Raw genomic sequence first — 144179 nt, forward strand, 5'->3', positions numbered from 1 at the left:
GCCATTATTATCTAATCTGAGACTTTAATGTCCTTGCAGGATTCCCAAGCAGTGGTCATTCATCTTATGCTTGATTTTTCCCAGTAATTGGGAACTCATTACCTCCCAAGGTGATCTATCTCATCTTCTTACTATTGGAGTATTGATCTTTCTATAGTGAGTCAAAATTTGTTTTTCTCGTAGTTCCTACTTAACTAGTCTCAGGTCTACCTTGGAGCTACAGAGAAGAATTTAATTGATATTTGAACACTGTCATTTTGTTCTCATTTTCTTTAAGCTAAACATCCTCCATTCCTGCAATCATATACATGTAATATGGATGAGTATTTTGCAACTAGTTTGTCTATGATCATCTTAAAGAGTGGTACCTAGAAAGTTAGAAATGAAAGCAAGACTAGCATTCCCCTTATTCTCAAGAACATCCCAAAGTCCTATTCATTTTGGAGCTTTTTATCATCCCCAGATTACTACCTCAAATAAAACTCTTAAGCCGTGTTTGTATGACTTCTACTAAGCTGCATCTCATCATCTCCTTTCTGGGATCAGGCCACTTTTCCTGCTTTTTTGTTTGTTTGTTTGTTTGTTTGTTTGTTTGTTTCTAGGATGGTGGTAGGAATGGCATTAGTAATTAGACCGCTTTATAACTACTACTTTTTTTTAAGATTTTATTTATTTATTTGAGAGAGAGAGCATGAGAGGGGAGAGGTCTGCGGGAGAAGCAGACTCCCTGCTCAGCAGGTACCGTGACGTGGGACTCCATCCTGGGACTCCAGGATCATGATCTGAGCTGAAGGTAGATGCTTAACCAACTGAGCCACCCAGGCACCCACTACTATTAAAGTTCATGTTGGCACTGGCCTGTAACTTGGGTTTCCAAATATTTTTTTTAGATTTTAGTTCTATCAATCTTTTTATCATACATCACTAAGTGTCCTCTTTATTTTGATAATCAAAAATATATAGATATCGTAAGATGAGGAGGACAGAATACTGGGAAGCCACAGCTCTACTTTTGTTCCTATTCTCAAAAATAACAGGTCTGAGGTACTTATTAACTGCACAGTCTATCTATGTACCTCACACATTTATTTTTTAAGGAAAAATACCAGGAACACTAAAACAGTGTCTATCATCAAGACTATAAATAATCCTGTACAGCATTAAAAAGCAAATTAAGATTTTTTGATAAATTTTACTTATAAAGCTTTGGAAACAAGCAAAAAGTCACAAGTTTAGCCCCAAAGAAATCAAAGTAGAAAGGCATAAAGTATGTTTTTAACACTTGGTCCTTTTGCTTGTTCAATCCCTGGATATCTAGGCAGCTCTTCCTGAGTTGCTCAGGCTCTGGGGACTGCCTCTCTGCCCACAAGCACCTTGTATCTCCGGTCTTACCTTTGGTATTGGGAACAGGAAAATGTTGTTTGCCTACCTGTCTCTTCCCTAAGGTCATGAGCTCCTTAAGGGCAAGAAATAGCCTTTTATTTATTTTATTTTTTTTTAAAGATTTTATTTATTTATTTGACAGACAGAGACCACAAGCAGGCAGAGAGGCAGGCAGACAGAGAGGGGAGGGGTAAGCAGGCTCCCCGCCAAGCAGAGAGCCCAACGCGGGGCTCGATCCCAGGACCCCGGGATCATGACCCAAGCCGAAGGCAGAGGCTTCAACCCACTGAGCCACCCAGGCGCCCCAAGAAAAAGCCTTTTAATAATCCCTATACCCAGCACAGAACCTAACACATAATAGATAATAAATGTTTGTTGAATAAATAATTGAGCAAGCATGCTAACTATATATCCTCACTCATATAAGGCCAGTCATTAACTGAGATTACAGCCTAAGTATAGGAACTGTAAAGACTAAGGCTATTTCCCTTTCCCTATCTCTTCCTACTTCAACCACATTTCCTTTCCCCATTCATTATGGCCAGAAATTCCATTAAATGGGGACACCTTTAACTCTACAACTCTCTAAGATATAAAATGCAAATATCCCCACCAGAGAAGCAGTACTTTGACATAAATTTATATTAAGTTGCAAATTAGTGATAACTAACTACTCCCTCCAGTGCAGTTTACAGAGATTTCGGTGTTAGCAGAAAAAGAATATCCATTATCCCTGCAGAGTCCAGCCCTGCTTTGGCCCTGGGCTAATAAAATTGTAGAGCTTTAGCCCGCCAGCAAGCAGAGGCAAGAAAATTCTGCTGTTTCCACACATATTGTGCCTGGAGCAAGGATCCACCCTGAAGTTTCCCATGTGATCATCTGAACCAAGTTCCTTGATGGGACACCTATCCCAAGCAGCCCAGCTGCTGAGCGAGCTTCTAGCTTCAGAGTTGCAAGTATCTGCGTCCTCACATGGAGGAGAGAGCCTAGCCCTGAATCCCAGTTAGCAATGAAGAGCCCTGACCTTCTTACCAGGTACTGTCCCCAGAGGAGACTCTGCTTTCCTGGGATTCTTCTTAGGGGGGCCTTGGGGATCTGCCCATAAGAACCCTGCTGTCCCAAGGTGGTGATAGCTTCCTTACTTGATTAGGAACTCCTTGGCCATTCACCTCTGCCTAAATGGGAACCTGACTTTTGCCTCTCATTCTCTAGTTTGGATTTGGATCACCCTCCCATCTCCTCCTGCCTTGGTCATTGTACCCTAACCTTTGCCATCCTGGCTTGGTGCCATTTTGCTCCTTCCTCCCCCACAGTAATCACCGTATTTCAATCTGCCTGGTCACGTGGTTTATGACTCTGAGAGGAAAAAAGGAGGGGGAGGGAATAGGAAAAGGAACTGCCAGAGACAACAAAGATAAAAACTTCCATCTGTCTCACATGTTTTGTCTAAAGCCAGAACTGCTCCATGACACAGGTTTTAAATTCCATGCACTCGGACAGAATTCCCTCAAAAAGCATCTCTAACTACAGCTTCTCCATCTTGCCTCAAGACCCTCCTGCAACCAGCACCCTACCAGGTTGAGACCAAATTCCCAGGAATAGCCAGTTCTGCTGGAGCTTGGTCATCAGCCAAACGCACATGCCAAAGCAAATAGAAGAGGGAAAGGGCATAGAATGGAGAGACCGAAGGGGCATTCCCCAGTTAAGCCAACACACTGCTTTAAAAAAAAAAAAAAAAAAAAAAAAAAAAAAAAGCTGTGTTTATAAAATTCCACTCATGCAAAAATATAAATTCTTTTTTTTAATTTTAAAATTAAATTAAATTTAAAAAAAATTTTAAAGATTTTGTTCTTTTTATTTGACAGAAAGAGAGGGAGCACAAGCAGAGGGAGTGGGAGAGGGAGAAGTAGGCTTCCGGCCGAGGAGGGAGTCAGATGTGGGGCTCAATCCCAGGATCCTGGGATAGTGACCTGGGCTGAAGGTAGACACTTAACGACTGAGACACCCAGGTGCCCCCAAAATATAAATTCTGGAGAAGAAAATTTTCCTTCCGCTTTTTGTTTTATTTTGCTATATTTACAGTATTAGATAGGTTTTACTTATCCATTGCATACAAGAAAGTTTAAAGTTTGCTCTCAGTAAGATAGTTGTAAAACACAAGTGCTGAAAGAAATTAATACTTCACTCTATGTTAGATGAGTAAATGGAATGTTTTTCATTACATGCTTATTCATCATTTTAGATGCCCTAAACGTATTTCCTTCTCACAGAACAATTTCATCATGAGTAGAAATATCTCAGGCTTACTTAACATCTAATTTAAGAGAGAGCGGTACGTGAAAGTAGAAAACCAGACTGAGAATCAGAAGCTTGAAATTCTAGTCCTTCTAACAGTGGAACTTCGGGTAAAGTCTCAAAGTCCTCATCTGTAAAACACAGGAATTGAACAGACTCTCCCTCCATCTTTTGTTGTTGTTGTTGTTGTTACAGTCATTTTCCTGTTCAGCAACTTGGTGTGCTAAGAGTGTGGTACAGTAAAAAAAAAAAAAGAAAAGAAAAGAAAAAGAAATGCACTTGGATTCAAAAGACTCAGCTGCCTCCAACTTTATGACTTTGAACGTCTACCCTCTCCTGTTTCCTCATCTGTAATAAAAAGGAAATGGAACAAATGGGGTCTCAGGACATTTCCAGCTCTAAAATTTTATAACAAAGAAAAGTGTCTGCTGTGCATATGCTGCCTTCCATTTGCATGTAAAACTTGATGTTTTGCTCCAAGTAGCCTGAGAAGAATGGATGCATTTGTGAAACATTTCCCTTGTGTGCTGGAACACACATGCCCTCAGCCACACGAACAGGGCACCTTAGTTTCCAAGGACAAAGCTGTCTTAGGAGCCTTTCTGGCTTCATTTTTCTTCTTAGTCTCCGAGACCATGCTCTGGAATCCAGTACAGGCTTCATCATTACTAGGCTTCTTCCTAGTGACCTCTGTAGGCCTTAAAGCAAAGGCAACCACACTCAAATCTAGTCTTTGCCTACTGTTTATAAATATACTGCTCAGGTTTAAAAAAAAAAAAAAAATGCCTTCTTTAAAGCTAAAAAAAGAAATTTTCCAAACAGACTTTAACATTTTCTTACATGAAAATGTGCTTAATCCAAAAATATTTTTGTGTTTACAATTTCTGATGCCTTAACTCTTCACGAAAAGAATCTTTGATTCAAAAGGAAGTCAGAGCTACAGGCACGGGTGGTTTACAGAACATTTTCTGGTAGTCTTTGCTTCATTTCAATATCTTGCCACGATTGGCTGTTGAGAGCTACAAATAAGGAAGTCTTCAATTTAGGGGATTTCTCAGTGGAAGTTCCCAGTGCAACACAAGGGAGAGCTCAGGACGGTTTGGGCAACATTGCTAGAGCCTGCAGATAAAGCTTCCAGACTTCGTAACTGACCACTTCTTTCAAGAGCACTAGTCTGTGAAGGAAGACTGATAACCTGGAGAAGAGGTAACCAAAGTTTTAGTTGTTCCTACCAATTTAATTCTCAACCTAGCAAGGTGGCGGTCATGTCTTAGATTGAAGTGTTGCAGATTTGTTCTACTCTTGCTTCTACAAAGTGAGTAATTTATGACATGATTCGATAATGTCTTTGTATTCATTGTCATAATTGGAAATTTGGCCCTTAAAAGGTGGAGTCCCTAACCAAGACTAAAGAAAATTTTTAAATACTGTGATCTTTTTACATTCTTCCCAACTTTTAAGATCAAATTTATGTCTCTACTTGAAATAATTTTTTAAGTTTATATCTGGAATATATGAGCCTTCTCCAATAAGTGGTTTTTATAACATAATGTAAGACTTAAAAAGATATGTATTTGGCATAATTAAGTTGTATGTAGCTTACTAGGTTGAACAGTAAACTAATACTATATATATTTATACTTTGGGGGAACTAAATTTTTAAAGATCAATTCTGGCCTGATCCAGTGTGTCCCTTCAAAAATTAACTCAAGGTTAGTATTTTTTCATCTCCTAAGAAACACACGTAAATGAATATTTTTTACAGTAAAATATTAACCTTACAGACAACATTGCGTTTTCTATCTTAGAACATTTAAACTTTGGCCATTATAGTAATCCAGTCTTATTCGCACAAATTGGCCTTTATTTTCACAATCAAAAATGAATGCTGGGGTTCCTGGGTGGCTCAGTGGGTTAAAGCCTCTGCTTTCGGCTCAGATCATGATCCCAGGGTCCTGGGATAGATCCCCACATTGGGCTCTCTGCTCAGCAGGGAGCCTGCTTCCTCCTCTCTCTGACTGCTTCTCTGCCCACTTGTGATCTCTTGTCTGTCAAATGAATAAATAAAATCTTTTTAAAAAGAATGAATGCTAAAAATTATGTAGTATTTTCTCAAGAATAATCCTAAGAGGGGTGGCTCAGTCGTCAAGTCTCTGCCTTCAGCTCAAGTCATGATCCCAGGGTCCTAGGATGTGGTTCCCTACTCAGCAGGGAGCCTGCTTCTCCCTCTCCCACTCCTCCTGCTTGTGTTCTCTCTCTCACTGTGTGTGCGTCTCTCTTTCTCTGTCAAATAAATAAATAAAATCTTTAAAAAAAATAGTCCTAAGGAAAGTTGATAGTTGAAACAACTAAACAGCGAAAATCATTATCAACACCAATAGCTGCTGTTTATTGAATGTCTGTGGGAGAAAAACAGTAACAGGGTCTTCCAGCTAGTAAGTGGCAAAGCCAGGGCTCAAACTTGAGTTCATATTGCTTCTTTTTTTTTTTTTTTCTGACTCTCTGTTACTGCTGCTCTGCCGTCGTACAATATTGAAATAACATTTTGAGATGTCTTTGCCGAAGTGCAGAGTGATGGGGAAAAAAGGAAGATGACTTGGCCAAGGTCACAGACCAGCAAAGTCATTCATAGAAGCTTAGAAGCCATTCCAAGATCTCTCTTTCCTCACTCTCCCACCCCATTCCCCTCATTCCTTCCAGGATGCACGTCCGCCCATGCACAGGTGCACACGTTTGTCTACTTCCATGCAGCAGGGGACATGGGGCTGTAGATGAGGTCCAACATGATGGAGGTTCCTCCAAGCAGCTACTTTGGGCCCCAAAGCACACATAAACACATAAAGAAGTGTTTATTTCTTTTGAACACTTGTGACAATGAAAGAGATGGCCAAGTGGAAAATTTTAAATCAATTTGTTAAATTCTGCCCAGAAAGTTCTAGTTGGAATTCCATGGAACTTACACACTAATTAGAGGGAAATGATCATCCTTACAGTAAAGAACCTTCCTATCTGCACATATTTTTTTTCTCTCCATGTATTAAAGCCCCGGGAAATACGATAAGTCATTCATTTATTATAAAATATATTTCAATGTATTTTATTTATATTTATTATAAAATATACCTCAATATATTTTATCTTCTTTGTGTATAGGGCTGGGGATGTTTTTTTGGATAGGGACGTTCTTTCCACTGTATTTTCTAACCAATTACTGCTAGCATTTAGAAAAGTTCTTTATTTCATATTTTTATCTTGTATCCAGCTATTATGCTGATCCTCTATTTGTTCCAAATTACTTTAGGTAATTCACATGTGATGCCTAGTTAAGAAAAATATAATTTTTCTCCTCTTTTTTTTCTTCTCACCAAAACTCCTAAAACAGTGTTTAATAACAGAGGAGATAGAAGTTAACTTTGTCTTGTTCTGATCTCAGTGGGAATTTCCCTAGTGGTTAACATTAAGAATGATGATGGCTGTTGGTTTGAGATAAACATATTTATCATAAAATACAAATAACTACAAAATCTACTTCTCATACTGTTTTATGAAAGGTATATCAAGACTTCATGTTAACCTATATTCAATGTCTTTTTGGTGTTATTAGAGATAACTGTAAGGTTTTTGTACTTTAAGGAATATAGTTCTCTGCTATTACACAATGCAGTAATTGCCTTATTTAAAAATTCAGTGTTATAGGGGGTGCCTCAGTGGCTCAGTTGGTTAAGTCTCTGTCCTCAGCTCAGGTCATGATCTCAGGGTCCTGGTATCAAGGCCCGCATCAGGCTCTCTGCTCAGCGGGGAGCCTGCTTCTCCCTCTCTCTCTGCCTGCCTCTCTGCCTACTTGTGATTTCTCTCTCTGTCGAATAAATGAATAAAATCTTTAAAAAAAAATTCAATGTTATCAAAAATCATGCCTCCATAATAAAGGTAGGTTTATAATTATAAAATATATTTAGTTATTGCTCTAGTTAAAATAATAAATCGGTTGATCAAAATGAACCAAACCAAACCTACACATTTCCTCATTCTCTCTTTAATCCACATGCTTAGATGTCTCTTCTCTATTATTTTGGCTTCACAATTCAGTTCACAACTCAAATTAGCAGAAAAGAATGAAAATAATGTGGCATAGCCAAGGAACACTATCCAGGCAGAGCAACCAGATACTCAAACAAAGCAGCTGTTCCTATGCTTTGTGCAAAAAAAGCTTTCCCCCTATGATAATTGTGCTAGTTGCAAGCCACAATTGTGTTATAACCAACAGCAGTATGCAAAATGTGTGTCCAAATTAATTCATCTTACACCAATTTATATTAAGAAAATGTATGTTAAAAGAAATCTGTAAATTGTTGAGATCTTTTGCTTTCATTTTCACAAGTGAAATTACTTTGTATTTTTATTTTTTGATTAAAAACACCAAAGTTTTCCATGTTCTAAAAAGTTTAATGAGAGTTATCTGCTCCTTGAAATGTTTAAAGAGCAAATCTTCACACTGTTTGTCCTTGGCACCCACTTTTGGAAGTAATTCTTTAAAAGCTTTCCAATATTTTCTATTGTTATTGATCTAGTTGGGTTTAATGCTGTTTTTTCCACCCAGTTAAGGTGGTTTATAAATGATCTTTTTCATCAAATTTTTCAAAGGTATTAGCAAACACAGCATTCTCTTGTACTTTTTTTTATCATCTCCATAACTATGTGGATAAACTTTTTCACCAATAATTTTGTTCATTAATGTTTTCTCTCTCTCTCTTTTTTTTTTTCCTGATTGAACATGTCAGAGAATTTATCTCTTGGATTTATCATTTTATGATCAGGTCTTTTTTTTAGTAGTTTTTGCTTTTATCTTACCTGTATTTTCTCTTTTGAGATTCATCTATTTAAGGGGGGAGGGGGCTAAAGGAAAGGGAGAGAGAATCTCAAGCAGACTCCCCACTGAGCAGGGAGCCTGTTGTGGGGCTTGATCTCTGGACCCTGAGATCATGGCTTGAGCCAAAATGAAGAGTTGGAAGCTTAACCAACTGAGCCACCCAGACACCCCTCTTTATTTTCTTAATGTCTCTTATTAGACTACAATATTTTAGTTTTTCTCTTTTCAGTTTTTGAGTTAAATGCTTAGTTCATTTATTTTTACTATTTCCTGTTCTTAATGAAAGTATTTAAAGCTAAGAATTTTCTGAGCACCATTTTAACTATGTCTTACAACTTTTGATAGGTCACTTTCACATCATTGTTATTTTGTTTTTAATTGTAGCTTTATTTCCTCTTTGATCCAAGAGCTATTTAGGACAACCCAGTTGTTTTCAGTTAATGGCCTTTGTTTGTTTCGAACAGTTTTAGATTTAGGGAAAAATTGCGCCAACACAACAGAGTTTCCATATTATCACCCTGCCTTGTCTCATCACATAATTTCCCCTATTATTAACATTTTACATTAGGATGTACATGTGTATGTGTTACAATTAAGGAACAAGTATTGATATGTTTTTATTAACTCAGTCTATAGTTTATTCAAATTTTCATATTTCTTTCCTATTTTAAAAAATTGAGGTAAAATTCACATAACATAAAATTAAACATGGTAAATTAAATAATTTGGTAGCATTTATTGCATTCACAGGGTCTTGCAACCAACACCTCTATCAAGTGTCAAAACACTGTTATTACCCCAAAAGGAAATCCTTTATTAGAATTAGTTAAGCAGGTGCTCTGCATTTCTTGTTCCCCTCAATGCCTGGCAACTGCCAATCTGTCCTCTGTCTTTATTGATATGTCTGTTCTTGGTGTTTCACATAAATGAAATCATATAATATGTGTCTTTTTCTGATTGGCTTCTTTCACTTAACGTAATGTTTTCAAGATTCATCCATGTTGTAGGATATATCCGTACTTTATTCCTTTTATGGCCAAGCAATATTCTATTGTATGTATATGCCACAATTTGTTTATCCATTCATCGATTGTTGGGTAGGGTAGTTGGGCTATTTTTACTTTATGGATATTGTAAATAGTTTTGCTATGACCATGTATTTATATGTATTTGTTTGAGTACCTGTTTTCAATTCTTAGGAATATGCCAAGTGGTAGAATAGTGGGTTGTTCTGTTTGACTTTTTAAGGAAGAACCAAATAGTTTTCCACAGTTGTCAAGCCATTTTAAAATGCCCACCAGAAATGTATGAGAGCTCTGATTTCTCCACATTCTTGCCAACTCTTGTTATTTTCCTTTGTTTTTGTTATTATTATTATTGCTATCTTAGTGCAGGCGAAGTGGTATTTCATTGTGGTTTTGATTTACATTTCCCTGATGACTAATGATATGGAGAATCTTTCATGTGCCTGCTGGCTATGAGTATAGTCTCCCTGGAGAAATGTCTGTAAGTCCTTTAGCCATTTTTAAATTGGGTTGTTTGTCATTTTGCTGTTGAGCTTTAAGTGTTCCTTATGTATTCTGGATTCTTAGAGTTTCATCAAATATGTGACTTGTAAATATTCTCTCCCATTCTGTAGATTGTCTTTTAATAATGTCTTTGATAGGACCTTTCAATGCCCAATTTTTCTATTAATTTTTTATGAAGTCACATTTATTTTTTCTTTTCTTGTTCATGAGTTTGGTATCATATCTAAGAATCTAGTGCCAACTTCAAGGTCATAATGATTTACCACTATGTTTTTATCTAAAAGTTTTATAGTTTTACTTGTTAAATTTAGATCCATTTTTAGTTAATTTTTGTAAATAGTGTGAGGAAAGGGGTCCAACTCATTCTTTTGATTATGACTGTGAGTTGTCCTAATATCATTTGTTAAAGAGGCTACTCTTTCTCCATTGAATAGTCTTGGTGTCCATATCAAATATCAATTCATCAAATACGTATGGGTTTATTCTTCACTCTCATTTGTAGTCCATTGATCATATATCTATCCTTAGACTGATACGACACTGTTTTAGTTACTGGAGCTTTGTAGTAAGTTTTTAAATTGGAAAGTATGAGTCCTCCAACTTTATTTTTCTTTTTCAGTATTCTCTTGGCTATTCAAGGCCCCTTGTAGTTCCATCTGAATTTAAGGATCAGCTTTTACATTTCTGACACAAAAAAGGCCATTGGAATTTTGATATAGATTACATTAAATCCATAAATCATTTTGAGAAGCATTGTCATCTTAACAATATAACTTCTTTTAATCCATGGGAATGTCGTCCCATTTATTTAGATCTTCATTTCTTTCAGCAATGTTTTGTAGTTTTCAATATATGAGTGTTTTACCTCTTTGGTTATATTTATTCCTAGATATCTTATTTTGGGGATGCTATTATAAATGGAATTATTTTCTTAATTTCCTTTTTGGATTGTTCATTGATGATGTATGGAAACAACTGATTTTTGAGCATTGCTCTTGTATCCTGCACTGTTGCTAAACTCATTTACTAGCCCTACTAGCTTTCTTGTGGATTCTTTGGGACTTTCTATACATAAGATAATTTCATCAGCAAATAGAAATATTTTTACTCCTGGCATGCCTGGCTGGCTCAGTCGGTGGAGCTTGCATGCAACTTGGAATTGTGAGTTTGGGACCCATGTTGGGTGTAGAGATGACTTAAAAACAAAATCTTAAAAAAAGAGAGAGAGAGAGAAATATTTTTTTATTTTTATTTTTATTGTTTCTTTCTTCTTCTTCTTTTTTAAATATTTACTTATTTATTTACTTGAAAGAGAGAGAAAGAATGAACATAGAGGGAAGAGGCAAAGGGAGAGGGAGAGAGAATTCAAGCAGATTCTGTGCTGAGTGTGGAACCCCATACAGGGCTCCATCTCAGGACACTAAGATCACAACCAGAGCTGAAACCGGGAGTCTGATGCACTCAGGCCCCCTTATTTTTATTTCTCTCTAATTTATATGCTTTGTATTTCTTTTTCTTGTTTAATAACTCTGGCTAAAACTTTCAGGACAGTGTTGCATAGTAGTGGTGAAAGGATGCATCCTTGTCTGTTCCTGAAATTAGTTGGTAATGTTCCAGTCCTACACTGTTGAGTACAATGTTAACTGGAGGTTTTTCATAAATACTCTTTTTCATGTTGAGGAATTTCCCTTCTAGTCCAGGTTGCTAATCTTTTTTTTTTTTTTTTTAATATTCATGAAATGGTGTTGGATTTTGTAAAATGCCTTTTCTGCATCAATGGAGATCATCATGTGGGGTGTTTTTCATTTATTCCATAATGTGGTGTATTGCACTGAATAATTTTTTTCTTCTTTAACCACCCTTGCAGTCCAGGGATAAATCACACTTGGTCATGATGCATAATCTATTTAATATGCTATTGGACTCTGTTTGCTAACATTTTGGGAATTTTAAATTTTTATTCATAAAGAACATCATTAGTTTTTAGTTTTCTTTTTTCTGTTGTTTTTATCTGGCTTTGATATCACAGTAATGCTGGCTTCATAAAATGAGTTAGGAGTATTCCCTCCCCCTCTGTTTTTCTGAGTTTGAGAAGGATTGGTGCTAATTCTTTTTTAAGTGTTTGTTAGAATTCTCCAGTGAAGCCATCTGGTTCCGGACTTTGTTGGGAAGTTTCTGATTATCGATTCAATCTCTTAATTTGTTTTAAGACTGTTCAGATTTTCTGTTTCTTCTGATTTAGTTTTCATTGTGTGTTTCTAGGAATTTCTATATCTCAACTAGATCATCTTATGTGTTGGTCTGTGATTCATAGTAGTCTCTTATAATCCATGTTATTTCTATTTGGCTGATGGCAATGTCCCCACTTGCATTTCTGGTTTTAGTTATTTATTATTCTCTTTCCTTTTTTCTTCTAAGTCTAGAAAAGTTTTGTCAAATTTACACATCTTCTCAAAAAACCAAGTTAGACTTCATTGATTCTATTGGGTTGGGTGTTTTTGTTTTGGAGGGGGTGGTTGGTCTATTTCATTTATCTCTGCTCTAATCTTTATTATTTCCTTCCTTCTATTAGCTTTGGGTTTAGCTTGCTCTTCTTTTTCTGATCCTTGAAGGGTAAATTGGGTTATTGATTTCAGAGCTCTCTCCTTTTCTAATGTAGATGTTAACTACTATTAATTTCTTTCTAAGTGCTGCTTTCAGTCATCTCATAAGGTTTGGTATGGTACAATTTTGTTTTCATTAATCTCTAAGTAAATCTAATTTCCTTTGTGATTTCCTCTTTTGATCAGTTGTTTAAGAATGTGTTGCTTAATTTGCACATATTTGAATTTTCTAGTTTTCCTTCTGTTATTGCTGTCTAGCTTCATTTCATTTTGGTTGGGAAAGATACTTTGTATGACTTCAGTCTTTTTAAATATATTGAGTCTTTTTTTGTGGCTTACCATTTGTTTATCCCAGAGAAGTTTCCATATCTACTTGAGAAGAATGTATATTCTGCTCTTGTTGGGTAGAATGGTCTATATATGTCTCTAGGAGCTTGTTGATTTATAACATCATTCAAGTCCTCTCTCTTTCTTGATTTTCTAGTTTTCTACCCGTTATTAAAAGTGGTGTAGTAAATTCTCCAACTGTTATCGTAGTACTATTTCTCCCTTCAATTCTATCAATATTTGTTTCATATATTTGGGGGATCTATTGTTTGATGTGTAAATGTGTATAATTGTTAGATCTTTTTGATAAGTGACCCTTTCATCAATATATAATGTCCTTCTTTGTCTCTTGTAGCAGTTTTTGACTTGAAAGGTATTTTGTGTTAATATAACTGCCATGGGGGTGCCTGGGTGGCTCAGTGGGTTAAAGCCTCTGCCTTTGGCTCAGGTCATGATCCCAGGGTCTTGGGATCAAGCCCCACATCAGGCACTCTGCTCAGCAGGGAGCCTGCTTCCCTTCCTCTCTCTGCCTGCCTCTCTGCCTACTTGTGATATGTCTGTCAAATAAATAAATAAAATCTTTAAAAATATATATATATAACTGCCACATGTTTCTTTTGGTTACTATCTGCATGGAAAATCTTTTTTCCATCATTTTACTTTCAAATTAGTTGGGTCTTTGGATCTAAAGTAAGTATCTTGTAGTAAGCATATAGTTTGATCATATTATATTATCCATTCTGCTAAGTTTTGCCTTTTGATTAGAGAGGTTAATTCATTTATATTTCAAGAAATTACTGATAAGGAAGGACTTACTTCTGCCATTTTGCTATTTGATTTCTGTATGCCTTATACCATTTTTCTGTTCCTCACTTCTCACATTAGTGCCTTCTTCTGTGTTTAATTGATCCTTTGCTTTGTACCCTTTTATTCCCTTATCATTTTATTTTATATATATGTATACTTTTTTTAAAGATGGTGTCTTAGTGCTCATTCCCTTCTCATCTTATTTTATATATGTGTATATATATATATATATATATATACATATATATATATTTTTTTAAGATGGTGTCTTAGTGCTTACTGTGGGGATTATAAATAGGAACTTAAATTTATAACTATTAAATTTTAATTAATACCAACATAGCTTCAATAATATACAAAAGCTTTACTCCTATACAGCTTAGTTCCTCCCTTATGTTGTTGTAATCACAGACTTTATACATTATGTACCCGTTAATATAGATTTATAATTTTTAAAGCATTTGTCTTTTAAATCATAGGAAATAAAAGAGGAATTACAAACCAAAAATACAATTATTTTTGTTTTCATGTCCATCAATGTAACTGTCAATGTCAAATTTTTTCTTTGTAATGCTTTGAATTATTGTCTAGTAGCCTTTTATCTGAGCCTAAAGGATTCCCTTTATCATTTCTCATAGAATAAGTAAATCTACTAACACTGAACTCCCTCAGTTTTTTATGATCTCAGAGCATCTTAATTTTTCCTTCATTTTTGAAGAATAATTTTGCCAGATAGAGAATTCTTGGTTGACATATTTTTTTTTAGCACTTTAAATTTGTCATCCCACTGCCTCCTAGACTCAATGATTTCAAAGTGAAATTGGATGTTAATCTCACTGAGGATCCCTTATGCATAATGAGTCACTTTGCTCTCAGTACTTTCAAGATTCTTTCATCTGCGGCTCTCAACAGTTTAATTATAATGTGCTTCAGTATAGGTCTCTCTGAGTTAATCTTATTGGAGTTCATTGAGTATAACATTTAGAAATCGTCAGGAGAGAAAATGAAGAATGAGAAGAACCATTAGGAGGCTAGTATGGTACATAAGGATTGATGGTGCCTTGAACAAGGGGTTGGCAGTAAGGACAGAGAATGGAAATGAGGACAGCATGTAACAACGAAGACAGAAAGTATATGCATGCAAGAAATGTTGCAGAGGAGAACTCATGTGAGTTACCTTATTGGGTGACTGATTAAATGTCAGAATGTAAGAGTTTTATATCTTTGTTCTATGGGGCAATTTTTTTTCTTTCTTCCTCTATTAATGTGAAAATAAACACACAGTTCTGAATTCTATGTATAGCTACTTACCTTCATATTAAAAAAAGAACCCTAAAATAATATATGTTCAATTATCGTAGAATGACATCCTATCTATCATTGGCTTATTTCTATAAGAAGAAGATAAGAAAAATGGTAAATTAGAACTTTTCACTCCCTGCCACCTCTCTTCCACCCACTTGAGTTGTTGTTGCTATAAAAAGGTATTTTAGAATACATTTTATTAAATTATTTATTTATACTTGTACCCTATATCTTCAAAATTACTTTTAATAGCCTCATTATATTTGCTGCAAATTTTCACTTAATCCAGTAGTTATTTCTAATATTTACAAATATTTCTTTTATCTTGAATTTTACCTTTCCTTTTTTAAAAAATGTAATTCCCTTCTTGACTATCTAAAGTGTATCTTCAACTATTTCAGGAAATGGGTAGTATATTTCTGAACCTTGACGTATCAAAGAATATCTTTTTCATTTCCTATGTGAATGATAACTTGGGTGGCTATAGACTTTGTCAGTTAAAACTTACCCACACAACTGTAGATGTTATTCTAATCAGCCTCTGAAGTTTAATATTGAAAATAGTCTATTTTTCTTTCTTTGCAAATAATTTATTCTTTTCTACCTGTATTATTCTTCTTTTTTTTTTTTTTTCTGCCTGTATTCTTACTGAATTCTTTCCATACCTTAGATATAGGAAAACTTCCCTTACCCTCTCAAGCCTGGACTCCAGTGTGTTTTCAAAGTACCCTATTCTAACCCTTATTATAATACTTAATAACCATTGTGCAGCAATTGCCTTCTTTTTCTACATATGTTACCCACCACAGAAACTAAATTCTTTTAAAGTAGGACTGTGTTTTGGTCATCTTTGTATCTCTAACTTTTAGCATATAGCAAGCACTCACAAAATATTTGCTGAATATATAAATAATTGATAAATACTTTCATATCAAAATTTTTATCAGGATATGTCAGAGTGTTTTGTCTCTTTTCATTACTACATTTCAAAACTTATTAAGTCCTTTGCATCTCCAATTGCTTTGGATATATCTTCTGATATATCTTTGGTTGCTATTTCTATTCTATTTACTCTCTCTCTTCTTCAGGAATATGTTAGAGCACTTTCTTTCCCCTGTCCCATTTCATGGTTTTCTTCTGTTTGTCCTTTCCATTGACATTTGAGAGAGTTTTTCAGGCTTTTACTCTAATCATTGATTTAATATTCTGCAGTATTGATTCCATCCTTGATTATGACCAAATAATTATTTTAATTTTGCCATTGTGTGTTTTATGTCCTTACAGTCTTAACTTATCCAACTTTGTTTTTATTTCTCCCTGTCTCTTAACTAGGTCCATCTTTTCCTTAGTGTAATATTTTGTCTAATATGACATCTCTTTTTTTCACAGAAAATGCAAAGCACATTTTTCCCATTTACTTACACTTCTGGTAAGCCATTTTCCAAAGTGTTCGTTTTCTCTGCATTTTGAAAACTCTTTTTTTTTCTTCCTTTATGCAGCATAATCTTTTCAAAGGGATGCTTTGTCTTCTATTCTCTCATTCCAATCATTCTGTGGCCCTTACTAACCAGATGTATGGATTTTCCTTGGTTCATATCTGCCTGCTTTCTCTTAGTTCCTCAGCACAGATATGAAGCTGAGAGACAGGTAGACATGCACAGGTCACAGGGACTTTTTTGGCCTCAACCTGACATCTATTAATTTTTCACTATAGGTATTGACCTGAGGTGAGATCCCTTACCATTATTGCCTAGTTATTTTAGTATGAAGAGGAGGATTCTTGGTTAATCAGAAGCAATCATTGGTCTTTTCCTTGTTAGGAACTCTATATGAAAAATCAAAGTCTCAGGGATAGTCAAACACAGAGCTCTGGGTTTGCTCATCGCTTTCATTATTGGCTTCACATAAAGCATCACATTTATCCACTTCCATTGGGCTTGTGTTAGTATACTCCAAATCATAGCTCCAAAGATAATAATAAAGAGAAGTACTCATGGGCACACTGAGGCAAAGAGAGGTCAAATACTATGTGTGGGTCACACATAGTAGTGGGGTTTCTACCCAATTCACTAGCAGGTGCCAAGAGGCAGATCATTTTACCACTGTTGTTTAGGCCAGCAGATTTCCTCATTCTCAAGCAACAAAGGTTATGTCCATTTCAGCTCCACAGTTCTTGGAAATGACTGGAAATCCTGCCAAATTTTGTCACTAGGACACCTGTGGGTAGACTTACAGCTATTCTTTTGATGTTAGTTGTTTTTTGTTTGTTTGTTTGTTTGTTTGTTTGTTTTCTTACTCAGAAAAAGGTGTCCTTTGGGAAAGACTCAAGCCCAAGAGAGCAAAGCTTGGCAAGTGACTAGCCATGTCAGCCAGGTGCATGGTATATGGCAAAGTCTGCTCAACCATACGTGCTGGATCTGGTCATCAATTCTTTCTTTCAGTGCTATTATGAGTTCTCATATTTTTCTGATTTTTTATGAGGCATTTAATTTAGAGTCTGAGACACAAACAGCTAGTCCAGATGTCATCCTAAATCGGAAGTCAACCAGATTCTATTAATAGTGATACTTCACATCAAAGATTTGACAGAGATCATTGATGCATACCTGACATTCCAAGTTGTAGTAAGTGTTTATACTGGCAGCTTTCCTTGTCCCTAGATTTATATTCAGAACACTCAGTAAAATATTAAGCAGTTTTGAAAATATCACCTAAAATATTTTTAATGAGTCTGCAGTTCTCATTTGCATCCCATTCTACCCCATAGTACTGCTTGCTAGCCTAAGATATATATAAATACAATATAAGTAGAGGAAATTTGAAGTGAAATTATGTCATTCTTCTAAAGGACTAAATCTCAAATAAATGTCTCCATTTGTGTCCTAACCTTATAAAACATACTGTATGTCAGTTCTAAAAAATTCATCATCATTATAGACAAAGGAAAATGTTTGATGTTATCTTAGCCTAAATCTTGTCTATTTACCCCAGCATTCATGCATGTTTCACACACTAGAGAAGTACGCAGCCATTTCTGTTTATGACTACAACATCATGAGATTGAAAAGGGAGAAAAATATATATTTAAGAAATGTGTATGTTTAATATTTTTATTCCTTTTTCAAAGCTCTTAACACCTCCACATTCAAAATGCTTATCATTTAGTTTTAGATTCTAGATGTATTATTAACATCCCACTATTTCAATTAGAAATTATCAAAGCAGCTCCTTCAATTTGCTCAAAAGTTGGGTGAGATCGACTTCATTAAAATAAAAAAATTTCTGCTCTGCAAAAGACACTGTCAAGAGACTGAAAAGACAAGCCACAGACTGGGAGAGAATATTTGCAAAAGATACATCTGATAATGGACTATAAGCCAAAATACACAAAGAACTTTTAAAGTTCAACAACAAGAAATCAAAGAACACAAATTTAAATGGGCCAAAGACCTTAACAAATATCTCACCAGAGAAAATATGCAGATAGATGGCTAATAACCATAGGAAAAGATGCTCTACATCATATGTCATCAGGGAATTGAAAATTAAAACAATGAGATATACTACATGCCTGTTAGAATGACCAAGATCTAGAACACTGACACCACCAAATGCTGGCAGGGATGTGGAGCAACAGGAACTCTCATTCATTGCTAGTGAGCATACAAAATGGTGCAGTCACTTTGGAAGACAGTTTGACAGCTTCTTTCAAAGCTAAACATACTAATTATATATATGATCCAACAATCCCACTCCTTAGTATTCACCCAAAAGAGTTGAAAACTTATGTCCACACAAAGACCTGCACACTACTGTTATAGCAGCTCTATTTATAATTGCCAAAAGTTGGAAGCAACCAAGATGTCCCTCAATAGGTGAATGGATAAATAAACTGTGATACATCCAGACGCTGGAATACTATTCAATGCTAAATTCAATACTATTCAGTGCTAAAAGACAAGCTATGAAAAGACATGGAGGAAGCTGGAATGTACATTATGAAGTGAAAGAAGTCAATCTGAAAAGGTTACATACTTTTTGATACCAATCATATGACATTCCGGAAAAGGCAAAACTATGGAGACCATACAAAGATGAGTGGTTGACGAGGATTGGGGGTGCGAGGGATGACTAGGTGGAGCTCAGAGTGTTTTCAGGACAGTGAAACTACTCTAGTATAGTATGATACTAAAATGATGGATACATGTTATTATATATCTGTCCAGGATGAACCTTAAAGGAAACTATGGACTTTGGAAGACAATGTTATGTTTATGTAGATTCATCAGTTGTGACAAACATTCTGCTCTGGTGGGAGATGTTGATAATGGAAGAGTTTTCTGCATAAGTTGGGATGGAGAGTATATGGGAAATCTCTGTATCTCCCACTCAATTTTGTTATAAAACTAAAACCACTATAAAAATTATTTTTTTAAAAAAGTGCTTGACTGTCGTATTTAACTTGATCGCTTATTATAAGAAACTGTTCAACTGATCACAATGTTATATATGAGAAGTTTCTGTTTGTTTAAATGATTTTTACAATACATTTTGGTTTTGACTTTCAAAACTAAGCCCAATATTAAAAAGAGCACTGTAACTTGGTAAGTTTTTAAATCCGTGGATTTACAAGCCTAAGGAAAGAAGTACAAACATCCATGGTTCAGAAGTGTGAGGAGAAAGTGTGGCAATCAGAACCGGAGTCTCCTGCTCTAACAAGAAATACAATCCCAGGAAGAGCAAGATGCTAAGTTCCCCGAGAAGATAGCAGCTTCCAAGTTACGTGGGACTGTATGATCAGAAGCAAGAGAGCTCAAGAATTCCAGACTGGGCTTGAATCTTTCAGGATGCAGAAAGAATCATTGGCTAAAGACTTAATCAAGCATGGGTTGGCCAAGATCTCCAGGACAAGAAAGTTCTCAACTTCAGAAATTTTGTCAAATCTATGGATGTAAAGCTATGTTCTAGAGTAGGCTGTGCCTGATAACAACATATAGTATTCATGGTCATTTTAATCCAAGCTATCAAACTTTACTTCAGTGTCCTGAGGATGCTTGTGCTTGGTGATGAGGTCTTTTTCAAACCCTCTCAACCCATGTCAGATATGTGCAAAAGTGGTGAGATTTTTTAAAAATATTTTTAAGCTAAATAAATAACATAGGTCATTACTATGGAAGCTTCAGAGAGTGCTACATGCATTCAGCCAGGTGCAATCAAGCTCCAGTCAACGTGGAAAGTCCTAGACTTCAGGGCTCTCAGGAGGCTTCTGCAAGTGCTGTGGATCTGAATGTTCTGTTTTAGTGCAAGGAATCTGAGGGAAAACCTTTTTGGTGGCAAGGATCCGGCCTGACATGAGTGACTCTGGACAATATCTTTCATTTGAAGAACATTCTAAAATTTACCACGTGGTGTTGCTCACGTTATTGGACTGACCTTCACAACCACCCATTCAGTGAAGTAGGTTATCACTGTCTCTATTTGTCCGATAAAATATTAAGATCCATTAGGTTAAGCAACTTGCCTGAGCCCGCAGGTATCAGAGCTAAAACTGAGAGTTCACGCACTTCTAAAGGTATCTGTCTAAAATTTCTATCTTGGAGAATGCTCAAGTCGAGCTAGGAAATGGAATAATGGAGAAGTCTTAATTCATGAGAATTTTCTGTAAAGATCTACTTGTATCTGGCCACCAATTCAACTTTAGCAAGCACATTTAGTGAAAGGTATTACAACTGGGAAAAAACCAAATGGGTGTGCGTGTGTATGTGCGTGTGTGTTGTGTTTCTCAGTGTGGACTTTAATCACCTTAATCACATTCACATGAGAATCCTATAAAAATGCAGGTTCCAGGCTTCACCCCAGTTGCCCTAACTGTACGATCTCTAGGGGTGAACTAGTAAATCTACATCTTTAACAAGCGTCTCAGACGATTCTTGTATATGCTAACCCACAGACAGGGTGATATTAGACCTGGCTATTTTCTGTTTAGGAAAAAAGTCTCCCTAAGTCCCTCAGGTGGCCTTTAACCTTGACATTGTTGACTTTCCGATGCAGTACTTCAGCGAGGCGAGGCCAGGCGGGGTGAGGAGGGGCGGGGCCGGACAGTGCTTGGGTGGGCGGGGCGGTGCTTGGGTGGGACGGGAGGGGTCCGGCCTGGCCTGGCGGGGTGGAGGATGAAGGGTTAAAAGCTCCGCGCGCAGGCGCTGCCCTCTGAACTGGAACGGAAAACAACTTCCGGCAGACTCCTTCGGCCGGGCGCCGCCGCGCCGGGGCGTGAGAGACAGGCGCGGAAACCCTGAACTGTGAGTAAGAAACTTCGCGAATGAGTTGGTTTGTTGGAACCCGTCGAGCACAGCGGCGGGGAAGTTGTGTGTGTGAGCGAGGGCAGTACGGGTGCCGCAGGGAAAGAAGCCGACGAGCCGCGGAGACGACCTGTTCTCAGAGTGGAGAGGAACGTTGAGCCAGAAAAACTACCCGGGTGTGCGTCCCGGAGCGGACCCGGGAGGGGCTTTCCGAGCCCGCGACGTCAGCGCAGCAACGTTCTCCCCGCCGCGACGCTCTCTGGGGAGGGATCCAGCCCAACTCCGAGTCCACGGCTCGCGGTGACTTGACTTCCACGCCGGGGAAGAGGGGAGGCAGGGCTTGCGATGTCAGGGTGAGCAGTGGGCCCCGTCACGAGTGTCCCAGACTCCTTCGGCGCAAGGGTTGTCTTCCGGAAGCTAGTACTATCGTGGTTATTCTTTCGAAAACTTTTAAGTTGGTCTTTCTGTTCTTCCCAAGGTGGTTGCTCAGTTCCGCTCTCTGCTTCCCTGTGGGGTGTCATCATAGCCGTGTCAATGAGAAGTGGGGTAACTTCCCCGAGGGTCACGGAAAGAATGGGTGGGCGACTGGAAAAAGCAAAAGCAAACCCTATCCCCAGTGGGAACCCAGGCGTCAGGTAGGGTCTCAACTCGGATGTAAACTGAGTAGCAACGAGTTAAGGTGTAAAAATCTCTGCCTGTCAAGAAGTGAAGAAAGTAAGGGGAAGATACTCAAACCAAAGACAAAGAGTAGGTGTGTCTCCCTTGTTATACTATAACAAGCAAAAATTGAACAGCCTTGCTATGACAAGGGTCCTTATCTCTCTGGTGCTTTTGACAAGTTGTCCAAACGGAGAAATGGTAGTAATGCAAGTCAGGTGACATGAAAATAAGGGAAAATGAAATGATCTGCTTCCTTAACGTGGTGGAATACGCATTTCAGACAAGGGGTAGCGGAGAAGCAAGCAGTGTAATCCGTTGAAAAATTATTTTTGCATCATTGGGAGGAGAGGGAAACCCTAAAATGATACGACCATGTATGAAGCCAGCAATTTATAGAGAAAATGAAACTTTTTTTCTCAGCTCTTTCCCCAGTCGTAGTACTTCATAAGGCCTTCCGCGTCACTCTTACATGTGCATAAATATGTTATTTCATTTTCTTGTGAAAGTGAGAGTATATATGCATACTATTCTGTTATCTGCATTTTCAGACAAAAATATAAGGTGAAAGTTTTCCCATACAAAGCTCTGCTTTATCTTAACGTCAGCATGGTATTCTTTGTCAGGATGTACCATAATGTAGTTAACTATTTCTTGACATGACCTCTCAATATATTTTGCCCATTATGCTTCAGAATTATTTATCTGTATTTTATTAGGGTCCAGGTATAGTAATCCTTTGTGAAATATATGGCAGATATTTTCAAGAACTGTCAGTCTTTTGGTTTAAAATGACCAGATTTTTTATCACTTAAGAAGATAGCTCCCACTCAAAAATGACTAACTGTTTTTCCTATATTGTCTGTTAATTCTTTTATAGTTTTTTATGCTTTACTCATTAAAATATCTGAAAATTATTTTTGTACATTATATAAGGTAGGGATTTAGCCGTTTTTCCTGAAATCATTTGTTAGAATCATTTCTTCCTGACTGGAGTACTACCTCAGTATAATAAACTTCCGTGTATACATGGGTCTTTTGTTATTATTATTATTTTTGTGTTGCTTTTTTCTGTTTGTCTCTTCCTATACAAATACCAATCTCCTCCGGGCGCCTGGGTGGCTCAGTGGGTTAAAGCCTCTGCCTTCGGCTCAGGTCATGATTCCAGGGTTCTGGGATCCAGCCCCGCATTGGGCTCTCGGCTTAGCAGGGAGCCTGCTTCCTTTTCTCTGCCTGCTTCTCTATGATCTCCGTCTATCAAATAAATAAATAAAATCTTAAAAAAAATCTCCTGATTGTACCATTTTTTAGTAATTCATAAAGCAAGTCCTTCATTTGTCTTTTTCAAAATTTTCTTGAATATTATTGCATTCTTTTTGGGTAAAATTTAAAGTATAAATTGTTCATGTTTCATTAAAATAATCCTTTTGGAGGTTTTAGCTATTAACTAATATTTTGTGGCTGGTATGTAGATAAGTGATTCTACATCGGCCAACTTTCTGAACTTAGTAGTTTTAATCAATTGTTTCCCTTGAATTTTCTAGGAAAAATCATCTTAATATAATCTTATCTTTATCCTTCTTCTCTATCTTTGATTTAGTGAATTGCTAGCTTCTCCAGCACAGTGATATGTAATAACAGTGATTCTGGTCATCCATATATTATTTCTTAGTTTGTGGCTGTTATTACTATGTCATCATTAAATAAGGGGCTTAATGTTAACTTACAATAAATTTTGTTTATCAAGGAAGTGTATTTAATATTTCTAGTTTACTAGGATTTTTGCAGGTTGAATTTTATTTTATTTTAGAGAGAGAGCAAGAGAGGAGCGGGTAGAGGAGGGAGAGAGAGAAAGGATCTTAAGCAGGCTTCATTCTCAGCTCAGACCCTGAAGCAGTGCTCAGTCTCAGAACTCTGAGATCATGACCTGAGCAGAGATCAAGAGTCAAATGCTTAACTACTGAGCCACCCACGCACCCCACAGAGAATGGATTTTAGACTAGGGTTGTGTGCTTGTGTGTGTTTACATTGTCACATTGAAAGCAGTTTTGAATAATAGATGTTGAGTGTTTATTTGGTATATGTATTTCTGGTTGTTAAGATTATGTCTTTTCCTTACGACTTAACTATTTTTATCAAGAGTGGAAGTTGAATTTTGTCATATGGCTTTTGGCATCTCTCATGACCTATTGTGTGCTTTTTTTTTTTTTTTTTTTTTTGACCTATTAGGATTATGGGTTATTTTAGTTGAATTATAGTTTGTGAAACAACCTTAGGCTTGGTCATGACGTAATATTTAAAAAAATACAGGTTTCTTTTTGGTAACATTTTTACTTAAAATCAGTAATTTGGTATCTTCTGTAGCCATCATTTTCTGTGTTATCTTTGCCACAGTTTGATAGCAGGGTTATTTATAATGGTTTCCTAAAAACAACTGAGAAGAATTCCTGCTTTCTCTGCACTGAAGTTCGTTTAAACAGCGTAAGAGCTTTCTATTCTTAGAAGGTTTGAAAGAATTCACTCATGAAACTGTGTTGGCCTGAAAGTACATTGTTCTTAAAATAGCAATAATATTCAGCAAAAAGCCTCAGAACCTTAAAAAAGCAAACAAGCAAAAACTCCTCAGTAAATCCAAATAAATGGAAGAGCCTATAATACCAATATATTAAAAACAAAGAACTTCTGTGTTGATCCTCCTCATTTCTCTCCCCTCCCCTACCTCTTTTTTTCATGGTCAGAGAAGATGCTATAGGTAGGTTGAGGCTAATGATAAAATGTATTGCTGTTCCTTCTTTACTCTGCTCCAGTTATACTATAAAGTAAATGGTGTTGCTGCGTCTACATGGGCAAGTTCTTCTCTGCCCTGAAGGAAACCAGCAATGACACTTAAGTGGGAAAGCGTCAGTTTCACTTTGTTGTCATTAGCTTCCCAATTTTGTTGGGAAATTTCTTTCTTTAGAGGTACTAACCATGCTAACATTCTACTGTAGCCAAATCCCATAGGAGAGTTTCAGAATGAGTAAGTGAAAAAAAAAAACACACAAGCTCAGCATGCCTGTACTTAGTCAATATGAAGTGAAAATTATTAGCATGGTCCAGATATACATGTGACTTATGTATTGTGTACTCTTTGGTTGAGTTGTTACCTCTTATAGATGATTATTTCAGGCATTTTTGATCACTCAAGAATATGACCTTAAGCGGGTAATGTAATTTAGCAGTATACATCTGCGAACTGTGGAGGGCTTCAAGACACTCCTTAGTGTTTATGTACAGAGGGATGCAGGCATTATGTGAATGCTTGCATATTTGAGTATTTTAATTGATCATGTATCAATCTAGATAAAATAATTATTGACATGATTTAAGAGTGTGCCGTATAAAAACAAAGACTTTGCATGTTTTTTTAAAGTCCTACTCATTATCCAAAAGGAAATGGTAAATAAAAGTAAGTAGCCTGTGATGTAAAACTTCACTATTTTAACTATTCTGATAATGATGGATTAACTGATTAGCTGTTAGTATTTTGTTTGTTTTCTGACCCCTTATAAGCATGTATATTACAGTTTAATTTCACGTAGTTTGCATTTCATTATGTCAGGCCAAATTTTGGGTTCTAGTTCCTCTAGGATTTATGTTGTGGCTGCCATTCCCCTTCCCCCCATCTCGTTGCTTCTGTGGTTCTCTGTCATGGGTAGAGGGAAAGAGGAGGCTGTTATCTAGAACAGGTAACAAAAATCTCTTTATAGTCTGGGACCAAGATGCCAAGTCATCTTCAAAAAAGAAGAGCAGAGACTATTAAGTGAACTGCCTTGTGGATAGATATCTAATTAGTGTACAAAGTCTTTTGAACTATACACAATATTTGACACTCTTCAGAAAAGTTGAGGAGGACCAGAACAGTCAGGGGTACCAGGTTGTTTGCAACTGAAAACAAGCCTTTGGGACCTATGTAATACATATGTCATAGTTTTTCAATCCCTAGTCTATAAAAACTTTTTGAAATTATGGGGAAATACACAAAATGTGAAATTTATCATAGTAACCATTTTTAAGTGTACAGTTTTGTAGTGTTGAGTATATTTATATTGTTGTGAAACAAAGAAAAACATTTAAGGGACTTTTTTTTTTTTAAAGAGAAGAGTTGGAAGTAAATAATATTTATCTCACAGGGAAAATGTTCTATATAGTAACCTGAGTTTTCTTCCTTCTATCCAGAGATACTTTCTGTGATAGTAATTATCAATATTAAATTATGAGAGTAAACTGAGCTCTGATGATGTGCATTAGCTTTCACTTATTACCAATAATTTTGCTTTTAAAAAAAGTGTCTCTTACAAACAGGTTGTGAAAACAAGGTCTGTCTTTCAAGTCATTTCAGTAAGGAATTACTGGGAATTGATAGATGAAGAAAAATAACATGAGTTCCATTTTGATGGTACTTAAGAAGTTGAAGTTTTGAGAATCTTTGAAATAGTCGCGTGGAGTGAAGGATAGAGAATTGTTCTTGGGAGCAGCAGAACAAACACAACCAGGTAATTTTGTTAGGGAGATGCTAGGGAGGACAGAAATCAGGGACTTAGGTCTTTTCTAGAAAATATATGATCTCAAATCATTTGAATAAAATCACCTGCTCTTATGGGATATTTAAATGCTTGTATTATTCATAACCACTTGTTATGTGGTGTTTCCTATAATATAATTTCATATATTTGCTATCTCTAAACTAGAAATGCCTTTCCTTTGATATTGATGGTTCTTCGTTTTTTAAAAAATCCTTATCCCCTTTTCCATAAACATAAAATCTCACACATCCATGGAGATTTAATATTTGCTTCTCCTTCCCACACAGTCTTCTCTTACACTTCCTCATTCTGAATATAACTTGCTCTTATAGTTCCCTCATCCAAGAATATTCTGTAGAGCACTACTTTATATGATTTATGAAAACAGATATTTAATATTAAATAGCCATTTTAAACTGCATAAACCCCATTCTACCCCCCATATCTAGATTTTTAACATGACCTTTACTCAAGTGAGGATACCCCTTAGGAAGCTGAGCAAGCTAACTGAGCAGTGCCGTGTTTCTGTTTACGGTGGGGTAGAACATCACGTGCCATGCCCAGTTTCTCTTTTGGTGTTATACAGTTTGGTTGTGTGCTTCAACTCCTAGAATTTGATAAACAGTCTGAGAGAAAGAAGTACTACTGGACTAAAAAAGGGAAGTAAGGCAAAGCTGAGACACATGGGTGTGGTCTTTGGCAGTGAAATCTTTTAACTCTTAGAAGATAACACAGAATGTTTCTCCAAGTTTGAACATCCAGCAAAATGGAGAACCTGATCTGGGGAGCTTTTGGGTTGATCACTGGGGAGTCCTCTCACCTTGTTTATCCTGATACATTTAGACTACTACCAACTTACAGAAAAAAATACAAAATCTAAATTCTGACTCTGCTGCATCAATGGTATTTTAGTTTCTATTATTTCAGCTGCCTGACTGCAACATAGTCACAGTTGTAGTGCAGCATGCTATGGGTATATCGGAAAGTGAGACTAGAAATACAAACTGTCATTTTGGGGAATTGGCTGCTTATGTTAGGGAACTCTCTTAAAAGTGGGAAATGATTATAACTGTTAGGAGTGACAGTTCTTTTCCATTTCCTTTCTTTAAGTGGGGAAAACACACATACTATTGGTGTTGTTAAAATTTTACTGTAACTGAGACAGAGGATGTCCTTTTATTTAAGTATTTACTGTGTTATTGACTTTTGCTTTTTGCTTCTGATGTTTTCTGTGGGTGAAAAGGTGAACAAAGAGCTAAAATACAAAAAAAGGAAGGTTGTGTCTTCCATTAACTTATTTACCTCTTCTTTTGCTAAGGTGGCAGCTTTGTTGAAATAGAATGTGAATGCTTATTATTCATACCCCAGGGGGTTGGAAAAAGCGGACGACTTTTCTAGGATGGAGTGATTTCCTCCCCCCATCCTGAAACTGCTTTAGATTTCAAGTGGCCTCTCACCACAAGTGTGAACCTGGCAGAACACTTAACCAGACACAGAATAGTCTCAGCAGTGGAGGAAACCCAACAGAGGGGCCTTTCCCACCTCCCAAATCACCAGTACTTATCTCTACCACCCCACAAAAAATAGGCCTTACTAAAGCATTATAAATCATTGTGGGTGGAGGTGGTGGGGGTCTGATATCTTTTTAAGCCTGTGATTCTTTTCAAACTTGAAATCCCAAAATATATACCTAATCAAAGTTGAGTTGTTCTGGTTGAGCTGGGCAATTGGTGGAACATTGTTTTGGTTCACACACACCCCCAGCCTCAGTAGAGCTCTGGAAGCACCACTACTTACTTTGATTATTGTGTTATTTATTCAGGATTGGTTTACTATCGCTTGGCAGAATAATACTGGTTACCAAAGACAGCAGGCTTAAGATATTTTATATATGAAATAAGAAAAATAAGTTCATTCAAGAGGAAGGAGGCTGGGAGGAATTAGAGTATCCCTTCAGAAGATTCAGCATCCAGGTAGAGGAGTCGCACAAAGGAATACAGAAGAAATGAAATTGCCCCCCAAAATAATTGAAGAACATTTCCTAGAAGTGAAGGATGAACTTCCATGTGAGTTAAGTACAAGATCAGAAATCAAAATGGCTCTGGGCTTCCACAAAAACAAATGGAAGCTAGAAGACCGTATAGCAAAGCTATGAGCTGAATCCTTTGCATCGTGGAAAGACAAGTAAAACTGAAAAATCGATAATGGCAATATTAGCATATTAATAGAGATACCAAGATTAATACCAGAAAGAACCAAAAGACCTAAGAATTATTGCCAAGGTGAAGTGGGAAATGAGGAGGGGAAGGAAGAGAGCAAGGGACTGATAGTTTTTCTTAAGCCTTATGAAACTCCTTGACTCCTTAAAATGTAGGTAAGTATAGCTTTGTTTAAAAATAAAATAAAAACTAAATTAGAGTGAAAAGAGCTAGAGATTGGACTTTCATATCACAGACCTGGATTTTTCTGCGTCTTTTATTGTCTAATTCTTTGACTTCAGTCAGTTTATATAACCTTTTGAAGCTCATTTTCTTTATGTGGAAAGGGAAGATAATCTATGCTCCTGCAGAAGAAAAATTAGAATAAGGTACTTTATATAAAGCACCTGGTAAGTAATATTAACTCAGTAGGTTATCAATCCCTCCCCCATCCCTAATGTTTCCCATAAGGAAATAGGGAAATGCCTCTCTTTCATTGTTGGAATGCTTGTCATTCAGACACAAAATTGAAATTGTCCCTAAGGTCTGGGGTTCTGTGCCTTTCTGAATTGAAGGCATGTCATTGAGTTTTATGCCCTTTCTCAACTATCTGTACATAGTTTGAGAATTTAAATAGAACTGAGATGATTAGAGTATTGTAGATAGAACTGAGATGATTAGAGTATCGGTGGGGGGAGCAGCAAGTGAAAAGGACCATTGCTGCTTGGTAGAAGAGCTGTGGTCACACTTAAATCTTTCTCAAAATGAACTTCAGTGCAAATGCCATTAATGGAATCTCTTCCATTAGTAGAGGAAACACTCGTATAGACTCATGAGTTGTGGAAATTTCAGGGAACCAAGACCATTAGAGTGCTATTGCTCTGGGACATCTGTCAAAGTATCAAAATACCTCCTTTTTTCTTTCTTTAAGAACATCTACCTTAGCAACTGCTGTTTTTGTTTCCAAATTCTATATACTTCTTCTGGGACGATTCAAAAAGCAGATCACTGTGGAACAAAAAGACACGATAAAAAGTCTGTTTCCCTGCCTTCGTGCATATTTCTATAGTGTTATACAGAGTACAGTGCTTTTCCAGTTACGAATTGACACTCTATGGCAGTGATTCTAAATTTGTCTCACATCTGCTCTTCCCTCTTTTCCCCTTAACCGCCTGCCCTCCCAAATTATCCAAAAAGTCTTAGGGTTTGCTGATCTGTTTTTTTAAACCACCCTGGATGATTCTCTTGACCCATGTAGGACAGTATGTTCTAACCCAAACATCCTAAACTGGGGTAGATGAGGGAACTGAGGTCTACAGAAAGGTTAAATGACTTCAGTCTCACCTGTCAACAAGCATGTATTCTATACTCCCATTTATCTTCAGTTGACTAGGCTTTTTAATTTGATTTCTAATGTTCAAGTTGTCTTAATAAAGAAGAAATTAATACATTTTATATAGGATGTGGTCTCAGTTAAAATTTAAGTTTGGGGTCTTTATTTTATAGCATCTTCTTATTTTTTCCAGATACAAAAAGAAGTAAAGAGGGAAAAAAGTGAAAATTTTAAATAAACTCTTGGTTCCCCACAGTAGGATAGCACAGCAGGTGTTAAAGATTTACTAGAGCTGCATATTCACATTTAAGAAAAACTGGCTTTGAAAAGAGTGGAAATTCAGTCAGTTTGGGCACAGATGCAGGTTTGAGAGGTTGGTTTGTCAGGGTACCCAGGGATTTGGGAGTCCTGTCTTTAGGGGTATTCAACAACTGGAGTAAGATTGTGTTTAATGGAATTATATCTGGTTTTAAACTTTTATCATACTAAACATTTAAAATCACACCCTAAACATCTTGGGAATGACTGGAAATAGAGATTTGGAAATCTCTGAAACCTTATTTATTTTCTCACTGGAGTTCTCACAATTACTTGTAATAAAGCAAGTTGTGACTTGCAAACATTTGCCCAACAGCCTTGAGGTGTCCTCAGGGAAATTAAAAGTGGGGGTATAAAGAGCCGGGGAGTCCCGTGCCAATGGTTAAGAGCACAGAGTACAGCTTTATAATTATGTAAGCTTTTGCCTATTCCCATTTATCATTGGTAATATTCTCAAAACTAAATGACCGCTCAGCAATTTAAACGGTGATTTAAGAGAAAATAGGCCTTATTGTGAAAAGGTTCCCTATCTGTCTCCTAAAGTTTTATATCTTCATAGAAGAGCTCTTTCCTTTTATAGTGGTTTGGTTTTGTTCTGAGAAAGTAAATGACTCAGAGATGCTGGAGGGGTCCCTAATCTGTTAACTCGTGATATTTTATTTTTTTAAGATTCTATTTTTTATTTGAGAGAGAGAACACGAGAGAAAGCGCAGAAGCAGAGAGTGTATAAGCAGGACGGAGTGGCAGAGGGAGAGGAAGACAAGCAGGCTCGCTGCTCAGTGGGAAGCCTGACTTGGGCCTCAGTCTTTGGATCCGGGGATCATGATTTGAACTGAAGGCAGGTGCTTAACCAACTGAGCCACCCAGGTGCCCTAACTCATGAGATTTTAACTACTTCATCAAAAGCAACTTTTCCTTTTATGAATCTTGTGCAGCCTATGACATCTCATACATTATTGTGTTCTGTTTAGGGGGACTTTTTTAAGATTATTGAAAAAAAATTTTTTCAGACTCTTTTGGTTAAGACCAAAAGATAGGTACAAACTATCCTACTCCTGTGAAAGATCATTAGTAATGCTACTTGTCATAAATTTGGCAGAGTAGAAGGGAGGAGATTTCAAAAAGATCACGCATTCAGACACTTTACCGGGAGTTATTTTTCCTGTTATTTAGCAGCATGTAAGCATTTGCAGAACACAGCATTAGATAACGTTCCTAGTTTTTTGCCTAACAGTGTCTTTCCATAAGTTAACAGACTTCTGCTAAAAGGCCCGTTTTATGCATTCGCTAGTTTATTATTTACCTTCAGACATTGTCCAGATGATAAGTGGCCCTATCCTCTCTTTTGCTTACTATTTGAAAGGAAAAGAGTATACATCTTGTGACATGAAGTGATGCAATAATGAGCATTGCTTCTTTCTCCACTTTTCTTTTCAAAAATGTTGTGGTTTTTTTTGTAAAAAGATTTGGGCTTGGTTGACTGTCCCAAGGACTTAACCAGCATCACAAGACACTCAAAACCGGTTTTTAGGAATAGGAATATAAACAGGAGGGAAGCCATACTTAATATTTATTTGTTCCTCTAGATTTGGTTATTACTCAGTTGGTACATTTTTCCTGCCTACTGTTAATTATATGTCTGTTTTAGCACTTCTATCCAAAATTGTATTCTATATCTTTTTTTTCCCAAAACATTTTCCTTCCTGTTTTTCTATCTGGCTATCATCACTGTCTGCCTAGTATTCTGAAAAATATGGCTGGTGAACCATCTTCAACAAAGTCACCTGGGTTATTTATTAAAAGGAAGATTCCAGGACCCCATTCCAGGCCAGCTGATTCAGAATTGCAGGGACCTCTATCCTACCTTCTCGTCTAGATCCACTTGGCCAACAAATCCTGTTTGTTCTGACTTAAAAATGTCTCTTGAATGTATTCATCTTTCATTTCCCCTGTTCTTGTTCAAGCCCATCTTTGACCCAGACTACAGCAGTAGTTTCTTATGGATATCCTTACTTTGTCTCCCTCATCAGTTTCTGTTCTACAGTGGGTATCCAGTTTACCTTTCTGAAACATGTTTATCTCCTGCTTAAAAATCCCCCATCGCCCCCCCTTTTTTAAAGATTCATTTATTTACTTTAGAGAGAAAGAGTGTGCGTTCACATGAGTGGAGGGAGGGGCAGACAGAGAGGGAGAATCCTGAAGCAGACTCCCCACTGAGTGCAAGCCCAGTAGGGAGCTCAGTCCCCGGACCCTGAGATCATGACCTGAGTCAAAGTCAAGAGTGAGATGCTTAACTGGGAGCCACCCAGGCACCCTGAAAATCCTGCATTACTTCTTAGTAACAGGTTAAATTCTATAAATTTAATAGAGTGACAGTCAGGGTCCACTACAATCTGGCCAGACTGAATCTGCTGCATATTGTTTATGCACTTAGTATACTCTGTAACTGTAGGGGGTTCCATTCCAATTATGGTCTGCCTGAATGGTGCCACTAGGGCTTTTGTAGTTCAGCTCAAGCACACATGGAGGACCTGACCATTCTGTCTTAACACTCTCACTCTCCATTTTATATTCCCGTCTTAGACTTCCATAAATAGAATACCTCCAGTCCCTAAATGCGCTGTACTAGTGACTTCTCAATCACACCCTAAAAAAAGAATATTCAGAGTGAATATTCTTTCCTCCCTCTCATTCTCTGCTGCTTGAAATCCTCATGTTGGGTGCCTGGGTGGCTCACTTGGTTAAGTAACTGCCTTTGGCTCAGGTCATGATCCTGGAGTCCGGGGATCGAGTCTCAAATTGGGCTCCCTGCTCAGCAGGGAGTCTGCTTCTCCCTCTGACCTCTTCCCTCTCATTCTCTCTCTCTCTCTTAAATAAATAAATCAATAAATCCTTAAAAAAAAAAATCCTCGGGGCGCCTGGGTGGCTCAGTGGGTTAAGCCGCTGCCTTCGGCTTAGGTCATGATCTCGGAGTCCTGGGATCGAGCCCCGCATCGGGCTCTCTGCTCAGCGGGGAGCCTGCTTCCTCCTCTCTCTCTGCCTGCCTCTCTGCCTGCTTGTGATCTCTCTGTCAAATAAATAAATAAAATCTTTAAAAAAAAAAAATCCTCATGTTTCAGGGGCTAGTTTAAGTGTCAGATCTTCTGTGAAGGCTTCCACAATCCCTCATTTTAATTGTTCTTCCTGTTGAGCTGTTATCCTGCTTATACCTTTTATTTAACAGGGTTTTTTTTTTCTTTTTTCTTTTGAGATAAAACTTATATGCAGTAAATCTTCAGTGAACCATTGGACAAATTTCTACAAATGCTTCTACCTGTGCTTCCCAGTCCCTATTAAGATATGATCATACCTTTTTACACATTTATAATTGGCCTGCTAGTACGGTTAATCATTTTCTTGCTTGTCTGCCTTATTAAATTATAAGTTCTAATTAGAGAAAAAGGCAAAGAGTATGACTTTCTCTTTCCCATGGAAAAAAGGGGCATGTACAATGCATTCAGAACTGAACCAGTGTTGACTGGTGTACTGATTAGTAAACAACTCAGCTCCTCTCTTAAGAGATTCTCGAAGACAGTGGCTTAAATTAGACAAATTTTATTTCTTTCACATACTATAAAGTGTAAAATGTCCAAAGCTGATCTGGCAGCGCCATTGTGTCAAGGACCCAGACATCATTCTTGTTCCCTCATCCCCTTGTCCTTCCACCATCCCTGAAGTGTTTTCCTCACTATGGTGTTTTAAGTGACTCACCACAGCATCCCATCCAGTTGGGGAAGGGAAAAAAGTGATGAGCTCCTCTTGGAAGTTGAAGTTACTTGCCAATGACCAGAACATAGTCATCTGACGATACCAGTTAAAAGTTAGAAATAATAGAAGAGAAGAGGATAAATATTGAGGAACAGATAACATATATACTTCATACATGGTTTCATTTAATCTTCATAATAACACTGCAAACTATTTATCAAAAGAAAACGAATACTCAGAGAAGCCAAGTAGCTTTGTTCATTCTATGTAGTTGTGTTAGGAAGACATACATAAATGTTATTAAATAAATAGAGTCATCTTCACAGTGTCATTGCACATATTTTTATATCACACATTTTCACAGTGTCATATCATCTCTTTAATTCCAGGACACCCTGTATAACTTTTACTCCATGCTTCTCACCATCTTGAAATTAAATGCCATATCAGCTGGTTTGTAACCAAGGCCTAGTTTATAGTACAGTTTAACAAAATGACTACTACTTTTAAAGCTGGTATCATATGAGGGAAAGTATATTGCTGTATTAACCAAGCAATAGCTTCAGTCCTCTGTATTTGTTTGGAAATGCTATATAATCATAAAGTTGAGGGAGATTATATCATTGAGCCCCTTCATTTTTTTTTTTTAAGATTTTATTTATTTATTTGACAGAGAGAGATCACAAGCAGGCAGAGAGGCAGGCAGAGAGCCCGATGCAGGGCTCGATCCCAGGACCCTGAGTTCATGACCTGAGCCGAAGGCAGCGGCTTAACCCACTGAGCCACCCAGGCGCCCCTAGCATCTTCATTTTAAAAGAAAGGAAAATTGAGGTCTATTCAAGATACAAGATTTATCCTTTACTTCATTCTCAGTGCTGCTGCTTTTCAAGTATCATAGGAGGAGCACTAGCATAATCAGTCATTTCTGTAAATAACCATCATTGTTATGCTGAAGAATTGTCCTAGGTTTAAGAGTAGCATGATCAGAAAAATGAAGGGGCACCTGGGTGGCTCAGTTGGTGAAGTGCCTGACTCTTGATTTCTGCTCAGGTTGGCTTAGGTCATGATCTTGGGATCCTGAGATTAAGCCCCATGTGGGAGCTTCTCTCTGAGGCACAGAGTCTGCTTGAGATTTTCTCTCTCTCTCTGCACCCCCCCAATCCATGTGCATGCTCTCGGTCTCTCTCAAGTAAATATTTAAAAAAAAGAAGAAAAATCAAGCTGAACAATGCATAAAGAAATGCTTATTATCCTAGCCTTTTTTCGTGAAGAATGGATATTATCTAACACTAAAAACATCTTTGTAGCCCTTGGGAGCCTGCTGTAGAAAGGATGATTGCTATTTGATCAATAAAAGGAATGGGTGAGATCATTCCTATCCATAATTCAAAACCTAGTGCAAATGTTACCTACTTCTCAAAGCCTTTCCTAAACCTCAGAAATAGATGTGACCACTTTCCCAATTCTGTAGCCTTTGGATACCTCAGGGTGTGTGTGTGTGTGTGTGTGTGTGTGTGTGTGTGTGTGTTTTAAATTACAGCTAATGGTGCTTTTGTGAGGATAGGTTTCGTATTTGTTTCATTCTCATTGTCAGTGGTGCCCAGTACAGGCTTTGTTTGTACTTGGAAATGTTTTATCAAATGAACATATCCACCATGGCATCCTGGGAGAATACTTTGCAGTTGCCTTTATTTTATTTCAAGATTTATTTATTTGACATTTGACAGACAGCAAGAGAGAGAACACAACGGGGGCGGGGGAGTGGGAGAGGGAGAAGCAGGCTCCATCCCTGGATTCTGTGATCATGACCAGAGCCAGAGGCAAACATTAACAACTGAGCCACTCATGCGTCCCTGCAGTTGTCTTTAATAAACTGTTTTTGAATAAAGAATTTCAAAGCTATAGTCCCAGTTCCCTTGCTTATTGCTTTATAGCTCTAGGCAAGTCATTTAATGCCCCTGTGCCCTTATCAGTCAAATGGGATGTGAATTAAAAAAAACAAAGAATTGGTGAAAGAACTTTGTAAAAGGAACGTAACTCTGAGGTGGTACTCTCTGAAACTCCTTGCCACACCCCACAAAAGTGCCTTACATGTAACAAGTAAACATAAACTTTATTTTTGCTAATTGATTTGAATAGTAATGGGATCCGTCTTATTAACATCTAAGTTTGGTCCTAGCAGTTGGCAAACCTTTGTTGGAGCTGAGAAACTTTACAAAGGGAAGATAAAGTTAATCTCCCTTGCATAGGCTACCTCTCCTACCCTAGAACAGATTAATTACTGAACCAAGGAATTAATGAAAGAGGAAGCAGCCGCTGCCCAGGGATTTTCTTGGTGCTTCCTCCTGGGTTGGGCACACAGTAGACCCTGGGAGGAGGCAGAACAGGAACTTGTCCTTCATTTTCCTTCTCACAGGAAACACACTGGGGTGGGGTGATGGGGAAGGAACTACCGCCAGAGGGTCAGATGTGGGTGGGTAGGGACTATCCTGGCTTCAGGGGGATTGCCCTGGGTAGGTGGGGGTGCTTTGCATTCTGCTTGCCCATATACCTTCTGGGGTATCAGTGACTTAATCTTCTCCTCCAGTGGTGGAAGGAAGCCAGCAGATCAGACCGTGAATAAAGATACTACCATGGAAGGCTTTCCTGAAAATGTACTTAGAAGAGTGTTTCCAAGACAGAGGTTGCCTTAGCTTGGATCTCCTGGGTTTAGGCAATGAGATTTGGGTTTGAGCATGTTTACTATAAATAAAACCATTTCCCTGGAGCCTGGCAAGTTTTACAGCAGGCATACCAAAATGTAATTGAAATGTGACTGCCTCTTAAATTGTGAAATTAATTTTACACTTCACAAATCCTTAAAAAAAAAAATAGAGGAACAAGTGGCTTTAAAGTTCAGAGTGTTAATATTTGAAATCTGTCCAATTTAATTAGTTGGGTCCCAGCAACTGTTTCCTTTTTCTCTGGTCAGTGTCACTGATCTAACACCCGATTCTCTTATTGGATGTGAGATAGAAATTAAATGTATCATTTATTTGGTTGTATTGACCTGAATCATATCTCTCCAGCTTACATTCTTATTTCAGGAAATAGGATGCATCCATGTGGAATTTATTCAGTAACTCTTCTTAGTGACATTTGTGTGATCTAATTCAAGGACCTGAAGTGAAGCATCCACATGATTTACTTGCATATGATGCAGCTATTTTTAGTACTGCATTTACATTTAAAAAAAAAAAAGAATGCACCTTTTTGATGGAACAGACATGCATTTTTTAGACTCACAGACTCAAGAACTGTTGAACAAAGAAGTTTCTTCAAAATCAAGTCCAAACATCTTTTTTGTATTGGAGAGAAAGAAACTTGAGTCAGAAAGATTTAGTGGCCCTGTATCAGGGTCACAGAGTCATTCAGTGATAGAACAAAATAAGAAGTTAGATGGGTTTTCAACTCAAGGTCTTACTTGTCTCTAATTTTAAAATATAGGTGTGTTTTATGTTGACAGTTGTCATTTTGTGCAGCTTTTTAAGACAGTGATAGGTAACTTAGCCACGTAGTTCTTAAACCTCTCATTTCTGCATTAGCATTTTACACTGTATTACTGTCCTGATAGCTGCCTGTCCTTAATTTCTTTGCCTGCTTGTATACCTATTTTTAATCTTGCATATATTTTTATAAGCTGCCTTAAATCCTTTGAATGATAGAAAGTTATACTATTTGTGTGCATATACAAGTATGGAATTAGATAATGATGATTGTACAACATTGTGAATATACAAAAAGCCACAGAAATGTACACTTTAATATGGTGAATTTTATATCACATGAATTGTATTTTAATGTAAAACACTACAATTTTTTAAAAAGCTTTGTGTACCCAAAATGAAAGGACAGATGAAAGATTAGAGACTGTGATTATGAAGGATTTCCAATCATAAAGAAGTGAAATAATTTGGTTCCCCCAAACCCCACATGACTGATAGAGAACTTTATCTATTCTGTGGCTTTCGGAAGATTAAGGGAAGGGTCCTGTGGTGTGGTTTTTACAGCTGGACAGGAAAAATCAGAATCATTACATGGCCCTCTGCTCAGAGCCAAGGAATGTGGTTAGAAATGTTAAGCAAATTGAGATGATAAAATCAAATTACCTCCACTCTGTAAAGCACCTGTAGTTCAGAAACAGCAGGGAGGTTGGAAAACTAATAGGGAGTGTGGGTAGGACTGAAGGGATGTGATTTTTCTTTTTTAATGTACAATCCAACAGCAACTCTCCCTAGATTTTGTGCTAAAATAAGAGCATTTTCACACATTTTAATTGCTCTGCGATAACAACAGTGTGAACTCCATCCACAAACATTTATTATCTATTTAATTTTGCTCTAATTTCAGTGTAGCAAGAATTCACCTTGTAAGTGGGAATAACTGTCCGTTTAGTAAAAAGAAATCCCTTCCCACATTGCTAATGCTGTTGTGCATTTCTATAATAAAATATTAATAACAAATGGCCTTTCATATTTCTCCATTTTAAGGTTGCATTTTTAGATTACTATTTTCAAAGTAGCATCTTTTTGAACTGAAACTCCACTTGCATCTTGAACATCAGTAAAGAATATTAAAAATTGAAGAAGTTAATGTTTCTTAAGATTTCTAATCAGGGGTGCCTGGGTTGGCTCAGTGGGTTAAAGCCTCTGCCCAGGGTCCTGGGATCGAGCCCCTGCAGCGGGCTCTCTGCTCAGCAGGGAGCCTGCTTCTCTGTCTCTCTCTGCCTGCCTCTCTGTCTACTTGTGATCTCCTGTCTGTCAAATAAATAAATAAAAATCTTAAAAAAAAAAAAAGATTTCTAATCAGGATTTTAGATGATACTTATTTGCCTTTATAAACTTTTATAGTACTTGGGGCTATAATGTTCATGATGAACTGTATTGAACTGTCTATAAGATGCATTTTAGAAATGAGATTTGTATAATTTAATAGCTATCTAAATTGTTGTTATTATTTTCCAGACCTGTCATATACTCCATCCTTTATAGTGATGCTACAGAACAGAGAGGAATGGATAAAAATATTGGTGAGCAACTCAATAAAGCTTACGAAGCCTTTCGACAGGCATGTATGGATAGAGATTCTGCAGTGAAAGAACTACAGCAAAAGGTATATGGTTTTGGTTTTGAAGGTTCTTATTTGTCTTGGTAAATGGAAATTTGAGAATCTTTTGCAAGTGGAAAATACTTTATTTATTAGAAATTTTCTTGAACTATAATAACTAAAACACAGAGATCTATATTGATGGAATTTAAGATTCTTATTTGTTGTTGTTTTTTTTTTAATTGTGACCCAAGGAAAGAGTTCATAAAGAGCATTATCCTCCATAAATCATAAAGAGCATTATCCTCCATAAATAATTTTAAATTTTCAGTTTCAAAAGAGGGTAAATTAGAAGAAAGTTATTTATGCATAAATGTAGTTTAGTAGTTCCCAGGCAGATGTCTGTTACTGATCTATGATTAGGTCATCACTGATCTGCAGCAAAATGAGAAAAATAAGAATGTAGTGAACTTCTTGTAATGCTAAAATTCTGTTCTTTAGTTTCATACTATACTTCCATACTATCAGACTGTAGGGCAGAATTTTATTAACAAACACTATTGTGAGATGATAATGAAAGTGTTTTTGTTTGCTTGTTTAATGCCACTATTTAGGAGTGTTTTGGGGGTCCCCTGATACCATAAAACGTATCCTGTGTTGTCTAGAGGGACTTAGCATACAGTAACACTCATAGCTAAGATTTATTACAGTGACGTGATAAGACACACAGCCAGATCATTAATGTACAACATCAGGCAGACTCTAGAGAGATCCACATGCAGGCCTCCTATGCTCTTTCCCTCCTGTGAGGGGTCACACAGAGTGTACCCTTCCTCCAGCTTCAAAAACTTAGTCACACATATACAGTTCTTCTACATAGGGAACTCCATTTGAGACTCAAGAATTTGGGGGTTTTATTAAGAGCTGGTCACATAGATAGCCTGTGTCAGCCAAAATTTCAGACTCTCAGAAGGAAAGTAGGTCTTTACCATAAATCTCATGGTACAGTCTAATTAAGCTGGCGCAGCAGTCAACTTTATCACTTTTATCAGCTTTAAAACAAGTCAAGTTTCCAGATGCCAGACAAGGGCCAACCTTGCAATAGTTTCAACAGGCAGTTGAAAGTGGAGATCTTAAATTGGTTACCTCATTTAAGAGACAGTTTTATTAGCCTTAAAATTCTGAAGTCTAAGAAATACGCTGGCCATGCAATTCTTAGTTTCTTCCATAAATATAGGAACTGCACAATTCTCTTCATCCTTTCTACTTGACACATCTGTAAAACTAGATGTTATATATACTTCCTTGTATTTCTCAAAAATCATTATTATTTGTGATTTTCCTGTTCATTTACAAAAGATTACTTCCAGTTATATGGGTAGACTTATGGACTAGGTCTTCCTTAGTGGTACGTAGGAGAAATGGGCATAACAATAACAGGGAGTTTTCCAAAATTATTGAAGTTTAGAATTTGGATTTCTTTGCCTTTCTAGCTCAGGTATAAGGCATAATCACTTTTTTAAAAACAACATACAAAATCCCAACTTTTATTCTTATTTTCCCGTTAGGTTCAGTAAGAAACTTCAACAATCTTGTACTTGTTCTGGGAAAGTTAAGAAACAGAGTTAGGGAAGAGGAGTACTGAGATATTCTTAGGTTGAAGCAGAAACAGAAATTTCTCTAACTGCTCCTCTGCCTTCACTGGTAAGCAACCAGAAACTTGTGACTTAACCTTTTAACTGCCATGGGAGAAGCCTTTGCTCACATCAGCAATTATCCAAAGGAGGTTAAACGGTTTTGTTTTTTTTTTTTAAGTATTTGTCAAGTACTCAGGAATAAAAGAAAACATGTATACTCTCTCTCTTATATACTAAACTCCAACTATCCTGATTTATTTAAGAAAAATCAATGTGTGCATGCTGTATACTGGGCTTCGATGAGGTTTTGAGGATGCTGAAACAAAATATAGTTTACGCCCTTAAGGAACTTTCCTTAATAAGGATATGTTCCAATAAGAAGATAAAAAGGAAGATTCATAGTTATGACCACAGTATACTAAGTGTTACAGTGGAGATCTGTGGGGGATAACAAATAAACACAAGGAAGAGGTACCTAAATCAGTCTGGGAGAATCAGGTCATAAGCTCACTCTCAAGCCCAAAGCTTGTGCTAAGATTAGGAGTTGGGTAGATGAGGAAGAAGAGTCCTGAAAGCAGGGGGATCAGTATATATAATAAAAACACAAAAGTAAGGGAATATATGGTACATTCCATGTACAATAAGGTGATTCTATGGCTCCAACAAGAACAGTAGAGCAGTACAGGAAAAGCAGCTGTGAAGGTAGATTAGGGCCTTATCATGAGGAATGTGACTAAGTAGTTCATACTGTATTCTTATTCTGTCCAAATTTACTGAAGGATTAATATATATGCTTTAAAAAAGTCTTCCTGGCATTGGGACATAAATATATATATATATATATATATAAAACATGTATAATTATATATAAATATCTATTAATATATATGTTAGATAGTTGGCCCTTGAACAACACACAGGGGTTAGGGGTACTGACCCCCCCACATAGAGATGTACATGTAACTTTTGATTCTCTAAAAACATAACTACTAATAGTCTACTGTTGACTGGGAGCCTTACCAATACATAAACAATTCATTAACACATATTTTGTATGTTATATGTATTATATACCATATTCTTACAATAAAGTAGGCTACAGAAAAGAAAATGTTACTAAGAAAATTATAAGGAAGAAAAGTACATTTATATATAGTAACGTACTGTATTTATTAGAAAAATAGCCACATATAAGTGGACCCAGGCTGTTCAAGGGTCAACTGTATATATATTATACATCAGTGTAAAAAAAAAAAATAAATGGCACTCGTTTCAAGCAGTTAACATGAGAAATTAAGTATTAGGGATGAATTAAGAAAGAGATCTAAGATTATTTAGGAAATAGAATGGAAACCAGGTGCCGACTGAATGCAGGCCACTTCTGAGTGTGATAACATAGATTCTAGGATGATACCCAGGTAACTAGAATAGAAAACTAGATTGATAGTGGTGCTGCTGATGACTAAAAGAATCAGTAGAGAAGATAGAGATTTATAGATGGGGAAATAAAATGCATAATTAGGTTTTAGTTACCAGGTTTAGTTACCTGTGGAACATGCAGGTGAAATTGTCCAATGGATGGTTGCAAATTCGGATCCGGAAGCCTTTATTATAGCCTTGAAAAAAATAGCATTTCCAGGTTCGAGTGTATTTGTAGGATAAGAGTGTGAGAGGAAGGAAATAAGGCCAACCAGTTGGGTATTGGAGAGTCAAAACTAGGTTAAAGAATCGACTATGAAACAAGAGGAGAAATGCCTATTCCTCTGAGAACTGGAAGGAACAAGAAAAAAAATAGAGATGTACACAAAGATAAGTTTACAGCTTGGAAATGGTGGTGGCAGGAAATTAGCAGGATTATCACCTATCATTTATATGTGGAATCTAAAGAAGTCAAACCTATTAAAAACAGTAAAATGGTGGTTACCAGGTGTTAGGAGGTAGGGATAAGTCTGATGGTGTTTAAGGGTATAAACTTATAACAAGTTGTGAATAATCCATAGACATCTAATGCACAGTATAATAAATATAGATAATAATATTGTGCTATAATTATATAATGTGATAAATAGTGCTATAGGGGCAATTATATTACAATATGTAAATGTATCAAAGTACCCACTGTACACCTTAAATGTATACAATGTTACATGTCAAATTTATTCAATAAAAAAAGAAGGGTTGTAATGTAAGAGACTATTTTTATTTATATTTATATTTTCTATGAGATACAAGGTGGGGTCATCTGAGTGAAGTGATTTTAGGATATTCTGTGGTAGTAAAGAGTTGAAACAATTTCAGTTAACAAATGACAGAAGAAAAATGTTGCATCCAACATTTACCATGAATTTTTGGTGGTATCAATCAATCCACGTTTGTTGGTCATTTTTTTCAGCAGCTTTCTTGGTATAGAAGTAGAATGAGCAGATGGCCAAATCTAGGATTAGGAGATTGCAGAGTTAAGAATAGAAGCATGGTTAGGTGGCTAGAAAGTGGGTACAAAAGCAATTGAAATCGTGTGCTTTGAAATACAAACTAACATCAGAAAGAAGTTAATCTAGGAGTCTAATAGGCTAAGAACAAAAAGAGAGTTTATGTCTGAGGTCTCCATGAATAAAGAGAAGAGATACAGAAGGAGTAGAATAATGTGAGAGGTCTATTAGTAATAGACTATTACTAATGAGTTTTTGAATTGATGTTTAGAAAATTCATAATGTTGTCATGAAAGTGGATAGCCGGAGTGGGATTGAGAAATTCAAGAAACTCAGATTAGAGCACTTCATCTAAAGTGGTGATAAGATTAGGAGTATTTGGAGAGACTGTGTGAAAGGAAGAGCCAAGGGGCACCTGAGTAGCTCAGATGGTTAAGCGTTTGCCTTGGGCTGGGGTCATGATCTGAGTCCTGGGATCAAGCCCCACATCGGGCTCCCTGCTCAGCAGAGAGTCTACTTCTACCTCTCGCTCTGACCCTCCTCCCTGCTTGTGCACGCTTGTATGAGTACTTTTTCTCAAATAAGTAAGATAGCTTTTTTTAAAAAAAGGGAAGAGCCATACTTTTTGAATGTGATAGAATGACTGGTATATTGTAGGATAAACAGTTATGAGGAAAGGCTGGTATAATTGAATTCCTTGTGGATGGCCTTTTGTTTCGATTTAAAGGACTACTGGTTCAGAAGTAGCAATGATGAGGCAAGATAGTGCTTATCTTTTTGTTCTCCCACTTTGTATACCATCCACAGCCCAAACCCTGTGGTTTGATGTAGACTACTTCATATGAGGGGACTACGGAGGCATCTGTATCCTCAGAAGACAATGTAATCATTCCCACTTTAAAGCAAGATACCAGTCTTTTTGAAATTCAGATTTATTAGCCATTACATTCTCTATAGTATAATGAAATAGGAGTTGTGACAGGAAGTTTTGTACTTTGATCTCATTCATTATGTTTTTTTAAATTAACTTTTTTCTAAAATGTTATTCCAAAAAGACCTATATCCTTTTGACATTTCTTGGGATTTTATTTTATGAAACATTTACTGTTTTTTGAATTATAGAATCAGATATGCCAAGTGTAAATCAGTAATTTTTCTAATCTAACTACTCCCAGAAATGAAATTGAACTTTAAAGTAAAACAAGCTAGAATCTTTAGTAGTAAATGATACAGACAAGCTCTCAAACTTACAGTATGAAAATTAGAGCAAAGGCTCTGAGTGGTGATTTTGATAAAGGAAATTATTACTTGATTTGATTTGGAAATTTTTTTTTTTAAGGGTGAGTCTGTTTCTGGATTCTTTATTCTGTTTTACCGATCTCTGTGTCTATCTCTCTTCCAATACCATTGTCTTCCATTACTTTTATACACACTGTAAATTTTTTTAAAGATTTTACTTACTTATTTTGGGAGTGAAGGGCAGAAGGAAAGGCAGAGAAAGTCTTTTTTTTTTTTTAAGAGACTTTTATTTATTTATTTTTTAAAATTTTATTTATTCACTTGACGGAGAGAGACATAGCGAGAGAGGGAGCACAAGCAGGGGGAGTGGGAGAGGCAAAGCAGGCTCCCTGTGGAGCAGGAAGCTCGATGCGGGGCTCGATTCCAGAACCCTGGGATCATGACTTGAGCCAAAGGCTAATGCTTAACAGCTGAGCCGCCCAGGCGCCCCTGATTTGGAAATTTTGAATTCAAATGTAAGATTAATCAGGGGAGCTGATCGGCAGGCAGTCATTTAAAAGTTCCGAACAAAGAATGCCTAGTACCCAGTGGCTTCATGGTAAATTCTGCCAAACATTCAAAGAGGAACTACCCAGTAGTCTTTCTCATACTCTTCCAAAAAACTGAACAAGATGGAACATTTCTTAATGTACTCTATGAGGTCGTCATGACCCTCATACCAAACCCATACACAGACATTGCAAGAAAACTGCAGACCAATTATTTTTTATGAATATCAATGCAAAAATCTCAACAAAATGGTAGGAAACCAAATTCAACAGCATATTAAAAGGATTATACACCTTGACCAAGTGAGATTTATTCCTGTAATGCAAAAATGTTTCGGCATTAAAAAACCAGTCAATGGAGTACACCACTTTAACAGAATGAAGGAAGGGGAACCACATGATCATTTCAATTGATACAGAAGAAGCAGTTGACAAAATTCAGACCCTTTTAAAACCTTTTAAAAACACTCAACAAATCAGGAATAGGAGGAAATATTTCAGCATTCCTACCCAGAGCAATTAGGCAAGAAAGACAATATCCAGATTGGAAAGTTATATATAAAATGATGTCTATGTAGAAAACCTCTTAAAGATTCCATCAAAACCTGTTAGAACGAATAAATTCAGCAGAATTGTAGGATACAAAATCAACACACAAAAATTAGTAGGATTTTCTATACATTAACACTTAATCTGAAAAAAATTAAGAAAATTCCATTTGCAGTATCATCAAAATACATAATATAGTTTATATAGTATAATTAATATACTTAATATAGTATATATTGATATACTTAATAAACTTAGCCAAGTAGGTGACAGACTTACACACTGAAAATTACAAAACACTGCTGAAAAAATAAAGACATCAACAAATTGTAGAAAATTCTGTGTTCATGGATTGGATTTTCCTTTCACCATATACAAAAATTAACTCAAACCAGAACCTAATGTAAGAGCTAATATTATAAAACTCCTAGAAGAAATCATAGGGAGAAAGTTTCTTGACATTGGATTTAGCAGTGATTTCTTGTATATGACAACAAAAGATTAGGCAACAAAAGAAAAATTAGGTAACTGGACTTCATCACAATTAAGGCAGCCAAGGAATGTGAGAAAATATTTGCAAATTATTTATCTGATAAGGGATAGTTATCTAGAATATATAAAGAAACTCTTACAGCTCAACAGCAACAACAAAACCAGAATAAAAATAGGCAAAGGGTGCGAATGAACCTTCTCCAAAGAAATTGTACAAATGACCTGTAAGTATGTGAAGTGATCCTCAGCATTATTAGCCATTGGGGAAATGCAAATCAAAACCGCAGTGAGATGCAAGTTCATACCCATTGTATTGGCAAAGATATGGAGAAGTTTGAATTCTTGTACATTGCTGATGGAACTGTAAAATGGTATAGCCACTGTGGGAAATGTGTGGTATTTCCTCAAAAAAATAAACATAGAATTACCGTATGACTCAGCAATTCCACTTCTGGATATATACCCCAAAGAAATAAAAGCAGGGACTTGAAGAAATATTTTATAACCATGTTCATAGCAAGCTCATTTATAATAGTCAGAAGATGGAAGCATTCCACATGTCCATGGATAGGTAAATGGATAAACAAAATGCAGTATATACATACAGGGGAATTTATTTAGCCTTTAAAAGAAGGAAATTCTGGCACATAGTACAGAATGGATGAACCTTAAAGATATTATGCTAAATGAAATAAGACAGTCACAAAATGACATATAGATGTATGATTCTACTTATAAGAGGTACCTAGAGTAGTCAGATCATAGAGCCAGAAAGTAGTAGGGTGGTTTCTAGAGGCTGAGGGAAGGGAACAGAGAGTTAGTGTTTAAAAGGTACAGAGTTTCAGTTGAGGAAGAGGAAAAAGTTGTGGAGATAGTTTGTGGTGATGATTACACAACATTGTGATATACTTAATGCCACATACATAATACTGTGGACACTTAAGATTGGTTAAAAAGGGAAATTTTATGTATGTATTTTGCCACAACTTAAAAAAAAAAAAATTTGTTACCAAAAAAAAAAAAAAAAAAAGAATGGGTGTAGCCTGGATTCTCTTACTAGCTGTTTTATTGCTGTTCATCTGTTTTTAGAAACTCACCAGCCTTTTACGACTTAGGTGTTCATACTCCAAGCCAGTTCTCTCAGTGTTTCTGTGAAAAAGTACAATTCAAGAACTCAGTTTAAGACTCCTGTTTAAAAAGTCAATGTGCTACATCCATTGAAGAGCATTCTGTCAAGCAAAGGCATACAAGTATTACAAATTAATGAGAGAAACAATTCAGATAAGGGCACGTAAATGATTTTTAAAACAGTACTGACTTAAATTACAAAAGCAGCACATGCATATTGAAAAAAATACAAGTAATTCAAGATATACAGAGTATAAAGTCATTGTTCCCTTACTTACGTAAGCATTGTTAGTAATTTGTGAATCATATTTTTTGAAAAATAGGATGGTGCTAATCTGAAAAAGATTAAAATTTTTCAAAAATGTCTTTTATCTTTGGGGCACTTGGGTGGCACAGTCAGTTAAAGGTCTGACTCTTAATTGCGGCTCAGGTCATGATCTTAAGATCATGAGATCTTATGCCTCACATTGGGCTCCTCACTTAGCAGGGAGTCTGCTTAAGACTTTCCCTCTCCCTCTGCCCCTCCCCACCGTGCAGGAATGCGCAGGGGTGCACGTGCTCTCTCTCTTCTCCTCTCAAATAAATATATTTTTTGAAAATGTCTTTATCTTCACATTCATCATCACTAAGATTTATCAAAGTTTATGTTTACCAAAGTGCTTTATACGGTCATCTGATTTACTCATTATACAAATTTTATGAGGAAGTATTTTCATTTTTCAGATGAGGAAAAGGAAGTGCAGAGAGGTGAAATAACTTGCTCACAACCATGTATCTAATAAGTACTAAAGCTAGTAGAACTGTGATTTGAAAAAAATCTGGCTGACCATAAATACATTATCTATAACTTATTCGCCTAAAATCTTCAGTAGTCTTTCAGATTCATACATAGTAGGGCTACCTCATTCCATTTAATGGCTGACCATATTTCTTGTACTGCCTCTTCCTTAAAACATTTTTTTAACATTTCAGATAGCATGTTTGATTTTTCTCATTTCTTCTTGAGTCCTACTTCCTTAATCTCCTTTTTTTTTTTTAAGATTTTATTTATTTATTTGACAGAGATCACAAGTAGGCAGAGAGGCAGGCAGAGAGAGAGGGGGAAGCTGGCTCCCCGCCTAGCAGAGAGCCCAATGCGGGGCTCGATCCCAGGACCCTGAGACCTTGACCTGAGCCGAAGGCAGAGGCTTTAATCCACTGAGCCACCCAGGCGCCCCTTAATCTCCTTTTTAGATTTGTTCCCTACCACTGGGCCAGAACATTTGGTTTTTCAAGACTTTCTTCACTTCTTATTTTATGTTCTTATAGGAACTGTCTCATCTTTTCCTGTAATTTCAGATACCTATGACAATGACTCCTAAATTTATCTCCCTACTCCAGTCCAGATCTGCCCTCTGAGCTCTATACATATATATATATATATTATATGTAACATTGTTACTTGGAAGGATATTAAACTGAATCCCCAGACCTTCACTAATTTTTCCTCATTTGTATAATTTCAAAGGAGTAATGAGTTTTACAAACTGCTCTGGAGAATTATACTGCCTTTTATTTATCCTTAATTACCTCACTTAAATTTCAAAGAATGATTCCTCATTCTATTATTAGCATCCTGTTATTGATCATCAAGTATATTTACTTTCCCTGGACCCTAAGTAGTTTTTCTTTTTTAGTTCAGTACCAAATTTTCCATTGTTGTACCTAGACACTCTTCCCACCATGCCATTAAATTGTATTAGAATCTCTCATTTAAGAACATAACTGTTCCGGGGCACCTGGGTAGCTCAGTGGGTCAAGCCTCTGCCTTTGGCTCAGGTCATGATCTCAGGGTCCTGGGATCGAGCCCTGCATCGGGCTCTCTGCTCAGTGGAGAGCCTGCTTCCCCTTCTCTCTCTGCCTGCTGCTCTGCCTACTTCTGATCTCTCTCTGTCAAATAAATAAGATCTTTAAAAAAGTAAATAAATAAATAACTGTTCCTACCTTTTCCTTCCAGGATAGCCTTTATTCTACTCCATACTGAAATGTCATGTAACCCCAGATAATGCTGATCCAGTTGCATCCTCCTCCTCATTCAATCCTTAAATTTATATTACATCATAAAACAGAAAGGAAAATTATCATTCACTGAATGAATATATTTTACAAGTTTCACATACTTCGTGTTTAAATCCTCCTAGCCTGGCAAAGTAGATATAGCCCATTTTCAAATGAAGAAACTGAGACTCGGAAATAAGTTAATTTTTTTCAGTCAACATGGCAGAATGTATACTGAAACTAGGTTTATCGAAATCCAGATTTATTTTACTAATCTAGCTAAATCACAGCCCATTCCAGGTATTCAAACTGTTCATCTCATTACTATGAATAACCTATTTTAGGTTCCTCTTTTCTTGGATGAATCCTTACTTTGTGATTTATACACCTCTTAGGAAAAGAGGCTTGAGTATAATGCTTGTTATTAATTTTTCTTTCATTCATCCTATAACTTATGATGTCCCAGGTATATAATAAATGCTAGGGATTCAAAGATAAATAAAACATAGAGCATGAACTTAAAAGGTTCATAATCTGATACCGCTTATTCTATATGTTGCCTTGTATAAGCATTCATATGTTACCCATGCTAAGAGGACTTCTGATTGCTCCAAAGTAGAGGGATATTTTAATCAGAGTAGCCCCTGACATGAACAGCTTTTAATATACTTACAGAATAAGAGAAGAAACTCTTATATAGTGCTGTGGTAGAGTTGGCTTGGTCCTTGAATTAGTTACTGTACAGGATAAGCTGTTAACAAGAGACCAGGAAATAACTGTGCTTAGATAAGATAGACGTTTATCCTCTCATGCAGCAGTCCAGAGGTGAGTAGCGAGGGATGATAAGGTAGCTCTACCATCCTTAACTGTGGTTTCCCTCTCTGGGATTGCAGTGGCCATTCTACTTTGTTAACATTTCCCTGCCAGTGAGAACAGAGAGAAGCATGAAGAGCAGATAGCTTTCTTTTAAATATGCAGTTCAAAATTTGTATAGGTCACTTCTGTTCACATCCTGTGAACAGAACTTAGACATATGGTCATACGGCTGTAAATATATTCTCAACTGGATGACCATGTGTCCAGGTAAAAGTCTGTATTACTGAAAAAACAAAAATAGGGCGCCTAGGTGGCTCAGTCATTGAGCATCTGCCTTTGGCTCAGGTCATGATCTCAGGGTTCTGAGATCGAACTCCCCATTCTCCCTGTCGCATTCCCTCTGCTTGTGTTCCCTTTCTCACTGTGTTGCTGGAGAGTATCAAATATCACAGGAGTCCATAATGTGGGCTTAAAATATTTAATCAGTTTAATTACTTATACCAGGTTGCTTCTCATCCATTTCTGCCACTGTTCTGTGGAAGAAACCAAATACATTTAATAAAGAGTTAAGTATCCTCTCTTGCTTCTTTGGCCATCTTTTTATGAGAAAGATCAGTAATAAAATAAATAAAACATTTTGAAATTTTAAAACTGATTGCCATCTAAAATCAGATTACCATATTCACAAATGAATTAAGTTTTAGAAAACTTCCTATAGCTAATCTCCTGCTTTTCCCAAGATCTATGCATTATGTAAAAAGAAAACGGGGTGCCAACAGGGATACCTGGGTGGCTTAGTTGGTTAAGCAGTTGACTTTGATTTTGGCTCAGGTCATGATCTCAGGGTCCTGGGATCAAGCCCTGCATTAGGCTCTGCATTGGAGTCTGCTAGAGATTCTCTCTCTCCCTCTGTTCCTCCCTCCACTTATGCACTTTCTTCTTCTCAAAATAAAATCTTTTTTTTTTTAAGATTTTATTTATTTATTTGACAGATGGAGATCACAGAGAGGCAGGCAGAGAGAGAGGAGGAAGCAGGCTCCCTGCTGAGCAGAGAGCCCGATGTCGGGCTCGATCCCAGCACCCTGGGATCATAACCTGAGCCAAAGGCAGAGGCTTTAACCCACTGGGCCACCCAGGTGCCCCAAAATAAAATCTTTTTTGAAAAAAATTTTTAGAAGGAAATGTGGAATATAACATACTTATCTCTTCTTGCCAGTTCTTGTTTAAAAGTGAAAATTCAGCAATGTCTTGTATACAAGAGGTAGAAATCTCTTAATTATAAGATAGTTCAGGTGCTTACAAAGAAAATTCCCTTTCTTTGTACTGCTGAGAAAAGTGAACGATACAGAATATTTAGAGCCATCTCATTTACCAGGAGCCTTACTGACTAACCAATGAGTCTAAGATGAAATCCTCAAGACCAAATTTCACCATGTATTTTTTGTCCTAAATTATAGATCCAAACTTTTTTTTTAAGACTTTATTTATTTATTTGATAGAGAGCATGAGCTGGGGTAGGGAGCAGAGGGGAGGGAAGAAGTAGACTCTCCCGCTCAGCAGAGAGCCTAATGCAGGGCTCAGTCCCAGGACCTTGTGATCATGGCCTGAGCCAAAGGTAGTCGCTTAACCATCTGAGCCACCCAGGCGTCCCAGATCCAAACATTTGTCTGACAACAAATGTTAAGCCATTAAGGATTGTTTTGTCAGATTGCTTTATCCATAGTCTTGACCCATCTGAAATGTAAAGTGTCAGGGTTATGTTACCTCTAAAAGCTTGTAGAACATGTTTTCTAGGATTGTATGAAGGCATAAAATTCCTTTATTATAGGTACTATTTTATTTACTAATGCCTTTACTTTCACTTAAGATGTGAGTGGCTTCATTGTTTACCACTCTTCTTTTTTCCTTTCTTTGGTCCCCAAAATTTCTGTGTAAAGTGTCCATGGGAATGGAGTAGTTGTCGCTTGTTTTTTTCTACAGAAGCTACTGGTATCAGAATAAAGATGTTTCTGGCCATTTCTGACCAAAGTTTTATTTCTTCTGTTGTACATTGTCAGAACTTTGCCATAGACTTATTTTCTTCCTATCAAAATTTAAAATATTTGTGTCCTTTGTTCCCGGTTTTTATTTCCAGAAATATGTCCTGTCAAAACTTTCAGGCAGGTATGCTAAGATACAAATTCAAGAAGATCCGTTAATAATTGGGAATGTTTAAATTATGATGTTCATTCAAAGATATTCTGAGCAGCTACTCAATGTATTATATCAGGGACTGTTCTAAGTACTGAGTCCATAATGATAAGCATACATGCTCCCTGCTTCATGGAATGGTGGTATATCTAGTAAAACAGAGACTAGTCAAGAAATCTCATAAATGTAAATTTTCAAACTCTGATAAGTATTAGGAAGAAAAGTAAACTGCTATTAGAACATCTGTTAGGGACTTGACCTAATCTAGGAGGTCAGAGAAGATAGTCTTTATGAACTGATTTTTGAAAAGGCAGGGTTGGGGTCCTTTGCAGGTATAAGGACGTGTGTTATAAAGACTCATTGGCCTAGAAGAATTTAAACTATAAGGGAAATGTGCAATAGAAGAATTAGGCAAGACTGTAGGGTGTTTAGAGGCTTTATTAAGGATTTTTGGTTCCGTATTTTGAAAGCAGTAGAAAACTGTTAAAGATATTTATGGGGGAAGGATGGGAGGACTGAATGGGTGTTATGATTACCTATGCATTTTGCAAAATGCAATGGCTACTGTTCAGAGAATGGATTGGTTGATACATTTAAGGCGTGTAGTGAGGATATTGCAGTAGTTAATTAAAGTAAGTTAATTCTTGCATGGTGATGGCTACATTGGAGATAAAAAGTGGGTAGATACACGATTAAAATTAGAAATTTTAAAAAGTAGAGATACAAGATTAAAATTGATACTTGGTAATGGATTGACTATAGAACAAGTAGATGTGAAGGATTGTTACAGCTTTCTCAATAGATAGTAGATGTGTAGGTAGATAAATAATGGTGCCATATACAGAGAGGAGGTGCAAAGGACTTGATTTTGCAGGGAACTGGGGTGGCAGGGAGAAAGAGAAGTTGAGGAGAGGAGATCATCAGTTCTGAATATCTAAAAGTTGAAATGCTTTCCCAACAACACTTGACCACATAGATCTAGAGGAGAGACCTAGAAACCTCAGAGAAGAGGTCTGGGTTAGAAGGAGAAATTTGAGAGTCTGGTGTATAACCTGCCACTTCAGATGAGATGAAGGAAAGAGTATTTAGCAAAAAGAGAATCTTGGTAGAACTGGATATATTTACATGATATGCCATAGTGGTTATTTAGGGACTTGGGCTTTGGTGGTCAGGAAAACCTAAATTCAAATCCCAGCTCCACTGCCTACTGAGAAACATTGGGCAAGTTACTTTGTACCTCTTTATGTTTCTTTTCTCACCTGTAAAATGTGGGAGATAATCTACTCGGATTTAAAGAACTAAAATAAAATAGAACACTCTGATTTTGGTGCATAGTAAATGTTCAGTGAAATGACCATATGATGATAATGTATTGTTGAAAATTTTGGTTACAAAATAGTTCAGTTTTTGAAAAGTAAGATACATATATATGTGCACAGAAGTTCTGAGAGAGTACATACCAAAGTGTCAGTAATTAACTCTGAGGAGGAATGGAAGTCACAGTTAAGGAAGAGACTCACTTTTACCTTGTACATATGTGGGGTTTTGTTGTGGAAGTGATGGTAGACATTTTGTTGTTGTTTCGCACTTTCTCAACAAATGTGCTGCTTTTGTAGTTTTAACAGCCGTTAATTGTTCCTTAATCATTTTTTACTATTTTTTCTCTTCGTAAACTTTGAACAACCGGGGACAGCCGGGGTTCTTGGTTTCTTTGCTTGACAAAATGTTTTTGATTCAATGGAGGTACCACACAGCTCTCTCAGAAAAAACTTTGGAGTCCTAGGTTACAATGAATTAGAAGAAAGACTGAGAAAACTGGCTTAGAGCATGGGGAGGTTATAGGTGTGGTGACATATTATCCATGTTCAGTGGTAATCAAGGCTTTAGTTAATGGATGCATACACTGCATACTATGCTAACAGATATTATATAGATATCTTGCTCATTATTAAAGGAAAGGAACTAACATTTGCGAAAAGCTTATTATGTACCAGATAATTTATATGCAACATTTTCTTCAGTTCTCAGGCAAATACCATTTTCATTTCAGAAAAAAAGAAGCCAAAGCTCAAAGAAACTAAGTAAATTAATGAGAACCAGAACACAAGATCATAAAATAAAAATAGTTTTTTATTCTTTATCATTTGGCATGCTGAGAAATTGGTGGCAGCACTGTCACTAAATAGTAGATAATCAGATTGATTATCTGATCTGTCAAATTGCAGTCTAGGTAATTTTTTATGGGACTGGGGACCCTGGGGTGAGGGGAACATAACTAGGTTATAAGAAAATATAGCAGAGAATGGTTGAAGAATAAGCTGTGTAAACCAGGATCTCTGAGTTGTTAATCCTATACGGTCTTTTTTTTTTTTTTTTTTTTTTTTGACTTAAAATTGAAGTCGATATTTAGTTTACCCACAGTTTCAAGATAAGGTAGTTTGTGATTGAAATGTTGCATATTGGGACAGTTGTTATTTAATTGTCTTACTTCGTGAACTGTGGAGTTTCCTTGTTGAGAGCATTTGTGATAGCCTTCTATAAAGCTTTTGTTCTCTTTGTTAATCTTGGAACAGTCTGAAAGGGTTTAAATTAAGATTCTTTTTTTAACCAATTCAATTTGTTTAATTCCTATTGTCTTTATACCAGAAGAAAATAGGAAAACAATGGTATTCTTGAGAATATTGAGATTAGTTCTTGAGGATGAAGAGATGATGTTTGACCTTTTGTAAGTATCATTGATGACGAAGGACACTTGAACTTTTGTTCATCTAGGAAATAAGTGCTTTGAGAAATACAAAAAATGACAGTTTTCAGTGTCAGTAGTAGGAAAAAAATTCAATTTATAGAACTCTTTTAATATTTATGAAACCCATGAAAACTTGAGCAGCTGTATATCCAAAATTATAGAGAATATGCTGCCTTAGTTTTGAAGATGAATTGAAATTTTCCCTGGATAAAGGGACAGTTCTAAAGATAAGCTTTGCTTTGTTTATGACCAGGGAAGGACATGTATGGACAACCATTTTTAATAAATTTAAAATGAGTACTGTATTGATCAGCATTGTTTTAAGTTTTGCGTTTGAACACTAAGAAAGACTGCAGAGTACATTATGGCACAAGTACCTAAGTACCTGTTTACCTCTTCAGATGCTGGTAGACCACTTGTTTTGCTAGTCTTTGGAATTGGAAGGCGTGTCAAATACACAGAAGCCAGAGTCATCTTGGCCAGATGGTGTTTGATACAGATGGATGGTTAGTTGTCATGCAGATCTCCTAGTTGGTAACTTGTTGCTGCCATCTGACTCAAAGAATCATTCACACACACTGGCTGTCAAAAGCATCTTCTCTTCTGTCTGTTTTAGCTGTCATGTCTGTGCTCTGTACAGAAGTGTTGACAAGACATTGCTGTTGTACATTTTCAATGTGGTTGTTAGTGATTTTTCTGTTTTGTGAGGTCTTTGATAGGGCTGGAATCTACTTGGTTTGTAATTGTATTGTCTTTTTTAAAAATACTGTGACAGTACAATTATCTGACCTTTAAAAAGGACTTTTCAGGTTGTAAGTTTATTTAGATCTGTTCAGTGAACAAAAGCATTTAATAAAAAGAAAAAAAACTTATTGTTTCAGTTTATATATATAACAAATATATATATATATATATATATATATATATATAAAACAAATAAATTTAATTCTGCTGCTTATTTCCCAATTTGATACAATATCTTCTTTTGAACTTTCCCTCTCATAACCTTGTGGTCAAAATCTTTATACTATTTTCTAAATATGTATTTTCTTTTCTTGAATTGGTACTTTTTTGCTAATGGTATAAGCTTCCCTTTTTTCCAAAAAAAAAACTTTCGATATTGCCTATCTTTTGTGCCCACTTTTCAAACTTAATTTCCTTTCGTCTCATTCACCTACTGACCTGTCTCCATTTCTCCTGTTTCCTTTATAAAATATAAGCAGAGCTTTTTCTCCATTCTTTCAGGTAACTTCTGAAGTCATGTCTATTTCTCTGATACTTAACAATTAACAACTTAAAGTCTATTTATTCCACTAGTATTTACTGAGCATCTCAACATTTGCCAGCCACTGTGCTGTATTCTAGAGATACCAAAAGAAAATAGCCTCTGCCCTTGAAGAGGTCATAGTCTAAAGCAAAATCAGAAATATAATTAGACTAGAATATTATAATTGCTATAATGTAAGTATGTGTAAAAAACAGTAAGAAAACAAAGACCATTGCTATTCTCTCCCCTCTACTGAACTTCCAGAATATCAGTGTTTAAGTTATTACAGAGTTTGCTGGAGTTTATAAAGTACTTTATTAAGTAGTTTAAGACGTAGTTCAAAACTTCAACTTTTTTCTCAGCCAATGAATACATTTTCAGCGTTACTCATTTACTACACTATTTTATATGTAGGTGTGCTAAAATATGTTTCTAAGCCGGAGACTAAAAGATGAATATTACCTGGTAGAGCCTTTTGAGTTGGTTCCAGAAGAAAATAGAAGTCCTTTGGTTTTCCATGAAGGTAGGGAAAAAAAACACATAGTAGAAGGAGGATGAGCTGAGGTTTGAGTAACTTACACACTTATTCTGGGCCTGTCTGTGATTACTATGTTTTCTGTACTGGTTACTTAGTGTTTGGATGGTAAAATATTTTTACCTATCGAAATGTAGTGAAAGAATGGGCAATTATGGGTCAGTATTTATGAAGAGTTTTGAGTTCTTTGGAGAAAGTTGTAAATACGCAGAAGTAGGTACTGAAGAAGTAACATCAGCATGTTTGCTGATTCCTCAGCCTGGTAGTTCTGTGTAGCCCAGGTAAATTTAAGCTATTACAGAATTTGCTATAGACCTTTAAATCCTTTCAGTCAACCTACTCACTCTAGGGTTTTGATTATAAAGTTATGTAGGAATAAGATGTCTTATTGTAAGAGGCATGGCCCTGGTGTTTAAGGTTTTGTTTTGAGACTCATAATCACAGGTCATATGGCCCAGATGGACACACAACATACATTCTTCTATTTATAAAAATAAAATTAGGCTTCTTTTTCTTTCTAACTTGGATTCTTTATTTCCTTCTTTTTTTCATCAAGGATGTACTATATACATAGTACAAGGATATACTATGTATAAGTTACTTTGCAGAGTTCTGTGGAGGGTATCAAGTTATATAACACTACTCTCAGGCAACATGCAAAGAAACAAACCACTTGAGTTACTTAGCAGCTCTGTCAGTTATTCTTGTTTGAAGTGTATTACTATAAAATTTCACCCTTTCTTTGGGAAAATGTGGTATTTTGCTTTAATTTCATAAGCTAATTTATTTTGGGAAACTAGGAACAGCTGTGTAATTTATAAAGAACTTTAAGCTTATTGGTTTCTGAAAATAATTTCACTAATTTTGAACTTTGATAAAAATTGAATTCAAAATCAAATATCTTTTTTAAGATTTTATTTATTTATTTAAGAGAGTGAGAGAGCACAAGCAGGGAGAGCAGCAGAGGGAGATGGAGAAATAGGCTCCCTGCTAAGCTGAGCAGGTAGCCCAGTGCAGGGCTCCATCCCAGGACCCTGGGATCGTGACCTGTGCTAAAGGCAGATCCCTAGCCAACTGAGCCACTCAGGTGCCCCTCAAAATCAAGTATTTAGTATCTATGAAGAACATTCTGAGATTATTAGGACCCTATTTTACATCCAGGGAATTTACAGTTTAGTCATTTATTGTTGCACAAAGAATTCTCTATTATTGGTTGGTAATATATTTTTAAGACTTTGTACTAATTTGATAATTGTAATACAACATTTAATATTTGCTTAAAGATTTGTTAATGTCTGTTATTCTCTAATGCAAACTGCTGTCTTCTTTCATTGCTTAATTCTCACAACCATTGCAATAATAGAGCAAGATGAAAGGGTTAAAAATATAAGGGAAACTATGATATTTAAGATATCCAGTAAGGATTAACCACATATTCTCTTGACTTCATAAAACTTAATCTGAGAAAAGAAGTTTCTGATCAATATAATTTTATAATTTGTACTTCTTTGATTTTCATAGGGTCTCAGTTATGCTACTTCCTTTGTGGTTTTAAACTCTACATACAAATTCAAAACTGTTTATTTAAAAGCAATGAAACCTTAACATTTTGTAAGTTAATAGGTATTTTTATAGAATAATACACCATCCATTTTGTCATTCATGCTTTTTTGTTTTTGTCATCAGGGACTGAACTCTAAATTACAATTTTTATCCTGACCAAAGAACCAAGAAACCATATGTTGAACTATTAACCGAAATTTCTTTAATTAAGATGATTTTTTAAATTTTACAGTGTTTTAAGGGTTTTAAATTAGTGATGTTTATAATGACTATTAATACACTATTGGAACCAGTTTTTAGTTCACAGATAATGTGCTCAATACCTGGGAATGGCAGTAGGGCAGCTCATATCTATATGTAATTAATTATTAATGGACAGTAAATGTATGTACATATCTGTCAGTAAATATCAGGCTAACTGGTTTTTATGTCAGCAGACTGAGAACTATGAGCAGAGAATACGTGAGCAACAGGAACAGCTGTCACTTCAACAAACTATTATTGACAAGCTAAAATCACAGTTACTCCTTATGAATTCCAGTCAAGGTATGTTCATATTAATTTTTTATGTATTTTTTGAACCTCTTGAAAAGAAAAATGGAAATCAAGTTTTTCTTTTTTATTTCTCCATTGTTTCTCAGTAATTCTGATATTTTAATAACTTTGGTGCTGTTACATATTTATATTTAAGAAATGGGTACTTGCAGGTTATGGGGAAATGAACATTCACATATACTATACTACAGAACTTTAAGCTGATGAAACCTCCTAGAAGACCAGTAAATAGGAAGAACTTTCTTAAATATCTGTACTCTTTTTTTAAAGGTTTTGGTTTTTTTTTTTTTTTTCTTAATTTATTTATTTGACATAGAGAGAGCGCAGGAACACAAACAGGGGGAGTGGAAGAGGGAGAAGCAGGCTTCCCATGGAGCAGGGAGCCCAACTTGGGGCTTGATCTCAGACCCTGGGATCATGACCTGAGCCAAAGGCAGACGCTTAACGACTAAGCTACCCAGAAGCCCTGATTGTGCCTTTTAAATGAACAATTCAAGTCCTAAAAATATGTCATAGAAAATACTTGTTCAAGAACTCAAAGACATGTATATAAGGATCCTTATAACAATATAATTTCTAATAATGAAAAAGTAGAAATAAAGAAGTGGTCAACAATTAAATTAGTGACATAACGAACAGCTATGTAGCCATGAAAAAGTGATGATAATAGATGTTAACTTACTAACATAAGGCATATTCATAATACATAGAAGAATGAACAAAGCAGGATAAAAAATACATATATAATTTTATATGTGCAAAAAATTCTTATTTGAATTTATATGTATTGAAAAAGGAAAACTGTGATAAAATACAGACCAAAATGCTAATAAGAATAATTCACAGGTCATAAAAGTTGTGGGCAGCTTTTATTTATTTATTTTTGCCATGTCTGCCCTTTCTAATTTTCCTAGAATAAGTATGGGGTAGTTATGCAAGTAATTATCTTAAACAAGGGATACATACCTGGAAATATGGCTTATTAAAAGTTTAATTGCTATTGTTGATACTAAGTTGCAAAGAGCTTCTAGTTTTCTAAATTCTACGTATTTTTTAACACCACTTATTTTGGGAGTGGGAGTTCTGTGTATTTAGTGGGAATAAAAAAAAACTAAATGGGAATATTTAAATTGTCAAAGTAATTTTCTAAAGATTTTTGAAGCTCATAGTTTAATCTCTTTAAAATTAGGGTTTCTGGTTTGTTTTTATTTTTCCAGGTGCTACCAAAAACAGGGGTTCTCTACTTATATCCAAGAGGTTTTTGTCTTGCAGATAACAGTTTTGGCAATGTTCCCCTGCTTGAAGACAGTGAAGCAAGGAAGAATAATTTGACTCTTGAGCAGCCACTTGATAAAGTAAAATCAGGAATACCAAGAGAAAAAGAATTAAAGGTAGACTGCATTGCTGGTTTATTCCCTAAAGGAAATAAGAAATGAGAAATCAGGTTCCACAGACTTCCTGAATTATTCAGTCAGTATTCTGTCAAATTTGGGTGGGCAGAAACAGGGGAGAAGGTGGACAAGATCTTTCCAATCCTAACATTACTTCTGCAAAAAGCAACATTCAAATGCCGATCCATAATGCAGGTAGGATCTGAGGTAGATCCACAATTGAAATTTAAACAGAAATTCTGTTTATACACAAACAAATGACTTACATGTTTCTAAATAGAAGCACTATTTCCAAGTAAAATAAAGGCTTAGGTTTGTTTCATGTTTCCTGGTATTTTCTTTTCTGTATCACAGGCATTTAACAAATAAAACGTTTAACTAAAGGTAGATAGTAAGGCATAGATGATTCTGGATTAGAAACAGCACTCTGGTTTTTTTCCTCAATTGCTTATGCTTAATTTTTTTTAAAAATGCACCTAACCAGTTTAAGCAAAAAGAAACAGTATAAAAGGAATATTCTCTATCTGCAAGGACATCCTAGAAGGATGTCCAAGCTTCACTGAAACAATATAAAAAGAACATTCTGTACCTACAAGGAGACATATAGAAGATGTTCAAGCTACATTACTTAGAAACAACTTAAACATCCATCAGTAGCAGAATGATAACACCTTTACGTGAAACACTTTAGAAAAATTACAATTAACTAAATATATATTAGTATGCCTAGATTTCAGAAACAGTGTTGAATAAAAAGTAGAAATTATAAAATGATAAAATGGGAATAATTTATATAAATTTTTTGAAATACAAAATGACATTATTTATAAAAACATAAGTATGTAGTCGAAGTGTAAAAACATGGACAGGAAAGTTACACCACTTTTTTAGAAAAATGATCACCTCTACAACTGGAGAAAGAAGAGTGTGATTCTGGAAGGGAATAAAGAGGGCTTCAGTTTTATCTACAACTTTTTTTTTTTTTTTTCTTTTGAGAAAAGAGCTGAAGCAAAATGTTAACACTTGTTAAATCAAGGTAGTGGATATACAGATGCATTTTTCTCCCTCTTTTTATGTATCATTGAAATGTTTAAAAAGGAATTTTTTTAATGAGTTAGGTTTTAGTAGCATGAAACCGCTTTTGAATAAAATAAGATCTCCCAGTAAATGAGGATTCTTAACATCCACAAGACCAAATAAGTCAAGAATGCTCTGTTTATTTCTTTTCTTCTAGGTAAGGTAGAAGATTTTAGCTTTGTGTGCCAAGATTATTCAGTTACCAGGCCCATAACTAAGACTGTCTTAACTTGTTTTCATTTAACATCAAATATGAGAAATCCAATCTAGATACATTTCTATGTATAAAAATTTTAGAATGGGAAGTTCTCTAAAGTATCTCCTATTTCATTTTTTTTTTAAATCATTTTTGTTTTTTTATTTGGATCATTCATCTCTCCCCCTCCCTTTTGCAGTTTCCATTTATCTGAAAATGCTGATAAACACAAGAAACCCTGGCACTGGAATATATTTAGGTTTATTTTGCAAAAATAAGATTCAGAAACAGTGATTCTGACTTCTGAAATGCAGTTTTATGATTGGGTCTATTATAGTATATTACAAAATAATTGAACTACTGTAAAATGGCGACTTACAAATTCTGTGTTTAAGTAAACTATCATTCTACTTTCCTGTTTCAGGGACTTCTAAATATTATTTACCATTTACCATTAATCTTTATTCAAAATTCCTATATTCCAGTTATAACATTTCTTTGAAGATTATTATCTAGCATCTCTAGTTCAAAATACAGAGAAGGTATTTTTGAAAAGATTAGTCTTGGTTAGAACAAATGGGATGATGTAAAAGGCTCTTAGATATGTTAATAATTTCATTTATTTTCTATTTGGTTAATTTGTCATTGTTTATGAAAGCTTTAGAGTTTATTTTTCAGTCAGTAAGCGTTGACTTCAACAGAATTCTTTTTTAAAATACATTTATTTTATTTTTATAAGATATCTTTTGTTTCTAAAATATATGTCTAGATACCTGGGCTAAGGTACAGCTAATGTTAAATATAAGTAACAGAAATTATGTCAGACATGGCTTATTTCTAAAGAAATAATGTTGCATCAATTATAACTTTAATTTGTAGACAGACAATAGAGGAAAACAAATAAAGTTCCAAGTAAGAAATAAATCTAAATTCAATGAGTTCTCATAATGATCTTTACTAGTGAGAGAAACATTTACCTGACAGCCACATATTTAATACTTTGAATAACTCATCAACTCAGTCTTCTTATACTATAACCATTTAATAAGAATAAAAATTAACTGTCTTGTGTTTCAGCTTTCTTATCTTTATATATCCAGAGCCGAACTCCTCATGAGCACTAAATATATAACAAATTAAAAAGAAGAGTAAATATGTTCTAAAAGAATGAATAAATTGGATTTATTATATATTTAAGAGCTGGCTGTATATTGTAAAGTTAGGCTTCATTTAGAAAAATACTGCCTAATTAGGTAATTGAAATTAAAATCTTTTCAACTGGCATGTATATTGATCTATACATACTAAGTTATAATTAAATTTACTTTTAGTTAATACAAGGGAAATCCGTTCCTAAAGAACTTCAATTTTGGATATATCAGGGTTTTTCCAAAACGAAGAAATATATTGGTTATCAGTTGCAATTTTATAAAAGTATTCATCTCCATATAAAGACTGCAAGACTGGGACGCCTGGGTGGCTCAGTCGGTTAAGTGGCTGCCTTCGGCTCAGGTCATGATCCCAGCGTCCTGGGATCAAGTCCCACATCAGGCTCCTTGCTTGGCAGGGAGCCTGCTTCTCCCTCTACCATTGCCTGCCATTCTGCCTACCTGTGCTCGCGCTCTTTCTCTCTCTCTCTCTCATAATTAAACAAAATACTAAAAAAAAAAAAAAAACTGCAAGGCATGATGCAGAAATGGCTAAGATAAAGGTACAGTTAATTTTTTTTTCTATTTTCAGAATACTTATATTTATAGTATTGGTCTTCTTAAAAACTGAATGATTTCCAGAAATCACATTCCCAGTCAGTTGGCCTAACCTCTGTAATGAATTACTAAGTTAATAGATATGCTTTGAACCAATAACACAAAGCTACTAATCACCCACAGTCATTTCCTTCTGTTTTGTGAGTGGTGTGAGGATTTGTTTTCTTTAGACTATATATTTTGTTCAGGATTTGGTTAGGGTATTTGACAGGGGAAAGACCCTTTGACATTATGGTGAATACCAACTTTGAGTGCCTTGGCAAATGAATCAAAGAATGGAGGAAAGGGGTGTATTGAGGAGAAAGAAGCTCTTTTAGAAAATTTTATTTGGGAAACATGAAATTTATAGTTTAACCTCTGTTCATGGTGTTCCTACACAGAGCATGCAAGGGTCCTTTGACTTCTCAAAGGACATAAAGAAGTTAAGGGGTGCCTGGGTGGTTCAGTCAGTTAAGCGTCCGGCTCTTGATTTTGGCTCAGGTCATGATCTCACGGTCATGAGATCAGGCCCTGCATAAGGCTCCATCCTCAGCGGGGAGTCCGCTTGAAATCATCTCTCCACCCCACCAGTGCCCAGCCATGCATGCATACATGCGTGCTCTCTCTAAAAATAAATCTTAAAAAAAAAAAAAGTCAAGACAGCAGAGCCTGTATAATTGAATGACCCTTAGTACTCTGTTTATATGTTCAGAGCATTAGGAGAAAAGTACTCCATTTAATGAACACCTGAGTTTAACTTTTTTTTTTTTTAATTGGCGGGGTTGGGGGAGGGGAGCAGAGGGTGAGAGAGAACCCCAGGCAGGCTCCATGCCCAGTGCAGAGCCTGACACTGGGCTCAATCCTGCATCCTGAGATCACAACCCTAGGCAGCAACAGAAGTTGAACATTTATCCGACTGAGCCACCCAGGTTCCCCTGAGTTGCACTTCTTGTACACCACCATGGTTTGCACGGTCTTTCTTGATGAGACATTATTTTGGCGAAGGGTCATTGCATCATCCATCATACAATAAAGGACCCCAAATTTTACCCCCAAACTTAACCAGCTTAAAACAACAAATATTTATTATCTCAACGGCCTGTGGGTCAGAAATTTGAGAGTCACTTAGTTAGATGGTTCTGGTTCAACATCTCATGTGATTAAAGTCAGGATATGGGCAAGGGGTTCAGTCATCTAAAGTGTTGGTGTCGTTGAAGGACCCACTTCCAAGATGGCTCACTGACATGACTGTTGGCCGGAGACTTCTCCCTGTGGATCTTTCCTCACAACCAGGCCAATAACTTCTTCAAAGTAAAAAAGTGAGAGATCCAAGAGCTCAAGAAGGAAACCTCAGTGCTTTATATGACTTAGTCTCTAATAATCACATACCTTTGCTTCCACTTTATTCTGCTCAGTAGAAATAAGTTAAGAGATGCTCCAGAGGCAAGGAAATAAGCTCCTCTTCTTGAAAGGAAGAGTACCAGAGATTTTGTAGATGTATTTTAAAAGTATCATGGGATTGTAGATTGTGGTATACAGAAGAGGGTACCAAAGATCACGGGTGTGGGGTGTAATATTTAATTGATACGATAAAAACTAGTGAAAAAAAGTAGAGGACCTTGGCAGAATTTAATAGTAAATTCAACTTCCTGAATCCTATCACTGTTAATCTCAGAAGAAAAAAAAACCATAGCTTCTTCTCTTAAGAACAATTTCAAAAATTCTAAACATGAATGTAGACTTTCCAGAGAATAGCGGAGCAGTGTTTTAAAGAACCAAGAAACTGTTGCCTGTTGTTACTCTTTTCTTGTAGCCAATTTTAAAAATTGAAAATTTGGGGGCACCTGGGTGGCTCAGTGGGTTAAAGCCTCTGCCTTCAGCTCAGGTCATGATCCCAGGGTTCTGGGATCAAGCCCTGCGTTGGGCTCTGCTCTGCAGGGAGCCTGCTTTCCCCCCTCTCTCTGCCTGCCTCTCTGCCTACTTGTGATCTCTGTCTGTCAAATAAATAAGTTAAATCTTTAAAAAATTTTTTGAAAATAATGTAGGAAGTCAGATAACGCAAAAATATACATACTTATTCTTCACAAAATTACTGTCTGTTATTTGTAGAACACTATTGTCAAACATAGTAACATGTCATGAGGGCATTTATTTAAATAACAAATTGTCTTTCTTAATGTAAATATAAATTGGCATTGTTTAATTCACTTTTTTAAAAGCCAGGATTGTAATACACTGGGTCACTTTTAAGATCTTGGAAATAAGAGATTTCTGTAATTCTGCTTCGGGAAAGCACTTCAGTTGCCAAACTAAATAGTATTCTAGCTGCCCAGGGTTTAACAAAAATTGTTTGCTCTCATCTTTCGATCCTATTTTTTGTTTTTGTGGAAGTTACACAAAAGTCTGGATAGAGTATTTGGATGCAAGAAAATATGTAGAGAGCAATAATATAGAATACGTAGAAGAATTTGGTAATACTGGTAAATTCTCTTCACTCATTCATTAACTGGACTGCATGTGTACCTGACATTGCAAGCCACTGGAAGAACAAAGATACTGTCCCTGCCATCTGGCTTAAAGTCTTGATTTAGTTAAAAACAAAAAAAAAAAACTGACATTACTGATTGTTGTAAAGTCATTTCAGAGTTGAGGATCCAGGATACAAAGTATAGTGTGAGTTTATTTGAACTTCTAACTAATTATTTAAATAGAGCTCATGTGTTTATGTGTCCAAAGAGCTGATTTTTGCTTTATTTTTGATTTTCTGCATATATATCTAGTTTATTCTTTATACATGTCTTTTTTCATCTGACTTACATGCTTGAAGCAAAAGTATAAAAATACAGAGAATGCAGTTGTTACTGAAAGATGCCAGTTAGACATTTGGCACATTTCTAATGTTACCTGTCATTATGATTAGGTCAGCGGATGTGGTAGCTTTGAGGAGCACAAAGATTTTGTGGGTCTAGAAGAGTGAAACAGTGATGGAGCTGTGAGCTGCCATCAGTGCTAACAGTAAGGAAATCACATGCACTGTACCTGGCAATTCTAGTATATACAGAGGCTCTGTCATGTTTGAAGAAAGCTGATGTCTAAAAATTCACTTGTCAGTCACTTAGGCGAGAAGTATTTGAATTCCTCCTATTTGCCTAGTCTTGCTAGTCACAGACAGGAATGCCAAAAAAAGAGGAAGACAAGATCCACCTCCTTTAAGGAACTATATAACCTAGTTGGAGAAACAAGGATTTGGAGATGCTAAGCAATAGCAAACATTATAAGACAATGCGAAGTCTTAATTATATGATAAAATGAAACATTATAATTTTATGGTACAGATAAAACATGTAGGACCTTAATTTAAAAATAAAAATTCCTGGTGAGCTGAAGGTAGGCTTGCAGGGACTCAACATTTGGTTCAAGTAGAGGAAAAAAAAACACATTCTTAAATGCGTATTTTTGGTAATCTATGGAGATATGTAGATTTACTGCAAGATTTTAATGGAAAAAGAATTTCTAGGCAAGAATCAAAATTATTACAGGCCACTTTGGAGAACATTATGTAAACTGAAAGCTGGGGTGCCAGGCTGATTCAGTCATTAGACCATGTGACCCTTGATTTTGGGGTCATGAGTTCAAGCCCCATTTGGGTGCCAAATTACATACATAGATACATACATATATACATATATACATAAATTAACTAAGTTAGCTAAAACTGGGGGTTTTGAAAGAGCATTTCATTTACTATAACCTTTTTAAAATGACATAATCATGACTGCAGAAGACAGAATGCTCCCTGCCATTTTGTTACTTTATTCTATAGATGGTACTTCAGTGAGAGGCATTGCTGTGTTCCTCTAGTTGTATGTATGACAGTTTCAGCAAGCAGGTTATGAACTTTAACCCTGCTTTACTCTCTGGACTTCTGTAACTTATAAAATCCTAGCTTCACAAGCCTACATCTTGGACAGTATCCCCATCCTTGAACTGTTCATTTGTCATATACACCGGATTTCAGATGCAGTGCACACTTAGGATCTCTCTGAGTTTAGGCCACCTATAGTTTCTCACTTTTCTATTGCAAGTCTCTTAAACTATATTTGTCAAGTGGCCATATATTGTCCAAGTACCTGGTTTTATATGCATTATAAAAGCTTTATAGTAGACTACTGTGATTATGAATACCTTGATAGATGTTAATGTCAATACATACAGCAATTTTTGTGAAAATGTAGCTGATAGAGCCTCCCATCTATAATTTTAAATACTGCTCTAACAACAAAACCATAATATGAAACCAGTTAGGTTTTGCAAGAAGAGCTCTTAAAATGGAACTCACAGCCTTTCCCCCCTTCCTTTAGCAGGTTAATATCTGCAGCCATTAATAATTTGGTTGGGTTGTTTGGTTTCTTTTTTTTACTAAAAGGTATATAGAAACCTTTTCAGATTTCTCCTCTTCATGTAGATGTTGTTCTGTTGAAATACCTTATTTTGGGGCATAAGCATCTGACTCTTGATCTCAGCTCATGTCTTGATCTCAGGGTCATGAGTTCACCCTCCGTGTTGGGCCCCACACTACGTGTGGAGCCTACTTAAAAAAACAACACCTATTTTACCTTACATATATTTGTTGCTCAGGCAGACACTGCTGTATTTAGAAATTTCTATTTTAGTCCATTAAAAACTGCAAGACCAGTCTGTATCATGTACTGAACTGATTTAAAATAAATCTACATGTTTATTTAAAAAACAGATTGTCATATGTTTTTCATCATTTGAATAAAAGTTAGAAATCAGACCATTAGTCAAGATATGTAGTAACTATCAAAGGATTTCTGTGGCAAAGTCAAATTTGGTTTACATCACCTGAACAGAGTACCTTTTCTAAGAGAGGAACTTGAAATAAATCCATTTATGTTATATTACTCAACTTGGTTAAAAAAAAGAGTTACTGTATTCTTTTGATGATCAATTCTCTCTTTTCATCATCTTTTATTAGAAAGAAGTAGTGATTATACCATCTATACAATGGCACGTGGCAGCCTAAGGTGGGGCTTATGTAGGATGAGAGAAAATGTGTGTGAGCACCCTACTCTGCCTTCTCGGTGAGAGCTAATGTCCTAGTCCCCCTAGTTTTGTTACTAGAGACTGGATTGAATGTACCTTCTTTTAATGTGTAACACTTCTTTGTTTGTTTGTTTGTTTTTGAAGATTTTATTTATTTATTTGACAGACAGAGATAACAAGTAGGCAGAGAGGCAGGCAGAGAGAGAGGAGGAAGCAGGCTTCCTGCTGAGCAGAGAGCCCGATGTGGGGCTCGATCCCAGGACCCTGAGATCACGACCTGAGCACAAGGCAGAGGCTTTAACCCACTGAGCCACCCAGGCACCCCAATGTGTAACACTTCTATATTACTTCTCTTTGGAGACTGGTCTTTGTTTGCAGACCCTCTGGTAGAATAATAATTAGAAGGAAGAAAAACTGAGCCAGTTCATTCATTAAAATTCAGAGTTTTTTCTCAAGTATCATAATAAATATATCAGAGGCTTAAGAAACAAAAAAATATATGTTGATATCCAAAGCATTTTAATATTTACTTTGAAATTTCTGTGGCAGAAATTTTTATTGTTTCCAAATCTGAATTTTTTTTAAGATTTATTCATTTATTATTTTAGAGAGTGGACAGCAGGGAGGGGCAGGGGGAGAGGGCGAGAGAAGAATCTCAAGCAGACTCCCCCTGAATGTGGAGCTTGATCCCATAATCCTGAGATCATGACCCAAGCCAAAATCAAGAGTTGGATGCTTAATTGACTGGCCACCCAGATACCCCTCCAGATCTGAATTGTTAATCCAGCCTAGCCCTTTCCTGTTCTGGGCCTCTGTTTTTTATAATTCAATATGTTATTTTAGGATTTTTGTTTTTATAATAATGGAAGTAATTTTTGAGGAAAGGAAAAAGATGAGAAATGGCATATCACTTTTTAAATTTTCTTCCCGGGCTTCTAAGCAAATTTTATTATTTCTAGTGATGGCTTTTCTCTGCTTACTTCCCCCTTTTAAATCCTTTCCTCACATTTCCCATTTTTCTTTTTTTCTGCTCTTCTCCAGACACCACAAAACAGAGTTCATATACTCTGCTCAGCTGTGATTTCTCTTGACCCAATCATGAAAGTCTGTTCTGTCAGCCTCAGTAGGTTAGTACTAGCCTCCCCATACAATCTAGTTTTCTCTTATAATGTGTCATCCTAAAAATCTCAAAATTTGTTTTGAAGACATTTGTTTTTCAGCGTTATGAAATGCCTCCACATTTGATCTGTTATGATCTGTTGTGTTGTTTTTTGGTTGAATTATATGGAATCTAGTTTCATACAGATATGTAATTGGGAAAGGGAAGAATATTTTAATAACCTTTTTAGAAATTGCGGCTATTCTCTTTTGATACCGTACCAAAATTCAGTAAGTAGTAGTCTCTTAATGGTTAATTGCAATATAAAAGCTGAAACCAGTGAACGTTTCTACTGCTTTAAAAGCCAGTGGTCTGTTTGTACTTTAGATCTTTAACCTATGTGATTTTGTAGCATCATGAATTGGTTATTTGGAGAATATTGGTTCACTGAGCTATGCAGATCTTACAAATATTGACTATGATATAATGCTTAAAAATCATACTTAATATCATACTGATGTCATCATAAAAGTCTTTTAAGGATTGGGCTGTTGTCAAGCTTACTGTAACAGGTATACATTCCCCAAGCTTTTAATTTTCACTTGAAAACTTAAATTTTTTTCATGGACAACAAATCTTGTCAGTTATTTTGAAAGTGAGAGGCTAACTTCATTTGCTTTTGAGAATGTCTGAATAACCATAGCTTACATGTCAGTCATTCTTTCAAGTGAAAATGGCTTTCCATTTAAAAAGTGACTAGTTCAGCTTGCAACTCAAACAGTTGAACCAGTGCTTTTCCCCAAGACAACCTTTGTACTTTGGTATGAACAGAATTTGTGTGTATTTCCTGTTTTATCTCACACAGTATTTAAAAGCTAATAACTCAGGAACAAAATTTAGTAAAATTAATAATTTTTGCTGTCGAATCAAGAAGATAGCTTAGGAGCCCCCCCACCCCCGGGATCCTTTTTTTACTGAATGTGTGGCATTGAAGAGTACAGTGACTCCAGTTTAGTTCCATGGCCTCGATCATACTCAGGTGCTTGCAGTTTCACTCACTGTTGTTTGTGCGTCATCAGTATAAAGGCCAACAAAGTAAAAAAGGCAAATAACATCTAATAGTGTTGTAATAAGAGTTGACTCCATGGATTTCAGGGTCAGGGATTTGATCTTCCCCTACTTACTAGCTAATAAGTGAGCCGGTTACTGCTTCACGGGTGCTCTAAGAATTGAGACTCCTGAATCAGAGGAAAAAGATCTTTATTATACACAGCACAGCAAGCAAGAGCATTATTATTTGCTTTGGTCCCTCCTGGGGATGGGGAAGGGTAATGCGGTGAGACCAAGATGGATGCCTGCATATGCACTGAGTTGCATTAAAGGTGAGAAAGCCTGAGCTTGGGAGATTTATCATTTTATAGCAAGCAGTCAGCAGCCTGTTCCTTGTCCAAGGGAGACATTATCTTTCAGGTTTACCCCCTGCAAACACAATCCCGAAGCTATCCCACGTAAATAACAGTCAGAGCCTTGTATTCTTGGCATATGCAGCAAAAATGTGCAGGGACACTCAGGGCCCATGTAGATTTCTCTCCCAAAAGTAGATCTCCTGCTGAGCAGAGAGCCTGATGTGGGCTCAATCCCAGGACCCTGGGATCATGACCTGAGCCGAGGGCAGAGGCTTTAACCCGCTGAGCCACCCAGGAGCCCAGTTACTTTTCCTTCTATTGAAATAATGTCATGCTGTAAGAATACTTGAACATCTCCTGAGGAATCCTTATTTATGCCAAGAAGTCGTATTGCTTATTCCTCAGTCCTTTTCATATTTATTAAATAATTGTTCTACATCTTTATCCTTTATGTTGTTGTTGTTACATAAATTAACCCATTTATTATGGGCTAGCACTGTTTCAAATGGTGGAGCTCCTACTGGTCTTTCACCTATTTCAGTCTGCAGACTTTACGGTGATGGCAGAAGTGGTGTTGTAGGTCCAGGCACCACCATTTTCCCACAGGAACCACAAGGCCGGATCCCCAAAGCTCATCTTTTCACATTGGTTTTGCCGTAGAAGGAGCTAGTATACTTGGCATGCTGTTTTTTTTTCAATCTTCACCATTTTCCCAAGGTGGGGCACCAGAACAGGTCCTGTATTTACCAGTGATTCCAACCCTCTTGGTGTGTTTAGCCATGTCGCCACAAACTAGATCTGAGCCTAGAGAGCTATATCCTTAGACCTGAAATCATAGTACTTATATATTGCTTCTGGTTATTTCTCTATACCTCTTGTGTTAAGTCTAGAACAAACTGAATTCTTATTCTAATCTGTTAAAGATAGTGTGGTGCCTGATACATTTCCTGGGGTATCCACAGAGCTCCAGACCTATAAAATGCTACATACTGTGTATTCTTTCTGACAATTTTTAAAGGCATAAGAATATTATGGGTTCTGAAGTCAACAGTAAGACAATCACGTAGCTTCATTTAACCACAGAATCTCCAGCTAGAATTTTTCCCAATATTGTATTTTAACAAGCTCTTAATGGATTTGTAGTCTCCTTAAAGATATTTTATAGAATTTGGTCGGGGGGAGGCATGGAAGGCTCACCTAATTTTTCATTTGTACCTAATATGTTATACTTAGGCAGTCTTGCCGTGTTATGAAACCGAAGTTTTTTCCTGAAAGATTTTTTTCTATCCAAGATGGATATCTTTTGTTTTCTCTCTCCCATTTTGTTTACATGTAGTAGTGTTGTGATTTTTGTATTGCAACTTAATTTTCATCTTAGTAATTCCGTATCAGATGGGTTTACGCACATTATTTCTACCCCTAATTGTCTGTTTAACATTAGGAACAGTATGTCTCCCTCTACATTGCATCCACATAATGTTGCAGGGGCTCACTTACTTGTCCATATTCCTTCAGTGTGTCATCTGGAATTTACTTCTGCTGGATGGCCAGATAGCTGCAGTAACTCTTGCTTTCCTTCTTGCTGCAGCTGATGAAACATTCTCTTCTCCTCTTGTCTTGAGGACAAAGTGGTAACTTTTTTTCTAAAGCTGAATCTAAAACTCTCTCCTTCCTACTTTTTTTCTATTTCTTTTTGACATGAAGAAGATAATACATCTTGGCATTTTATTGCCCTTTGTCAGACCTACAGTTTTGTTTTGAATTTTACTATTCCAGGAAAGTGTAATCTCACTTTCTTTAAGGTTTTATCTTACCCTAAGATAAATGATGCTAAGGAGAACATCCTTGTATTTTAAAAGGAAAATGAAGGTTAGAAGTATGAACCATATTTGAGGAAAAGGTAATTAGGTTATGTTTTAAAACTTGGTCTACAGGGGCGCCTGGGTGGCTCAGTGGGTTAAGCCGCTGCCTTCGGCTCAGGTCATGATCTCAGGGTCCTGGGATCGAGTCCCGCATCGGGCTCTCTGCTCAGCAGGGAGCCTGCTTCCCTCTCTCTCTCTCTCTCTCTCTCTCTCTCTGCCTGCCTCTCTGTCTACTTGTGATATCTCTCTGTCGAATAAATAAATAAAATCTTTAAAAAAAAAAAAAAAAAAACAAAAAAAAAAACTCTTAAAACTTGGTCTACAGTAGATAACACAACAAGTGAAAAGGTATTGGATCAAAAGAGATGAGTGATTATAAAGAGAGAAGGGAGGCCTGCAAGTATAGACTGTAGAAAATGAAAACTCAGTAGATTTGATGTGACAATGAATGGTAAGAAAAGTATATAATGAGAGAAGAACAGTGTACCCATGTCTAAACCTTAGAGAATGCCCACATGTATGGCCTTGGTCAGGGGGCAATGCAAATATCAAAGCTTAAGAAGAAACCTAAATATGTTATACGGTAGCCCAAAAAAAAAAAAAAAATGTTTCAAGGAGGAGGATATGGTCAGTAGTGTGAATACTGTCAAATCAGCAGTGAACAGAATGACAGCTTTAGGAAAAGCCAATGGATTGGTGATTAAGACTGGAAAATTATGGTGAAAGCTCAGAAAAATGAAGGAATTTTTTTAAAAAGCAAAAAAAACCCCTGAGTTTGGGAGTTGGAGCCTCTGTATGAAGAATGAGTACCTAACCAGCTCTCTACAAATAGTATTAACTGTGGAAACATACACAGGAACAACTCCCTGAGGAACTGGACACTGAACTTTGCATATTTTAGAAAGGAGTCAAATGTGGAGCAAGTAGTCACCTCATAGTAAATTACTGATTTTCTGTAGTTCTGTCCTGAGAGTGGTCATAGTTGCAGTGGCTGAAATTGCAATAGAAAGCCCACCATCATTCTGGCTGGAAGAAACAGGAAGGAGAATGAGCTCAGAATAAGCCTGGTCACCAGAGAGAGTGAAGGAGCCCCAGAGAGGAGAGAGCCAGAGAAGAAAGGACTCAGGCCAAGTCTGGCTGTCCCCTGAGGTCATGGATGTGCAGGGGCAAATAGGAAGCAGTTTGCAGCTAAGGCTTATAAGACAGAACTGATATCTGAATTGTCCTTCATCAGGTTAATTGCCTGCAAAACCATTACCACCCTTGGCACCATGTAGCATAATGTCGCCACAACATACTCACAATGTTCAGAGTACAGCCCAAAGTTATTCAATTTGTGGAGAGTCAGTTCTGCCCAATTTCAACGGAACACACCAACCCTAAGTGGATCTACATAGTGAAATTGTTAAACAAGGGGTTTAAATCAGCTATGATTTAAAACCGTAACTAAAACCGTAACTATGCCCAGTCCTCTATTAGGATATTGTTGGGGGTGGGGGGGGTAGGAAGATAATTGAGGTTTTGAGAAGAATGGAATTAATGATAAGATACTCTCCATTGTCATGGTTAACTTCTAATAGTAAGTTTGACAAGTAAACAATGAAATTTCAGTTAAGAAACTATTACCAGGGGCACCTGGGTGGCTTAGAGGGCTAAGCCTCTGCCTTCAGCTCAGTTCATGATCTCAGGGTCCTGGGATCGAGCCCCACATCGGGCTCTCTGCTCAGCAGGGAGCCTGCTTCTTCCTCTCTCTCTGCCTGCCTGCTTGTGATCTCTCTCTCTCTCTGTCAAACAAATAAATAAAATCTTAAAAAAAAAAAAAAAAAAGAAACTATTACCAGATTATTTCTGACAGCAAGTGAACTGGTTTGGCAGAACTCGAGTAAATCTATCTAGGTTATTTTCAAATGTAAATTTCTACTTGGGCATTCTTGAGCACAAAAAAAGGCCATACCAAAGGTTTTTTTCCCAGGCAAAATTAAAACATCAAAACTTGGCTTATCACTGCTTCTCAGTGAGAAATGTATTTGTTGTATGACAGGTTTTAGAATCTTAAAATTAGTTTGTACTGGTGCGATGTGTAAATGTTACCGTTCTGTATCCACCTCACCGTGCTAACTGCTACTAAGCTGCCGTGGCAGCCAAGTCCTATACTTGAGAAGTTAAGAGCCTAGACTGATGAAGCTGGGGTTCCACTTGCAGCTACTCCATCTACTGGACTGTAGGCAAATTTTTGGACCTCTTCAGAGCCTTATTTACTATGGCAAACTTTAAAATCAAAGTATCTATTTCACAAGATTATGTGGGTTAAGTTAAATAATTAATAAATGCAAATTGCTTAAATAACAGCTATTTTCATAAACATATATTCAGTTCAACATGGTAATGGTATAACATAAAATTTGTGGTTAATATTTGAAAAGGATTTTTCCAAGTCAGTTCATTTTAAATTTAGTGTTTGGAGAAGGGGTGGGACCAACTTTTATAAATTGGTCATTTAAGGTATTCATTTTCTATTTTGCATAAAGAGGCATTCTCACAATTTGGTATTTCTTCTTAAGAAAATAAATTCAGAAAGATGTGCAAAAGGAACCTAATGCACAGTTAAGTTTCAAAAGACAGACTGTAGAAAAGTATTAATCTCTCTTAGCTTCAATTTAACTTAATAGAATTGAAATTTTAGTCATTGTGACAGTACTGGTAAAGGATTTTAACTTTTTTTTTTAAAGAATGTTTTATTATAGCATTGATAGTGATTTTTTTGGATTTACATTAAATCAGAATCCTGTGAAGAACTTGGAAGTAATTGGGGTATTTAATTTTATCCTTATATTGTTTATTTTCTTGCTGCTTCCTTCAGAACCCTGGAATGGGTCCCATTTTGCCTTGAAATTGTTCCTGCACTGGCAGTGGGTTTGCCTGGCACACTGTGTCATGCCAAACAGACAAGACGTGTAGGATTTGTGTTCCTCTTTCTTTGCTAGATTTTCAGTAATATTAATGAGGGTGAGAGAACCATGGATTTCACACAGCCACAAATTCTTATAAATACAGTTTTCTTATATTTTTTTATTTGCCTTTTGTCCTCGAGCTTTTTTTACTATGCCTTTATATTCTCATCAAATCTCTTTTTTGTAATTTTTTTGGTCATTCTTTCCACCTTAATCTCTTCCTTGTCTCAGCCCTTTTCTCACTTTCTCCCTGTTTTAGCCATATTCAGTGCTTGACTTTACCCTAACATCTTTGTCTCAACGTATCTAAAACTGTTAAAAAATACTCAACCTCAGTTTCTTCTTTAACATTTCATTCTTCGTTTCAGTAATCTAAGTGATAATTGAATTCTTGTTTTCAGATTGTTTTTCTACTGCTCATTTGTTTCTCCTTTTTTTTTTTTAAGATTTTATTTATTTATTTGACAGAGAGATCACAAGTAGGCAGAGAGGCAGGCAGAGAGAGAGAAGGAAGCAGCTCCCTGCTGAGCAGAGAGCCTGATGTGGGGCTCGATCCCAGGACCCTGAGACCATGACCTGAGCTGAAGGCAGAGACTTAACCCAGAGCAACCCAGGCATCCTTCTCCTTTTTCTTTTTTTCTTTCTTTCTTTCTTTTTATTTTATTTCTGGGAAGAAGAGGGTGGAGGACATGCACGAGCAGAAGGGAGGGGCAGACACCCTGCTGAGTAGGGAGGCTGAATGCAAGGCTTGATGCCAGGACCCTGGGATCATGACTTGAGCGGAAGGCAGAGCTCTCTCCCTGGCTGAGCCACCCAGGCTCCCTATTTCTCATTTTTCTGTAGAAGACTTATCAAGCTAGTATTTATAACTCTTCCACAGTTTATATTTTCTTTACTAATCCATCCTGTCTCATCCTGGTTTATTTCTTGAATTACATTGTTCTAAGTAAGAGCATAGCTTTCTTTTCTGTCTTAAAAGTATAATTTTAGGGGCGCCTGAGTGGCTTAATCGGTTAAGCTTCTGCCTTCGGCTCAGGTCATAATCTTGGGGTTCTGGGATGGAGTCCTGAATGGACTCCTGCTGAGTGGCGAGTTGGCTTCTCCCTCTCTCTTTGCTCCTCCCCCACACTCTTGCTCTCTCTCGCCCTCTCAAATAAATAAAATCTTTAAAAGTAAGTAAATAAAATCATAATTTTACCAAGCCTCATTCAGAAACAAAATCAAGTATTGGCTACACTCAGTTTCCTAAGCCATCTAAAAATAAATATTCCTTTTGCATCAACTAAATTTTAGAGGGAATCTTTGGTATGAACACTGAAATAGAATGATAGTCATTGTTGTAGTTCAAAATGTGTCATTGCAGACTTACCGCTTTATTTAGTGTTAGCCTTTTAAAGTTTAAATTCCATATAGGAGAGATACATTGTATTAATGAATGTGGTATTATCTTTAAAAGTTTCATAACAAAGTTTAATTTCCTAACCTCAGTTGCTTAAAATTTTTAAGAAAAAACATAATTTTGAACTTAAATTTTATTGCATTTTCCCCTGCTTTATGGAGGTATAATTAGCAAATAGAAAATATATATATTTTCAGTTTACAATATGATACACTTTTTTAAAATTTATTATTTATTTGAGAGAGAGAGAAGGGCTGGGAGAGGCAGAGAGAAAGAGAATTTCAAGCACACTTCCTGGTGGTACTCAATCTCATGACCCTGAGATCATGACCTCAGCCAAAATCAAGAGTCCTACAATGATACATACAGTGGGGTAGTATTAACTACAGTCACCATGCTATACATGACTTCATACATCTTCAGAACTTAACTCATCCTGCATAACTGAAACTTTGTACTTTTTGACCAACATCCCTCCACCATTTCCCCCACCACCACTATAACCCCAAACCCTGGCAACTACCATTCTACTTTTCTACTCTGTAATTCTATGATTTTGGCTTCTTTACAGTCCACATATAAGTGAGATCATTCAATATTTGTCTTTCTGTGCCTGCTTCATTAGGATGATGTCCTCCACATCCATGTTGTCTCAAATGACATGATTTCCTTTTTTTTTTTTAAGGTTGATATATTCATTGTGTGTGTGTGTAATTTAGGGATACTGACCCTCCAGATAGTTGAAAATCTACATACAATTTTTGACTTCCCAAAAACATAACTACTAGTAGCCTGTTGACCAGAAGCCTTACTGATAACATAAATAGTCGACTAACACATATTTTATATGTTATATGTATTATATACTGTATTCTTTGAGTAAAATAAGCTATAGAAAATAAAATATTAAGAAAATCATAAGAAAAATACATTTACAGAAGTATACTGTATATACTGAAAGACATCTGCATAGAAGTGGACCTGCACAGTTCAAACCAATGTTGTTCAAGGATCAACTGTACAATATTCCATTGTGTATGTGTGTGTGTGTAAAATATATATATATATATATATATATATATATATATATATATTATACACACACTACATTTTCTATATGTATTCATCTGATTATGGACACTTCGGTTGAATCCATATTTTGATAATTGTAAGTTTTCTTTATTTTTCAAATTGGTTTATAAAAGGCTTTCACTTTTAGTGCTAAATATTAAAAAAAAGGTAAGCATTGGTGGAAACCTACATTTCTTTCTTTTAAGATGTTGATATCTAACAGATCCCAGACTCCCAACACACACACACACACACACACACTCAGACACACACAAAGTTTTCCATTATCTTTGCATGAAGAATAAATCTGGTTTGGGACTAACAAAAGTATTAGCCACTTTTTCTTTTCCCTCCTTAAATATCATTGCATATTCAACTGGCCCTGGAACATACATTTTTTTATATGATACCCATCTATGAGAAACTTAAATTGATTTACACTAAAACAAAATTCTCCCAATTCACATAAGAGGCAATTTAAGGAATCATTTCACAACATCTTTCAACTGTTTTAAATGGGTTTATCTTAATGATTTAGTTGAATGACTTATCCAGCGCCATAGTGGAAGTGTAAATGAAAAGTACGACGTGTAAAGCTCTTATTTCAGTATTCATTCCACAAGTTCGGCATTTCCAAACTAGTACTTGGAACAGTTTATAATGTTAAGTATTTTAAGTTTTAGTACCTCAAAATAAACTCATTTGTTGAATGATTTAACGTTTAAAGTCTCCTAAAATATAATGTTCAAAGTTCCCTTGCTTTCTTATTTGAAGTTGCAGTAGCTTCAGCTTCCTGCAGTGCAGGGTCCGCTTGGATAATAGTTGAGAATAGAAAGAAAAATACAAGTTATCTCTTTTAATGTTTACTTACTCTCTGGGATGCTCCACGAACTGCGTGGTCTTTATTAAGTAAATTAATTTAGCATTGAAAAGCAAGTCTTGAGTTTCTGGGGATAATGTTGGAGTTGCCATTGACAACACCAATTCTACATCTTTTGAAAAATAAATGACTGTTTTCAGAAAGTTGTGTCAAATAGCTACAGTGGAAAATAGCATTGATGCATTATACCCATTCTAGATAAACCTTGCTTCCCAATGTCAGAACTGCTCACCATTTTTGTCATTTGTTGAACTAACATGTTAAAAGATCCCTTTTGAAATTTTTTGGGGGGATGCTGGAGACCAGAAATTTTCATTCAGACTATATCAAAAGATTTATTTGGTATAAATGATAGAAGATTCAGTGTATTGCTTAGTACAATTGTAATGTTTTTCTTCAACAACAATAATAATAATAATAGTATGCAGGGGCTGTATTCCTAATCCCAAAAAAAGTTGAAGACCTTAAATTTACGTACTTCATGGAAATTTCTCAGTAAGAGAGTCCTACCTTTACCCCCTACCATTACACCTCAGGAATCTTTTCCAGATAAATTCACCCACACCAGTTATCAAATTTAAATGTCAGAGGGCCACCTGGGTGGCTCAGCCTGTTAAGCTCAAGTCATGACCCAGGGTCCTGGGATTGAGCCCTGTAAGGGGCTCCCTGCTCAGCAGGGAGTCTGCTTCTCCCTCTCCCTGCTGCTCCCCTCCAGCTCCTACCCTTACTCGTGCATGTACCCGCACTTTCTCCCAAATAAATACATAAATAAAATCTTTTTTTAAAAATCTAAATGTCAGAGTAGTAGGTTGACACAGGTTATTTGCCAAACCATAAAAAGTCTATCATTCTTTTCCTTCCTCTTCCTTCACCTTCATCTCCTCATCTCTACTCCCACCCCCTTTGTTTTTAAGATTCCTTTAACATCAGAAGCAATCATTTCAGGTACTGATCCCCAAATGAGTACTTTGGAAAATGGAATAGTCTTTATGACTTTCTGTAAATATCTTCATTTAAAGGTTAAAATTACAGAGCACAGCTTGAACACTGCAGGTTTGAGCTGAGTGGGTCTGCTTCTATGTGGATTCTTTTTTTAATAAATACAATACTGTAAATGTATTTTCTCTTCCTCCTGATTTTTGTAATAACATTTTCTCTAGCTTTGTTACAAGAATACAGTATATAACATACAAAATATGTGTTTCTGTTATGTGTAAGGCTTCTAGTCAATAGTCTATTGGTAATTAAGTTTTGGGGGAGTCAAAAATTACACATGAACAGGCGACTGGGTGGCTCAGAGGGTTAAGCCTCTGCCTTTGGCTCAGGTCATGATCTCAGGACCTGGGATCAGCCTCGCATTGGGGTCTCTGCTTGGCAGGCAGCCTCCTTCCCCCTCTCTCTCTGTCTACTGCTCTGCCTACTTGTGAGATCGATCTCTCTCTCTCTATCAAATAAAATCTTCTTAAAAATTACACATTGATTTTATATATGGGGTTGACACTTCTAATTCCACATAGTTCAAAGGTCAACTATACTTCTTTTTGGTTCTTTCTGGCTCCTAATAAAATAATTTTGTTTCAAACTGAGAATTTCTTTTTTTTTTTTTTAAGATTTTATTTATTTATTTCACAGAGAGAGATCACAAGTAGGCAGAGAGGCAGGCAGAGAGAGAGATAGAGGAGGAAGCGGGTTCTCCGCCGAGCAGAGAGCCCGATGCGGGACTCGATCCCAGGACCCTGAGATCATGACCTGAGCCGAAGGCAGAGGCTTAACCCACTGAGCCACCCAGGCGCCCCATACTGAGAATTTCTAATAGTAGATTTTTAAAGGAGACTAGTCATTTCATTTAATCATATTTAATTTTGATTTAACATTAAGTTGTCAAGTGTTTCTGTCCTCTTAATATTACCTTTTCTCTAATTATACAGATTTAATATAATTAAGTATAATTTAATATAATTTAATGTATTAAATTTAATATATAATATAAAATATATTTATAATATGATTTAATATACAATGTAATATAGATCATTTAATATGATATAATTTTTTTTTAAAGATTTTATTTATCTATTTGACAGAGACCACAAGTAGGCAGAGAGGCAGGCAGAGAGAGAGGAGGAAGCAGGATCCCCGCTGAGCAGAGAGCCCCATGCGGGGCTTGATCCCAGGACCCTGAGATCATGACCTGAGCCGAAGGCAGAGGCTTAACCCGCTGAGCCACCCAGGCGCCCCAATATGATATAATTTATTTAATATATAATATATAACTTATTGTATAATTATATATAAATAATATATGTTTTATAATATATATTTATATTATGTTATATTATTACATATAATGTCTTAATATATTTATATATTAAATATATTTTATATATTTTATATATTTATATAATATAATTTAATATAATATCTTTTATTTTTTTAAGTATACTCTATACCCAATATGGACTTGAACTCATGACCCTCAAGATCAAGAGTCACGTGCTCTGCTGTGTGAGTCAGCCAGGCACCCCTTAATAAAGTATATATATAACATATATAATATAGTTTGTTTTCATACTTGTGTCATCCTGAATGGTTAGCTGTCTTAAAATGTTGCCTTTTTTCCTAGTCCACACTAAAATCCATTGAGTGTTTAAATGTACATAACAGTAATGAAAAACCTTGTATACTGCTTTTAAAAACAAACTGACTGTGAAAATGTCTTCTAATGTGACTGCTTTGCAAGCTCAGTAAAGTGCTTTTAATCCAGAAGAAGACATGGCCTAAATGTTTTCCAGACAGAAAGCATGCAGCAGCAAATGGTATTTATTTTACTTTAGTGTGACAACGTAAAGTATATAAAATCACAAATTGTTTGGGTTGCCGAGATTTTATTTTACTAATTAAAGGAATGCTGTATTTTAGAAATGTTAAGCAAACACTCTTAAGAAAAAACTAGAAGAGTAAAGCAATAAACTGAAATAAATTGGAGAAGATATTAATTTTTTTAAAAAATTGGAATCAAGGCTTTTTCTTAACAAATGAAACTCCTAAGAAACTGAAAGAACTTAAAGTAAAATTAAAAGGGGTTATACTCAGATGATAAGAAACAGTGAGGTAAAATCATCAATTTTAATAATGGCTACAATAACCTTAAATCTTAAAAAGTCGCTAAATACAAATGTCCATGGTTTTAGTTTGAACTTAAATAAGACCTATAAAGTTTTGGTAGACTTATAATTTATAAAGCCATCTTCAAATCTTTGAATTTGTCAGTTTGTGTCTTTAGAAGATACACAAAGTTTTCTAGGTATGATTAACGATTTTTTTAAAAAATCCAAACCATGTAGTGGATTTATTACATGTTCTTTAATGTTGACTTTTAAGTGTCAGAATAAATGTAATACCAGAATAAACCACAGGGTGGGAGTGAAAGGCAAGAACTTAGCTTCAGAAAGTAGCTTAAATACATCGTTGTGCTATCTTTAAAATGCTTGTTAAATACTAAGGTGCTGTAGCTTGGTTTTCTTTCTTCCTCTAAATATAGCTACATTTCTCAGCAAAGAATATGTAACAAAATACAAAAACATTGATTTAAACATATAGGCCAATAATGGGAAAGAAGTAATTGCACATACATACAGGTTTTTTCCCTAGTTGCTGGTAATGCCAGGTGCTTGATAATCAAAGTAACAATTTCAATCAGTACTTGAATTTGAAAGTTCTTGAATTGTCAGTACTGGAAATAGTAATTACAGAAGTTACCAGAAATACTTCTTGTCTCCATCCTATTTTTCTACCTTAATTTTCCTTTTTCCTGATTGTTCTCATTTAAAGAAAAAAAAAAATCTATGTATATCTATAAGCTACGTAAATATACTTTTCCATGAGAAAGATGAATTTTCCATTGTATTTTCTGTTAACCCATTCTCATTTGAGTTTAGAAGCAATTTAAAGTGGTGATTATTTTGTATCTTTAAGGTAAGAAGACAAGAGGTTTCTTCTCCTAGAAAAGAAACTTCACCAAGGAGTCTTGGCATTCCTTTATTCCATGAAAGGTAGTTCTATATCTTTTTTTGCCAATTCTAAATATCGTGAATTTTGAAATATATTTTTATTTTATATTTTTAAACTTTGAAATTGTAACAAAATAACAGCCCTTTAGAACTAGAAGAGACCAACCCAAGGCTCCTCCAGGTTAAAATGACATATGTGAGTCATACAGTGAATAGCAGAGACGGATTTAAAAACTAAAAGCTCTAATATTTAATAAACACAGTATTATGCCACATTATTTTATATGGACAGATTTTAATGTAAAATGAGGAACATTTAATTTTCTTCTATTTAAAATGCTTACTGAGAACAAAAATCAATACATTGAAATTTCTAACGTGAGAATGAGACAACCAGCAAAAGTGTGATTTATGATAAGTAGATATGCTAGTCTGTGCTACATATATGTATCAGAACTTATTTTTTTGGGGGGGGGTATTAGAACTTTTAATTTGTTGCTTACTTTGTACCTTTGTTCCTGGTTCTCCAAACATTAAAGTAATTCTTTGGGAGATTTTCTAGGATTTTAAAATAATTTTTTTTAACTTTTCAATAATTATGGTATATAAAATGGTGCTATTTAAGTTTAATAATGATTTTAAAATATTTGAAGATAAAGCTTTGTATTTTAAAATATTTATTTTTAGGGCTTATATAGAGAAGACTTTCCAGGATCTAAAAGAAGAATTTCATAGATTATGCATGCTAGCAAAAGCACAAAAAGGACACTTAAGCAAACTTAATGTACCAGCCACTGCAACTGGTAAGGTTTGATTTCACACACAGTAATATTAATTTGATTGATTTAAAGTTATATCTTTTTGATTGTGAAAATATTTCTAAATGCTTATTAAGTGCTAAGGATCTGCAGTTTGCACCTCCCACCACTTATAATGGGTAAGTGCTGTCTGAGTTCTGTACTGTATTACATTATCTAATGATTGGCTTTTTTTCTTTATTGTGTGTGGGACTTTATAGAATGAATTGAGTAATGTAATTAGTAATCATCTGAATGAGAAGTCCCACCTTGGAAGAAGTACAAAACAAATATAGAAAGTCTTTCTCAAGGTTTTCAGTTGCTATTTGGGGGTTTAATTAAACATTAATTCATAGGTTAGTAAGCAACCGTGAACTATCATATATAAGCTAAGTAAAATTATAACATCAGGTTTGTTTTTAACTTCTGCTTGAAAGTTGATTGAACACTATGGATTTTTATAATTCGGTTTCAGAAATAAACATTTCACATTTCATGAGGCCAGTTCTGTTGGAGATATGAAGTACAAATTTAGTATAAAATATAACTTAAAAGGAACATCTGTCTTACACATGTGTTACAGAGTGTGTTTTAAAACCTTTACCCTTTCCTAAAACCCCATCCTGGTGTTTGCTTCAGTCGTTCATATGAATAGCAAAATGTCAGGGATTGAATCTGGCTACCAAGCACTCTGTAAACAAAAGAAAGGTAAACTGATCATTTAAAATGATAAATTCGCCTTTACCTTTGTGATTTGAGATATTCTGCGTACCATTCCCAAGAGATGTGATTTACAGTTTTCACTCTGAAAGATGTTGCAGCAGTGCTGTTACCCCTTTAATTAAAGATCACTTTCCATTTCTAACAGCTCTTATATCTGGGCTATTTAGAAATCATTTTATAGTGTAAATTTACTTTTTGCATACTACTACCACTTTATTTTCAGAAAAGGTACACAATGTGGTAGAGAAGCAAAACAGTCTGTGTAGACCGACATCATTTATTTCTTCCCCTTTCTCTTCTCCCTCCCCTAAAAGAACTCTAATTTTTTCACCTGAATCTTTGTCGTTTTCATGAGAAATTGATCTTTTGTGTAGACTCAAGGCAAGAAGAATTATTTTTATTTAAAATGTACTAGCTATAGAGATGCAGTACATAGAATTCATAAACATTGTTTTTTTAACATCAGCATCTTTTCAAAACATTGTAATGGTGATATATTCATTATTACACAGAGAACCTACCCCATTATCAATGGCTTAATACTTTGACCATTTTTAAATTGCACAGGTCTAAATCTGAGTATGTATCTGTCAACTAGGACACTGAGTGTTTAACTTCAATTTCTTTCCCACTAAAACTGCTTCCTAATGTTACTTTTATGTTTTATATTAAACATGTCACAAATAATGAATACAGCATTATTCTTGAAATATTCTAGATCTATGTCCCACAGACTCCAGGAAGTTTTGCTGGGTCCAAATAAAAAACAAAATATTAAGTAGTATTCTGGTAGTAGTAGGTCAAAAAGGGAAAGAAATAATTTGGGGAAAAGATGACTCTTCAGACTTTATAAGGATGAACATCACATTGAATAAAAATTTAAAGAAACCACTTCAAATGTGATTTGCATAATACAGCTGGAAATTAGCATTATTGTTCCCATGTTATTTTTTGTGAAAATTTGACTTTCACTTCTAGATAAATAAACATATAATTCATGAAAATTGCTGAGTTAGTAGAATTGTACAGTTCCTTTTCCATTTTTCTTCTCATTCACTTACAGCAATAATCTTGTGAAGGGATAAAGATAAATGTATGTTTAAGCAAATGTGGCTTCATAAAAAGTATTATTTGGTCCATAAGGAGGGTCCTATTTCAGGAGAGATCACGAGAGTAGAATATAGGATTACAGGTTACAAACAACCATCAGATCTTTTTCTTTTGTCAGTATGTAAGGTAATTAAACCAAGAAGTAGTCTAGATGGACAGCCTGTACTTAAAATTTGGAAATCTAAAAATGTTTCTCATTTTGTTTTTTTTTTTCCTTGCGAAGATAAGTGTTCTTAAAATAAACAAAATAGAAAAGCAATTTGCTCCCCCTGATCATGTTTCTCAGTGTCAGGATGACAAGTACTTTTCTGTACCTCATTTAATTTAATTTTTTTTTTTTTTAGTAACTCATTGCTGAAACAGATTAGTTCAGAAAATTACTTTAATGTGGCTGAAGTATGCCTGCTAGCTATACAAAAAGAAAATACCTGCTTTATTTTAGCTGTTTTGAGTTTTCCAGGTTTTATTCACAAGGGGGATAATTCAGCTACTGGAAAAGAAATTCAGAACATATGTCTATCATTTTGGAGGCTCTTCTGTACATATAGAAAGCAACATGTTGGATTTAGCTTAGTGGTTCAGACCACAGGCTCTAGAATTAGGTTGCCTGGGTTCCAGTGCCAGATCTACCACTCACTCATTAGCTGTGAAGCCTTAGAAGTAATCTCTTCATGTCTCAGTTTCTTCACATGTAAAGTGGGGATACTATAGTGCCTACCATGTGAATATTTTGAGTATGAAATGAATTAAGGCGTATACAATGATTATAACAGTGCATGGCACATAGAAATGCTATTAATGTTAATAGTTGTCATTATCATCAGCAGAAGATTCTTCATCATTCTTCCTGTTCTTGTGAACATCATTTTGCTAAGTATTTCCTCCTCACTGTTAGAGAATTTGGTTACCTCAGCAGTTGATTTTCCTGATTTGTTTTTTGCAGTTAGCAAATGTTACCTACAAAGAAAGTACTGTTTCCTAGAATTTCCTGCTACTGTTATGTCTACTATCAAGAAAAATAACTAGAGTTAATGGACTTTAAGACACCTCCAAGGACAAAGAAATCCTGCCAAACAGTTGAGCTTGGTCTCAGTTACTGTACCACTCCCAGTCACAGACAGGTTATCTGGTGAATGTAAATTGTCATACTATGCTCTGTTGGGAACAGAATACAAATTCATTTAGAATACATTTATTGAGGGCATTCTATGTGCCAGGCACTGGACAGGGTAATGGGGTTAAGTGGGAGACAAAACATAGTTGAAGATCTTAAGAAACCTACTTTAATGGGAGAAAAAACAGTATTACTTGGAAACATAATGCAAGGTGTTTAACCCTCAGGGCACCCAAGAATCATGCCCAAAACAGTCTTGGGGAGCCAGAGAGAGCTGTGAGAGAAATTAATGTCTACACCAAGAAATGAGGGACAAATAAGAGTTAGGTAAAAAGTAGTTGGAGAGGACACTGCAGTCAGTCTGCACAGTGTGTACACAGGCCCAAAGGCAGGAAAGCATGGCTATTTTGGAGAACTGTACAAAGTTCCCCACCATTAGTTTGGTGAAAGGTAAGAGCATGGAGAGGCAACCAGGGGCTGGTCATGAACAGTTCTATATGACTTTTCTGAGGGATGAGGCTTTGGAGAGCCATGAAAAGATTTTATTAGGAAGGTAACATGACCAGATTTGTATTTCCAAAAAAAAAAAAAATAGCAATGTAGAGAATGGATTAGATATTAGCTAAATTTAGAGGCAAAGAAGCAGTTCAGAGGCTGTTGTAAATGAATAAGATGGTATGTACTAAAGAGAGGTAGTAAGTATATAAGAAGGTAAACCAAAGAAGTTTGTTGGACTGTACTGCCATCATAACCAAGCAGAAAATATCTCGTGTTGGAATGTGCTGTGGCAAAAGATGGAAAGGTGACATGAGACTGTAAGGACCAGAGGGAAAGGAACTGACATTTGTTAAGTGCCTACTAACCTGGACAGAATTGTGCTGGGGGCTCGCTGTTTCAGTCAGTATCCTTGGGAAAGCTTCATTTTGTGAAGGTCCAACTTCTCTGGTGACTGCCTTTTTAAAGTGATTTTTTTTTTTTTAATTTCTGCCTTTCGTCCATTTAATGAAAATCACACCATTACCAATCTCCAGCCTTAACTGTCTTCTTGGGTAAAATTATGGAGCACAGTTTAGCTTTTTCTGATGTCTCAGGATCGTCAACATGGAGAGTGCTTTGATCATTGTTTTTTTGCATCGAGAAATGTTGCTCTTACTGGCCCTACACCAGAGTATAGTGTTTTCTGAGTTGTTATATCTGCCTTTTTGTTTTTCTTATCTCCTCTTATGCTTTTAGCTCTTGTTGATAGCTATATCTGTCTTCATCAACTCCTATCCCTACCTTTTAATTTAATGCTTCTAACCAGCTCTGAGCTAGGGAAATATCATCAAGCTTGTTAGAATAAATCTAAAAAGAGAATAAGAGCAAAATGCATGTATCTGTGGGCCTTTTGGCTCTAATTCTGACTCCTCAGAAGCTCTATTTACTTACTTTCTAGCTTTTGCCAGTGTCCTAGAGAGCTGAATTTGTTCTAGAGAGCTGAATTTGTTCGAGAAGCAGCTTCTTGTTAAATGAGCTGCAGAGGCCATGGTATCCTACCTGATACCTACCTACTAACTTCAGAGGTCTGTATATAAAATGAGAGAATTATGTATTCACATACTGTTTTCTGAACATGCATCCCCAAATTTCATCCTTCTTTTGCCTCTGCTGTCTTCTTTTTCCCCTACCCCCACCACTGCTACTCCCTCACATAAGGATTATTGACAGTACACACAATGGCTAAATTGATTGGTGAAACACTGTGGCACACAGTGATATTAGGGGTAATAAATGGCTAATCCACGTAAATTCTTAACCTGTCTAATGTTACATATGCCTTGTAAGGATTTTCCTTTTTAACAACTTATTTGTCTGAGCAAGCTCACAGTTGCAGCTTCCATTACTGACAAAATGTTTAACTGTATACACTACAAGCAAATGTTTTTTTAAGCATAGAGCAGGATAACTGTGAAAAAGATGCAAAGCTTATAGCAAAAGACCTAGGAAAAGACAAAGTAGTTTAACTGTGACTAATAAAGTACGTTCCAGTTCACCCACTGGAGACTGCTAATATGCCTGTGGAAGATGGTAGCAATTGTTAAAAAATCCCAGTTGTCTTCAGTTGCTGTAAAAACCAATAGAAAAAATAATGCTCATCTGTCCAAAGCTAATTGAACGTTCAGATTTTTAAGAATGATTGGAATGCAACTGTTTTCCTTTTGTGTTCTTTTCCCTGCAGAAACACAGTGCTCTCTCCCTATACAGTGTACGGATAAAACAGATAAACAAGAAGCGCTGTTTAAGCCTCAGGCTAAAGATGATATAAATAGAGGTGCACCATGCGTCACATCTGTCACACCAAGAGGACTGGGCCGAGATGAGGAAGATACCTCTTTCGAATCACTCTCTAAATTCAATGTCAAGTTTCCACCTACGGACAATGACTCTACTTTTTTACATAGTACTCCAGAAAGACCCAATATCCTTGGTCCTGTCACATCTGAGGCAGTGTGCCAGGATAAATTTAATATGGAGTTCAGAGACAACCCGGGAAACTTTGTTAAAACAGAAGAAACTTTATTTGAAATTCAGGGAATTGACCCCATAGCATCAGCTATACAAAACCTTAAGACAACTGACAAAACAAAACCCTCCAATCTTGTAAACACGTGTATCAGGACAACTCTGGATAGAGCTCCGTGTTTGCCACCTGGAAACCATAATGCATTATATGTAAATACATTACCACTTCAGGACCCGTCTGATGCACCTTTTGCTTCACTTGATTCCCCGGGAAAAGCTATCCGAGGACCACAGCAGGTAACCATTTTGCATTAACAGATATATTATGTGTGAACACACATTTTGCCATACATGCACAGAAATGCATCTTTTTTAGGTTATCAGTCATCCTTCTTAAACTAATGACTAGCTACAGTTAAGGGTTCTAATAAAAAAACAACAGGTTCTGTAATAAATGACATGAAATTAGAAGCTGAATATGGTAAGGCTCTATTATAAAGTACCTTAAAATGTAGGGCACATTTTAAAATGTATGTCAGCTTTATCCATACCTAGTTTGTGTTGCTTTCTTAGTCCCTTATTCAAAGCTTTTTACTCAGCATCAGTGTTACAGTAGGATTCTTTGTTAAATTTCATACTGTGAAACAAATGGTATTTTTTTATTAAAAAGTTTGTGTGTGTCATTTCCCTCTTTACAAGAATGCATGTTTTTCATAAGTAATTGTATCGTGTATTCCTGTTTATCAGAATAAGTGAACTGTCTTTCATCTAATATTTCCATTACATTTTCTGTCATACAGTATGTAGATCTGTAGGTTTTGGTTTTGATTTCTAATCTGGCAATGAACATGCAGCCTAATATATTTTTTAAATAGTCTGTACATATGTATGATTTTAATCAAACACTTCAATGTTTCTAAAGCTCACAGACTACTCACAGCCCCCCAATCTACTACTACCCTCCCATTTATCCAGGTTCTATCACAGAATGATGCTCTTAATTAAAAAAAAAAAAAAGTGAAAATTAGTGCCTGAAAGCAAATGAAAAATATATAATTGTTACAATAAGCAGAAGCTTGTGAAAATACAGAAGGGTGTAAATATCTCTATAATTTGCACACATTTGTTTGATTTCTCTTTGCCTTTAGATAATTTATTTTTTTTAAAAATCCAACAATTTGATGAATACCCTTTGGCTTTCTAAGTACTGGTATAGGTTACAGACTTAAATCAGCATACAAAGGAGGCAGTAGTCAAGCTGTGGTATTTTAGTAGTGAGGAAAACTAGGCAACTCTGACAGTAAGCTTTAATTATAAACTCACTTGTGTTCTACATTGTGCCTTATTTCACATCATAGTCTCAGTTATAGTTACTACTAAATGAAACAAATTAAACAATTTCTTTTATTACAAGTAGAATTCCTGTGGAGCTGTGAAGTAGATCAGTTCTAATGCTTGTTACTTTTTTCCCCATTATATCTCTTGCTTGTTCTTTTACTAGTTAGTCTGTGCATTAATGTTTCAGTAGATGGCACCCTGCATTGTGCATTTGCTTTCTATGCTACAGCAAGGGAAACAGCTGGTATGTGATTACAACTTGATGGAAAAGTATTCAGCTTAAAAAATGCAAGAGAATTGGTGTTGAGCTGTCACAAGACATGGGGCATAAGGTTAGATAATTGATATTTTGGCAGAAAAGGCAAAGAAGTTTGTTTTGAAGGCCATGTTGCAGTTTAGGATTGAAAGAATATTTCTTAATTTTTAAAAACATTTTGCCATTTTATTTGTATTAATAAAGCTAGTATGATAAATACAAAATTCTTGAATTGTTAGTAATGATGAAGAAAAGTGAAAAATTTGGGTTGCGTATTTCAGATTTTTATTTTATATCAATCACCACTACTACTTTTTTATACATTCAGCTATCATAACAAAGCCTAAAATATATCTGCTTATTTTTGCTCTGTGTAATTTTATTTTCTTCCTACTTTTGCTGAGTCAGTGAGTGGGGTCCCAACTGAATTCTATGAAAGGATCAAATCTGAACCAGTAACTCGTAATAGAGAAGGATAAACATGGGCTTTAAAGATAAATTGGCAGTAGAAGATTGGCTTACCAAATTTAGAAGCTAAATTGCTTCTAAGCTTTTTTCTTACTATTGTATAGATCTTAATAAGAATTATCTTTACTGGAACAATTTTTTATTTATGTCCATATCAGTTTCCCATTAAAGTGATGCATATTAATCACTTGCACTTTTTGTTTAAACTGCAAGCAGTAAAATTTAAATATAATTAGCTCTAACTTATTTTTGCTTACATACTCACAGTTATTACTGCTGCTTTTAAACATATTTTCCAAAGAAAATTATCTTAAATTTTAAAATAAATATTTTTAATATTACTATTTTTTGTGATAAAATTGTCATTTCTTAAAAAGGGAATTGAGTCAATGTTATTATAAGCCTCTACTCTAATATTTGAATGTATCTCGGTGCCTAGACAGACTTTGTATATTTACACCAACTGTACGCAGCTGTCCAGTAAAATGTTTATAAGAAGACAGTGATGTCGTGAAACTCAAATGCTTCAATTAGTAATACACTGTTTATTGTAAATGATTGGTTAACTAGAATGAAAGAGATTGGTTAAGGGAATGAGAACTAACACTGTATCAGGTGTTGGACTAGGCTGTCACTTTAAAAACATATTAGTAATAGGAGCCCAAAGGGATCTCTTTAAATTAACTTTTTGAGGTGATTCTCCTCAAAATACCAGAAATTAGATGTGTCAAGGTAATTTACCTATGTCAAGGTATGCCAGAGTAATATTTCAGGAAAATAAGATACTCCAGTCAGCAAACATTTATTGAGCACCTACTATTGAACTAAATGCTGTTTTTTTCCTGCCCTACTAGATTCTTTTTTAGAAAGAATAACTGCAGTATTTTCAGAGTATTTATGTCTTGCTTACAGTGGAGATAGTTCTGTTGGATTGTGATTTTCCATACTTCAGTTAGGCACCTATTGACAGGTTTTGCTGTGTTCAGTCACAAGAAAGAGTAAAGAAGGCAAAGCGATGCACTGTATAACAAGAGCAAAATAAGTCAAAAGGATGCATCCCATGTTAGATTTTGTTGAGTGATTAAATATTTGAGGTTTCAGAAGACAACTCATCAGTAGAATTTGTTTAGTACTTTAAAATTTGAAAACCAAAACTATACTTATTCCTATATGTTTTATTCATTGTTTATTTGCTTATAAATAGCGAAATTTGAATGGCTCTTGATCAAAATACATGTATACACAGTTCATGTCTAGTGTATTAAGTATTAGTAAGAGCCCTATAAATTTAGATTTCTGTTGGAAAATAGAAAAGATAGAATTTAATTTTTAAAGAGTCTCTAATTGTTGACTGTTATTTCAAAACTACTGCTGTTTGATAATGGGTATTAAAATTTGCTGGTAGTAAAACTGAAAAATTTTTAAATATGTGAAGATAAAGTGCATGTATGTATTTTAAGTCACTTCTAATCAAAGTTTAGCTGTGCCTTTAATGAAAAGAGGATTGAGTCATGTCTTCATGCTAATGTCATGGAAAGGTAATTTATTTTCCTATTGGGGAATTTTGTGTTTATGCACAGACCTACACAAAAAAATTAAATTTGAAATTCATTGTAAGTTGATTTTAAATACAAATAACAGAAGATGTTTTTGTTTTTTTCCTGCAGCCCATTTGGAAGCCCTTTCCTAATCAAGACAGTGACTTATCGGTACTAAGTGGCACAGGCTCAGAACTGCATATACCTCGAGTGTGTGAATTCTGTCAAGCGGTTTTCCCACCGTCCATTACATCCAGGGGGGATTTCCTCCGGCATCTTAATTCACATTTTAATGGGGAGACTTAAGTTGCAGTTGAAAACAGCTCTGTGTGATGATTCTATGTGATCATCAAGTTCTATGTGATGATCTTGGGTTTGTAATACTATAAATAATTGATTGCAAACTTAGTTCAAGATTGTTTATTGAAAAACAGCTGGGCACAGCTATTTGAGTTTTTCCCTAAACTTGCATTGTAACTTTTCTTTTATAATCTTTTAAAAGATCATTCTGTACGAAACTAATTCATTGTATTCATGTTTACAGTGTTTCTTACCTTAATTTATGTTTGTTTCAAATATCTAAGCTTATTGCTTGGATTTCTAGTTCGATCTGTTGAATTTGGTGACATCAAATGTTTATAGGGTTTTTCACCTAAAAATTAGATTATTTATGCTGTAGGTGATTTTTTAAAAAAATAAACCTATAATACAGAACAGCAGACAACATAAATGTCTAAGTAAATACCAAACCTAAGACATGTGTTGCCAAGTGATAAAATCACTGGTAGAATTATTTAAACACTTTAGATTGTTTTGTTAATAATATACATGGTTTAAATTTTACTGTGTTTATAGCTACATGATGAAATGAGTTAAATATTTAAAAAATTACTTGTGTTGTGATCATTAAATGTGTTATTTGTTCCTGAGTGAAAAAAATAAAGGAATAAATCGCATTTTGAGGAAGTTCATAACATTAATGTTTTCTAATGATAGAAGGGTAATGATATCAGATCTGGTGATATTTAATTATGAGTAGGAGATCACTCTGAATTTAAAAATTATTTTTCGAACCAGACTTGCTAAAGAAACTTTGTATTACCTGGGAGCAAATCTAAAGCCCTGTAAGGACTATCCATATACAGTGGTTTATATTAGAAATATTTACATTGTTGTTCAGAAATTGGTTATTCATTGTCAGCAGCCTGACTGATGGCCACTGGAAGGCATTTGAGAGAGATGATACCAAATCAGAGGGCTGCAGAATTTTGTTTAAAATGAGATTTGTCTTTCATTTTTTGACCCTGTGGTGCTTGTTTTTTAGGTTTCCCCTTGCCCTCCAGTTTTTAAGAACGTTTGAAGCATGGCTTCCATTTTAGAAAGTGAACATTGATTTGCAACTCTCAAAACACGAGTTTAAGCCTTCTTTGGAGTAAGTGTATTTAAAAATTGGAGGGTTTTAGGATAGGGGAATTTGAGAGGCCCCTGTGCCACAGTAAAGAGCCTTAGCTGGGAAGAATGAGAATGGTGCCTCGACTTCTCAGGTTGCCAAGCACATCACTTTGACGTCTTCCTCACCAAGGTGACATAGCGATGATTAGGCATTCACTGTGAAGGGTTCTGAGATATGTACATCTTTCCTCCATTGCCACTGGGGCTGAATGGAAATACCTAGACAATTATCCAAGTCTCTACCCTACCTCCTACCCACCCAGCCTCCCCTCTAACCCCTCCCCACCACACACACAAAATTAAAAATAAAAACTTTTCAGCCTGTACCAGCCAGAATACACCACTGTACCTATCTCATGGACGGGGATTCTTTTTCCTTCTTTTCTAGAAGAGAAAGAGCCCCTCACACAGTTGCCATCTACTAGCCTGCTGACAACCAAAGGAAATTATAGCCCAGAAAGTGACTCAAAGTGCTATGAGGGACTCTTCTCCAGTCCACTCTTTCCCACCTCCAGCACTGTTAGTAAGAGCGGGAAACTCTTGTTTCCTTTTGGGCTCCAGGGCTCCAACTTCCGAGGGACAAAGGCCCTCTTGGGCCACAGGAAATGCAGCCCCGAGAGCAGCCTCCAGTCCCGCACTGCAGAGGCGGCGCTGGCTGCGGCTTGAGAGGTGGAGTGGACACCCGCCAGGTCGCTCCCTCTGTCTCTCATTACTGAGTCGTGCAGGGGCTGCATCTTGGCATCTGCTCAGCGTGGCCGGGTAAGAACAGCTCCCAGGTAAAAAAGCTGCACACGCGAAACGCTGAGTCTGAAAAAACCACCCCCGCCGAGACGAGGCAGTTGTGAGCGGGATGCCTGAGAAGTGGGAGGTGAATGTCCTCGGGAGGGCCCCCCCCCCCCCCCCCCCCGGTGCAGCTTTCCCCGGAGGCTGAGGCTGCTGCCAGCGGGGACATCTGCTTTCTTACACTCCAGCCTGGCTCACCCCGCCCCCTCAGCCCGGGTTGCGTGGTTATTTTACCAACACCGAGGGAGGGAGAGCTCGGGGAGGTAGAAAAGGGGTGGATGGAAGCTCAGGAGATGTTCTTCCCACTCCCTCACGTCCCCTCCTTTTTTTTTTTTTTTTTTCCCACATCTTTTAACCTTCAAGGTAAAGACTTTATAAATATGAAACGATAAACGTGTCCGCTGGCTCCCAAGCCCGCCTTCTGCTCGCGGGGCTCTCGGGTGCGGGGCCTCGCCCTTCTCTCCATCCTCCCCGGAGTCGGGCTGGTTTGGGCGGTTGGGCCGGGCGCAGGGGCCGCTCCGCCTGTGGCGCCTTCTCTCCCGGGCTGCTGCCTCGACAGCTGCTTGTAGCTACAGTAATTAGACTGTCAGTGCTTGTTAGAGGAGAGCGGGGAGAACACGCTTCTGACAGCAGATTCCGAGACTCCCCAGTTTGTTAATTTCGAAGAGATCTTTAAAGCATTAATTGAGGTCTCCCCAACTCTCCCCTCCCGCCCCTCTCCCCAACTCCTCCCTTCCCAAAAATATCTTCAAGAGAAGAGAATTCTCTCCGCGTGGAAGCAGTGTTTCCCGCAAAACTGCCAGGCCGCCCCCGACTCCCGCGCATACACCCTATTTTACATATACGCATATACGCGCGCGTGTATACGCGTTCGGTTAACTCCGCGGAGGCCTCGTCCAAATAGGAACCAGGCTTGCATTTAAAATAATAATAAATAAAGAAGTAAATAAGTAAGTAAATAAATAAATAAATAAACTGGGGGGGGTGGGGAAGGAAGCAGAAGTCGGGAAGAAAAGAGAAAAGCAGCAGGCTGATTACGAGGTGTCAAAACTGCCAGGAGCAAGAAGGTGATAGCAATCAGGGGTGAGAAGAGTGCGGCATTCGTGCGGGGCAACTAATTATCCGTCTCATTTGAGAAGAGCAGCATTTGAGGCAGCAGCGTTCGCCTGCTGAACGGTGACAGATTGGCGCGGAGGAGAGGGGAGGTGTTAAAACAATGGAGCCGGGCGCGCGAGCGCTGCTGCATGCTAATCAGCCCTCCCTCCGCCTGCCTGCCGCGCTCCCTCCTTCCCCCAGGCCTCCCTCCTCCGCGCTCCCTCCTCCCGCCTGCGGCGCTCCCTCCTTTCCAGCGGGCCCGCCGCCGCCGCCACCACCCGCTTCCTGCTCCCTCGCTTTCCCGCGCGTCCTTCCCGCCGCTGGCGAGTGGAACTCAGCCACCGCTATCGCGTCCCTCGCGGGTCGGGAGCCCCCGCGCAGCTCGCCGCGGGCGTCCTCCTCTGGGCCCGGCCTAAGCGCGCAGTGGGCCAGAGCCACCCGGCGCTAGTGCGCCCAGCGCCCACCCCTGGGCGCCTCTTGGGGTAGAGGGGGCGAGGGCCCGCGCTCTCGCTTCCACCTCTTGGAGGAGAGGCCAAGGAGCCTGCGTTCTCGTGCTCGCTTGCTTTCTGCTGGTGGACTGAACGAGTTGGGCAGCGAGTGAGAACCCAAGCGAATTCGCGAAGGGCGAGGGACAGGAGGGACAGACAGGAGTGGGAAGAGAGGCGAGACCAGAAAGGCAAGGAAGGCCCTTGGAGAGACTGCAGATCTGACGCCTGCCCTAGGGCGGCTGCCACCCCACAGGCCTCTCGCAGCCCGAGGCCCGCGCCAGGGCAGCCGAGGAGCGGGCGAGGTCATCCCCTAGCAAAGGCTCCCTCGTTGCGCCCACAGACACCCCCAGAACCTTCCAATTCCCGCCAAGCCAGAATAGCTCCCACGACTTAGAAATCATTGAGAGGTAGACAAAGGGCCTCGCAGTGGTTGTCCTTCCAAGGCTTGACCTCCTGACCCAGGACTAGACTGGACCTCCAGAGACACCCCCATTAAACTGTTGCTGGTGAGAGAAAGCCTTTATAAAACGGCCACCCCACCCTCTGCCGCATAGACTTGGAGGCAATAGGACGCTGGGGGCATTTCTGGAAGCACAGCTTGCTGCCCTGTTGCTCCTCTCAGGGGTCTGACCTGAGTGAAGGTGGTCGCTCCACGGAGGAGAATCCACCAGACCCTGAGTCTCTGCTCTACCTGTTGCCGCAGGCAGGCCCAGGACCTGAGGTTGTGATACAACTTCCTCCTACTTTTTGAGTTTAAAAGCTGATTGTTGAACTCAAAGCTTTTGCTTAAAATGCACTTTTCCCCATACCCTACATTTTTACTATTCTGCATCCACATAAACTACCCTTAGAGACTGAAACATTACAACACTGCGGTTCTTGTTTCTTCAGTGGGTTAAAGCAAACAGCTTCAGAGGACTGTCAGGAATTTGGACTGAAAGAGAATGCGGTTCCTTCCAACCTATTCTGTGCTATTTAGCTAAGCAGGTGTCTAAATTAACATCATAAAACTTCCTTCCCCAAAAATGTAGATGGAAAAGAAAAGCCCCTGAAAGATAATCCTGCCAGTATAATTTTTTCTCTTCCGCTGACCTTTACCATTGCATCAATTTACACACACAACTGTTCGTTTAAAAAAGATCAATTTCAAAACGTGAAGATTCGATAAAGCTGTCATCTATACATGAGAGTTTCATTTATATTATTCTCTCTACCCTTCTCTGTTTGTAATGTGTCATAATTAAAGTACAACACAAGAGAATAAAATAAAAACGACTTGAGTAAATTTTGGTATTTTATATCATCATCAATTGATCTAGTGAAAACCTGCACAGACACACAGAGTGAATCAGTTTTCCTTTTAGAATATGTCCAGGCATACCAATTCAATAGCTAAATGCAAAATTGTTGGGATCTACAACAGAATAACACAGAATGTTTATACATTTGAAAATTAAGAATTCTTAAAAGAGTTACCTCAAGAGTTTTGTACAAATGATGGCTTTTTTCATTTCTACTCCTTGGAAAACCACTAAGCAGGCCTGTCTGCCCTCACTGCATCCCAGACTTTTCGGTGCAAGAGTATCATCTGGCATTTGGAAAACTCTCTGACATCTGAATCTGTTAAAATAGCAACCTACCTAACAGGGAAAAAATCACCTTTACATTTCCTGATGTAAATTTGGAGACTCAGGTGCTCCATCAGCATCAAAATTAACCAACTCATTAACTATCATTAGCTTTTTCTTCATTAACCAATTCTATAGAACCAAAATCTCTGTCTCTCTGAAGTGGTAAACCTATAGCGTTCAAGTACATTTAGTTCAGTTCTGCGCTGTGTATGTATTTCTTAATACCTAATCAAACTCTTAACCTTCCAATGTCTTGGTTGTTATGGGTTTAATGCAATTTCTTCTCAGTCTACAGACTTCACAAATTTGCATCGTTGTTTTAATGGTGTATTTACAGATAAGTTTTTATTTGCACATAAGGACAAAAAGGTGAAGTGAAATTTGGTCCCAATGGAAACCTGTTAGTTTCCCTGAACATATGGCTCATTGGGCTGTTACTTCCTTTTTGAGATCATTTTCCAAGATTTTTTAATATATACATCAATTTGACACCAGTTATAAAGCAAATATATTGGCTTTGAAGATGCCTCCACCTGGGGCATATTTCTCAGTAACAACCCATCTAGTCAGGTGAACCTCTGAAGGTACCTGTTTCCAGTCTCCAAGAACAGGGTATGATTTGGAACCGGTCAGAACCGATAGTTGTTCACACGGCCTGAAATCAGGTAGTTCTCTGGATTCTTAGAATGCCACAGTGATTTGATTAATACAGTGCCAGGGAGACTGCTTAAAACTCTCTTTACAGACAGAGGCCGCGCCTTTGGAATCCACAGTGTTACAATGATTCCTCTCAGTAGATACAAGTGATGTAAGTCTCATTTATTGAAAGTACGTGATGCCAGCTTAAGACTCAAGGGGAAAATCACAGCACTTTGAAAAAGATGTAAATGTTCAATTGGTAAAAAAGGGGGGAAAACCGTGTTAAAACATGTGCCTATTTCCATTATGCTTAATTTACTATTCAAAACAAGTTTTTCCTAATAAGCTCTATTGTTTCTTTCTGTTTTGTAAAATTTAATATGTGTGAGACAAAAACCAGATTCAGAATGTGAATGAAGTCTGTTTAGCGAAAGCTTGTTGGCGCTTCCAGCGCAAGGAGGGCCTCAAATTAAAAGACATACCACTTTATCACCCTGATAGGAGTCAGCCAGTGAGTTCCTTGGGTCTTTTCTAGAACCAGTTACAGCTAGATCACCAACTTCCTCCAGCCTCAGAGCACCTCAGGGATGAATTCATACACTAAAAATGCAGCAAACACTAGAATATTGAGAATGATGATGTCACGTATATTTACTAAACAACTTTAGCTTTCTCTTTACACAGTCTTCTTTCTCAGGTCTCAGACCCCAAATAAGACTCCACTGTAGGTTCTCAAACATGTTATCCCCTTGTCCTATTAAGTCACTCACCCTTCTCCGGGGTACTTGCACCTGCTTACGTATCTCTTGATGTTGAACTGGTCTCCCTCATTTGAATATCCCCGTGGAATCTGGAATGCCTGCGTAACCTGAAGTGTGCCCATGATTCCTTAGTTGTTTAGAGCCATAGCGTGAATACATTCTTTAAATACCTTGCTTATATCTTTTGGAAGCAGTGTACAAAAGATAAGTCATCGCTTACTAATTAATTCAAGGAATAGTTGTTTTTGAAATAACGAAATCTTAAAGATTGCCTAATCCAACTTTCTTTCTGCGTGGATGAAAAAAAAAAATGAACAAACAATAAACCCCAAATAAACTGCATTTAAAGAGAATGAATGAGTCCCTCAAACCCACTCCAGTCATTAGAACCCAACTCAAGCTCTCCTGTCTTTCAACCCACGGCTTTTTCTGTAATCATCCTTCACCTTAAAATAAGTATACTTTCTCATTGGCTTTGTACTTGGCTTCCTAGGAAGCTTAAATCATTCTCTCAGAAGACTTTCGTACAAGAGCTAACCATTATACTAAACCACAGGGACAGTGGGGAGGCTGACATTACCTGACCACGGGTGGGGTGTATTATTTAGGGATTATCCATTTATCACCACCCTGAGGCAGGCCTCAGAACATTTCTGCTGGGAGGAAGAAGCACCTTGGTGCACTGAAGCATTTCTCTTTCCTTGCTCCAAGCAGCAAGTGTTAGAACGTATTTTTGAAGCGTAAGACACAAACTAAGGAGAGAAAGTAAGAAAGATTTGCTTCTCAAAAGCTTGGAGTTAAATCTCACCATAACACCCAAACCACATTGCTAACTTGAATTGCCAAAACTCTAACCCAAAGGTTAGCGTTTGTACGGTAAAGAAAACAAAGTAAACCAGTATGAACTGGAAGTGGGCCTGTATATTTCCTGAGACTATCCAGCTGGAACTAAAACATTCTCTAAACCAAGCAAATGTTTCACTGGTTCGGGAGTTGGCCTTCATTTGTCCCAAGATGGCCCTGAGGTCATGGAGAGGCCTCGGCTCTGTATCCTCTTCCCTTACAATGTTGGCGGATCAACTCTGGGAAACAGCTCTCATTAGACAAATAGTCTCTCCCTTTGCAGTTGTGAAAGGGGCAGCCTGTGTGGGTGTGCTCATGCAACTTCAAGCAATTGGCTTAAAAGGAAGGCAAGCTCCCTGGGAATCCAAAGGATCAGCAAGGGTGATAAAGCTTCCTTGAAAAAGCTCTCACTAACCAGGACTGAGGGAGAAATGTAAGCAGCGGGCTTCCACCGTTCAGCTTCTCAATTCCCTCACACTCACTCACACACACACACACACACACAAGCACACACATTCCAATATGCAAAGACCCACTGTTCAGTTTTTCCTGAGGTTTCTACCACTGCTGCTTTGAAAGTCTTTTCTTTCAGCATCTGTAGGGCCTGGATGAGATCTGTTTATAGGTGAGAGCACTTGCGAAATTTCAAGGCAGATTTTGCAGTTCTGTTCCACCTCTAAAAGTTTTCAGGGCCCTGGGGTGCCTGAGTGGCTCAGTGGGTTGGGCCTCTGCCTTGGGCTCAGGTCAAGATCTCAGGGTCCTGGGATCAAGCAGCAACCAGCTCTCTGCACTGCAGGGAGCCTGCTTCCCTCCCCACCCCCACCCCCCTCCACCTTCTTACCCCTCACACCCCCACACCCCCCTCCTGCTGCTCTGCCTACTTGTGATCTCTCTCTCTCTGTCAAATGAATAAAAATAAAATCTTAAAAAAAAAAAAAAGTTTTCAGGTCCCAACTTTGTCTCTTTCCAGATAAATACCAATGAGTACTGTGGTTCCACAGTAAGTGGTAGAAAACATGTAATCCTGACATGGGAGTGTACCACTGTCAGGTTAATTGCAGGCAGGATGTGGGTACCCTGTACTGGCCAGGAAAGGAGCCAGCCTCAAGGAAGGAACCCTGGCCCATTTTCTAGTCAAGTCAACAATGACACTGACACTTCCTCCAACACAGAAGGACATTTCCAAGTGTTTTCATCATTTCTTCCTCCTCCACCCTACAGTGCACTTGGAAAAGTATCCTGTGAAGGTAACTCATTTCCTTTCAAAGGCAAAGTCCCATTGAAAAATCCTGACTGTCCTGATTATTATATTAATGTACATCAGAGCATAAGCCTTCTTGTATAGTTTCTTCAAAAATTATTTTATTTTATTTTATTTTATTTTATTTTTTAGTTAGAATTGCCAGATTTGGCAAATTGAAATAGAGGATGTCTAGTTAAATCTGAATTTCAGATAAACAACAAATCATTTTTTAGTCTAAGTATGCCCTATGCAGTATTTGGGAACCCTATTTTTAATATTTCATTGACTGTAACGATGTGAAATCAAGTCTTACTTAACAGATTTTCCTCTAGTTTGGGGGGTTTGTTTGTTTTGTTTTGTTGGGGTTTTTTTGTTTGTCTGTTTTTGGGGTTTTTTTGTTTTGGGTTGGTGTTTTTGTTTTTGTTTTTGTTTTTGTTTTGGCTCTTTGTGGATTTGCGGGGGTGTGATTAGGTGTGAGGCAATTACCTCTTTTTGAGCCTGGAACTCTTTCTTCCTTTTTCATTCCTCAAGGGAAATCTCAGCGCCTCTTCAATCTCTGTCAGCATTTGCTGTCCATACTCTCGATCGTGCAGTGTTTTGTGTTGTGTTTCAATGTGTGTATATAGGCTCCTCGGTGATGCCGTGAGCTCGGAGAGGCCGGGTCACGTTGCCTCTTCCTCCCTTCCAGGGTTGCCAGGCCCCTTCCCGGCCTCTCGCTCCAGGTGGGGCAGGCGGGTGGGGAGGCGGGCCCCCCGAGGGCTTAACTCGCGCCTCGGACCCGGAGCCGAGGGGAGACTGAGGCTCCGCTGCGGGGCCCCTGGAGCCGACCGAAGGGGAAAGGAGAAAGCGAGGAGGGCTTTTCGGTCCTCGCAGCCCAGCCCCGCGGAGGTGGAGGGGCCTAGGCAGGCCCTTCCCTGAGGCCTGCACTGGAGGCCTGCGCGCTGCGAGGGCCCGCGAGGCCTGGAGGCCGGGCGCCGGGCCGGGGTCGGGGAGGCCGGGGAGGCCGGGGAGCCCGGCTCCGGCTCCGTCTCGGGCTCGGGCTCGGGCTCCGGCTCCGGCTCGGGCTCCGGCTCCGGCTCCGGCTCCGGCTCCGGCTCAGGCTCCGGCTCCCGGGCGGGAGGCCCCCAGGCCCTTCCCCGCCCGGCCGCGCGCCGTTCCGCGCCTCGCTCCAGCCTCGCTCCAGCCGGGCGGTTCTTCTCCTCATTTGTTGCATTGTTTGCATTAATATGAATATCTTGTTCTGTTTGTTTTGTCTCCTGGGAGCCAATAAAGCTGTGAGTTTTTTCTTTACACCAAATGCAGCTCTACGGGCGATCAATCAATGGGTAGTCTTCGGATAATCTGTGAGAGTGAGAAACCTAATAAAGCTAGCGACTAAAAAAGGAAAACAATCTATTTTTCTCTTAGGTTAACTACGTCAGGATGAGTGTGTTCCACTTCTGCTGCTTGAGGTGGGCTTAACTCTTGTTCTTTGGGGGTTTGCTTTGGGTTTTGTTTTTTAAACAAATGGATTAAAATGTCAAGGTGGGAGGGGAGGCGATCTGAGCGGAGAGCGAGACGGAGAGGGGTGTTTAGGGCCTCTTAACAGTTTCTGATGATTGGTCGGTTCTCGCAAGAAGAGGAAAGAAGGTACTTTCTAACGTCCCAGAAAAAAAAAAAAAAAAAATGTGAGAGATGTAGGATTCTGAGAAGACGCACTTTGGCGAAGAGGGCGTGCCTCAGTGTTCCAGGCAGTCAGGAAATGTAAATTAAGAACGAAGGGAACTAACTACTGATAATAAGTCAAGTCATTACGAGTGGCCCTCGCCCCCATCGCTTGTTCCCTCCTGCTAGACGGTAAGCTCCCCAAATGCATTTTTGGAAGTCCCCTCAGCTCCCCTGAGCCATGCAGGAGAGAGGAGAAGATCTCCGGCGTCGGCGGCTGCGCTTCTCCTCACGGCACAATGCAACCTAAATCATTTATAAACAGATCAAAATAACAATCTGAATTATCTAACATTAACAGCTGAACTGAAGAGCCCAAGATTATGTGATGAATTGTTAAATTGCAGTAGCATTGTTTTGGATTGCTAATTAAAAAAAAATAAGCAAACCCCATGACTCTAGATATGACAACTGAAAATACCCACAAATTATTTAATAAATGAAGCGTCTAACAACTTTAACACTTCCTGGTCGCCTTGTTAATAAATGTAATTTGAGGTAGATTTTAAAAATCTTCAATCTAAACAGTGAATTCATTACGCGCCATTCAGATCTCTGGATGCCTATGGACTTCTTGGAATTAGGTGTTAAATAGACAAAAGTGAACCAAACTGCCTTTAAAAGCACAGCATGACCATGTAATTCTTTTTCCAGTTTGTGGTAAAAAATGATGAAACTTCTTTCCAAGTAGCTATCACCCAGATTTAGTGTGAAAAGTAGTGTAATTGTAATTCACGCCATCAGGGTCTATCGCTGATAGACGATCAGCTGTTCTGTAGTGGGGAGAGGCTTTCTTTTCAAATAGGAAAGCTGCCAAGTGCTCTGCGATACCTCCAGCAAGCTTATCGGATTGAGTTCAGAGCCAAAACAGCAGCTGCACACATATGCAAATTGGCAATTAATAGTATAACATTCTGCAAAAAAAAAAAAAAAAAAAAAAAAATGTTTAAAAAAAATTTAAAGAAAATAGAAAGAAGCTACCTGAACATTAACCTCCACTGTAACTGGGACTTCTAGGATGAATGACTAAGGATTAATTACCCTCTGGAAAGGACTTGCTCTTTATTACCTTCTCTCCTACAGATCAAGTCTTTGTTGTCTTGCTCAGTTTTGTCTGTTCCATGGAACGCAGCAATGGACTCTACAGGAAGAAGTTTAAAAATAACTAAAAAGCCCTCATATTTTGATTCCAGGAGAGGGGGAAAATGAAGTCCCTTCCATTGATCATGCTTTCTCATATACAGAGATCACAAAGCAAGAGCCTTAGCATCCTCGTGGCAAAGACATTTTGTTCTGGATGTCATCATCTCCTTCCCCTCCAGCTTGCGGGAGGAGGAACAAGCTTCGGGTCCTGTGGGTGCTGCCTGTCTCTGTCTTGATTTCTGTCTCTTTCTCCCATTGACAGCAATGCCGTTCCTAGGCTTCACGCAGCAGTAGCAGAAATCCAGCAAGATTTAGGATTTACGTTGCCCAGCATGTAGAAACACAACATTCTCAAATGTTTAAAGAAAAGAAAATCATATGGATTTGTTAAATTATCTTGACATCCTGGTCCCCTGTCCCCACCCCACCCCAATTCACAAACACACACAGACCCCACACACACTGTTTTCCCTGATACAGTCATATAATAGTTATGGCTAGAATTAGGTGGACAACCTAAGGCCTAGGAAGGGCCTGGCATTTTCACAGCAGGCTTTCCCCAATGCTTGGGGTCTTCCTCTCCCTGTAGCTTGGGGGTGGGGTGATCAATAAATGTTTCAGATAATCTGTGAATTCTTAGTAGTCAGGATTCCGTGGTTGAAGATCGGCCTATTTCTAGGAGGTGGCAGGTTTCAGAAACTTTGGTGTTGGGGGTTTTACAGGTATTTCCAAGTTCCAGGAGTCTGGAATTTGGGTGAGGATCTCGATTCCCTTCAATGTGCAAAAGTGAAGGAGGTTTTATTTTTGCTTTATTTTTCCGGATGTTCTGGGATGACATTGTATTGGTCCTGGTTGTAACGTGGACCATAAATGCGGAGTTGTGACCATCACCTCTGCCTTTTTCTCCTTTTATCACCTCCACTTCTGATGTTCTCACTTTTAGTTCTATTACAAATCAAGCGTGACTTTTTAAAAAAAAACACACTTTGTCTTAGACCCTAGGGACACTTCTTTTATAATATGAGACAAATTTGGGATTAACATACCCCTTGAAGGCAGAACTTTCAATGCCACGATGTGCTTTGAAGCGTGAATACCAAAATGTTAATAGGAAATTCACCCATGTAGAATTTAAATATATTTGTTTATATTTCTTGGAAAGGAAGATTTTGGATAACAATTAAGCATCCAACCCCATGTTGGGTGCAAAAAATTTTGAGATCCTAATAAGAAGGATAAATTTTTTTCTTCCCACTGACAAACTCTGGGTCCATAAATTGCACTTTCTAAATACTTATGATTAACAGAACTTTTTTTTGTCTGATACCAATAGAAGTAGCCTATGTTCTGAAAATTTAAGGTACAGGAGAAAAATTGTCAAGCCTGTTCCTAAGTAAGGTATTATTTTTCTTGACTTGTGATCCAATTTGAAAGCATTGTTAGGCCTTTCTATTTTCTTTTGACTAAATGAAAAGTGGTTTAAAATGATATAGCAAGTCAACTGGAAAGTTGCTTTTGAATAAAACAGAAAAATGGGAATGCCAACTTTCTTTCTTTCTCTATAACTTCATTAACATGGTTGTATAGACATTTGCATGTAAAATGTAGTTAACAAAAATTACACAGAAGTAAATTTAGTCCTTTAGTGCCTACCTCTATGGTAAAATCAGACCATTTGGCATACTTTGAAGTCTTCCAAGAAGCCTGGTTTCCACCTGGAAAATAAATTACTAAATTTGAATGTGTTACTTATACTATGGTGAGTTGTCTATCTGTTAACATTTTATTTTAGTGCATATACTAGAAGTTGTATTTAGAGTTTTCTAAAAATGTCATCTGTCAAGGTAGAGAATTATAATAATATAATTATATCCAGGAAAGGTGTTCTGACTTTAGATTATTTTGATGCTGTCACAAATAATGCATTTTTCAAAATTCAGAATGCCACAAGTTCATATGTTTCATCGTCAGATTTTGAGATTTATTTAGACTAGCTATAACTGTCATAACCATAGTTTATTTTCTTTGCATTTATTAATACACAGATAATGTTTATACAGGGTTTCAGTGTAACCCCTGTATGCGCTATTGGAATATTGGAATGTTGGAATAGTATGCGCTATTGGAATACCTACCCACACTTACTTTGCTCCATCTCTAAATGGAACTTCATCCAAAACTTTCTAATATAACATATTGATCCCATCGTTGTTATAGTCTTAGTTTATTATATCCTACTGTTTTAAATCATAAAGTTTGTGGTATTATAAAAACTATTTTGATTGACCAAAATGACACAAAGTATCATAACAAGGTGGTTGATGAGATGTCGTAGACAGTGAAGACAGCACTGGATTAATTTATCCAACTCGAAACTCTCTTACAATGCTGCAGGTGTACACAGCGGGAACAGATGAAGATGTGGGACCATGGCTCAGTAAAAACTCATTACCACAGTTAGTGACAGAGGGAAACGATGTGTTTTATTAAAACGTGTTTGTAAGTTTTTCTTCATCTGAAAAGAGAACACATTAACCTCCTAAAGGAAGCAGTATTTCTTTCTGAAGGGTATATTTTCTAAACGGAATAAACAACCAGGACAGGTGTGGTTGTGGAACTGTATACTTTCAAGACCAAAGAATTGACAGTTAGTTCCACTATACCCAAATATGGCTAATTCCTAGGCCATTTTCAGGATAAATCTAATTACATGTTTGTCATTTTTTAATTTTAACTGCTTTGTGAATCCAGGTGAATATATAATAGATACCACCTTCTGTGGGGTTGAAAAGAAGAAAAATCTTGATTCATACTTAAAGATGCTGTATTTGAACAATATGATTTTTTTAAGATTTTATTTATTTATTTGACAGACAGAGATTACAAGTAGGCAGAGAGGCAGGCAGAGAGAGAGAGGAGGAAGCAGGCTCCCCGCTGAGCAGAGAGCCCGATGCGGGGCTCGATCCCAGGACCCTGGGATCATGACCTGAGCTGAAGGCAGAGGCTTTAACCCACTGAGCCACCCAGGCACCCCTAAACAATATGATGTTAAAATATTTTACTTAATATTTAATAGTACAGGGCATTTGTTTTGGAAAATTTACCTGGAGGACTCAGGACATCTATGTAGTAAACCGAATGAGGAGCCTTGACTTAAGATGGTAAAAGAGTAATATATTTAGAAAATCATGCCTCTAGGACATTTACTTGGCCATTCGTTTAATAGTCTCAGTGGTGATAGTGATTGTGATGGTCGTTATTACCTTTATTCAGTGATGAGAAAAATGAGGCTAAGTTCAAGTCACTTGGCTGGTAACAGACTGGTCCTTGATCTTACATGTGGCACTTCTGGTCTGGTGTCCGAAGGATAGAGGGATGGGAGGTTAGGAAACCATCTCTGTCCCCTTAAAATTCCATTTTTCCTTTACTAAATCCAAAAGACTCAATGAGGTAGTCCAAGAATTTAGCAGTGTAATCAAGGTCCATTTGATTAGGAAGTCTTTATATGCCTAGAAACAGGATTGCTTTGGCACAGGCATAAAGACTCAGGCGATCTACACATCCATCCTCAAATTTAGCAATTTGAAGCAGTTAGCTACACGGACAGTTTTGTATGCATTGCTAAATGCAGACACAAAAACTGCATTTGCAAAAAGAGGAAACCCAGTTAAACTAGGTTGCAAATTTGGCCCTAATTTAGCGTAGCATTTGTGATACATATAGGTTAGAGTGACATTTATATAATGGTGTGAAATATGAGAAACTTCCAATGCTAGACACAAAGACTTTTTAAAATTGCTTTTGCCTACTTTGGTTAGTTTAAGAAACAGGAGGAAGAATTTGGTTTTTCAAGTGATGGGAAGCCTTTAAGGATGTTGGAACACTGTTCAGTCCCCTGGGGTTCTGCCTGCTGTACAATTTTAAATGTCTTTTAGCTAAAAAATTGGCCAACAAGGGAAACATAGAGATAAAATCTCTCTTTCCTTATCTGGGAAGTGACAAGCTCTAGGTGGATAACATAATCCAATTCTGACTGTCAAATAAATGGTCAGCTTTGGGGGTCAGAAACCCATAATCGTTTCTCCTAGCTAATAGAACTATTTAATTAGCGTAACTACTTTTATACTAGAATTTACTTTGGAGGTTTTGTCCTTATGCTCAGTTGTAGACGTAGTTTTCAGCTTAAGAAATACAGCCAGAAACGAGACTAGCTATACACACCATGTTTTCTCTAAGTGCAGCAATCATGGTACCTGAAACTCTTTCCATTTCTCCAGTGAAGACCACTGGAGGGCAGTGTTTTCTCCTTCGGGAATAGCACCTGGTTTCAGATGGAAGATGCACTGACAAATTAAAAAGACATCTGGCTCATGGAAAATGAGTTGCTCTTCTCATTCAGGCTCTGTTTGGAACTGACCCCTCCTGTTCACATGCTGCTTATCACACTGCCGGCCAAATCAGGCAGACCTTAAATCAGATCCTAAAACAATATCATGTACAATATTTGCTACTTGGGAGTCTTTTAAAGTTTAATTAACCAGGCGAGGATTGTGCAAAGTTTGCTCTACTAATTTAAATAGCAAATGGAAGGATACATGAGCAAGAATGGATAGCTTTAACTAGCTGCTTTGTGCTTCACAATTTTAACATTTCGTTAGGTTTACATTAATTTTATTTTTTGTTTTTATTTATTTTTAAAGATTTTATTTATTTGACAGAGAGCACAAGCAGAAGGAGCAGCAGACAGAGGGAGAGGTGGAAGCAGGCTCCCCACTGAGCAAGGATCCTGATGCGAGACTCGATCCCAAGACCCTGGGATCATGACCGGAGCCAAAGGCAGACACTTAAACGACTGAGCCACCCAGGCGCCCCACATTAATTTTATTTTTAATACAATATATATACATATGTTTGCCACCAAATCAACAAGTTAACATTTTCTAGAAAGAACAAATGAAGAATATTCCCTAGAGTTTATTTGCCCTGCTCTGTGGTATGATTTGTTCCCTAGGGAAAGTAGATGGAAAAATATTGGAAATTTTTTATTAAAAAAAGATTTGTTGTTAAGTATTGAATTTTATCATTATACTTATTTGTGTTCCCATTAATTAAAAAATGAAGCAGGATTACATAATAAAATTTAGGGAGGAGCCATTTAATCTTTACTTAAAGGCGCATAATGCTAATTGAATTCTTTTTTTTTTTTTTAAGATTTTATTTATTTGACAGAGAGAGAGCAAGCACAAGTAGGGGGAATTGCAGGCAGAGGCAGAGGGAGAAGCAGGCTTCCCATTGAGCAGTCAGGCTGATGGGGGTCTCAATCCCAGGATTCTGGGACCATGACCTGAGCCGAAGGCAGATGCTTAACAACTGAGCCACCCAGGCGCGCCATGAATTCTTTTAATTATTATAGTAATTTGTTACATTTTAAGAAATGAAAATATTATGTGTTTTAGATATGTGATTTTGTCTAACAAAAGAGCATGTTTTTTTTTTAACAAAATCAACATATAATTTTATTCTCATGATTTACTTGGTATATTTTTTCAATGAAATGCTGACAAGCTAACCGGGGCTTACACCTAAACAAAGCGACCCACAGCAGCCAGTCACTTAAGAAAAAACATAAATTTAAATGTCTGCATCATAAACATTTGTTTAAAGTTTTTTTTTTCTTTTATGATTTTATTTTCTTGATAACCTCTACACCCAACTTGGGACTCGAACCTACATCCCCGAGATCAAGAGTTGCCCGCTCTACAGACTGAGCCAGCCAGGCACCCCAGGATTTTATTTTTGTAACATTATTGCTGATGATAAAACTAACAAGTGTTTATTGTGAACACTATGGAAATAATATAATAAAAATCACCCATAGCCCAACCAGTTAGAGATAGTCACTGTCAATATTTTAAAGCACATCTTTACAGAGTATTTTTCTGTACAGTAATATGTATTAAAAATAATTAGAATACAGGGAAGATTTGTGATCTACATTTTTCACTTAAAATAAATCACAGATATTTTCCCATGTCATTAAATGTTTGTCACCAGAATTATTTTGAATGACTGTATGGTACACCATAGTTTACCTAAGAAGTTCTCTAGCACTATATTTAGTGGTTTCTAACTTTCCTACATTATAAGCAAAGCTATAATGAGCATCTCTGTAGGCAATACTTGCATACATCTACAATTAGATCCTCCATAAAAATTCCCAAAATGGGAATTTGAGGGTCAAAATGTTTTTTTATAAGTTTTTGTACATAAATCCAGTGTGTCTTCTGGACTGGAAAGGTATGAAGGTGTCCATTTTTTCATCTCTTCACCAACACTAAGTGTCACCAGTTTTGTTTTTTTTTTAATTTATTTATTTGACAGAGAGAGAGATTACAAGTAGGCAGAGTGGCAGGCAGAGAGAGAAGGGGAAGCAGGCTCCCCACTGAGCAGAAAGCCAGACGCAGGGCTCCATCCCAAGACCCTGAGATCACGACCCCAAGACCCTGAGATCACGACACTGAGCCACCCAGGCGCCCCTGTCACCAATTTTTTAATCTACTGTGAAGTTTAAAAAACAGTTTTGTTCATCTAGTTTTTGTTTTGTTGGCTCAATATTTTTAATATATTTCATATATTTATTTACCATTTATATTGTTTCATAGTGGCTTACTCTTTTCTCTACATGATCCATTTTTTTTATCGAGATGTTTTTATATTAATTTCTGAGGGGTATATAAACCCTTATATAAAGGATTATATCCTTTATATAAGGATAGTAACACTGTGCCATATATTATAGAGTATTTTTCCAAGGTAATATCATATTTTGTCCCTGACTTTGTCATTTTTTAAAAATTCTTTTTTAAGTAGACTCTACTCCCAACATGGGGCTTGAACTCACAACTCCGAGATCAAAAGTCATGCCCCACACACAGAGCCAGGAGAGCACCCTGACTTTTTCATTTTTAAATTATCAGTTTTGCAAATGTTTTCATTAAAATTTCTACCTGTGCTTGTACATTTAGAAAATACTCCTTATGGAGATTAGATATTCAGTTACATTTCCTGCTACGCATTTGATGACTCTGGTTTGTTTTTGTTTCTTATTTTCATTTCATTCATTTAATGCTCTAAGCAATCTGCAATTTATTTTGGCTTGTCACATGAGATGAGGATTTGATCATTTCCTTCCAGTTGTTCAACAATTGTCCTTGAATATTTATTGAATGATATACTTCTTTCCTATTGATTTAAAAAGACTTTTGAGGGTACCTGGGTGGCTCAGTGGGTTAAAGCCTCTACCTTCGGCTCAGGTCATGGTCCCAGGGTCCTGGGATTGAGCCCCACATGGAGCCCCGCGTGGAGCCCCACATCAGGCTCTCTGCTCAGCGGGGAGCCTGCTTCCTCCCCTCTATCTCTGCTTGCCTCTCTGCCTACTTGTGGTCTCTGTGTGTCAAATAAATAAATACAACCTTTTAAAATAAATAAATAAATAAATAAATAAATAAATAGACTTTTAAATCATGCTGACTTTATGTTCCAGAGTCCATTTCTGAGATTAATTTCTGCTCCTCTGATTTCTTTCTTCCTCTACCATTATCACAGTATTGTATTTTATTTTAAGATTTTATTTATTATTTGACAGAGAGAGACACAGGAGAGAGGGAACACAAGCAGGGAGAGTGGGAGAGGGAGAAGCAGGCTTCCCGAAGAGCAGGGAGCCTGATATGGGGCTTGATCCCAGGACCCTGGGATCACAACCTGAGCCAAAGGCAGACGCTTAATGACTGAGCAATCCAGGTGCCCCACCACAGTATTTTAATTATACATTTTTACATCTGATATTGCAAGTGTCTCTTCAGTAGTTTTTTTTTTACCCCAAACTCATTTTTGTATTCTTGCTTATTTATCCTTTATAAGTTTCAGAATTACTTTATTAAGTTAAAAAATTCACTTGAGAGCATATGTTTTGCTATGGAAAAATGCCCAAGATATATTAAGTGGAAAAAGCAAGTCGTTGAACAGTATGGATGATATTATCCCTCCTATAATTAAAAAAAGTCAGCGAAAGCATAGAAGCGTGTGTGTGTGCCCATGTATGTGACTATGTGCCTTATAGACACACAAAAATTTTCTAAAAGATTAAGCAAGAAGAATTTTTACCAATGGTTACTTTTGGGGTGTGGGAATGGACATTGGGGAAGAGGAACTTTTCCTTTTTACTATAAAGTAGTCCTTTTAGGCAGTCTGGATTTAAAAACTCACCTGAGGGGCGCCTGGGTGGCTCAGTGGGTTAAAGCCTCTGCCTCTGCCTTTGGCTCAAGTCATGATCCTGGGGTCCTGGGATGGAGCCCCACATCTGGCTCTCTGCTCGGCAGGGGGCCTGCTTCCACCTCTCTCTCTGCCTGCCTCTCTGCCTGCCTCTCTGCCTTCTTGTGATCTCTGCCTCTCAAATAAATAAATAAAATCTTTAAAAAAATAAAAAATAAATAAAAACTCACCTGAAATTCTAAACATAATTACATTCAACTCATCAATGAATTGGGACATCTTTATATAATATTGTTATTTTCCCATATAGGAACAGTTTATAAAAATTTTTGTGTTCCTCAGTAAAGTTTTTTAATTGTTCTCAGATGCGACCTACACAAGCTCTGTTTACACAAGTTTATTATACTTCAACTTTATACACCAATAAATACCTAAATTATATATCTATATCTATAGATTGATATACAGAATTATAAAGATATACAGTATCATAAATATATATTACATAACTGTGATTTTTTATGAAGTTAATTTGTCTCATTGAAAACTGTTTGCTAATTGCTTTTTTTCTTTAAATAATTGATTTTTCAGTTTTCTTAACTTGAATTTTAAAAATAATCCTAAAATAATTGATCATCTTAAGTTGGTCAGTTTAAGTTCAGGCTAAAATGATTGGTTTATGTAGAAATACTCTGAATTTACTCAATGTCATTGTCTTTATTTATATGCTTTTCTTTGGAATCATATAAACATGGCTTAAGAAAATAGCAATTATGAGGAATATCCTAAAATATAAATGACTGCAGAATACAATACCTGTCATTTTTTGAAATGAAATGCAAAGGAGTAATGAACAAAAATAATTATTAGTATAGATAGGATTTCCATGAATAATTTATGAAGACCTAGACAAGGAAGAAATAATAGACATGACCTATTTTGAATCCTGTAGACTTTTTTCCATATTTGTAGTAGAAGATACTGCCATTTTAAATATTTTTTTCTTTTCAAAAAGGAAGGTGTTTTACTACTCTTATTCCTGACTATAAATATATAATATTCTCAGAGTAAAAAGCATTCAAATATTATAGAAAAATAGGACTTCCTTATGTGAAGTTCAACCACAACTCTCTCATCCAGAACAAAATACTACTAATAGTATTCTGCCTAATCTTCAAGAATTAATTCTATTCATATATATTTTATGTATTTATAAAATGCGACCATACAGTGCATTCTGTTTAATAGCTTCCTTTTTCTTTTAATGTATAAGCACTGCTGCTGTATTTTAACGTCTGTAAAGGCAGATCTTCATAATTCTTTTTTTTTTTTTTAAGATTTTATTTATTTATTTGACAGAGAGAGAGATCACAGTAGACAGAGAGGCAGGCAGAGAGAGAGAGAGGGAAGCAGGCTCCCTGCTGAGCAGAGAGCCCGATGCGGGACTCGATCCCAGGACCCCGAGATCATGACCTGAGCCGAAGGCAGCAGTTTAACCCACTGAGCCACCCAGGCGCCCAGATCTTCATAATTCTTAATGGCTGTCATTAAAACGTATATTTTATTTCATGGTGTTCCATAATTTGATCAGTCTTCCACTGATGAACGTTTAGCCACTTTCCAGTATTTTACAATGAATATTTAAAACATCTTTTCACATTCGGTAAGTAATTTCCCTAAGAAATGGAAATGCTGGGTCAACAAGTCTGCTTAATTTTTTTTTAAGATTTTATTTATTTATTTGACAGACAAAGATCACAGGTAGGCAGAGAGGCAGGCGGCGGGTGGGGGGAAGCAGGCTCCCCGCTGAGCAGGGAGCCTGATGCTAGGCTTGATCCCAGGATCCTGAGATCATGACCTGAGCTGAAGGCAGAGACTTTAACCACTGAGCCACCCAGGTGCCCCACAAGTCTGCTTAATTTTAAGATTTTTGATACACACTGCCAAACTGGCCCTCAAAAACCCCACAGTGATTTTTCCCTCAAACTGTCCCAGTACTGAGTATTGATATTATTTTTTTAAATCTTCTAGAATCTGATAGATGACAAATGGTATTTCATCGTTCTTTTAAATTCCAGAACTTGATTACAAAGGAGATTTATTGTGTTTTTGCATGCTTATGGCCTATTGTTATTTCCATATGTATTTGTGAGTTAGCTACTCTATCCTTTACAGGTTTTCTTCTGAAGTATATGTCTTATTGTTACCGATTTGTAAATGGTTCCTTAAAGATTAAGAATATTAATCCTTTGTTATAGCCATATATTTCAGTACATCTTTAGTCTTTTTACCTTATTTATGTCATTTTTGCCATACAAAGTCTTTATGTGATCAAATTTGTGAGTTATCACCTAATTTAATACCTTTGGTATCATTCTTAGACATTCTCTATGACAAGATTAGTGAAAAAAGATTCTCATATGGTTTATTCTAACTATGTGTTTTCATATTTTGCAGTTGTATCTTTAACTTATCTAGATTTTCTTTTTTGAGACATAGAGATCTAACCATATTTTTTTCCAAATGGTTAATGTTACTGCACCATTTTTGAGCAACCGATAGTTTTCCCACTATGTTCTTAGATATACTGTAATCTAGTTCCAGATTTTATTTTTTCCTTCTGTCTCATTTATCTTTATTAGCATGTTCTATATTAGTGAGATTCCGAGAATATTGCTCAGGTTTTGCAGCAATAGTGCTCTGTAACCAACACTCACCCAAAGCTCAATGGCTTACAACAACAGCCGTTTCTTCCTTTCTCCTGGGTCTCTGGGTCAGCTGCAAAGTTGCACGGTTCTGCCAGATGCAAATGGACTTTGCTCCAGGCTCCAGGTCAGACTTAGGACAGTTTCACATGCTTCTTTGGTTAGAGAATATTCTTCTGGTGATAAATGGCAGGAGTTCAAGAGGGATGGCAAAACTTTGGCTGTACTTCTTAAATCTCAACTCAGCCCCTTCTCTATCCACTCCATTGATTTGGCCAACCCCTAGGTGAATGAAAAAGGAAAACATATTGCCTTACCAGGAGAAGCACGTTAAGGACTTGGAGAAAATGAAAACTTATGAACAAATAATACTATCTACCTCACTGAGCCAGTTGTATTTTTAAAGACCCAGGTTTTTCACTCTTAAATATGATAATTGTGGAGATTCAATAATATACATAATAATTACTGGCATCTAGTAATTCAATAAATGTGTATCTGCTTCCTCACCATACACTACAGCTTTACAATGTACTTAAACATGTGAAAGGGCAGATTAGCTCTTACCCCATCATCACTCTGTTTTTATATAGCATTTTTCTAATGATACCATTTTTTCCAGGTGAAAATTTGATGCCATCTCATGTGTTCATCTCATTAACAACTGAAAAAGGAATCTCAATCATACTACTTTTAGAATGATCAGGTTGTTTCAAGGCCTTACCAAGAAGGGTTTGAGGGATTACTCTTAAGACCCATAATAATAAAAATATTTTCTGTTTATTCAAACAAGTCAAAACAATACTGTACAAATTTTCAAATGATACTAAATTAATTAAGGTGCTTGTTATCCTGAAAAAAATAAACTATAATTCAATTTAGGATAATGATCATATTTTTTCTATTAATTTAAAGATTTTATTTATTTATTTGACACAGAGAGAGAGAGCTAGAGAGCACTAGCAGAGGGAGAGGGAGAAGCAGACTCCCCACTGAGCCAGGATCCCAACTCGGGACTCCATTCCAGGATCCTGGGATCATGACCTGAGCCAAAGGCAGTTGCTTAACAGACTGAGCCACCCAGGTGCCCTATTGATCATATTTTTTTTAAATGGTGCTCAAAAGAAGTAAGTGCAAGGTACAATCATAATCATTCAGTGCAATACAGGATTGTGAAGTGTCAGGGCAGAAGGACAGAAGAAAAAGACTTTAAGATTTACCTACAAATTATAAATAGTCCATGTGGGAGAAATCAAACATAATTTTTATGATTTCCTAAATATTCTTAAACAGGCAAGGGGAAATATCTCCTCTGTATCATATACTAATTAATTTTTGTTTGAAAATTACTTCCTGTTTGGGAGCACATCTTTTTTTTTTAAGATTTACATATTTATTTAAGAGAAAGAGAGCATGGGCATGTGTGGGGAGGGAGGGATAGGTCATTTGAAGATACATGACAGACCAGATGAGCCCTTCCAACCAGTGTGAGCCTATGAATTTGTCTCAAGTTGCCTAACACATTAATCTGTATTATTCATAATAAATTAACTCAAATATTTATTATGTAGTTTAATCATAGCAATATATCGACATATTTATCGACATTTTGAACATGGAACAAAATAGCATAGTTGCCTAATTGACAATAGATATATTAGAAATACATTTGGTTAGTTATGTTCTGGGGATCATTTCAGGCTCTTATTTACGAGCGTCCAACAAAATGTTGCCAGCACTATATCCATTTATTCTTGATTATAACAGAGAAATTCAGAGTTTTGACTGAATTTTTAAGCATTACTTTAAGGCTTAATTTTAGAGTCATATATTTCCATTTGTCCTCCAAAGACCCAAGTTTTAGAACTAAAATGCCCCTTTAAATGTTATTTGTTAGTGCTGTAGAACTGGTTTTTCCAAGGGGGCATCATCAACGCATTTAAAAAAGGGGCCTATAACACAAAACCAAGAAATTCGTGGTAAAAGGGCAACTGGGAGGAGCTGAGATATCCTTTGCTTTCAGTCTGATGAGCCACTGGCTGTTCCTTGTGTGTATGTGTGTGTGTATGTGAGATGAGAAATTTTAAGAAAGAATAAATGTCAGTTTTCAAAAATATAACACAAACCTGTCAATTAATTTAGATCTAGTCACAAGAAATGTGTTTTGGTAGAAGGCAAGAATGAGGTAGGATGGTTTTGTTTTTATCTAATCCCCTGACAATGGTTCTATGAAATGCGTGTGTGTCTGTGTGTGTAGAACACACATCAGTTTATTCCCAAACCTCAGCTCAGTGGAGTAACCTTTGTGTAAGAAGCAATGCCTTTGCATATTATAAATGGGTCAGTTAATCTTGCCCAATTTTTTATAAATATTCTTTTCAAACTACTGATAATATTAGCTCTGATTGCATTTTGGCCCAAGTGAAGGCCTATTTTCACCTTTTTGATGGCTGACTCATCTTCACATGATTAAATAGCCTTCACTGCTTGCAAGCTTTCCAGTTGGTTCCACTTTTTTAAATTGCATTATTCCAACTATTGATAACTTCCTATTTGCATTATTAATAGGCTGTCAAAGTGTGTTGATGTCTGTGTTAGTTTTGAAAATCCCTTAAGGTTTTCTTTGCACTGGATCTAGACAGATCAACCCATTTGGAGAAGAGTGTGATCAAAAGTGACAGCCTTGCTCTCTTGGTCATAGAATCACCAGTGCAGCCACACATATGCACAAGCTGGAAGGAGGTAGGCAGGATGTCCACTTCCATTTCAAAACTCAATTTTTTTTATCTTTTCTTTTCTCAAAACTCAATTTAGTTTCATATCATTTTGTGTTTTATTTGAACATTTGTTCCTTTTTTTGTAAAACAAAAGGAAAATTGCATCCTAGTCCTCTGCTGTGAGGACTGACTCTGATCTGAAGGGTGAGGATGCTGTTTATTCTGCCTTGGAACTGACTGTCCCACCGCGAAGCAACACCTGAGGCATGGCCGAACTCGATACTATTTATCAGTTGGATGAACTTGACAGTGTAATGTAATGCTACCAAAACTGGCTCTTTGTAGCTTCTTGGAATTTGGGCACAACTTTGTTGTTTTTAAAGCTACAATTTAAAATGTTTAGCTGGCATTTTCATTCTTTGTAGTTGGCACTTCCGCAGTGTTCCTTAAAATTTAATACACATACATTTAACCCAGCAATTCCAGTTCTTTGAACCTATCCTGTAAAATATACTATCTTATAAAACATACTATATATATTTATTTATACTATAGAACATACTCACAAAGATTGGTCTACAAGGCTACTCATGGCATCATTGTTTAACAGAAATACTTGAAAGGAACTAAATGCTCATCATTGGCAGATAGTTAAATAAATTGAGGTGCATCTACACTACACAGCCATTTTAAAAGGAGGTAGGTCTGTGCATTAACACATGGGAAGACCTCCGAGATGTATTGTTGAGTGTTGAGAAAAACCACAAAATTCTCCAAGTAATTTATGTGACGTCAATGAATAAACATATGTTCTGAAATGATAGGCACAACACTTTTAATATTATTTACCTCTGGAATACAGAGGTATATTGATTAAATCCTATGTTTTAAGGTTCTGCAATGGCTTTCATTTTTTTACTCTACTGTATTGGTGCTGTGTTTTAATTTTTTTTTAAGATTTTATGTATTTATTTGACAGAGAGACACAACAAGAGAGGGAATACAAGCAGGAGGAATGGGAGAGGGAGAGGCAGGCTTCCCACTGAGCAGAGAGCCTGACATGGGACTCTGTTCCAGGACCCTGGGATCACGACCCGAGCGGAAGGCAGAAGCTTAATGACTGAGCCACTCAGGTGCCCCTAATTTTTAAGAAGAAGCATGCATTTATGAATTAGATGACTAATAAACCTGTGAGATTTTTAAACAATACTTTCTTAGGGAGAGAAGTTTTCCCTGGTAAAACAATTGTTAAAGTATAAGGTATAACATTTATAAGTATTCTCCACATTTCCATCTTTTCTGCCATTCTCTCTTCACACATCCCACCCATTACAAAGCTACAAAAAGCCAAAACCTCTTTAAAAACAGGAAAAGGGAAATAAAGATATGCCTAGAAAATGCCTCATTTAGATTATGTCCCTTTCTTTGTTTAGTGGCAAAAAACCAAGTTTCTATTTAACCCAGTGGATACCATTCATACACACAGTATTGAGAGCACAGGAGAACCCAGCATGTCGGTCCCTCTTGGTAAATCTTTCAGGGAGATGCAGCTGATCATTTCTACCAAAACTCAAAGACAGAACAGTTCTTAAATGCCTTCAAATGAGTACATACATCCTATGTTGGCATTTTATCTGATTGTCTTATATTGAATTATATCACCTGGGGTTAATGTTTTTCTTTAAGTACACGTTGCTTTACTTTAAGTATTAACCTTTATTAACGTATGTTCTGTTGTGATATATTATTTCCCAACCATTTGTCTACCTCACACATGACATCATTTATTGCTAAGACTAAGACTTGTCCATGCCTTTGTAAACCAAATGTAAGAAGTGCTTTTTAAAAAAGGGGTACTTGGCTGGTTGAGTCAGTAGAGTATGGTGGCTTTCAATCTTGGGGTCCTGACTTTGAGCCCCAGGTTGGGGGTAGAGTTTACCTTTAAAAAAAAATTCTTTTAAAAAGAAGTGTAAAAGCAGTACTTAGCTCTTGTCACTTCTTACTCTCTACTTTTACATATACTTGTACACAATCTAACACATAGTTATAAAATTATTTCTTGTTTCCATGTTATCATATGAGAAATATTTTAAAAAATGAATAGGGAGGGAAAATGCTTACATAGAATGAGAAGTTGCTTCCAAAAAAAGTAAATTCTTTAAATGTTAGAAATGCTTCAACTTACTTCCTCTTTGTAACTCTCCCTTACATGTCACCTACAGATTTTGATCTCCACTTTTCAAAACTCTGGATATCTAAACCATGCCTTTCATTACTTCTCTGAAACCTAACTTAATCTGAACAGATTTTATTCTTGAAAAGAGGAAAATTTTTTAGGATTGAGGCCCAATGTTTTCTCATCTAATGCCGTTTGAGCTAACTTGTAAGATATCAAGAAGAAAATTGAGGCATCACCTATCCCACTATCCTCCACAGAATCTGATGTGGCCAGTAGAACTATCAGCCAAATAATCATCTCATGAAACATATTGCTACTCTCTAAATGAAAAAATATTCAACTAATAGGATGAAAAATATCTAATGATAGCTATCCCCCTTCTGCTCTTTTCAAATTCAGAAGGCAGCCACCATTTTCCCAAGAGAGGAAAATTTTTAACTAAACAAGTAGAAGAAAAGCTACTTTCATAAATGTTTCTTTGATAGCATTCCAAGGGGGTGGGAGTGGGGGGAAGAGGCTGGCAAAACCTTAAAGTGGGAAAATACAGCAAGAAATAATGTGTTTTTAAACACATTCTCTTAAATTTGTTTTTAATCATTCATATCATTTTCTTTATTCTTTAAATATACTTCCCTCTTCCTTCTAAAAGAGTTGTATTTCTAAAGTCAATGGAAAATGACATTGTTGCAGACGGGGCAATGCAAGATACACTAATGCTCGATCAAAATGTGGTAAATCCCACTAAGGTCTTAACAGTTGTTCAGACTTTTGGGCTCTCCTTGGATTCTATTTTCTCACCTCGATTTTTAATCAGTCCTGCCATCATTAATTACTAAGATGGGCAGAATAAATGATGTAGTGGGAGCTCAAACTTTTCATTCAAATATAGTACACATTTTTAAGCAGCTGATGTCTCATAGGAGAGACAAGATTAGCCTGAAATGAATTCAATGAAAATAAGCTAATATGCGTTCTTTACTCTTGTTATGTATTTGTAGGTTTGCCATTTATATAGATAACTATATGTATTAACTGGATATATTCTTGCAAGTGAACATATGCATATATAGGGGATGAACTGGTCAATTGCTCTATGTTAATGAGAAGACCTCTAAGAGAAGGAAACTTCACATATCTTGATATATGGATGGCTGATAATTCCACGCTTGGAGTCAGCTTGAAGATGATAATGGACCAAAGGACTTACCTGAACTTCTCACTCTAAAATTTGCAGTATTGTCACAGGAATAATTGTTGTCTATGAGACAACTAAGTATATATACATATTTATGTTATCATGTACGATTATTATTGGTCTGTCGGCCTCAAAACAAAAAACTTACTTTCTTTGAGCTTTGTTTCAAACTGAATTCTGATGAACTGGAAATAACTGAATGTATGAAGAAAACTTTCTTTTAGTCTTCTATCTCTGTACACAGAACAACAAATGCAACAAACAAACACAGTGTGAAAACCAGTTTTTATTTAGGATGATTTTTCACACAAATTGAAAGAATATACATTGGAAGAAATGTCTGTGTTGTCAACAAAGTAGAAAATTTAATTTACTTGACTAGAAACATTACCAGTCCTCATATAACTCTCACACAAGAGCCAATAGCAAGGGAATTGTATCCCGTATACTGAAATCACCATTTATTTTTCTAACATTGATAATTTCAGTACAATTATACTTTTTAAAAATTAACAGACTAACATGATTATATTTACCTATATCTGCATGAAGGTATAAATAAGACTATAAAACTAATTTTATCTATTTATTTGCTAACCTATGTTTCAGTAGGAAATTGAACTCTAATAAATCTGCTTCTATTGATCTTTTTCTTGCCCTTGTTGAGGAGAGTTGGGGTACTATTTCCGACATTTCTTATACTGAGGATACTTCATAGTATCTCAAAATCCAGATAATCTGGATGATCTGATCTAGCACAATTTCCTTTAAAGATGTATTACCTACCTGTAATGAAAGGGCAAAAGCAACTGTTCAACAACAAAATGGGGAAAGCATTCCAAGTTACTTCTCAGACTCGGTCCATTTCTCTTTAGAGTGCAGTGAACAATGAAACAGTTTTTCCCCAGTGTTCTTGGTTAAGTGGACTTTTAATAGTAAAACAAGCCACCTAGGCGGTTTCCTTTGAAACGAGAGGTCCTGTAGAGGCATTGGATTATTTTACCCAACACTTTTTGACATGACCCAATACATGGTTATGTCCTGAACTCGACTATTACCATGCCTTTCACTGTCTAACTTTGTAGGTTCCGAAGAACGGAACCTCCCTTACTTTCCCGGGAAGACAGTTCTCCAGTGTAGTTCCTCTAATTATTTAAGGTAGGTCTTCATTTCTTTAAAATAGCTGAGTTATTCAAGTTTGAATAGCAGCTACTGCGTAAGCAGCCTGACTTAAACTGACAAAAGCAAGGAAATTCTGGATCCATAATTCACCTTCCACCCCTCGACCTCACAAACCGCCATATTAGCGTGATCACACCAAAATACCAGCTTGTGTTTACAGTTTCAGTCCTCCTGATGGCGGACGGGCGCGTGTACACGAGCACTCGCTCTGTGTGCACTGAATAGGATCACGATCCGGAGAGCTGAAAATGTAAACACAAGCTGGTATTATGGTGTGACTGGCGGTCTGTGGTTCTTTGTTTGAATACTTTAAAAATGGGCACCCTGGCAAGAACAAAAGAGGCAGAAAGCAGAACTGCTCTTAAATGGCTTCTCTCATCTTTGTCCCTCCTCAGGTAGACCCAGAATAACTTATCCTCTTGACGGGCATCCCCCACAACCATTTGTTTTTGCTTAGTTGGCTACACTTCAACCCAACAGTTTTGTTTTCAAATGCAGACCGTTAATACTGTGCCTTTGGTAAAATTAAATTATTCTTCAGTATTTCCAAGCATTATACTTCTCTACTTATTAGTTGAATCAAAATCGTCCACGTGGCAAGTTCATTGCAACGTTTGATGTGCTTATGAAGGAACCTAAAGGCCTTATGTGGTCTTGGTTTAGTATTTGCAAATTAACAATAGCATCTTTATCTCAAATGAGGATTGGCATTAATAGAACCCTATTAGACAACGTATCTACCTACTGTTCTTGCTTGTGCTGTTTTAATCATTGATTTTGAAGTGCAGAAGTTGACCTCAAGAGAAATGTAAAGGGTAAAAAAAAACTAAAATTATAAGTGCTATCTTAGCATAAGATCTACTTGCATGGTTGGTCCTTTAGTTTTCTCTGCGGTCTTTGTCATTTTTCCATTTTAGTGCTAACTACGCTCATTCGTTGGTTCTCCACTGTGAACTTTGATTCCAAAATAGATTTAGTTGTAAGATGAAAAGATGATCCTATCATTTCAGGAAGAAACTTAAGACATATAAAGCAGGAAGGTTGAAAAAAAATCCTTGCCTAAAGAATATCAGTATAGTTCGTGATATGCTTGACTTCATGATAAAGTACATGGTCTTGTTTTTTAAAAACAAAATTTTCTCTTTGGAATTAGGTATACCATCACTATCAAAAATCAGTAACTGAAGGAACAGTGGGTAGTTGGCATATCCCTTTTCTTACACAAAAATTACAAATTGATTTTACACCTACTGAGGCAGCCATTCGTCACTGTAAACTTACTTCTGACAACTGTTTCTCTTTGAATCCAATAAGCAATTGAAAAGCAAAAGTAAATTTTCTCAATATGATTGGAAAGCAGTTAATGTAAAGACATAAACACCAACAACTCATCATTGTAGACAGTTTTGATGTAGACTACAATATTTAATAATGGAAAGGAGGAGTCTTAGCTTGGGATTTTTTAATGAAATGCCACTCAAATGGGAACAAGTGATTTCAGAAGTGTTGTCAGTCACTTTAGACTGAAAAGAAATAATAAGAAATAGTTTTTAAGATATCAAATAATTTGCACTAAAATGCCGTACTATCACACCTTGCCTTTGAAAAAGCCAACAAGTTGCCTTGTTTATTTAAAAGATATCATACTTGGTCACTTCATGAAACTGCCCAATGACTTACTTTTGCCGTCTTGTCCCTCGATTATCTCTCTCCGTGTGAGATCCCTCACCAAGGCAGCTTGCTAGCATTTCACAAACTGTAATAAAAGAACCACCTACATGTATGTCAATACCGGCAGATCTGGATCATTTTATTTTTACCTGATATATGTTCGGGCTCCATTGAAAACTAAATTACGGGATGAATATTTACTGGAAGAGTGAGTTTGGCCTGATTTCACACACACATTCTGAGAAAAAGTGAATGAAGCTATTTTGGAGATTCAAAATCTATGGTAATATGTTTAGTTCTACAAATAATTAATATACAAAGAATTGACATTTTTCACAAGTTTTATCCCCAATGTCATATAAAATCATATCTTGTGTGCCGTATTTCATATTCTGGAGGGAAGAATTCCATGCTGCAGGATTTCATAGCTCTGAGCTTTTACTTTTAGTTTTAGAGGTGTTTTCTTTTTTAAACTCTTCATTTCAAATATGTGACTGTAATTTTACAGAAAGTTCAAAACATCTTTGGGCCTGCAAACATCCTTATTACTTCTCATAATTTGCTTTGGCCCATCCACTTTCTAATGCCATCACTTCTTATCTCCCTCATGCTGTTAGTATGTGTTGGTGGCAAATACAGATAAACAAATGTGGCATTTTAGGTTAGAGGGACTTTGGCAAATTTATCTTACGGAAACCAGCTAAGAAAGGGCAAATAGGGCCCAGAAAAGCTGCAATAATGGCTCAATTCCACATTTCTAACAATGACCATCTATCCCGCCCCCTCCCCCCACAAAAAAGATGGATAGAGATGGATGGTGGCTGGTGATTGTACATTTGAATGTGCTTAATACCACTGAGCTGTACACTTACCACTGGTGAAAATGGTAAGTTTCATGTAAATTTTACCACAGTAAAAAAAATAGAGGTTAAAACGAACCTGAGTGAGAAATTAGGGACTGACTCCAAGAACCTACTTGCCCCCCAAAACAGCAATCATACTACAGAAAGGATGCAAAGGCATGTGAGAGATTAAGCAGGCAAACTGAACTTTATTCCCAGTTCCCTGGAGCATACACTTAAGAATTCTTTGCTGTTGGAATGTATTCAAACACAGATTATCACGTTAACGTAGCTGAAAGATAATATTAAAGGAAAACAAAGTTTATTACATATCTTTTAGTCTCTCCTCTATATTTTTTCCAAATGGCCATCTTTTCTTCTGGGTTATTATTTTTTTTTAAAAGCCCATTGCACATGAGCATATAACTTGTCTGTGTGACTATTTATAAAAATGAAAAGGAATAAAGTAAAAAGAAGTGGAAAATAACACTGCCTTAAATACTAATGAATTTTAAGTAGTTGAATTTTTGAAAAGTAAACTCTAAGTCATACTGTAGGGCCTACTTTCCTACTTTTTAATAGCTTTCTAAAAAAACTCAAACCTTGAAGTGCATGCAATTAGTAACATGCAACAGTGAGGCTAGGCTTAGTCACAGCACTATTTCAATGCTGCTTCTATTTTTGGTGTCCTACAGAGAAATAGAATTAGAATGTTCTAACCTCTGCTCATTCTGTAGGTGAGAGTATAAAGCCGACTGCTCAAAAAAATTGGGGAGGGAGAGTCCTTTCGAGCCGATTTTTTCTCGTGTTTTATGTATTAGATGATTATTTTACTCTGATGTGGACAATTCAGGACAAACAATTAATCTTGTATACATAATCAACTCCAAACTCTCTTGGACAGATTGCCATGAAAGTGGCCTATCTAGGAGCACCAGAACATGGTTTCTGCCTCATCTCCATATTATCCTGCTGGGTTTGTGCCCTAGCCGTATGGTTTTTAAGGCTTCTCCACAATCTAAAACAGAGCAGTGTTACATAAATTTAGAGAATCTTAGGGTTGGATGAATTTTAACTTCATCCAGTTCAAGCACCCATCTGATGCTTGGATCTCTTCAAGTACTCACACAGCCTTAAAGTGAATAATTCTAGTGATGGTAATGCTTACTTCTGCTGGAGCATATGTAGTTAAGAATGAGAAAACTAATAAACCAGGAATAAAATTACTATCCATTCCTCTGCAGAGTATGAGATTGAGGACACAATGAAATAACCCATCTAGTCATGGTTAGCACAGTGTTAGAAATATAAAACATACTAAACAATAGTTATATTTAAATCCATTTGCATCACACTCATTACTCCTTAGGTTTCAAGTGTCTACTGCTGGTTAATGTCACATAGTTTTTTGGTACCTGGTCGTTTGTTATTATGTGAAGGTGAGAGTTGCCGGAGTGTCATTAGTTTAATATTATGAACTAGAACCAGTTCACAATTTTTTTAAATACTTCTATTATAAACTAGATTCTTGTAGTCGTAGGGTTATGACTGTGTGTGTCATGATATAGTTAACACAAATACTTACCTGTCATTTAGTTCATCTTTCCACTCACTCACTATTGCTAAAATCTTGGCCACAAACTGTAAAAATCACCAGAAATCCTCGAATCTTACAATAGCCTCAGTAAATGCTTGTCCCCACGTGTGCAAAGTCACTCTTCCGCTTCATCCATACCTCTTGATGGACTAGATATTGAGGAGTACAAAAACCTACTAATTTCCACGTCTAAAATATCGCACAAGTCTATTTCTTAATCTCATCTTCAGGTATTAAGAAAACAACCCACAAACTATCCCTCTTGGAAAATCACATTCACCTAGGTATGCTAGTCTTTAAGCAATTTTTTTTTAATGTTCTTAAGGATGTCTAGTTCTGTGACTGGGATTATTATTACAGCGATCTGACTATAAGCAGTTTTGTTCAAGATAAGTTAATTCACATTATGAGTATGTGACCTAAAATGTCTTAAGGTAATTAGCAGCTCTGGTTTACCTGAAAACGGCAGTTACCGGGAGCATGTAGTCTTAATACCGACACATCTCTAATATCAATGTTATTTAAAGCCATACATTAAGAGTCATAAGCATCTGTAGTGACAGAAGAAGCATGCAGCAAAGTACTGAAAAACTGGAATAGAATTAATTGGTTTTGGTCTACCCACTTCAAATTAGAAAATAGCAACAGAAAAAAAATTAAACACTAAATGTATTCGTTAGGCAGGATCAGCAATCAGGCTGCCCACACATGATCTGCAATTAATTTGTAAATAAGATTCATCACCTGGAGGATAATAAACTCTAGTTTTATGGCCCAAAAGACTAGACAAGTAAAAACCACTAATGAACGTACTGTATAAACACAGGGGAGAGAATATACATTGGTTGGGCAAGTGAGGATAACAAGGAGACTGTGTTTTGTTATTAAAGTAGACCAAAAGATACATGACACATATCTGGAGATTTTTCTGAAGTGTTAACACTGTTTAAAACAGGGTCATGCAAAAGGCATGGAAAAGTTTTACTACAAGGTAAGGAGGGCGAAAGTTGATTTTTAGAAAGAGCGTTGTTTCTTGTTTTTTTGTTTTTTAAGTCAGGATCAGCATTTTAAACACTGAGATAGTTATCTTAATTTTAATTAATTTCTTATAATTGCATATTAGAAAATCTTACTAACAGATAATAACCTGAAGTGATTTCAGTTTACCATCTTTTAAATGGGACTTGGATTAGGAAGAGATGTCTGCAAACATTATCAAGAAAAGAAGTATGAAATGGAATGTTCAATATTGCCCTACTTTGGAAGAGAGTTTGACATGAAAACTAATTTCCTTCATATAAGTTATAATTGTATAACACAACCTAATTTGTTTTTTCTTTTCTTTCTTTTTTTTTTTTTTTTGGTTTCTGTTTTGTTTTAAAATTCCTATTTTTTAGTAATCTCTACACCCAGTATGGGGTTTGAACTTACAACCCCAAGACTAAGAGTCACATGTTCTACCCACTAAGCCAGACAGGCACCCCCTTTTCTCTTTTCTTTCTTCCTTCCTTCCTCCATCCTCCCCTCCCTTTCTTTCTTTCTTTCTCTCTCTCTTTTTTTTATTTTACACACCTTAATTTGAATCCAAAATAAAATATTCAACTTTACATCCACTCAAGTGAGAATTTCTTCTTTAGTGTCAGCTAAGAACTCTGAGAAGTACGAAGAGGTAGAAGAATCAATAGAGATGTTTATTTGAAATACAGAGTCTTGATCTCTACCTCATACCAACTGAAATACAATCTCTAGAAGTGAGGTCCTGGAATGTGTATGCAACTGTAACAAAATCTTTAATTGATTCTCATGCATGTTAAAGTTTCAGAATGACTTTATTGATTAATATCCATGCTTGTCACAAATTTCTTCAGATATTTCCTCTTACAAACAAAAATATTTCTCAAAAAATGAAAATATTTCTGCAAAGTGTAAAAAACCTCCTGAAATTTCCTATAATAAATAAGTTCTTAAACCTGGCGTCATCTTAATGGGGTCAATAATATTATTAATACTAAAATTAAAAGGAGAAGGAAGTCAAAGGAGTATAGCAAAAAGGAATCAAATTTTGAATGCTCTAGAATTCAATTATTAATTATAATTATAATCAATATAATAAAATAGATCACTTATTAAACAAATAGAACTATCAAAGTGTCTCAGCACTCAAAATAGATGCTGTAAAACATACTAAGGCCTATGTAATTCAACAATGGGATTTGCATTTGACCCAATTCTAATAACTTTACTTATGTAGTGTATTTGATTATAATACATTAGAGGTAGTAATATTTTGAAACAAAGTTTGGGGAAAGAAGACATTTGCTGTTAACTGTTACTTTTAAGATGTAATACCTGGAAAGAAGAGAAAAAATGCTTATTAAAAAACAAGCCCCCAAATACTAGACTGTACTAAATAACTGTAAAGGATAAGCCCCCAAAGCATAGCTATCTGGGGCCTTTAATGTACAAACACTAGAATAGTCTGTATATATTTATGTAGCCCTGTAATTGATATTTATGATGATGATTATCAATCGTCAGGAAACAGGTTTATATGCTCTAGCTTAAGAAGGAAGTGTATAGCCCATTTAGAAAGGCTTTAATCCAAATTGTTTAGAATGAACAATTCTTCAAATTTTAGAAGTGTATTATACCTATCATGGAAATTCTCTAATGGGATTTACCTCAAAGGAAGACAAGGATTTTTCCAAATAGTTTAACTTAAAAAAAAAAAAAAAAAAAAAAAAGGAGGCTGTGTTACTTAGGCGTAGGCGCCATCTACTGGCAGAAAGCGATAGTTTCAGGGTAATTGTTTTGTCACTGTAATAGGACAATATGGAACTGGCTACATCCAGAGGTTTTGTTAAAGGTTTTAGAAATGTCTATTTTAAATTGTACAGATTAAAATGAAAATTATTCATTAAATTTCAAAAGAACGAAGGTTAATGAAGATCACAAAGTGAGGCAGAAGTTGAAGATGAAGAAAGTAGTGTCAACATAAATAGTAGAGATATGGTAAGTATAAAAGGGAAAATCAATACAAATAGGGTTTAAGAAAAACTCTATTGAACATTGATCATAGGTATGCTATTTATTATATACATACATTTTTATGGGGAATGTTTTGTTTTGTTTTTACATTCAGCGCCCTGTTTAAAAATATGAATGAATGGTGTAATTCTCTCTTCTCTGATGATGGTGGTTATAAGCAACATTATTATACATTCAAAAATTAACCAGTAGTAAGGAAACCTGAGTTTCCTGATTAACTCTAGTTTACCAACAAATAATTATTAAATCAGTACTCTTCATACCTACATAAGTTCAAAGGAATGAATAATATTGAAAAAATATATAGTTTCTGTTTATAATCAAACAAAATGCAGCTGATATGGTAACAGATACTTATAACAGAAAATATTTAGTAGGGAAAATAATTTAAAAGTCATTCCAAACCTAAAACCACTGCCCAATCAAAAGCTCAAGAAGGGGTGTTCCCGGTAATCCTGGTGTTTTGTGCATCTCTATTAAAAGTTTATTGTGTATGCACATAATTTGGTTTGACATGTTTCTTTCTACAATTTCTGACACTGCTATATTTAAATGCAAATACAAAATCAACTTTTTCCAAAGTTATATAGGTATTCTTTTTGAATCAGCCACCATTTTGGATTAGGACGCACTCTTTGGCTGGAGAGAAGATAGTGTTTGGAGATACATTGTCCTGGGGTTGAATCCCAGTTCTGCTAGTAGTTTTGAGACTGTTTGCAAAGTATTGAAACTCTCAGAGCCACAACATTCTTATCTATAAAGAATTAGTAACATCCATTATGTGAAACCATATAACATGGCCTTGCTATGGTAGATATTTAGTTCCTAATCCTCTGACACTTTCGTTAATTTAGATAATTAAGTCTAATTACAGCAAAAACTGAGCAAGTACTGAAGGGTAATATTTTAAATGGAGTATGATTAGACAAGGATTTAAGATGTTTTGAATAAGATCTAGAACAGAGTGATAGGTATAAAGTGGCAAAGAAGAGGAGCGCCTGGGTGTGTGGAGCATTACTTTAAAAAACTGGGGGACACCTGGGTGGCTCAGTCATTTAAGCATCTGACTCTTGATCTCAGCTCAGGTCTTGACCTCAGGGTTGTGAATTCCAGCCCCACACTGGGCTCTGTGCTGGGCATGAAGCCTACTTAGAAAAACAATGACAAAGAGGGAACAAAAAGGCATAGAAGCTAAGAGCAGAAAAATGGAAATTAACATGCTGTATTGATATAGAGGTCAATATGGAAAGTAAAAAGACATAACTCAAGAATGAGGAGCGTCATGCAAGGAATTATCTTTTAAAGATTTATTTTATGTTAGGCAGTAGAGGGCCATGATATTCTCTTGCAAAACAGTGAAATACAGGGGGAGCCTGGGTGGCTCAGTCATTCGAGTGACTGCCTTTGGCTCAGGTCATGATCCCGGGGGCCTGGGATCGAGTCCCCACATTGGGCTCCCTGCTCAGTGGAGAGTCTGCTTCTCCCTCTGCCTCTGTGATCTCTCTCACTTTCATTCTCTCTCAGATAAATAATAAAATAAAAAAAAAAAAAACAGTGAAATACATCATTCAAGTAGCTGACTTACCATGTCATAATTACATTTTCATTTTGATGAACGGCTATGTTGAAACATCTTGGGAAAAAATTAAATAAGGACTTCTTCAGCTTTATTTCCAATATCTGGGAAAAAATATCTAATATGTTAATCTTCCTAAGCTGTCAAAACTATGAATCATCTATATCTTTCTAAACTCTGCTATTAAAATTTCTATGTATAAATGATACCTATCATCTTAAAATTCTTCAGTCATTCTACTTAGAAAAATAACTTAAATACAAGAAAAAAGCTATTTCAATTTATAAAAAAAGGTTTTATAAGTTGATTTTTAATTCTTATAAACCACTATAGGTCTTGGCAAGAAGTGTTATAGTTTGTCTTTAGCAGAACATAGATGTAATTGATAACCCATAATCTTTTCCTACCTCTTATAAACTAGGTGCATGTGTTCTTACGTTCACAAATTTTACAATTCAGTTTTTCAACAAAATAAATAATTAATTTAAATATTTATGCCCAGAACATTTGTTTATTTGTTTGTTTTGTTTTTTGAGTAATCTCTAGTCCCAATATAGGGCTTGAGCTCACAACCCTGAGATCAAGAGTCACATCTCTACCAACTGGGCCAGGCAGGCGCCCCAATCCAGCGTGTGCTTCTTAACCTCCATGTTGAAGTCCATTGGCTTGTGTGCCACAGTGAACTGTGAGATTTGCCAGAAGTGATATGTGTTACTAATAAAAAATAAAGCAGCAAAATTGACAAATAAGTTACTTTTTTAAAAAGATTTTTATTTATTTATTTGATAGAGAGAGACATAGCTAGAGAAGGAACACAGCAGAGGGAGTGGGAGAGGGAGAAGCAGGCCCCCTGAAGAGTAGGGAACCCTATGTGGGGCTTGATCCCAGGACCCTGGGATCATGACCTGAGCCAAGGGCAGAGGCTTAACAACAGAGCCACCCAGGTGCCCCCAAATAATTTACTTTTAAAGTTATATAGCAAGCTCATATTTATCTCTATAATGACGTAACTCACTCATTTAAACCCACAGATAATTCTTTTAATATTTAATTTTTTTTTCACCCCACGTGCGCCCAGAGCTTCCCACTTCTCCCTGCCCCCACCTCAAGGAGAGACACAGGGAGAGAGGGAACACAAGCAAGGGGAGTGCAAGAGGGAGAAGCAGGCTTCCCGCTGAGCAGGGAGCCCGGTGATGGATGATGATGATAATGATGCAGGGCTCCATCCCAGGACCCTGGGATCATGACTGGAGCGGAAGGCAGACGCTTAACAACTGAGCCACCCAGGCGCCCCATCACAGATTATTCTTAAAAGCAAAAGAAAGAGCTAGAAAAAACTCCTGTTCCCATTCCCACGAATTATCTACATCCTTTAGGACAGAGCTGGCATTGTTACAGCACAAAGTATCCAAGCAATATATAAAATAAATTCCTGTCACTATCCGTCCTTCGTAGTTGTTTTGTATTTAGCACTTACTCATTCATTCATTCTACTTCCTGAAAAATGTGCTAGATGTTCAGGATCTGAAGACTGGTAAGATTAGGTCCCTGTACTGAAGGAGCTCAAAATAACTAGGGTGAATAGTTGGCTTGGTATCCAAAATTACAGCTTGTGGTGTTAGTAGGAAGATGATTTCTGAAAGGAAATCCATCGATTGTTTTATTTGGGAATTTTATTCAGTTATATGTAAATATGTCCATTTCACATTTTTATTTCTCAAGTTTTAATTTTCAGATTCACATGCACTAATCATGGGCAAATGAAGTGTACATGGCCTTTCTGGTTGCATATCCCAGGGTGGTCCCTTGATGATCGTCATTTATCCTGATTCTTATAGCTTTCGAGATGATTGTTGAGATGTGGTTTAGCCAAGAAATTTCTCAGATATCATTTGTTGCGTTATTATTCTAGAGCAGGAGATGCAAGGACTTGAGGCTTTCTGGGTATGTTTTGCTCTTCACCCTGCTCTTTGCCCTGAGAGACTAGCCCCTAAGGACTGACTCATCTGGAAGCCAATCTCAGTTTGACAAGTCTGACTCCATTAAGGCTGTAGTTCCTGTCAGATCGCCCATCACCCACAGCTACAGAGCTCATCTCAGGTTCTGTTAACCACTACTTTCCCCTCCCCCTTCAAGTCTAGGGATGGGACTGGCTTCCTGTGGCAGGTGCTTCGCTTGAATTCCTTTAAACTTGTCCATATGCCTTAATGAAGGTCCTCATTAAACTGTCTTTTGATGACATCTTTTGAATGTGTTTCTCTTTCCTGCTGGGATTCTGACTGATAGAAGGCTTCTAGTCAGAATTCCAGCAAGAAAATTACAGAAAAGAAACATATATACTAAGCAGGAGAGACACAGGCAGAAGAGGCTAGCTAGTTTTATGTTGTAGTAACAAACACTAAAATCTTAGTGGTTTAAAACATGAAAGATTATTTCTCTGTCACTCAAAGATCACTATAATTGATGCGGTTCTCCAGGGCAGCTGTCATTCATATGTCACTTAACAATCAGATTTACTTTGATCTTCTGCCTGCAACTTCTTACCACAAGACATCCCCATTTGCTGCTGTAGGGGAAAAGGAAACTGGGAGATACCTTGGTGGCTTTTTACTGCATGAGCCACATATCATTTCCTCTCACAGTCTGCTGACTGGAAATATCATACGGCCCTGGCCAACTCCTAAGGGCTGGGAAGTGTGGTTTTCTGTGAGCCTGCAGAGTCTGACACTCACTCTGGGTAGTTAGTAGGGTAAGACTGAATTGCAGGACACCCTGATGGTGTGAGAATCATAGAGTTGAAGAGTGGTGTTGGGAAAGACACCATGTGTTTCGTGTCAAGGAAAGAACCCTAGAACCACAAAGAACTGTTTATTCTGAATAATGTGATGAAACTTCACCATTAGGAGTTCTAGGTAATCTCATGTGAGTCTCACTGTTTCTCACCATGCCAAGAACAGATGATATGGCTCAATCCCTAAACTCTCTGCCTTTCTAGGATTCTCTTTTTTATCAAGATAGCTGCACATGAAGAAAGTCAAAGGTCAGGGCCCTCTGGAAATATTTTTCACAGTAACTGGAGATGGAGTGAGTAAACCAAAATAATTAGAAAAGTCACAAACAAATAAAATTTGACATTATTGACTTAAAGCTGCACAACCGTTACCACCAATAAGCAAGTAGCACTGAAACCTAAAGGTGGGGGAAAGGGAAGCAGTCACTGACAGATAAGAACTACGGTCTCCCTCGATTTATAAGTGGACTATTTTGGCATTTAGAAGCCTGTTTTCATATATATATTTCATTTGCTTTTCACAACCCTGGGGTATTTTAAGTCCCTGTGCTTAAAAAATGATAATTTTACTTATGGCTATTTATTCACGATTGTTTATAATACCCCTATTCTGACAACATGTCATTTTAGTTAACAAAGACCGCCCCTCACCCCTTATACCATCTACAATATAAATACATAGAAAGTTCTAATTTAATATAAGAAAAAAATGGGTTTTTTTAGAAGATTTTATTTATTTATTTGTCAGAGACAGAGCACAAGCAGGGGGAGTGGCAGAGGGACAAGCAAGCTCCCTGCTGAGCAAGGAGCCCAATGTTGGACTCCATCCCAGGACCCTGGGATCATGACCTGAGTTGAAGGCAGAGGCCTAACCAACTGAGACACACAAGAGTCCTCCAAAAAATATTTCTTGAATACACAGTTGTGCTTAAAAGAAAAAAGGGAGAATCCAGAGGTATTAGAAATAAAGAGGGAACTCCCAGCCATTGCAGGAAGCCTGTGAGCAATCGCTGTGGTGGGCTGAATAATGGACCACCAAAGATGTCTGAGCCCTATTCTCCAGAATCTGTGAATATGTTACATGGTAGATGGAATTTGGCAGATGCGATTAAATTCAGGATCTGCAGATGAGGAGAAGATGCTGGATTATCTGGGTGGGCCCAGTGTAATCACGTGGTTCTTATAAGAGAGAGGGAGGTGGGAGAGAGAGCAGAAGGTAATGAGATGAAGAAGGAGATTGGAGAGATTCACCACAGCCAGTGAATGCTGGCCACCTCTAGTAGCTAGAAGAGGAAAGGAACTGATTTTCTCTTGGAGCCTCCAGGAGGAAAGGGTCCTTAATTTTAGCCCATAAAGCTCATCTCCAGAACAGTAAGAGAATAAATGCGTGTGATTTCAAACCACCAAGTTTGGGGTAATTTGTCACAGTAGCAATAAGAAACTAATACAGGTGCCCAGGCAACCGAGGAGGATATCAGACATGGATATGGATCAAATTGGACAGGAAATAGGAATCTCACTCCTAGGTGGAAAAGAGAGACTTCGTCCAGAGCCCCCGTAAAGAGAGGAGCAAGAACTGAAACCATGACTTGCAGCAGGGAACCAGAATTGCTGTCTGCCCCTGAAGTATGCACAGTCATAGCGTTCCAGTGTATGCAGCTGGAATAGTGCCAGAACCATGAAGAAAGAAAACTAACAGATCTGAAAGATTAGACTCGGAGGACACCTGGGTGGCTTGGTCAGTTGAGCAAACCACTCTTGATTTTGGCTCAGGTCGTGATCTCGGAGTCATGAGACAGAGCCCTGAGTCAGGCTCCACACTCAGGGGGGATTCTCTCTCTACCCCTCCAATCCTCCCACACGCGTACTCTCTCTCAAATAAAATCTTAAAGAACAAAAGATGATTAGACTCTGAAGAGGGAATTAGTGAACTGAAAAACAGGTATGAGAAAATGAGCTAGAATCCAACCCAGAGGCATAAAAACATGGAAAATACAAAAAATAGATTAAGAGATTTGAGAATAAATGATAACTACAGCATACAACCAATAGACATTCCAAGATGATTGGAGAGAAGTGGGGAAAGGCAAGGGGAAGAAAAGGGCTGAGAATTTTTTTGGGAACTGATGAAATAGACTTGAGCCTTCACAATGAAAAAGGGCACTGAGACCTGAAGAGTTAGACAAAAATGAATCCATTAGTAGAGATATCAAAAATGTAATTCCAAAGATTAAGCTCATGGAGAGAATCTTAAAAGTAAAAGCAAAACCAAGCCAACTCAAACCAAAATGATAACAACCAAAATACACAGAACCCACATAAGACAGCAAAAATAAACAACTATATTGTAGAATAATTTTTAATATTCTGAGGAAGACTAAGTGATAACATACAATATAATAGCTAGCTAAATTATTAATCAAGAGTTAGAGCAAAATATATTTTCAAAGTCAGAGTGTTTACCACTCAGACTTTTACTGAAAGAAATAACAATAAAAAAGTAACAAAAGATGTATTCCCATAAGAAGGCAATAAACTCACAAGTAAGAGTAATGATAAGTAAAGAAATTAATAACTACATGGGTAAACCTAACACTGAATTGAAAGAAAAATAAATGTAATGATTAATTGTGGGAAATCTGAAAGCAAGATGGAACTGAGTAATAATAACATGGTACACAGAAGAGGAATTTATTGGCATTCAAGCATCTTAAGATCTATGGTTTGGGAGAAATGAGATATTGACTAAATTTAGATACCAATAAATTAAATATTTATGTAAATGTAAGGGTAGCAATTTTTTAAAAGATGAAATGTGTAAACTAAATCAATTGATTTCTAGCTTATATGCAATAATTATAATAATAAATAACATGTAACATCTACTAAGTTCTTTACAATATTAAGTCATTTAATCCTCACAACAATCTTATTGATGAAGTAGCATAATTATCCCCATGAATTCTGACTCCAGAATTCATGCTCTTACCCACTATGTTAATGTTTTTAGATATCTCTCAGTTTGATTACAGTTGCAATAGATGTCAATATTTTTTACACAGTTAGCAATAATAAATGTGGCATGAAAAGATATACAAAATGCTATAAAACTGAATCTCCATAGCTTTAAAGAAAAAGGCAGGACTGTAATATAATATTTCTTCTTGGCAATCAATGAAAGATGGGGAGAGATAGAAGCAACCCTAAAACTAAAGTACCAGTAACTAGAAATGGATTTGATGTGAGGATAAATATGAGAATTTATTATAGGAGAAGGTGACATTGCAAATCGGTAGGATAAAGACAAATTACTTAATAAATGGAAGAACAGTTACATAGTAATCTTGAAAAATATGATTTTGGAGACCTACCTTACTCTTTTTTTTTTTTTTAAGATTTTATTTATTTATTTGACAGAGAGAGACACAGTGAGAGAGAGAAGACAAGCAGCAGGAGAGGGAGAAGCAGGCTCCCCAAGGAGCAGGGAGGCTGATACAAGGCTCAATCCCAGGATTCTGGGATCACAACCTGAGCCGAAGGCAGACACTTAACGACTGAGCCACCCAGTTGCCCCAGAGCTACCTTACTCTTTACAGAAAAATAAAATCCGGATAAATCAAGGATTTATTTATTTATTTATTTACTTATTAATTCATTCATTTGTTTATTTATGATTTTATTTATTTATTTGAGAGAGAGAAAGAGTGCGCACAAGAGGAATAGGGGGAGAAAATCTTCAAGCAGATTCCCCACTGAGCATGGAGCCCAATGTGGGGCTCGATCTCACGATCCATGAGATCATAACCTGCACCAAAACTGAGAGTCAGACGCTCAACTGACTGAACCACCCAGGTGCCCCCAGATAGATCAAGGATTTAAATGCAAAATCTTCCTTAAAGAAGGAAGATATGATTGTTTACAGATACTTATACGTGAAATCTTCTGATTGTGTACAACCCAGAAGCAAAAGCAAAGTCGTTATACAGCGAAAAATAGACAAATCTGCAGAGGGCTCCAGGTTTTCCCACCCACCACTGAATGTTGGGGCTACTGTAGAGCAAGAAATCAGCCATAATACCTGACTTGCTAAAATGTAACACAGAGGCCGCTGAGGGCAGGAAGTTTTCGGAGATGGCGTAGGCCTTTGGAAAGCCAAGGCCTATGTGACCAGGTTGGAATGCTGCCAGGAGTTGCCTTCCCCAAGGCTTTCTTAGCCCAAACAGCCGCCCTGTGATCTGAAAGATGTGTGCATTGTCCCTTGGTTTACGGGTAGTAGAACATGCAGATTAGCATAGCATACCTTTCCGGTAAACAGATCCATCTAGTTTCAGTAAGACACCTTGTCACACATTCCGTGCTTGAGAAACAGGGATAAGGATTTGTGATTATCCTGAAGGACCAATAAAATTGGGAACAAAGATGAGCAAAGGGCCTTCGCCTCTGAGCGTTGACCCCATTCCATTCTTCTCTCTTTCGCAGCAGAGTCTGGAGTAATCTTTCATCCATCTGTACAAGGACTGCTGCCCATCCCCGGCAAGTGGTGACCGCAATGAGATCACTTTGCAACGGACACCATATGGACACCCCCCCCCCCCAAAAAAACCCCATAAAGTCTGCGCACAGTAAGTTGGCATCTGCTCATGACCAAGTTCAGGGAAGTGTCAGGCATGAGCATTTTTATGGAATTAAAAGATCTTTGAAAACCCCAGATATGGGGCATAGGCAAAGCCTCTCTCTTGAGAAGAGACAATATATTAAGGTTTTGAAGCAAAACTTCAAGGCTAATGGGGCTACCATAAATGAGGAACAGCTCCGACATAGGTTACAAGCAGTTTTGGGTATAAATCCTTGGTTCCCCAAGCACAGTACTTTACATGTAGGACTTCGGGAAAGAGCAGGCGCCGTGAAAAGAAAACATAACGAGGCTGTAAAATCCCTCTTTCCGCCTTAACTACCTGGGGTTTAGTTCGAACTGCTTTGGCTCCTTTACATACAGAAGCTCCGCCTAATACCCCTCTCACCTAGAATACAGATGACACAAAGTTAATTGAAAACCCCCCTGTTCCCACTAAGAAGGAGGAATCACAGATCATTCATAATGTGGAGCATCTTCCTCCAGTTGCACGGGAGTGTTTACAAGACTCTGTCCCCCCGCAACTCCTTCACCTGAACACCCTCCTCAGGGACTGAATTTGCCTTTAGGGCCAACTCCTTCTACCTTAGATACTGATGGGCCCTTGTCTCAGAGAGGCTATCTTTAAAGGAGAATTAGACATATTCCCAGCGTTATTGGACCAGCAACAACAGCAAATTCATGAACCTCTCTCTGCCTTTCAGTTTCTTCAAGGAAATTTGGAAAAGTGCCAGGGGAGAAAAGAACCTCATCCCTTTTTTGAGAGGACTTACTGACTCTCTGGCTGATAATTATGATAAGACCCCTTGGGATTGGCGTTATCTATGTAAAACAGTCCTTGGGGCCCCTCAGTATTTGGTCTGATTGTCATACTGAATATGACAAGTTCTGTGAACAACAAGCTGCTCAGAATCACTTAGCAGGAGTTCCTGTAGTGGCTGATATGCTTCAGGGGAGAGGTCCTAATGTTGATGGCTGCGGGGGGTGGGGGGGTAAGCAACTTCTTATGGACCCTTGAGTCTTCAAACAACACTCTCTTTGTGCAAAACGGGCTTGGGAATGGATCCCTGATCAGGGCATCCCAGAAGGCCCTTTGCTTTTATTAAGCAGGGCCCTTAACCCTTTATTGAACTCGTCAATAAATTACAGCAAGCTATTCAGAAAGAAAACAGTCATAATCAGCTGCAGACATTTTGCTATTACAATTGGCATATGAAAATGCCAACAAAGATTGTCGAGATGCTGCGAAAGCCATCCGTAGTAAAGCCTCCGCTGTTGGAGAATTAATCAAAGCATGCCAATGGACTGGCACAGAGACTCAGAAAACAAGAGCCTTTGCAGCGGCATTGAACCCTGCATTCTCAAAGGAAACAGATTATAAATCTCTCTGTTTCCAATGTGGAAAGCCTGGTCACTTCAAAAAACAATGCCAAATGCCCACTTCCAACACACACTCAGCCCCTCCAGGGAATCCCCCCAAAGAAACCTTGTCCAAGATGCCCAACAGGCTTTCATTGGGCTAGCCAGTGCAAATCACAATTTGTTCGCACAGGCCACCCCCTAATGCAGAGAGTCTCCCAAAGGGCCTTGTCTCTAGCCCCGCCAATAACGGGGACCTCTGTCTGCTTTGGTTACATGAGCGAACCATAGTTGCCCCTCCCAAAGCCCACAGCCCCTGCAGTGCAGGATTAGACCACCCCACTCAATCAGAAGTTGTTTGAAAGGAAGGAGAAAAGCTCCTACAGTAGTCTGGGGTCCATTACCGAAAGAAATGGTAGGACTTATTCTAGGAAAATGTAGCCTCAATATCAAAGTAATCCCAGTTATTCCAGGAGTCGCTGACAGTGACTACACAGGTGAAATTGTCGTCTTCATGAGAGGGAAAGGCCTACATACGTTCCCTCCAAAAACCAAAATTGCTCCTCTACTCCTTCTATCTTACTGGGTCCCTGGAACCCTATCAGCAGAGAGAGGTGATCAAGGCTTTGGCAGCACTGGGACCAGGAGCATTTATTGGAGTCAAAATATCTCTTTTTGAGGGGCTAATGATGCAGGTTAATATACAAGGGAAATTGTTTATATGACTCATTGATACGGGGGCAGATGTTACCATTATTAGAGCTACTGACTGACCAGATAAATGGCCAAAATCCCCTTCCAATAATTCTATAGTTGATATTGGGACTTGCAACCAACCCTACCAGAGTTCATCAATTCTTACCTACAAAAACCCAAATAGAAAACTCATTTACTGCCAGTCATTAATACAAGCAATACCCATTTATCTGTGGGGAAGAGAGCTACTCTCCCAATGGGGTATGAAAATTGGGGAAACCCATTTTTTAATTGGGGCCACTGTCCTTATTTCTCCCCTACCCTTAACATGGTTAACTTCTAAACCAGTTTGGGTTAAACAGTGACCCCTTAAAGGGGAGAAATTAAAACAAGCAGAGGCTCTAACCTGAGAACAATTAAAGTTAGGACACATAGAACCCTCCACTAGTCCTTGGGATTTTTCTATTTTTGTAATTCCTAAAAGGTCAAGATAATGACCTCAGAACTATCAGTGTAGTTCTTCAACCTGTGGGGCCACTTCAACAAGGACTGCCATCCCCTGCAATGAACCCTAAAGATTGGGTTCTTGGCAGTCATTGATTTAAAAGATTGCTTTTTCACCATCCTTCTAGCCCATCGGGATAAAGAAAAATTCACTTTCACAGTTCCCACTGTTAATAATCAATCTCCTTCTGAACGATACCAATGGAAAGTCCTTGAATGCTAAATAGCCCCACCATGTGTCAGCATCATGTACATAGAGTATCTCAACTTGTAAGAGATAAATGGCCTTATGCCAGAATTATTCATCATATGGATGATGTCTTTGAACTCATCCTGATTCAGAGACTACCTAAAGTACTTGCCTTCTTGCAAAACACTGTAGCCGTGCAAGGTATGTTAATATCCTCAGATAAAATTCAACTCGTTTTACCCTGGAAATATCTAGGTTATTCGCTCTGAAAGAATTATTAAACCACAGAGATTAACTATAGATAAAAAGCAATTAAGGACTCTTAATGACTTCCAAAAACTCCTAGGAGTTTTTGAGGATTCAAAGGAGTTTCAGGATGCCAGCGCATTCCTCGTCCAACTTATGTGCAACCTTGCAAGGGGACCCTTCTCTAACCTCCTCCCCCGCCCCCTGGAGAATTAACCCCCTTGGCTACACAAGAGCTTTCCTTGGTTGAAGGGGCCCTATCTTCCCCATATCCATCTAGAATTGATGCTAATTCTGATACTCATTTGTTTATTTTCCCCACACAAAAAATGCCTTCTGGACTCCTTGGTCAACTCACCCCAAACCTCCAATATTTAGAATGGATATTCTGGGCTAATACCCCCCCCCAATCTATTTTTCCCATATCCAGATATGATGTCCACTATTATAAGTAAAAGCCGAGATGCCTACACTCGTCAAGGGTAGACCCACATGTATTTCATATCCCCATTGCTCAGGAACAGTTTTCCTTCATGCACAATAATCGTTTCCCTGCATGAATTGCTCTTGCTGACTTTGTTGGCATTGTTAGCTGTTCATTACCTTCTGATAAGATATTTCATTCACTTTGCTGCTCGCCACCCTTTCACAATGCCTCTAATAGTAACCCCATCTCCCACTCCTAATGCACTGTTTTTACAGATGGGTCTGGAAAAACTGGAAAAGCTAGAGTAATATGGGGCAATGAGTCAGCCCTTGTTTACTCAGGATTCCAAACTACCCAGAGAGCAGAACTCTAGAGCCTCGATATTAGCTTTGGAATCTTTTCCGAATGAACCCTTAAACATTCTTAGTGATTCAGCTCAGGCTGTCTTTGTCTGCCGAAATATTGAAACAGCCTACATCAAACTGTGTTTGCTGCCAGCTGTTTTTACGCTTTTTGATTCTCTACAACATTTGCTAAGTCAGCGTTCTCCTGCAGTTTTCACAGGTCCTGTATGCTCTCACTTGGGCCTCCCAGGCCCCCTCGTGGTCAGGAACCAACGAGCAGATGCCATGGTAATGATTTTGTTACTAGAAAAAGCCCGTCTTTCACACTCCTTTTTTCATCAAAATTGGAGATCTCTTAGCAAGGAGTTCTCCATATCCCAGACTCTAGCCAGGCAAGTTGTTGCTCAGTGTTCTGATTGTCAAGGTACAGGTACCTCTCCGCCTCCTTCCAGAGTTAAGCCCCGTGGGCTCACTCCTAATGAAATCTGGCAAATGGATGGGACCCATATCCCCTCCTTTGGCCAGTTATGTTATGTTCATGTCATTATTGATACCTTTTCCAATTACATTTTAGTCTCAGCCCTAGCTAGAGAAACCACAAAGCACATTATTAAACTTATTTACTACACACATTTCCCATTCTAGGTATTCCTACAACTATTAAAATATAATGGACCAGCCTATACTACTCAATCCTTTGCTAACTTTTGTATGCTCTGGGGCCTTAAACAAATTACTGGAATCCCATATAACCCCCAAGATCAGGCTATTATTGAGAAAGCACATTCTACCCTTAAACTTGTGATACAAAAACAAAAAGGGGGAGATATGGGTCCTATAGCCCAATTACAGAAAACACTGCTTACTCTAAATCTTTTTAAATTTAAATCCTGATTTTGAAACTCTGGCCGAAAAACATTTTAAATCTCACTCCCCATCAACAAGATGTGGCCAAGGACTCTGGAAGGACCCAAACAGGGGCATCTGTCAAGAACCAGTAGAACTCACAACGTGGGGGCGGGTTGTGCTTGTGTTTCCACTCCGGACGGACCAGTGTGGATCCCTGCTAGAAACATTAAACATTACCATGGCCAGGCACAGCCAGAATCCAGTCCCTCAGAGGAGGCACCTGAATCTAGAGGAAAAGCAGCTGCCCGTCATGTGCCTCCCAGTAT

The 144179-nt window shown here is 37.0% G+C and overlaps 1 protein-coding gene across 5 annotated transcripts; it reads left to right on the forward strand.

Moving 5' to 3' along the window:
• The first annotated feature begins 4740 nt into the window (after positions 1-4740).
• On the forward strand, positions 4741-94002 carry TANK (TRAF family member associated NFKB activator). 5 transcript variants are annotated; one of them, XM_032857944.1, is made up of 8 exons: positions 4741-4884; positions 39237-39384; positions 58929-59040; positions 60307-60440; positions 83169-83245; positions 83891-84006; positions 89166-89746; positions 93179-94002. In XM_032857944.1, the coding sequence occupies exons 2-8, from the start codon at positions 39286-39288 to the stop codon at positions 93353-93355; spliced, it is 1296 nt and encodes a 431-aa protein (XP_032713835.1). In that variant the 5' UTR covers positions 4741-4884; positions 39237-39285; the 3' UTR covers positions 93356-94002. The 5 variants fall into 5 exon arrangements, with proteins under 5 accessions (XP_032713835.1, XP_032713834.1, XP_032713831.1 ...); XM_032857943.1 differs by lacking the exon at positions 4741-4884 and adding an exon at positions 21277-21415; XM_032857940.1 differs by lacking the exon at positions 4741-4884 and adding an exon at positions 21497-21768.
• The last annotated feature ends 50177 nt before the right edge of the window (positions 94003-144179 follow it).

The sequence above is a fragment of the Lontra canadensis genome, unplaced genomic scaffold, assembly GCF_010015895.1.
Source record: "Lontra canadensis isolate GAN:19392208 unplaced genomic scaffold, GSC_riverotter_1.0 scaffold13, whole genome shotgun sequence".
In the NCBI taxonomy this organism is placed as follows: domain Eukaryota; kingdom Metazoa; phylum Chordata; class Mammalia; order Carnivora; family Mustelidae; genus Lontra; species Lontra canadensis.

What these genes read in the sequence shown, in the direction of transcription:
- TANK (XM_032857940.1), top strand. An exon ending in TGAAAGAACTACAGCAAAAG is followed by an intron (nt 39,385 to 58,928) that starts GTATATGGTTTT and finishes TTTTTATGTCAG; the next exon opens with CAGACTGAGAACTATGAGCA. An exon ending in CCTTATGAATTCCAGTCAAG is followed by an intron (nt 59,041 to 60,306) that starts GTATGTTCATAT and finishes TATATCCAAGAG; the next exon opens with GTTTTTGTCTTGCAGATAAC.